The 121,153-nt window shown below is 42.6% G+C and overlaps 4 protein-coding genes across 5 annotated transcripts; 3 read left to right on the forward strand and 1 right to left on the reverse strand.

The window, feature by feature from the left end:
* The first annotated feature begins 1,030 nt into the window (after nt 1-1,030).
* On the forward strand, nt 1,031-41,017 carry SGPP2 (sphingosine-1-phosphate phosphatase 2). Of its 2 annotated transcripts, XM_072143141.1 has the most exons (5): nt 1,032-1,428; nt 24,526-24,684; nt 29,978-30,157; nt 34,387-34,476; nt 40,011-41,017. In XM_072143141.1, exons 1-5 carry the CDS (start codon nt 1,189-1,191, stop codon nt 40,551-40,553), a joined length of 1,212 nt encoding a protein of 403 aa, XP_071999242.1. In that variant the 5' UTR covers nt 1,032-1,188; the 3' UTR covers nt 40,554-41,017. The 2 variants fall into 2 exon arrangements, with proteins under 2 accessions (XP_071999243.1, XP_071999242.1); XM_072143142.1 differs by lacking the exon at nt 24,526-24,684 and having other exon boundaries at nt 1,031-1,428.
* Nucleotides 41,018-41,980: 963 nt separating this feature from the next.
* Nucleotides 41,981-72,852, reverse strand: FARSB (phenylalanyl-tRNA synthetase subunit beta). Its single transcript, XM_072143140.1, has 17 exons — nt 72,719-72,852; nt 72,251-72,306; nt 70,927-71,081; nt 70,543-70,615; nt 67,245-67,360; nt 66,948-67,098; nt 66,412-66,520; nt 66,250-66,320; nt 66,100-66,161; nt 64,855-64,906; nt 63,760-63,821; nt 61,533-61,740; nt 60,188-60,268; nt 60,002-60,094; nt 56,966-57,083; nt 51,078-51,230; nt 41,981-42,644 (listed from the first exon to the last, which is right to left on the reverse strand). The coding sequence occupies exons 1-17, from the start codon at nt 72,774-72,776 to the stop codon at nt 42,493-42,495; spliced, it is 1,770 nt and encodes a 589-aa protein (XP_071999241.1). The 5' UTR covers nt 72,777-72,852; the 3' UTR covers nt 41,981-42,492.
* Nucleotides 72,853-81,741: 8,889 nt separating this feature from the next.
* On the forward strand, nt 81,742-94,526 carry MOGAT1 (monoacylglycerol O-acyltransferase 1). Its single transcript, XM_072143143.1, has 6 exons — nt 81,742-81,855; nt 85,846-86,024; nt 86,110-86,314; nt 87,988-88,162; nt 92,199-92,398; nt 92,661-94,526. The coding sequence occupies exons 1-6, from the start codon at nt 81,762-81,764 to the stop codon at nt 92,813-92,815; spliced, it is 1,008 nt and encodes a 335-aa protein (XP_071999244.1). The 5' UTR covers nt 81,742-81,761; the 3' UTR covers nt 92,816-94,526.
* Nucleotides 94,527-96,085: 1,559 nt separating this feature from the next.
* LOC140122374 (diacylglycerol O-acyltransferase 2-like) lies at nt 96,086-115,400 on the forward strand. The gene is made up of 9 exons (XM_072143144.1): nt 96,086-96,255; nt 97,568-97,672; nt 99,543-99,633; nt 102,951-103,058; nt 103,552-103,622; nt 104,039-104,243; nt 110,038-110,212; nt 112,250-112,452; nt 114,663-115,400. Exons 2-9 carry the CDS (start codon nt 97,616-97,618, stop codon nt 114,815-114,817), a joined length of 1,065 nt encoding a protein of 354 aa, XP_071999245.1. The 5' UTR covers nt 96,086-96,255; nt 97,568-97,615; the 3' UTR covers nt 114,818-115,400.
* The last annotated feature ends 5,753 nt before the right edge of the window (nt 115,401-121,153 follow it).

Consider the following 121,153-nt stretch of genomic DNA (forward strand, 5'->3'; position numbering starts at 1 on the left):
AGTTTTGACTTTCCTTTTTTCAATGTGGTATAGACATAGGAAAATATAATCCCTCAAAAGAATGCCAAAAAAATCAGAGAATAAAAAAGGAATCAAAAAAAAGTTTTAAAATTTTACATTTATGGCATGATACGGAACAAACATAACTGCCACAGTAATACTGTGCGAAGGAAGCCCAAGCATACGACACCGCTGTCCACTCTGGACTAAAGTTCTGCAGTATTTTACTGTAGAAACATTTAAAACATCCTGGCCAAATACTAGAGAACCTTTCTGCAGCATCACTGTACATAACTCCTCCCTGTGGTGCTGATATAGCTGCTAAATTTTCGACAGGGTTTAACGAAATGATCCAAAAATATTACAGTGTATTTCACAAGATTTGTGAACGCGCCTGAACGCAAAATAGACACGGAGTAGGAAAAACACACGGTGTGCATGACTTCATTAATTACTATGAGGGCGTATGTTAAACATCAAAAAAACTTTGGCATAAGTCTTTAAAAAAATGTTGTGTGCAGCTCAGGTGTATAGAGATGCATTTTAAAAAATGCATACGTTTTTTAACGTCCCAAAAACTGCTTTAAAACCCCACGTGTGCCGCCAGCCTTATAGTAGTGACCTCACAGCCTTCCCTAGGTAGCAGTTTTACCTGTATACAGGGAATGCTGTATAACTAGGAAAAAACTGCCTTGTGAAGTCTAACAACCTCTGTATGAGGTATAATACTTGGGAAACTCCAGTACCAAAGCTTTGTGATGTGATTGTATGTATTGCCCCAAAAATGAAATGCAGTCAAAGTTTTAGAAGTCTACGATTATCTGTGAGCTGAAACTTAGATATTGCAACCCTCGGGGTTTGGACATGAGTGAGACGTGCCATTGATATCTACCCTGGTGTTACAGCAGAACTGGTTGGACTTGTCATTACAAGAAGCATACACAGGACACTTGTTACCTTACCGACTTACGTATGGCGTGTTTTGTGCTGCCTGATAGTATTTGGCAGTGAATGTGTTACTGCTGCAGATTAAACTGCAAAGTGAGTAAGGTGTGTGCCGGCACTAGGACCGCCTTGTACACCTGTTTCCCACGGTGTGTTCTCTTTGCTGTATCTATGCTGATCAAAGGGCAGGGAAAGGTCTGCATCTATTCTGTTTCTCCTTATCCAGTGTCACTTACATAGACCATGGCCCTGCCGCTGCTGCTGGAAACCCTGCAGGACCCTCAGCTGGTGGCCCAATTCCAAAGGTTATGTGGTTTGACCCTAAAGCCAAAGGGTGAGGTTAATGGAGTAGCTTTAGGGTATAGCTCCACACAGACCCTCCAGGGGGGCAGAGAGAAGACTGCAGGGGTCAAGGGTGTTCCCCAAGAAAATGGCCATAAGCCCTACATCAATGGGACATATACAAATGGAACCCATAGACAGGTAAGAAAATAATCATTGTTTTTATGAATGTCAAGTAAATGAAGTAAACGCCTCTGGGCGACATTCTGCTTAATATTTAATACGCGTTTTCTTCCGGTACACATTGTGTCAGGTTACACTGATGTTATCCACCAATGTCAGCCATCCGGGCCCTTGTTTTATATTGACACATTTTGCTACTTTGTAGCAGATCTGTGCACCCTCGTGCGATGGGTGTGGTATGGCGACCAGTCTTCTGTATCCTAACGCTACTTGTAGAGAGGTGTGTTTTATTATGAAGTGATCCTCTTTACTAAGCTGTCATCTGTATTATATGACTGTACAATACACTGCTCCGGCATTCTACTGCCTGTAAATGTCACGTCAGTAAGTAAGAGCAGAGGTCACCAAAATGTTTGAAACGGGTTCCTACACCTTAATTTTATTGGCCATAGTAGGAATACAACATCTTGTATAGGTGCTTTAACATGGTGGTCTGTTTCATTATTATAAAAACAAAATATGCCTAAAACTACAATGGATTCTAATAGAGGAAAGAGAGAACACAACAAGTGCAAGTGTTCTAATGGCTTGTGACATCATCTGTCGTCACATGTGATGTCATACTGCTTCATATACTGTACACACTTCATTCACTTCACTTGACTTACTTTTGGATATAAGATGTTATGATATTTCGTTGTGATTATGTAGTTAACCACAACTGTGTTTTGGAGCTTGTTCTTGTCATTGGCCCCACCACAAGGAAGTCCGTTGCTTGTCTCCTATCATTGACCTGGTACATTACTATAAAGTTGTTCTTACCAAGAGGCAGCCTTGTGGATATCATTGTGTTTCTATTTTTTAGTTGTGACCCTGCAAAAATAAAAATGGATGGGTGTTTTTTTATTTTAATGGACAGTACATGGACACATTAAATGCCATTTTATCAGATCCATTCACAATCATTAAAGATTATAGCAGGGCCCTTTTGGTCAGTTTTTTACAGACAAATTATAGGTTAAAGCGAATAAGTAAAGACCATAAATGAACTGTTATACTAATCATATTTTCATAAATTGTATAGCGATCAGGCCATGGTCACACGGGTCAGAATTGGAACAAAGACCATCCAAAACACCTGGGGGTGCATTCATCAAATTTTTAAAATGTTTTTTTTTTAGAATATTGTTGCCTTTTCACAAAGTTTGTTATGTTTTTTTTCAGTGAAGCGTCTGATTTGTCAGAATATGGACGTCAGCAAAAGTCGCTAATTTTTGTGCAATCGTGGTAAAAAGTAACAATTTTTTGCGCAAATAAACTGCAGACCAGAGGAGGTGTAGGCAAGGGGTTGCTTAAATATTTTAGACTTTTGTGCGCATTTGCAGATAAGTCTCAAAAACAAAATGACTCACCCGCCTCATATATCAACCACTAGGATATATCAGGCAAGCCCAAAACCCTACAGAAAATCCCAAAAACTAGACACCTGTTTCCAGACTTAAGATAAATGGTTTCTGAAATGGCTAAAAGACACCGCTGTGGTTGGGTCATCAAACACAGATTTGTTGCTGGTTGGATATTTCTGGACCCCAGTGCAGTATACTGGACTCCTTGCATCATAGAGAAATATGACATTAAAGGAAACCTACCACTTGTAGTGGCAGGTTTCTGATGGAAATACCGGGCACCAGCTCAGGCTGAGCTGGTGCCGGAGCTTATTTTCGTTAGTGTTTTAAACCGCGGTATCGCGGTTTAAAACACTTTTTAAACTTTATAGCCGGCGCAGGCAGGTACGCGCTCGGCGCTTACCATGCGCGCGGCTCTCATTCACTTCCTATGTAGCCGCGCGCACGGTAAGCGCTGAGAGCGTACCTGCCTGCGCTGGCTATAAAGTTTAAAAAGTGTTTTAAACCGCGATACCGCGGTTTAAAACACTAACGAAAATAAGCTCCGGCACCAGCTCGCCCTGAGCTGGTGCCCGGTATTTCCATCAGAAACCTGCCACTACAAGTGGTAGGTTTCCTTTAAGGAGTCCCTGCCTCCCCACCATAATCATTACCGTTCACCGCTGCTTATCTGTAGAGAAGACTGGACTCCCTGCATCACACATGTCACTATGATGCACAGAGTCCCGTCCTATGTCTGTGTTCAGTCCATGAAATCCGGGGTTTGGGAGTCGTGGACAGATCATGGTCGTCTGAATGAGCCCTTAACCTTTGCTTTGCAAGTACAGGAAATGCTAAACATATTGTAGATTCTAAGTCTGCAGTGAAATCCATTTTCCATGGTGTTTATTTTCTTTACAGCATGTAGATGGTATTTTTATAATATTTTTTTATCACTGTGGGTTATGAATTCCACTACAGCTGACTTTTGCAGTAAGCCCATCCCGTGGGCCTCTCTTAGTCGGCAGTATTGTGGTCCAGTATTATCAGTATATATATCAGTATTTGTAAGACAAAACCAGGAGTGGAACGTAAATACAGAACTGCACCTTTTTCCATGATTTTTTTCTCTGTTGGGTTCCTCCCCTGATAATAGCTTACAAATACTGAAGAAAAATGTTTCCACAGTATTTTCCCAGGTTTACCACACTGTCTCAAGGTTTACTAGTTTAAAGGGAACCTACCACCACAAATCTACCTATAAAGGTAGATCGGGTGGTAGGTGGATCAATGGGACGTGAGGATAGCCCTCACATCCTCACACTTTTTTGTTAACTTTTATTAAACTTGTATGCAAATTTACTTATGCGGCTACTGGGGCGTGGACATGCGTTTCTCTGGAAACGCATATGCGATCGCCCCAAACTCCGCCCCCTGTGCGCTAGCGTTGCGTTATGAACGCGGCGCTAGCGGAACGTGTGAACGCGCCCTGAGGGGTATAGAATCCATTAACACCTATGGCCCCTCATTTGCATACAGTCCTTCATCCTGGTGAAAGATGTCCTTTAAATATTTGAGACTTGTGTTTTACCATGAAGGAAAGTTAGGCCCTTACTTACTGATCAATGCTGAGATCCCTGCATATTGCGAAAACGAGGGCTCCCTCGTCGCTCCTCAGGGCGCATTACAACAGCTGATGAGAGGTAATTTGCCTAATTACATTGCCGTTTACATTTGTTAACGCAATGTTAATGCATGTGTTAACAAAAGTCATGTGTTAACATTGCCTTTACGATGCATTTTGTAAACGGAAATGTTAACAGGAATGGAATTAGGCAAATTACCTCTTCTCAGCTGTTGTAATGCGTTTCAAACGCAATGAAAATGCAGGCCAAAACGCAACGTGTGAACGCGCCCTTGGACTAATGGCCGCGCATGACCATTCTGCTCCATTAATCTCTATGGAGCTGATAGAATTGCTGAGTGCGATCTCCGTCAGCTCCATAAAGATTAATGGAGCAGAATGGTCATGAGCGACACGGGTTCCCCATCGGGGACCATTGGGCACACACTGAGGGTCAGATGCAGTTTTCGATGTCCAAACCAGGAATGGAGTGTAAAAAATAGGAGGAGTAGCACCACTCAGTGGTATGTGCTCACCCATCATGATCCACACCTGCTTTTGGCTTTGAAAACGGCATCTTAAAAACTGAACGTGTGAACGCACCCAAAGAGATGTGTGCAGGCCCCACCCAGGCAGCAGATTTACATATGTTATATTGATCTACTGATATTACTAAGAAGGCTTAGATATTGCACGCATGGGTGTGTAGCCATCATAACAAGTAGTAGCATGAAACCATCTTACACATGCACTTAGAATTATACACTAGACTACTACACCTATTTTACATTGGTGCTTCCAAAATCCTGTGCTGGGAAACCCATTAGGGTTTTGTGCACCGTAGAACGACCCATATATTAATGCCAGTGGCAGGACTGCCAAAACATTATCACTGGGTGGTCACTTTACCTTGATAACCAACCTGACAATATTGGGGGGAAGGGGGGGGGATGTTATAAAATGCTCTGTTCAACATGTTAAAGGACATCTACCACAAGGATGAAGGACTGTAAACCAAGCACACTGACATACTGGTGTGTGCCCTCTCTTTCAGGATCTGCTCTTCTTTAGGTTTTAAGTAAAAAAAAAAAATGCTTTAAAAATGATGCAAATGACCCAGAGGGGCTCCAGGCTCCATTAACACCTATTAACACATAAGACATAATTTTTAGTCTTTTGTTGTAAAACCAGGGCATTATATGCTAAAAGAAGATCAAAACCTGCCAGAGGGGGCACACACTAGTATGTCAGTGTGCTTGGTTTACAAACCTTCATCCTGGTGGTAGGTGTCCTTTAAGGGTGCGGTCACACATCGCGTTTAACGAATGCGTTTAAAAACACATTGCAACAGCTGAATTAAACAGCTGTTAACACTTGCATTTACAAAATGCAAGTGTTAACACAGTGTTAACACATGTGCTAACATCGCATTAAAACACGTGTTTGTTACCGCAAGTGTTAACATTTGCATTTTGTAAATGCCAGTGTTAACAGCTGTTTAATTAGCCAAATCTCTCTTCAGCTGCGTTTTAAATGCACGCGTCAAACGTGACGCGTGACCGCATCCTCAGTGATTTTTAGTCACTTTTATGCATTACAGGGTAATAAAGCTGTAGATTAGCATGAAGTGATTGAAGAGTTGTAACACCGTGTGGCAAAAACACAACTTTTTATGACTTTCAGCATGTGATACTGTGATAAACACTGGCGCATTTAACCCCTTAAGGACGCGGGTTTTTTTCTTTTTTTGCTAATTTCTTGCTTTCCACCTTCAAAAATCCCTAACTTTTTCATTTTTTCGTGTACAGACCTGTGTGAGGGCTTATTTTTTTGTAACAAATTCTACTTTTCCGAGATGTTATTTATTATTTATTTATTATTCCATGCCATATATACTGGGCAGCAAAAAAAAAGTGGAAAAATTGAAAAAAAATGCATGTGCGTAATGTTCTTGTGGGCACAGTTTTTACAACTTTCACTCTGCGCTCCAAATAACTGCTCTACTTTATTCTTTAGTTCGGTGCGATCGCAGTGATACCAAATTTATACAGGTTTTATTGCGTTTTCATACATTTTAAAAAATTAATCGAATGTGTACAAAAATTTTTTTTTAAATTTGCCATCTTCTGACGCTAATAACTTTTTCATACTTTGGCGCACGGAGCTGTGTCAGGTGTCATTTTTTTGCGAAATGAGCCGACGTTTTCATTGCTACCATTTTGAGGACTGTGCGACATTTGGATCACTTTTTATTACAACTTTTTACATGACATAAAAAATGTAAAAGTCGTGTTTTGGACATTTTGGCACCATTTCCCGTCTCGGAGGTCACCACCGCCAATAACTGTTTTTTATATTTTGATAGATCGAGCATTTTGGGACGTGGCGTTACCTAATGTGTTTGTGATTTTGTGTTTATTATGTTTTATATCAGTTCTAGGGAAAGTAGGGTGATTAGAATTTTTTAATATTTTATAAATTTTTTACATTTTTTAAACTTTTTTCTTTTTTTTTCACTATTTCTTAGACCCTCTAGGGCAGTGGTGGCGGACCTATGGCACAGGTGCCAGAGGTGGCACACAGAGCCCTCTCTATGGGCACCCGCCATCACCCCAGCACATATTTTGCCAGACAGGACTCAAGGCCTCTTGCCGTCCCAGGCAGCCCAGGACCCTAGAAGGAAGCTACAATGATAATCCAAAATTCTTCTCCTTCTTTCTACTGTATTGGTGTCCTCAGGTGCCTATACAATTTAAACCTGTGACACAGCAGGGAGAAATAAGTTACTGCTTAAATTGTCCCATTGGCACTTTGCGAAAAATATGTGGGTTTTGGTTGTAGTTTGGGCACTCGGTGTCTATAAGGTTTGCCATCACTGCTCTAGGGTACATTAACCGTAGATGGTCCGATCGTTGCTACCATATACTGCAATATAACTGTATTGCAGTATATGGTGTTTTTGCATATGATTCATTACAATGAGCCACTGGCTCATTGTAACGAATCTGCAGAAACCATTCAGCCTCGGGTTTGACGAAGACCCGAGGCTGTCATGGCAACCGATTGGAAGATTGGAAGAAACATTGGAAGAAACATTGCGGCGTTATGTTTTAAGTGCCGCCCGAGACTTTGCTGGTGGCAGAGAAAAGGTTGACCCCCGCGATCGGTGCAAGCACCGACCGTGGGTGATAGCGATGGGTCTTTGCTGCAATATGCACCAAAGCCCATCTTTTTATGAAGACGGCTCAGCTCTTCATACACCCTTCATAGCTCTGTGCCTTGCTGTGCCTTATGTGAAAATTTTATGAAGTGTCCGCTCCACAATATGGCTCCTTTTCCGACACTCAAGTTTTTTTTTTTGCGCAATTTTTGTTGCACAGAGGGGCTAAAAGCTGGTCTACCAAGTTCTACTTCACCTTCAAGAATCAGAGACAGTTCTGAACCTTTTCGGTTGTGCGCCGATTTATTAACCCCTTGCGCTACAAGCTAACATCCTGGTATAAATTATTGTATGATTTTTGCGGCAAAAACACAGACCCTGCGCCACAATTGATGAATGCCCCCCCCCCTTTTCTATTTCAGGGCCTTGCATTGTTAGTGGCTCATCATTTTTTTTGTACATAATGCTACACTAATAAAGTTGCATCGTAATGTTGTTGCTCCTGATTTGTTTAGGTGAGATTGTTGTCGATGTGATGGATGATTTTGAGGATACCTCAGTATAGAGGAAATTCTAATGACCTTATACAGAGGTTTTTGCATGTTGTTGCCATGGTGCAATATGTTTTTGCTATGCACTTTAGTGAGGGGTCTCCTCTGTGTCTGCCACTTTCTAACCTTGCCAGAGGACAGCTTAAAGCTCCACGTGAAATTGTCTCCAATCACATAAATGAGGACAGTGTTTGAAGAGTGACCCTGCACAATATCCTTTTCACAATGAGCTCAACAAGAATGTCACACCCCATTGCTTGGTAATGGGCATAGAAGAGAGACTAAATGATTGCCACACTCCCCTTGAAGTACTGGAAGCCTCGTCATGATCGGATCACATGATCGTCTTCCTGTCTTTGTCTCGGTCACTTCTCCCAATGTTTAGTGTGAATGCCATTTGGGTGTTTCATCTTCCTGGCTGTTTCCTGGCTGACATTTAGAGCGTAAACCGTACAGTTACAGGTTATTGATGGGATGTGGTAGATAAACGTGCACTATCTGTTCTGGGAATTGGGAATACATAATTATCAGGGATTACAGATTTATCCCATCTCTCCCTTGAGCATACTGCATCCAGTTCTCCTCCTGGGTGGTATTGGAATTCCAGATACAAATGCAGTGTAGTATAATGTATTGTAGTGTGGTGTAATGTTATGTGGTGTAATGTTATGTGGTGTAGTGTGGTATAGTATAATGTAGTGTGGTGTAATGTTATGTGGTGTAGTGTGGTATAGTATAATGTAGTGTGGTGTAATGTTATGTGGTGTAGTGTGGTATAGTATAATGTAGTGTGGTGTAATGTATTGTAGAGTGATGTAATGTTATGTGGTGTAGTGCGGTATGGTGTAGTGCGGTATGGTGTAGTGCGGTATGGTGTAATGTAATGTAGAGTGGTGTAATGTTATGTGGTGTAGTGCTGTATGGTGTAGTGTAGTGTGGTGTACAGAGCGTCTTCCTGCTCTTGTGGAATGTGGTTGAAAACCAACCTTTCTGGTCCGGCAACACACATACACTTCCTTCTCATGTAATTTGTACAGTCTGAAAATAAATCTTTCACACAATCATTATATTCATGTACTCTCTGGAAAGTGATTTACAGTTCACTGCAGCGTTCTGCATTCTTCTGTGACAAGTTGGTCGATCTTAAAAGGATTGTCCAGAATTTGCAGAACAAGTTAGACTTCAATGTTCATATGATGAGTGCACTGCCATGCTTTGGATAGTGGCTGCTCTTGGAATGACAGCTCTGTAACCCAGTATGTCATAAATTAACCTCTGGGACCCGCACCTATAACGGGAATGGGGATCTGTTACCTTCCTTCCCATGGGTGGGCTGAATGAAGAGTTTGCCTCCAATGTGTGGCCACTCTCTATTCATCTATATTGGAGTGCTGAGTCTGTATGCCTGAGTATTTTAGGCACGAATATGGCTGTGCATGCTGTGCTGTGGAATGATGGTCAATCTAATCCGTTCCTTAGATAGGTGCAGGTTTGCTGCAGTGGAATCTTCTGCAGCCAACCCACAGTGATTTACTTTAACAGCATACTGGACAGGAATCCTAAAAAAATACTATACTTATTTGAAAAGTCCAAGGGTGAGATCTGCATCTATAGATCATTTATGGCCTATCCTGTGGGATTAATTCCCCATTAATATTTTATTTGCTTTTAGCTGTCAAACTTGCTTCTCTTCACGTTGGATATGTTTACACAAATCCATGCAGATTTGTTTCTGCATTTTATGTGATTGTTGTATAACCCTGTGTATAGATCAATCTGATTTTCTCAGAAAACAAAGGTGCGCCTTATAGTCCAGAGCGCCTTGTATATGAACCTAGACGTTTTAGCAGGCATTTATTGATGGTGCTCCTTATAATCCAGTGTGCCTTATAGTCTGAAAAATACAGTAAGTTTATTTTATTAAAAGGACAAGATCGCACCTTTCTTTATTAGTTTGATGTTTTCTATATGTTGATCTATACTTCAAATAACGAGGAAGACAATGGCTGCATGTTACTTGTTCCTAACCAGTGAGAACAATGGAAACAAGAATCTAAGCACAATTGTTCTTGCTCATCTTCTGAAGGTTATCTAACCTGGAGAAGACTTTATTCCAATGTCAAAACATATTGTGGGACGTTTAGCAATTTTGACGCAGGGTCTGTGTTTTCGTTGCACAAATCGCGCCATAATTTTCACTGGGATGTTATATTGTAGTGCAAGGGGTTAATGACTTGTAGACCTTTTCAAACCTGTTCCAACTGTCGCCACATTCAAGATGGTGAAAGAGAACTCCCTAACCTTCTTTTTGCAGCTATAAGTGGGCGCCAAAAAATGTGTTGGGAAACTGGAAGGGCAGGAAATGTGTTGAATTATCAAGCAGCACCCAAAAAAGGAAAATTTGTGAGTGTTGGAAAACCAACGATATTGAGGCACCAACACTTTATAAATAAGGCGCAGCAAGGGAAAAAAATAGATTTCTGTCGGAAAGTCAATAATGAATGCCCCCCATTGGGGTACATGTATCTTTGAAGGAAATCTACTAAGTAGTAAATCTACGGAGTATTGTACACTAAGCATACTTACACACTTGTGTGCGTGCCCCCTGAAACCAGATCCGTTCTTCTTTTATCCTCTCGTTTTGGTTAAATTAATCTTTTAAAGCTATGCAAATGAGCCTAATAAGCTGCTGTCTACATCACAGAAGCCCCACTGGCTTTGTCATCTGCTAAATAGGGAGGCAGTAATGCTGAACAGTGGCGCGCAGAATTAGCAGACGACAAAACCAGAAGGGGCTTCTGTGGCGTAGACAGGAGCCCCTGAGACTCATTTGCATAATTTTAAAAATATTTCTCCAAAATGAGGTCATTAGAAGATAAAGGAAAATGGATCCTGTTTCAGGGGTACACACCAGCGTATAAGTGTGCCTGGTGTACAACACTGCATCCATGTGGTAGATATCTTCATGGTCTGACTTTGTGCTCCTTGCTTTTTAATATATCTGAGTTAGGGTCTTTTGTGAATTTTCAAACCTTTTGAACAAAAGTTGCAAGAATTATCCAAAAGTGCAAATCGCTCTAAGCTATTTTATACAGCTGGTAAGAGCATATATCGGTATATTTTCACAAGGGCCCCTGCCCCGGATCTTTTCTGCCCCTAGCAAAGCCCTTAGTACACTCCATTATATCATGTATTGTTCTGCACAGAATGTCCACTGGCCGCCTTTCCATTGGGCTTGAATTTTATAGAGATGATATTGCCAATGCTTTTAGAACTGGACATTAAAAATAGAGCGTAATGATTATGTTAGAGCTGCAGTCCTGTCTTGATGATGATGGATGTTGCGCACATACATGATTTTCTAGTGGTCTAATGGAGTGTGGAACTTTTCTTGTCCTCCGCACCTACCGGGTCTATATTTGGGCATGACTATCCATGTAATCAAAATGCACTACAAAAAATTAGACCAGGATTATTGAACTTCTAGTGTTACTGCACTTAAAGGCAACCTGCTTTTACAAAACTAGTATGTACTACAAGATCATTTTGCTTGAGGGCCCCTATATACAGTCCAGCAAAAGGCAATGCAAACTAGATGTATTTGGGGATAGAGGAAGAGTAAGTCAATTGGTTGTAAAAAGTACAAAAATGTCATCTAGTTGAGTTTGATCACACTGCAATACCCATACGCAGGTCACCAGAACCTATTACAATAGGGTCCACTGTACATCTCTAATATACATGGGTGAATTGGCGACAAGGTCCTTGTTGTAGGGAGGGAGCAGTTCATATGACTGTCAGTGAGCTAATCCTCTGTCTGAAGATAATACATCTCTGTGCTGCTGTATGCTACATTCATTATGTACCATTAAATCACATCTGTCATCCTAAGTATAAGATAACCGTGCAATTATGAGGCTGACTTCAGCATGTTCTTCTACTAGTCCACTCCCTTCTGATAACTGCATCTTCTTCAATTAACTCATTCTATGCTGCTTACGCCTGTGGATGGTGAAAAGAAACATAAAAAGTGTGTCTTTAACTTTGAAAGGGTTGTCAAAGATTTTTTTTTTCTAGATACAGCGCCACCATGATCTGTGGCTTATGTCGGGTACTGCAGCTAAACTTTACTGATGCATTAGCACAGAAACCTGACGGTCATATTAATGGTATAAAGTCATTGGGGGGGGGGGGGTAAGTCATCATCAGACCGGCTCCTTGGGACAGTTCTATGTCTGTTTTTGGAGCTCTGCTGTCCATGAGATTCAATAAAGTAGCTTTGGCCATTTAATAAATGTTATGTTCATTTGCTCTAATTGCTGTGTATGCTTTTTTGAAAAAAAAAAAAAATCCACCAAAATTCCCAGCACATACACCAGCAGTGGACTGGAGTAACTGAGACTTGAAGTCAGCAATCTTGCGTTGCACTAGCAGTAGTTCTATGTTTTCGCCAGATTAATGAAGAGATGGAAATAGCCCTGTGAGACTTATTAGCAGCGAAAAGTCCCAAAAAAACTCAATGCAACTTTTTTGAGACAAAAAAGCCCAGGAAAACCAATGGTAAACAACCCCCTATGTCTATCTTTGGAGCTCTGCTGCTGTCAGGTTCACTGAAGTGGCTTTGATCCTTGATAAATCTGCTGACAGTGTCTTATGATTTGGGATTTGTTTGTGACGGTCACATAACAAGTTGAGTAAAAAGTCACAGAATAAAGACCAGGGTGGGGATTGGTGTCAATTTGTGCCAAAAGTCGCAAATCATGAATTCAGTCCTATTGTGCAGACTAGTCTATGCAAATAATGAATTTGGTGCAAGCAGGGTCCATGTCAAAGTGACTTTGCACTGTCCTATGTTTATTTGGTACAATGATAAGTTACAAAACAGCATTTGCACCAGAACTGTGCCAAAACAATGTCAAACATTGCCAGACCAAAAAACATTGAAACATGAAACAGCGCCCACGTTATTCCTATAGTACTTACTTATAGTAAAAATAGACCATGATCCCAGTGTGTTGAAATATATCTAAACATCCTTATTATATCCAAAAAATAAATCATACCAAAGGCATATAAAAATTCCATATCCATTGTGTAAACATAGGGCATAGTATGTCTTGTGTTACAAATATTTGCACTACATGTAATAATGGGGCAAATTTACTTACCTGGGCCTGTCGAGATCCCCGATTCGGACGGTCCAGCGAAGATGAAGTCTGGCGCGATTCACGTAGCTCGTGTACCCGAGTTCCTGCATCCGTCGCTTCCCCGGCAAGGTCCGCCAGAGTTCACCTTCTTCTTTCTGGTGCTTGTAAGTGTGTGTCTTGCGCCACAATTCAAAATGTTAAATCCCACATGTAGTCCGAATCCGTCGGGTTCTCTGACGGTCCGCCCCCTGATGCGGCAAAATGCGATCGCGTGCACCAAAATCCCATTAAATGCGGTGCAAGACGGAAATCGCCGGGGACCCTTAGTAAATGAGCCCCAATATCTTCTAGATTCAATTTAGGAGACCAAGTTCTGGCCCTTGGGTAATCTCACAATACTGGATAAGGCTGCAGTGTGAGTCCAATGGTCTTGCAGGAGAGGAACTGATTTGGGGTCTATCTAGCTTCATTACATGAAGCAAAGTAACTGGGGCTCATTTACTAAAAGTCGCGCTGCTCACTTTTGTCGGACCGTGCACGTTCTTCATGGCTTCACGTTCTCTTGACTTGCAGAGGTATTTAAGAAGTATCTGTGCTGCTATTGTGTCGCACGCAACCATTTTGTGGCTCAGCTGCGCTGGTTTCCGTGAGACACAAATTCGGGGTCGTGCCATCAGTTGAACTGATTCGGACTGAGCGCGGGATTTCAAATTGTGTCGCAGACCCTATGTTAAAGATGCACCCCAAAAAAGATGGTGAACTCTGTCAGACCTGAGCGGGGAAGTGACACATTCCTGATTTCTGGCGCACAAGCTTAGTGAATCGCCACACGCAGCATTATACACGGACAATGCACTTTCAGTGAACTCTAGCGGAATTGTAAAGTTACAGTGGAGCACATTTAATTACTCCTTATGGTCAGATCTCAAGTTTGTCAATAGTCCGTAAAACTTCTATACAACTGTATGGCAAGTTTTATGGTGTCACAATGTTTTCTGTATATGTTATTAAAATCGCTGATGGAGGAATCTGGGAGAGTTGGGTAACAACATTTCGGTCACTGCACAAGTGACTTAAGGACAGGAGTGATAGGAGGCAGCTGGAGTTCTCTCTTCACATGCAAAGTTTACTGAGAAGCAATCGGGTGTCAATGGATCATGAGACAAGCCATGACATAGAAGAAGAAATACAAGTTCCTATCTTTCACTCTATGCCAACTAACACAATAGGATGATCTTTGATAATCCATGTTGATTAAATCAAGTCACAATGTGCCCGCCTGCTGTCGTTAGCTATATCACTATTCTTTTATGTTTTATGAGATTTTGCCCCGCCTTCTATTTCAACAGGTTAGAATCTACTTGTATGTGTCTCACTGATAACTATATAATAACATAATAATAATACATCCTTATTAGAGATGAGCGAGCACTAAAATGCTCGAGTGCTCGTTATTCGAGACAAACTTTTGCACATGCTCGTGTGCTCGTTTCGAATAACGAGCCCCATTAAAGTCAATGGGAGACTCGAGCATTTTTCAATGTGTCATTTTATTGAGAAATAATGTCTTCTGATAAGTAAGCAGATGTATGGAAACATCTGCAATGTGTTCTTCACTGAATCTTCACATATTGTTCTTCACATACTATTGTGAAGAACACCGTTCTGCACTCGTGTCTTCTGATAAGTTAGCAGATGTATGGAAACATCTGCAATGTGTTCTTCACTGAAGAACACATTGCAGATGTTTCTGTACATCTGCTTACTTACCAGAAGACAATTTGCATTGACTCGAGCAGTTCTCGAGTGGGCGAAATACTCGTCCGAGCAACGAGCCGTTTCAAGTACGCTAATACTCGAACGAGCATCAAGCTCGGACGTGTATGCTCGCTCATCTCTAATCCTTATTTCTATAGCACCATCATATTGTGCAGCGCTTTACAGATCATGGGGTGCATATACAAACAAAATAGGACATTACAAAGCAAATACATGGTCAGATGAAATTTTAGGAGTGAGGAGGCCCTGCAAACAAGAGCTTACAATCTATGAATTAAAATAAAAGATAAAATAAAAGGAGCAAGAAATACTAGAATACAAAATAAAATTGCAGTACAAATATGCAAATAAAGTTCAGAATTCACAATGAGACTACATATTCCAAGTACTTATTGACTGCGTTACCAAATGCAGCCCCCTAGGGGCATAAATGGTGACTTGTATGTACAAATATTTATAATAGATCCTATTAATTAATTTTACAGAATAATGTTTATGAGGTTGGTAACTGGCTTTGTAAAGTGTTTGTTTTTTATGCTCCATGACCTGATTGCCTGTGTAGCTGTTTTCTTTTTTTGGGCCTAGTGTTAAATGTCATTAGTTTTGCTCTGACAATGAGTTGCTTCATGCGGGCGGCGGTGGTATGGCACTGGCACCAGTCATGCTCACATAAAGATGTCCCCCACCCTTTCCACATAGATCCTTGTTATCGTTAATGTCTTAAACTGATCCCAAGACTTCCTGCCTATTTGTTCAGCAATTCAGATGAAGTCTAGGAAGGGAAGGATTCAATGTAGCAGCGGCTGACACTGTGCTTCCTGGGTTAATATGGACTGTTGTAAAGCATTAAGGATGCCTATTAAATCTGCAGCATCACATGTCAGTAGGCACTGAGATAGGCTGCCGTCAGCAAGGACAATGCTAGAGATTCATGCTGATCCAGATCACTTGTGACCTTTTTATTTGCCATAATTTATTCTTTACATGAAATTCCTTAATATTTCATTATGTATATATGCAGTGGCGTAATTTGATGTTGATGGGCCCCAGTGCAAAGTTTGTGCCAGGGCCCTGACTATAATGTATGGGTTATAGTACTAATCTTCTTGTATGGGAAAGTGAGACCTTATGGGCCCCCAAAGCCTCTTGGGCCTGGTTGCGACCGCATCCTCTGCACCCCCTCAAGTAACGCCCCTGTCTATATGTTGAACAGTTATGTAGCCATTGGCTCGTAAAGAGCCCCTATACTCGTTAAGATCTTGTTATCTTGGTTTCATGTTCTCCATCACTATATTTACTTGGTTTGTGTATTTATTGTCCACTATCTAATGGCATGTTGGCATTGTCTACTACTATGACATTATGCTACGTTACAGTCTACAGATTGCTGGAAAACAAAAATCTTTAAAAAAATACAGTTATATAAAAAAAAAAATATCATAGGATATTTTAGGAAATTATCACTGCTGCCAGTTTACCTGCATCCAAGATTTGGCAATTTAGTTTCAGTATACAGGCGGTCCCCTACTTAAGGACACCCGACTTACAGACGACTCATAGTTACAGACGGACCCCTCTGCCCACTGTGACCTCTGGTGAAGGTCTCTGGATGCTTTAATATAATCCCAGACTGCAATGATCAGCTGTAAGGTGTCTGTAATGAAGCTTTATTGATAATCCTTGGTCCCATTACAGCAAAACATTTTGAAACTCCAATTGTCACTGGGACAAAAGAAAAAAATTTGTCTAGAACTTCAATGATAAAATATACAGTTTCGACTTACATACAAATTCAACTTAAGAACAAACCTCCGGACCCTATCTTGTACGTAACCCAGGGACTGCCTGTAATGGATAATGTATAAACAAATCTCATTCGCACTCTACATACATGATCTAAAATATCTGCAGGGCATAGGACATTTAAATCTACAATCTAACTCGCCCCCACTCTTATGGACACCAAAATAGGTTTATTCCATGGACTGTCAATTAAATCAATGGATCACACACACTTCTATTGGCTCATGGCCATGATTGTGCATGAGCCGACTGTCCGAGCCGCAATAATCGGAGCTCAGCGTAAGTGGACCTCACGCCAGTGACCGCTACGTAAGCATCATTACTTTCTAGAAACTCGCACAGTGTGTGCAGGAAGCCCAAATGTCAAAAATTAAATCCAGGATACGCTTCACTAACATTATGATATGTAGGTGTCTATGTGCTTAAAAAGGCTGGACTTTGAAGTATCTCACCCTCTTGAGATAATGCCATTCCTTCCTATGGCAGTTGAATACAGCTTATATGTAAGATTAACATTGGTCAGAACCCACTGATTTTCGTGGTATCCCTCGCTTGAACATCAATAGGTGATTGGTGGGATTGAAACACTTGTCATATTCAATGTTCAGTTGTTTCATTCTAAGGAAAGAGCCTGAAGCAGGTGTCTCCATCCAAATTGTAGCTGCCCTCTCTTCAAAGGGAATATGCCCCTAATAATTTACATACCCAAACTAACTACTATATTATGTAGGGCTATGCCCACACATGTCATCCAGCCAATCCATCTGTTCCTTCCCTGCCAAGACTTCACTGCAGATGTGGCTGAAGTGCTTTAGCAGAGCACCTCAGGGCTCTAACTCCAAATCATGCTGGACCCAGTAGTAACATTGCTAAAGGTGGAGGAAGAGAGAAGGGTCTGGGCACTGGAAGGGGGAATTGTGATTGATGTGGAGCTGGAGCTCTGAGGTGCTGTGCTAACTCCTCCCCCCAAAGCACTTCAGCCTAATTTGCATATTTCTATTGTCAAGTTTTGGTGTGGAAAAAGCAACTGGAAAATAAAAACACATGTATAGGTGATGTGTGTGCATAGCCCTATGCAACACCCTCGCCGATGCAATGGCGAGGTAGTGCTTGCGAATACGTCCCACCTGTAGGTAACATCACCTTACACTACATGGTCCTTATAGGATCAAGGGGAAATTGCAGTGGTTAATCCTGCCTGGCAAGGCAGAGGTTAAGTATTTTGTATAATGCAAGATGCTATTGACCAATGTCTGTGTTACATCCTGTCACTGTGCACTGAGAGGTAATTGGAGGAGCACCCACCACCTGACCAAAGGGAGGTAATAAAACCCCCTAGCCTGGAATGTTCTAGAGGAGAAGAGGAGACTCTCCCCAGAGGAGAAAGAGAGAAACCTCTCTCAGGAGAGAGACCGGTCCTAGTCAGGCCCTCTGGGTCTGCAGGACACAAGCAGAGAGTAGTTAGCTGAGCAGCAGCTCAGAGTCTCTAGCATACCAGACCAGTGCAGGAAGAGCCTAGCCCCTGCCTGAAGTGGAAGATAAGACTAGAGGTAGTGTAGTGAGGAAAAGGGGTATCATTCCTACCTTCAAGGGTGATACCTGAAGAGATCCAGGACCGAGCTGAAGCATCCTCTAAGGACACAGCTGCCTCCCAGCCTGCTCTATACATCCAGGCTGGTGAACTACATCCTGTGGCTCCCTCCAAATACCTCTCCAGTACTCCACCATCTTGTTAAAGGCACGTTGCTGATGTTCCTGCGGTTCCAATAAAGAACTGTAAGTTGTTTTCTTCAACTTCTGCCTCCGTCTGGTCCCTGCTACTACCCCTGCCTTCATCACCGGCACCCTGTCCATCACCCAGAGACTCACACTCGGGACATTAAGGGGTTGCCCCAGGGAGATCCGCTATAGCAGCCGCTCCCTCATCATTTCTTGCCAACACCACCCTGCTGGAGACCTGCCAGGCTGTAGGACAGCCCTCCGGTTCCCCCCGTACCAAGCACCGTGACCATAGCGTGCTTAGGCCGCAACCGCCAGCCACTCCGGTACAGCGGGCCCCGGCTGTCTCCAGGCCTCACCTCAAGGGCTAGGCCCCGGTGGGGGATGTTGCAAGTGGCGTCACGAACAGGATATAGACTTCTGTGCCTTATTACGGCATTAAAGACTTTCCTTTATTAAAAGACTGTGCTGCCTAACCCTGCTGCCATCCGGGTTTAGGCCTAAGGACTTGTACGTTTCTGGAATTAACTGTGTTATACTGCTGCCACGTGCGGTCGAGCACCGCTCCCGCACTCCAGAGGTTAATCCTGGCAAGAACTGTACCAGCTCTGCTACATCCGGCGCTGCCGCGCCTGAAGATTTTTACCTCAGAAACTGTGGCGCAGCAAATAATTCCAGCCCGCCAAAACCTTCACTGGCGGGAAACCCAGATGACGCATCAAGCTCCACCCACGCGAAGCGCGCGAACCCCGCCTCCTGTGGCACAGGAAAAATTAGAGCCCGCCACAGCTCTTGGCGGGAAGGACTCGGACTCCTCCCACTGGCTCGAGGCGGACTTCCTGCCCTGCCTCAGAGAAGCGGCAGAACTAGAGTGGACTTTGAGCAGCGAGGACAACGCCATGTGGGGTCCTCCGCCTTTCCCTCCTGTGGAGCGTCCAGAGTTTTATGAGGTCTTAGAGACTATGGTGGTGGTCTCTGCGCAGCCTGTCCGAAGACCCTCCGCTGGACATCGGCTGCACCGAGGATTGACTCGGGCCTTCGTCACCAGGACATGCTACCAAACGGTGACGCAGTATCAAATTCCACCCGGGCGGTTCCTCGTCCCTATCCCGGCTACCATCCCGGTACCGCGGGTCCACGTGGAGGCGCCACGTGGGGAGGCCCCGACTCCTGCGGAGCCAACGCCTGGGCCTAGTGTTGCCGTTCCACCTGCTCCGAGGCCTACTACTCCTGTTGCGCGGCCTGCTAGCCCCGCTGTAGTGGTTCCTGATCCTCCGGTGGTTCCTGCTCCTGTTCCGGCACCTACCTGTCGTCCGAGGAGATCCGAACCCGAACCGGAGCCACGAGCCCCAGCACCGAAACCTCCGCAGCCTCAAGGCCGAGGTGAGGCCACCCGCCGGCGACTCCGAGACGCTGTCTCGGAACAGCGACGCCGAGAGAAGGAGGCCCAGCGGTATATGGCCGGCAGATCCACAGCGGGAGCTTGGGTCGAGAAGAACCGCACCACCGGCATGGTCCGGTTCTTCGACAAGCGGAAGGGCTATGGCTTCGCTACCCAGGACTACACCGGACGGGAAGTATTTATACCCCGCCGGTCCGTCAAGAGGCCTGATCTGCCGGAGAGCCAGCACAACCTCAAGCCAGGCGAGTGCATCGAGTTCTCCCTGCAGGAAGGACCTCGAGGACCCTGGGCGGCTGGAGTGATCCGGATCCCCGACTCCGATGAGGACCGCTACTACCCGCACGATGACTGGTATGAGGACGACGAGTGGCCGGAATCCCCGAACACCTCTTCCTCCTCGGCTGCAAGTCCCCGGGCGGTGACCCACGTGAATGCCCCATCCACAGTAATTGTGAGTACGGGTCCCATTGCCATCCATGGGCCGGGCATGATACAGGGCGCCACCCCTACCGGTTCCCCTGCCGGGAGTATTGCCAGGTCCCGCGGCTCTTCTGTGGGAGAAGACATCCCGGCTAGTGAACCTTGTCCGGAGGTTCCATCTAGGCCCGCATCTCCCCTTGCCGGTTACCAATGGGGTGATGACCCGGCCCCGGAAGAACCGGAGCTGGAAGGAGCCGCGGCGCGGCCGCTGGACTCTGTTTATTTCTTCTTGGACCCCTCCGTGGTCCCTGGCTCAGTTGAGCCCCCGGTTGGAACAGCCGACACCCCGGGCGACAGCGCTCCTCCCCCTGAAGGTCCGGAGGATGTTGCTGCACCTGCAGTACCCACTGCTGCCACCGGGTGTCCCCAGCCGGTACCTACTCCCGCTGAGGATGCACAGGATTCCCTGCAGGAGCTGGATCCTGTCTTTGCCGAACCCAGCGATACTGACTAATCCCTGAAGGGCTGTAGCCCTCTCCAGGTACTTTGTCCATTGTAAACATATTGTGTATTTATCTCCATTTTCCCCAAAGAGCCAGAGACTTTCCTGAGACTCTTACCCTTATTTATCTCAGTCAAGAGATTATGTGCTATGATAGCACCCTTCCTCTGCCACAGCAGAGATGTCATCAAAGGACTCTGTCCCTCTCCAAATAGAGGCGACCCTTTGCTTCTTCATTGCACTTTTCCCCCACATCAAGGGCTGTACCCAGAAGATGGACTTTGTCATTAGAGACCTTCTGAGAGACTTTTGCCAGATACTACAAGGGAAAAGTGGCCATTTATTATTATATTGCACTTAATGCCTTCCTTTTAGGTATGGACGTTATGCATGCACTTTTATGCCTTTCCTTTTTAGGTAAAGAGACATTTGCTACCGTGCTACTCTGAGTAGCCTATCTATCTGTAACGTTATGTTATAAGATGTGTACCCATTGGGCTGCTAAGCCAATGTGAGTTTACAAAAATGTTTGCACACTGTCATATCTGCCAGTAGTCTGCATTAACCCTTTCATAGGCTTTTCAGGTTGTAGTGTGGCTGTGTCGGACCGTCTTTTATGTAAAACACTGACCGCTACCTGATCCCTCAAACTGAGGTTTGCACATGGGGGTAGTCCGTAAACTGCGGGTCCTAAGGGGACCGGGGGTGTTACAGAGTTAGCACCTGGATGCCACCCATACATGGGTAAGGATACCAGTCAGGAGGTACTTGTGTCGCATATGCTCATGCAATGCAGATAGACACCATATAATTGCCGCCAGGGAAGAAGCGTTGATCAAACAAATATACAGGCCTTGGTGCAAGGAGTGGATTACAGGACATGACACCACACCTTTCCTACTGTACAGTTCGGTTTAATGGCGTCAGCGACCAACTGTCATACAGCTACATTTTTGTCTTAGTCCGACACCAACCCAGGTGCCTGTCTCCAGGACCATGGGCGGTTTGTCCCTACACCTCACATAGCCTGCACTTCCTAGAAGTGCCCTTAGCCCCCTCTGTGCCCCAAAACATCTGTAGTCGAGCCGAGGGCGGCTCTTTCAATTGCCCCCGGGGTATGCAACACCCTCGCCGATGCAATGGCGAGGTAGTGCTTGCGAATACGTCCCACCTATAGGTAACATCACCTTACACTACATGGTCCTTATAGGATCAAGGGGAAATTGCAGTGGTTAATCCTGCCTGGCAAGGCAGAGGTTAAGTATTTTGTATAATGCAAGATGCTATTGACCAATGTCTGTGTTACATCCTGTCACTGTGCACTGAGAGGTAATTGGAGGAGCACCCACCACCTGACCAAAGGGAGGTAATAAAACCCCCTAGCCTGGAATGTTCTAGAGGAGAAGAGGAGACTCTCCCCAGAGGAGAAAGAGAGAAACCTCTCTCAGGAGAGAGACCGGTCCTAGTCAGGCCCTCTGGGTCTGCAGGACACAAGCAGAGAGTAGTTAGCTGAGCAGCAGCTCAGAGTCTCTAGCATACCAGACCAGTGCAGGAAGAGCCTAGCCCCTGCCTGAAGTGGAAGATAAGACTAGAGGTAGTGTAGTGAGGAAAAGGGGTATCATTCCTACCTTCAAGGGTGATACCTGAAGAGATCCAGGACCGAGCTGAAGCATCCTCTAAGGACACAGCTGCCTCCCAGCCTGCTCTATACATCCAGGCTGGTGAACTACATCCTGTGGCTCCCTCCAAATACCTCTCCAGTACTCCACCATCTTGTTAAAGGCACGTTGCTGATGTTCCTGCGGTTCCAATAAAGAACTGTAAGTTGTTTTCTTCAACTTCTGCCTCCGTCTGGTCCCTGCTACTACCCCTGCCTCCATCACCGGCACCCTGTCCATCACCCAGAGACTCACACTCGGGACATTAAGGGGTTGCCCCAGGGAGATCCGCTATAGCAGCCGCTCCCTCATCATTTCTTGCCAACACCACCCTGCTGGAGACCTGCCAGGCTGTAGGACAGCCCTCCGGTTCCCCCCGTACCAAGCACCGTGACCATAGCGTGCTTAGGCCGCAACCGCCAGCCACTCCGGTACAGCGGGCCCCGGCTGTCTCCAGGCCTCACCTCAAGGGCTAGGCCCCGGTGGGGGATGTTGCACCTACATAACCAAGCAGTTAGTACAGGTAGATAAATTGTGATGACGGATTCCCTTAAAAAGGCAGGAGAGCGGCACCTGCTGTGACCTGTACAGACACTATGTACTTTACAGATGGAGCCGCTTCCATTGGCTTCTTCTATAGCCTGAAACTGCTGTCACACACCCATGATGCTTATTAATGCCAATGCCATGGATAGAAAGTTACTAGATTTTGTTTGGAAACCCCCTTTGAAGCTTCTTATTGCTATAACAAATTTTGGCAATGTTGGCAGTTCCTGGAACTATCTGGTCATGTTCTTTCTCTTCTCCCTGTGCACTCATTATCTGCTTCAGGCTTGTGGTTTATAAGATGTTATATTGATGGAACAAACAGAAGAGTTTTTGATGCAGTTTTTGAGCCAAAGCCAGAAATAAGCAGTTCACATCTCATAAAATAGAAAAGATAATAAAAAATAAAAAGTTTGTAAGCACAAAGCTCAGTGGCTATTATCTAAAATGCCACGTAGAAAAGTTAGGCCCTATCAGTGGGGGGTCTCAATGCTGAGACCCCCACAGATCACGAAAACAAGGGGTCCCACATTCCTCCATCAGACCCCTCGTTGCTCTGTCAGACTAATGAAGCAGACGGACGCACATGACCGTTCTGATCCAATAATCTCTATGGAGCTGATGGAAATTGCAGAGCGCTGCACTCACGATCTCCGTCAGCTCCATAGAGATTAATGGAGCAGGACGGTCTTGTGCGGCCGTCTGCTTCATTAGTCTGACGGAGCGACGAGGGTCGGATGCACCCCTCGTTTTTGGAATCTGTGGGGGTCTCAGCACTGAGAACCAATGATCAGCAAGTTGGGCCCTATCCCCGGGTAGGGCCTAACTTTTCTTCGTGGGAAAACCACTTTAAAGAAGCTACCAAAATCTTTTTTTAAAGCATACAGCACAGACAGTCCCCGGGTTACATACATAATAGATTATTTTAGTGTTTGTTCTTAAGTTGAATTTGTCTGTAAGTCAGAACTGTATATTTTATAATTGTAGCTCCAGACAATTGTTTTTTTGTCTCAATGATAATTGGACTTTCAAAATTTTTTGCTGTAATGGAACAAGGATTATCAATTAAACTTCATTACAGACACCTTACAGCTGATCATTGCAGTCTGGGACTATAGCAACATCCAGGGAGCATCACCAGAGGTCACAGTGTGCAGAGGGGTCCATCTTTTAACTAGGGGTCGTTTGTAAGTCAGGTTTCCTTAAGTAGGGGACCGCCTGTATATATATTCAAACTTTTTGTTATCTTAGCTAAAATATCCCAAAAATGGACTTTTATAGAAGTGACGCACAACTCAACTCGTACACCTTTTTTTTTTTTTTTCAAATTTTGACCCGCCAAGATCACTGCCAAGAATCCACCGTTCACCTGAGCTTATAATTTATACCTAAAATTGTCCCCTTTTGTCCTTGTTGCAGGGCTCGGTGAGGAAGTATGTGGTCCACAACTATGCGCTCTATTACCTCTTCAGATTTGCTGCTGCACTGGGCCAAGAAGTATTTTACATCACGTTCCTTCCTTTTACATTATGGAATATAGATTCTTTTATTGCAAGACGACTGATCATTGTCTGGTGTGTAAGTATCATTACTTTCTAGAAGCACATTCCCAAAGTTATTCATTGTAATGATGTATAAAACACCTCAGGGAAACCTCCACATATTGAAGTGATTTGATCCATGCCCGGCTTCTCATGGGAGTTGTGGGTTTATCCCTCATTTCCCGCTGTGCCTATGGGATTTCTCTTATTCCTAATACTTGTGGTTTTGATACCCTCATATTACGCTGCTTATTGTTTTTTGGATTATAGAAGATATGCAGTACATGAGATATCCCCAGACGTTGGCACATCACATTCCTGAGATTTAATATATACTTTCTGATTTTGGTTTGTGCGGTTTCTAGAAAGAACATGAAAATTATCAGTCTGTCAAACCTTAAAGGGGTCCTGATTTTTTTAACTTAGAGAATTTTTTTTTTTTTCATTTATTTACCTGTATATGTTGTAACAATATATTTAGTCTCTGAAGTGTGTCAGCACCTTTATTAATGAAGTTCATGCACTGTCTGTCTGTCTAGCAGCGTCTCTGTGCAGTACAGTAATGCATGCACCATTCTGCTCTGTACCTGTGTCAGGATGAGCTGTTCCTCTGGACACCAGATGAGGGCAGCTCCTTGTGATATTTCTGGCACATTGTGTATTGTACAGATCCTGAAGAAGCTCCAGTAACATATAACGATGTGATTCACAGCATCCAGCAGCTATTTCTTACTTTTTTATGTATTGGTTAAATTCATGATAATTATCTATATCTTAAGATGGATTGGAGGTTATTAGTCTTTAGTCTGTTCCTGCTCTCCCTCCTGAAAGCGGCGACAAGCTGCTGTGGCTGTTCAGGTGTTTCCTTACATGGACAGTGACATTACTGGGGACCTTCCTCCTGCTGAGCGACATATATGCTCAGCAGAGGCCAGAGGAGGGATGCAATACTTGGCATCCATTCCCCATTACCTCCAATGGCCTCCAATGAGCATATATGTTACTTGCTTCACTTTCCACACTGTTTTACACAGAATACGATGTATACTGGTCAGAAGGAGGCCAGTATATGTCTATGTATACACTCAGCGCATACGTCCGGAGCTCTCCTGATTTGTATGCTGAAAGTATCTAAAAAACAAGATTTGAGTGTAGCTTTGTAATACATCTGAATCGGGGGAGTAACTACAGGGGTAGCAGCTGCTATGGGTCCCGCAGTGTCAAGGGGCCCCATGTTCTGACCTGACACTAAAGAACAGAGGATGTGCACCAATATATACATGTTATGCTGCACATTGTACAGCATAATATGCATATAACACAAATGTGATGTATACATTCTGTATATGTATGTATGTGTATCTGTAATGTGTATATACTGTATGTGTATACGCTATTGTATGCATCTGTAAAAATGTGTGTGTGTAAGAGTTAAGAATGGTATGTTTATGGTATGTGTGTATATATGAGTGTAATACGTATATTTTAAAGTAGGAGAAAGGCCCCGCATTCAGAAATCTGCTATGGGGCCTTCTCCTAGTTACGCCCTTAGGCTACATGCACACTGCCGTTGCCGGATGCACCGTAGCACGGCGGGCACATGGCAGCGCACGGGGAGAGGAGGAGGAGGTGAGCGCAGCTCACTCCCGCCCCTCTCCATAGGAACATATGGGGCACTGCGCCGTAACACGGGAAAAGATAGGACATGTCCTATCTTTTCCCGGGCTACGGAGCAATTACAGTGCCGCACGTGTGCCCTGAGCCCATAGAAGTGCATGGGGGACGTATATCGGCCATACACCCCTACAGATCACGAGAACAGGGGTCTGTTGGACCCCTCCTTGCTCAGCAGCGCATGTCCATACTGCTCCATTCATCTCTATGGAGCTGAGGGAGATTGCCGAGTGAGCCCCCTGTTCTCGTGATGTGTGGGAGTCTCATCACCGAGACCCCCAACAATCAGCAGGTTAGGTCCTTTAAAGGGGTTGTCCAGAGGTTTAAAAAACATGGCTGCTTTCTCTCCTTACCAAAGATAGTCTGTGGTATTGCAAATAAGATCCATCCATGAGCTGCCATACCAGCACAAAACTTGGTCAGGCGTGGAGCAATTTGTGAAAGAAAGCAGCCACATTTTTCATCCTCCAGTCAACTCCTTTAAGGTGTTCACCTTTACCATGTGAGGCAATGTCATGATGAAGCCCATGATGCCCAGGATTTTGTGATATTATAGAGCTCCTCAGCATCACCTAAAACTGAAGTAGTCTAGAAAAATATCTGCCCTATAAACCTTGTGGAATGTCCAGACTTTTCTTATGACTATCTATATTAAAACAAAGTATATTAAAAGCAAAGAATTTGCAGAATTCTAAGAAATCCCGTGAATAATGATCATCCCAGTAATGATGTGGATCCATCCCTCTTGTAATGCTCATCATGTTCTTGTCCGAATATAACAATGGGCCCGGCAGGACGTCCTCTACCTACGCCATTACTACGCACATGCATAGTGATCTGGTTGTCTGGTTTCCAGTCTATGTCTGATCTTCCTCACTTCCGATTGCTTCTCTTTCTCCAGCCAGACTTATTTTTAGCGCCTTCGTCAGACCAGAGTCTTCTCCGGTTTTGTTGCCATAGAAACAACTGTTAGAGGTACCGGAGTCACAGCCAAAGGCATCTTCCTATGTTTTCTATGCAGGGAATACGCTCCGCTCCCAATGATTGCCAATTTCCTCAGCAAAGGGTAAAGATGCAGAATGAATCCAGCAATGAGCTAATATTCATCTGGCAGGAAACTATCTTCCCTGCATGAGGAAATGTATAGATGGAGATTGATTTAGGATTAGGGTTAGTGATCAGCAGCCAACAGCAAAATTATATTTCCTAATAAATAGGTTTACATGAACACATTTACATCCCTGAGATATTCTAAGATATATACATCTACAACCCTCTCTCCTTATTACATAAATATCTCACCACAGTGTCTAACCAGGGGTGGATTTCGCATATCTGGGCCCCAAAGTAAAGTTTTGTCTGGGAGATATCCAATAATACACAGATTCACTCACTGCTCCACCATTGCCTTAAACTGTAATGGAATCTAGTAGACACGATTATCGGGGGGAATTTATACCTGCTTCTATACCAGATTTTTGCGCCACCTCTGCGACTCGTAGGAGGACGGGGGTGGCACCGGGGGTAGTGCCAGCATATGATAAATTCCCCCCCCCCCATAGTCTGTAAGAGAACCTGTCAATTTGGGACACTAAACAAACTACATGTTTTTATGGCCCTGTGGTCTAGTGCCCTAAATTACCCAGTTACATGTTTCTTTAGATATCTAGAACAAAAGAAAATTGAAATTGGACCCCTAATAGATCCGTAATACAGCCAGACCCCCCTCATAGAGAGTAAATACAGAGCACCACACTGCCTGTCAATTACAGCGGTGTATTTTTTAAGTAATATGGTCTTGCTAGTGATTGGTAAGTTAGTACTACTGGCAATCTGCCACCTGAGGCAGGATTTTCATCCCGTCTCATGGCTTCCTTTAAGCACACTTAGGTTTTAGCACAACCAAATGGGAATAATGGGCTGCATTTCCCCACAAAGTAATAACTATGAGTAGCATTGTGGGTCTGCCCTGTGTAATATAACTTTAATTAACATCTTATCAATTATTATCAAACTCTTGCATCCTTAATCTCTCCATTGGTTCTAGCACAGTTGGGATTTTATTTCCAGCTCTCACCATTTCAGAGCATTCATTGCTGTTAGTTTTATCACTACTATCAGGTGCTGACGGATACAAAATGCACACCTAACACTAGGTAGTAGTGGCAACTAATACTCTGCTTATTCTGGAGCAGTCAGGTCTATAGCGTGCGTGTGTCTATTTGTATCTATCTCCATTATATACTATTCTGATAGATGCTGCTCTAAGCTTTCTGTATGGATTGACTTACCTGACCTTGTTCTTACCCGGGTAACCCTATATACATAAGTAAGACTTGCTTGGAAATAAAGTATTACTTGGCTACGATAACGTACACCCTACATCTGTGGATTTTCACGCCAGTTATAATAAATTTGATGCAATCTGCTGCACCATCTGCTGTTATCTTAAAGCTTCTGTCTGTTTAATGAATGTCCCTGTTAAACCTGTAAGCACCTCTTATATATGAGATGTGAGGCTTGGCCACACACAAGGAAAAACTGCCTAGTCATATTGGTTATTTAGCATCATACTGTGTAACCTTCAGAACATAATTGAAAATAATTATCCTGTGCAAGTCGATGAAAAGTATTGACTGCAACTGGAAAGGCCATAGAAGAATGAACAAGCATTTTCCGAATGCACCCTCCGCTGTCGCTCAACATCCAGCCACATGATCAAAGAATCAATGAATTCTACTTAAACACGTGGCCACATTTACAAATCTGTACACAACAACATTTTCACAAAAAATTGCCTTGTAACACATTTATCAAGTCCAAAGCTGCATCAATTTTGGTGTGTTTTTTTCCGGTGGAAACGAAGCCAACAAATTGTGCATAGAATTTAGACTGAAAGTCACAGAATATGATGGTGCTACATAACTAAAGATAATTATTATTATAAAAGTCTAAAATTTAGCTTTTAGTCACTTTCAGTAAATCTGCTCCATTGTTTGCAGAATATATATTTGTGCTGGCACACAATAGGTCTTAAAGGGGTTGTCCAGTCATTACAAGTTATCCCCTATCCACAGTATAAGTGAACAGGGAAGAAGTTCCGTTGTAACCTGATTGATCAGAGCCGCAGATCGCACATGGTGCATGCTGCTCTATAGCACTGGCGATCTCCATCAGTTTCATAGGCAGTGAATGGAGCTTAAGCGCACATGTTCGATCTGCCGCTCCATTCTCGTGGGAGTGAACAGGGGTACAACAGACCCCCATTCTTTTGATCTGCACCCCTGTGACTATGTATATGGGCTAACTTGAAGTGACCTTTACAATCCCTTATGCATTTAGGCCTATAATAGTGGAATTATCTACAGAAGGTGCATATCTGGCATAACAAGCATTGCCCTAGGTCACAGACCACAGTCCAACCACAGACCACAGAGAAGTGAAACGAGGGGGTAGGTGAAACGAGAGGGTGAGAGGGAAACTTTTTTGATAAATGTTTGAGCAATGTGACACATACAGAAGTACCATTGTAGGAACGCTAATGGAATTCCTATACTAGATGATTTTGTCTAAACCCATTGGTTGGCAGCAGATTTTATAACGTCTTATATAACTTTGAGAAAGTAGACTGAGCTCATGTGAATTTTCTCTTTCAGATTGTCATGTACATAGGTCAAGCTTCTAAAGATCTCCTAAAGTGGCCTCGTCCTTCCTCTCCTCCAGTAGTAAAGCTTGAAACTAGAGTAGAAGCTGAATATGGCATGCCGTCAACTCATGCCATCGCTGCCACTGCAATCTCTTTCACTTTCTTGATGGCTGCCGTGGATCGATACCAGGTTGGAGATGGTTTCACAATTTGAATATGGATGGATTGATTTTCTACATTGAAACAACTGAAAAATATTATCTGGTGGATAAACCTTTTAAAAAAAAGTATCTTTGTAAAAACATATTGAGAAATATTAGAGAACTGCTGGGACTGTTGTAGGAGTGATCTAGGGGGACTTCCAAGCATCTCTCATATCCCCATAGTGTTTGAATTGACCAAATACACAACTGTCTAAATTTGGAAATGTGCTTCTCTTTTTAGACTTTGTATTTGGATGACTAGATATCACTTACAAATGACATCAGTGGGGAGATCTCTATGGAGAAACCTACTAATCCTAGGGAAGGGGAGGTGCAGATCATGTAGCTGTTTATGTATCTTCTTTTTATTTAAATGTGGGTCACCCCTGATGAAAATAACTGGGCACCCAAAGTCCAAGTGTCTGAACTCCCTCAATTCCGTTCGAATTCCATAATTATAGATGGAAAGACCTTGTCCCATGTTTTTTTTAAAGCCCCTGCACCAGTTTTCTGTCTGACATGGCACATTCTTTTCAGCGCAAACTACTTGCACATGTATTTATAAAGTGTCATAAAGTGTCAGGGGCCATTGTTATAGCTTTTTTGGTGCCAATATGTATGTCCAGAAGTATTATGTAGCCAATATAAAACAAGTACTTGTATAGCAGAAAAAAACAAGTATATATCCAAAAAAAGAAGATCTGGTGTTAAGAACGGGCTGAACTCATATGCCCATAAAAAAACAATCGCCTTTATTCAGCGTGCATTAAAAAACACACCAAGTTGTTTGTGACTTCACAAAATGTGCCATGATAAGCTACAATTTGTAACAGCCCCCCCCCCCCCCCCCACACACACACACCCGGGATGTAGGTACCAGATAGCCGGTGAATATAAAGTGATAAAAGCAATAACAGACGACTACAATATCAACATAAACATCATGCACCACTTGCAAATAGTAATGAAATAATGTGCTATAATAAACAATAATCAACATCAGTTATAACTTGTTTGGTTCATCTCAGTTTTTTTTTTCCTTCATTTTATATAACGATATAGTTATTATATTATTTAGAGAACAGAATGTATAATATAAATGTAAGTACGAGGAGCTATTGATTTGCTGCTGGCTGTGGCCTTCAACGTACCTGAGAGACATTGACTCAGCAGGCATATTTTTAAAAATTTATGTCCAATTTATGGGAGAAAGAAACCAGTTATTCGAAGGTCAAATGTGCTCTGCCAGAAAACTGGGCAAACAATAACCCAAGTCATAGTAACTATGAAGATAAAATCAGAATAGACCTTACATAGAGAAAGAACTTTGTAATGATTACAGGTTTTTCCCTGTAATACAGAATTGGGTAATAAAGCCATGTACTAGTGATTATATATATGTTATGCCACAAATCTACACTGGGTCAGAGCTAGAGCAGTATTGACTGATGTGAGCACCTCTCCAAAAATTTGGTGCATCTTAGTTCAGGGCTATTCACATTATGGGTGCTTACAGGGAGGCATTATAAATGAAGTGTACATCTGGACTAAATCCCTTCTTAGGACTCACTAAAGGATTCAAACCCTGAAATGACCTAGAATACCAACAACTGGCTTCCTTTGTGAAGGCTCTAGTGGCAAAAAAATTGGCTATTCCATTACGGAGCTTGAGGACCTATTTAGACAAACATCCCCCACCAGCACACAGCCTCTCCGTACTGTATGGCAACCTGTTAGAGGACTCATCCCCAGGTAGACCAGGGTTTGTAGAAGCATGGGAGTCTGAACTGTCAACTGACATGACTGATGATGAATGGGAGAAGTCTTTTCTTTTCTTCCACAAAATGCCCCTGCCCTGCAGCACCCAAGAGAAGAATTACAAATTGGTGTCCTGATGGTACAGGTGTCCCCTCATTCTCAATAGGATATACACTTGCTGGAGGTGAGGTTCAGAGGTGGGTTCTATAGTCCACATTTGCTGGAGTTGTTCTGTGCTCCAAATATTCTGGACCATTGTTTTCGACACCTACATGATGGTCACTTGTAAGTCTGTCCAGGCCTCCACCCAATTGATGTTACTCTGTTTTGCTTGGCACCAACTTCTCGGTCAAGAAAAATCTGCTACGCCATTTCCTGGTGGCTGCACGAACTGTTATACCGAGACATTGGAAGAGCCAAGAAGGCGACCACCTACTATCATTATATGTTTGGGGTCTGGTTCCTGCCCAGGGTAGAGACCCTTAAATCCCGTCAACATACTCAAGATTGCAGCTTTGCATTAAAAATCATAAAAAAACACCCTTCAACCCAGCTTAGGGCAAAATTACCCACCACAATTACAGAAATTTAAAGGACACCTGTCATCAGGTCTCTGTCACTATTTCTGTCACCACTAGCTGCTGGAGCAGCTCACAAGGATCCATCACAGCCTTTATCTAGTTATTTCATACATTAATCATTGTAAAATCATCTTTTCTTTATCATGTAAATGAGGCTGGTCACATGGTCAGAGGCAGTGATGTCACCCCTGTTACCCCTCCCCTCACCTCCCCCTGCTCATGTCTGTGTGTAATGTATAGTAAAGCATTGCAGGTGGCTTTGCTTTATCTGCTGACATACTGTCCCTCCTAATACACATGTGAGAGAGACAGACATCAGCTACACAAGTACCCGACATGTTCTGCTATAACATGGCTGCATCCTGGAGCTGTTGTATCTCTCCTATACACACACACAGCCTGCAGGGGGCGTGGCCGCCAGCACCAGGAAGCACATGGAGCAGCCATTACACCATTATACCTCACATCATCATTATACAGGCTGTCAGTCATGTGTATAGAAGTATCTCATACACACAGAGGCTGCAGGGGGCGCCAGCACCAGGAAGCACATGGAGGAGACATTACACCATTATACCTCACATTATTATACAGGCGGTCAGTCATGTGTATAGGAGTATCTCATACACACAGGCTACAGGGGGCGCCAGCACCAGGAAGCACATGGAGGAGCCATTACACCATTATACCTCACACCATTATACAGGCTGTCAGTCATGTGTATAGGAGTATCTCATACACACAGCCTGCAGGGGGTGCCAGCACCAGGAAGCACATGGAGGAGCCAATACACCATTATATCTCACACCATTATACAGGCTGTCAGTCATGTGTATAGGAGTATCTCATACACACAGCCTGCAGGGGGTGCCAGCACCAGGAAGCACATGGAGGAGCCAATACACCATTATATCTCACACCATTATACAGGCTGTCAGTCATGTGTATAGGAGTATCTCATACACACATCGGCTGCAGGGGGCGCCAGCACCAGGAAGCACATGGAGGAGCCAATACACCATTATATCTCACATCATTATACAGGCTGTCAGTCATGTGTATAGGAGTATCTCATACACACAGCCTGCAGGGGGTGCCAGCACCAGGAAGCACATGGAGGAGCCAATACACCATTATATCTCACACCATTATACAGGCTGTCAGTCATGTGTATAGGAGTATCTCATACACACAGCCTGCAGGGGGTGCCAGCACCAGGAAGCACATGGAGGAGCCATTACACCATTATACCTCATATGAGTGGCTGTGCCTCCCACTCATGAATAAGCTGGACAGCTTGAATATGCTAATGACTCATTGGACATCTCAAAGGTCATTTGCATACAGCTTTAGGACCTCATTGCTTAGGTTTACAGGCATGTAGCGGGACAATGAAGGGATAGAGGCAATGCTTTCTAATGGCAGTTTATGAAAATATATTTAGTTTAGGGCAGTGATGGCGAACCTTTTAGAGACCGAGTGCCCAAACTACAACCAAGACCCACTTATTTATCGCAAAGTGCCCGCACAGAAATGTAATTTGTGATTTATACTCCCTTCTCTGTCACAGCTTTCATTGATACCAGCCCCTGAGGACACCAATAAAGCAGAAAATAAAAGAAATTTGGATGATCAAGATCTGTACACAACTTCCCACTCCTCCAGTAATCCCAGGTAGCACAGTTACCTTAAAATAGCTCTGTGCACAGCAAGTCCTGGGCTGTCTGGGAAGATACTTGGAGTCATCTCTGGTGATGACCTGGGTGCCCACAGAAAGGGCTCTGAGTGCCACCTCTGGCACCAGTGCCATAGGTTAGCCACCACTGGTTTAGGGGATTAATTTTAATAACCTGTCTTTTTTTTTTTTTTTCCTGCAGTTCCCATTTGTGCTAGGATTTGTGGCAGCACTTTTCCTCTCTACCCTAGTGTCCCTAAGTCGTCTGTATACAGGAATGCACACCGTGCTGGTGAGTATGTAGCTGTATAATAACAATTCTACATTTAGGTATTCATGGACGCCATCATTACATACATGTGGCTGATGTGGTGCATGTGCAAGAATACACTTTTAATTATCCCTGGCAGGCTCAAGATTTATCTGGTCCCGTCACAGTCAAAGGATTTAGTAGACATTTATTCCTCAGGACAGGCCATCAATATCTGACCATTGCGAGGCGGACACTTGGCCCCTACACCTACATCATTGAACATGGATCTGGTATTTCTGGTTCCTGGAAAATTCTCATTACAATGACTGATTGTTTTAGCTGACCCACGATTGACTATCATTGCACTCACTAAATCTCCCAAAACTCAAAATAATAACAAAAAATGCCCTGCCCAGTCTTATTGACCAGGTCTGGAATGGTTTTATCGGTAAAATTAATTTACGACTCTATAAAAATGAACAGAATTGTGAACAATAGAGACAACCTTTATCAAAGCAGGAAGTAAGAAGCTTTAAGAGGCTCATTCACATTTAATAGCTTGTGAATAATTTCTTTGGGTTTATTGGAGCAGAATGGTTACCGCAAAGGCCTATAGATTACGCTGTGAAAGCACAGTGAATATAGACTTAGGATGATTCTATATTCGGTCCCCCTTTTAGGATTTGGATTGTAGTACTAACAATTTCCACCACTCTTTAGGGTATAGACCAATTGGTAAAAATAGAAGATTTAACATTTGTTTGACAACATAACGCCTGGTTTCCCCGCATCATCAGTGAAAAAAAAAAAACTGTGGGTCAGCAAAAAAAAAATTGATGACAGGTCAAACTTCCACTGCCTTCTGTGATCTGCATCTGTGAAAAAATAGGACAAGTTGCAAGATATATATATATATATACATATATTTTTTTTTACACATAACAGATTAGTGAAAAACACCTATTGAAAAGAATGGCTCAATAAGGCATCTGTGAAAATCGTGGAACCAAGGATGTGACAACACCAGGACCCTAACTGTCATGACATCTCATCAGTACAGTACAGGGAACTAGGTTGGTTAGATAAGAGGATATAGACATGGGTCAGGAAGGAAATTACACTTCTTATGTAGCTTGCTTTATTTGCATATTCTTTACCCGTTCTTTTATCGGTTGAACATATATGATCTTTAACCCCTTAACGCTCTGCGCCGTAGCTCTACGGTGCAGAGGTGCAGGGAGTGTGTGAAGAGGGCCCTCTGAGTCCTCTTCATACAATGCTGGGGGTTGTTGTATATTGCAGCAAACCCCCACCGCTAATAACTGCGGTCGGTGCTTGCATTAACCCTTCCAATGCCGCCAACAAAGTCGTTGTCGGCATTTAAAAGACGGCTGCGCGTGGGCGCCGCCATCTTTCTTCCGATCGTCGGTCCTCCGAACGTCATTGGGGGGCGGTTGCCATGACAGCCTCGGGTCTTCGTCGGGCCTGAGGCTGAATGGCTTCTGCAGATTCGTTACAATGAGCCAGTCGTTACAATTGCAGTATATGGTAGGAACGATCTGACCATCTACGGTTAAATTGTGGGGGGAAAAAAAGTAAAAAAAATTAATAAAATATTAAAAATTCAAATCACCCCCTTTTCCTAGAACTGATATAAAACATAATAAACAGTAAAAATTACAAACACATTATTTATCGCCGCGTCCCAAAATGCCCGATCTATCAAAATATAAAAATGGTTACGGCTGCCGGTGACCTCCGAGACGAGAAATGGCGCCCAAATGTCCAAAATGCGACTTTTACATCTTTTTATATCACATAAAAAATGGAATAAAAAGTGATCAAAATGTCGCTAAGTCCTCAAAACGGTAGCAATGAAAACGCAAAAAATGACACCTCACACAGCTCTGTGCACCAAAGTATCAAAAAGTTATTAGCTTCAGAATATGGAAAAAATAGTTTTTTCTTTTTTGTACACATTCGTTAAATTTTTGAAAATGTATTAAAACACAATAAAACCTATATAAACTTGGTATCACCGCGATCGCACCGAACCAAAGAATAAAGTAGAGGTGTTATTTGGAGCGCAGAGTGAAAGTCGTAAAATCTGAGCCCACAAGAACGTGACGCACATGCGGGTTTTTTTTTCAATTTTTCCACATTTTGGAATTTTTTTCCCGATTCCCAATACACGGCATGTTAAAATAAATAACATTACGGGAAAGTAAAATTTGTTACGCACAAATTAAGCCCTCACACAGGTCTGTACGCGGAAAAATGAAAAAGTTACGGATTTTTGAAGGTGGAGAGCGAGAAATGAGCGAAAAAACCTTAAGGGGTTAATACATGAAATCTCCACAAGGTCTCTTAAGTTGTTCATAAACATGTAAAATAGCTATAGCAGACAGTCCCGGACTCACCCAATGATAACTAATTAGATGCCAAGTTTCCAACATGCACCCCCGGCTTCCCAAATTTACATCAAACACTTAACATTTATTAAAATTCTTAAGGATTTTTAATACTCAGTGTTAACTCCTTCATTTCACCATGTGTTACACAAAAAATATAAACAATATTTTGCATCCAACATGTCCAACGCAGTAAACTGTAACTAAATGTTATATTGGTCCCTATGTTACCCCCCCCCCTCCCCCCCCCCAAAAAAATTGAATGTATCAAGAGATTGTATACACCGTGTGGCCAGCTGCACACAAAGTCAGATTCCACTGACTGAACACAGTGCAGTGGATGGGAGTCCTTGCATCATAGAGAAATATGAAACGGATTCCCATACCGTGCACTGTGCTCGATCTGTGGAATCTGACTGGTACATGGTCTAGTTTCTATAGACCAAGTTTGTGTTCACCTGACATAAACTAATCAACAAACCAAACAAAATATACAGTCCGCCCTCAAACTATGCAAGTACAAATTTTCCACTGAAATGGATGATAATGGGGACGATAGTAAGTGTCAATTTTTAGAGAGATATAGTGAGACAGAAATAGTTAATATATAGATATAGAAATAGAAGAAGAGATGGATAGATTATAGAAAAATGTGCGGTATAGAGAGAAAGATAGGTAGGCAAATAACAATGAGAGATCGTGAACAAAACTGAAGCATAATGATAACAATGGATGACATAAAAATTTACACTGATTTCAATAAGATTTAATACAGATCCGTTCTATTTCAGTTTTTTACTTTTCTAGGCAGTTACTAGAAAAGTAAATCATAACCGAAGTGTGAACTGAGCCTAAAAAGTGTAATTTTTTTTATGCTTATCGGATTGTGGAAGTCAAGGATCTGGCCGCGTGCACCGCTGAATGGATTTTCTGCAGGAGGCCAATACGGGTGATTGGGTGAGCGAACAGGACTCCTTTTTTTTTTTTTTTTTTTTTTTTAATTTAAAAACTGTAATTAACTGTAAGAAAAAAACGGATTCTTCAAAAAAACTGATACTAACTGAAAGACAAGTGTCCGTTTTTATAGCCAAGAAACATTAGGGTATCAGTTAAATTAACTGTCATCAGTTAGGCTCAGTTCACACCACGGTTGTGATTTCCGTCTAGAAAAGTGAAAAACTGAAATGGAACGGATCAGTTTTAAATTACATTGAAATCAATGTAAATGTTTGTCATCTGTTGTCACCAGTTGTACAGTGATCCGTTTTGGATCATTTTTTTTTTTCACGGAACAAAAGGCGGAACTTGCAGTACTTTTTTTTTCATTTAAAAAAAAAAAAAAGATCCAAAACTGATGGTGCCAAACTGACCACAACGGATGACATTAAGTTATTTTTACATTGAAGTCAATGAGACAGTGTCAGTTTTTTACATTGTTAGATGAAGACAATAGACAATTTTTTTTTTTTTAAACAGAAATGAAGAACGGATATGCCGACGTTAGTGTGAACTCCTGCAAAAATCAAATCACTCAATTATAAAAAAAACAATATATTCCTCCCCATCTACAAAAACTTAAGACATTATATATTTATATATGGCAGTGGATTTTTTTTTTTAACAAATACTTTATTAAAGTTTTAATAAACATTTTTAGATTAGCGACAGCAACATAGTAAATGGGGATTTTATTTTTATATTAAAATCTAATGCTTGATTCTTTGAACATGATTCCCATTCACACCCTGATGGTAAGGCTAAATGGGATTGACCTATCGGGCCCCAGTCATCTTTGTTGAGATGTGTGACGACTATCTGTCTATGTTGTTGACCCTCTTGCTTCTCTTCTGAATGCTGGTCGGACAATTTGCTAAGTTAAAGAACAATCATCTTCCATATCTCAATACTTCTTTAGTGTGCCTTGTCCATTGCCATTCAAAGCCTTTGGCAAGAGGAGCACATAATGAGTGTACCATGGATATTTCAATGGAAATGATTACTCTTAGAGGAACAATGGCATTCATTGGTCCCATCACAGCAGGAGTGCAGGGTAATATAGTAAAATCCAGTGATTTGCTGCCTTTTCCAGCAGGGAACGGATTAAACTTCAGAGACTCATCCATTACCATAGTTCGTGTGGCTACCAGGCAATTGGAAATTGTCAATAAGTCTTGAAAGCCCTTCTGCAAGGAGTCATATAAAGGATTTTTAAGGGGGAATCATGTGAAGGTCTCGTGAGATTGTTTCCATGAAATCCAGGCTTTGAAATTCAGATGGGAATGCTTTCTAGAATTACAGTATTGTTATAATGTCAGCTACTAGACTGCATGTCAAAGGACAAGCCCGATGAGAGCTGAGAGAAGGTTCACAGACAAATCATGTCACTGGATCTAGATGTTTTATCATTCCTACACATTCACTGCAGCATTTAACCCTCCATCCAACTTAATACAATCAATTTCTAACTAATAAATTCAATATGGATCAGGAAATAAAAGTACCGTATACATACCGTATATAAATTTGTAAAAATTATTCTAGCTTTATAACTTAAAAATAAAATGTCCGCCAGTAACCCTTTCTCTTTTTGGAATAAAGGTTGTCATCTACATTTCCAGACTCCTTCCTAAAGTGATACAGAGGTGGTTGTCCACAAATTAGACCCCTTTTATTTTTTGGTGATGGTCCAGTCAACTGTTAAAGCCTAGCAAAGAACAGATGGCTACGGGCTCCATGTCTATGTGCTATGACTATGACTTGGCCTCCATTTAGAAGGCACCTTCTTCTGGCTCTGAGGACTGTGTTTTTCAGGTCTTCAGCAGATGATCGAGTAGGGGGCCAAGCGTCAGTCCCTCAACGTTCAGGTATTGATGGACTATCCTGAGGAATAACGTTCAACTAAACCCTTTGACTAAGATGACGGGACCAAAAAACTACATTGTTCCATTCCAAAGTTCCCCCAATGTATTGCCAAAGCCATCAATAAAGTTACAAAAAGTCCACATACAATCTACTAAATCCACACAATCTCCACACAATATACTAAAGTAAAGCCCATATTGATACAAAACCAGTTCTTGACAATACAGCTGTACAATACATTTTATAAATGAACCTTTACATGACGTGTATAAGTCTTATGTTTCTCCTTTTTGTTCACAGGATGTTATATGTGGAGCTTTGATTGCCCTGTTATTTATAGCCGTGACCTTTCCAGTATGGGATGTAATGGATCAACTCATTTTGACCAACCCAATCTGTCCAGTCTTTGCCGTTGTGGCTGGTTTTCTTCTGAGTTACAACTACCCAAAGTTGGACCACTACAGTACAACGCGGGCAGACACCACGGTTATACTGGGTGTTGGAGCAGGGACCTGCGTCGGTGTTTGGATCATCAATCTGATAGGACTGACTTATGTGCCTCTTGGGGTTTTTCCACTCGGGATCCCTTTGCTAACCTATCCCATGCTGCTGAGGCAACTCCTGAGGTTTGTTCTTGGTGTTACACTCTTGGTAATAACACGTTTTATTGCGAAGACCTTGTCTCTCAAAGCTTTGGGTTCATGGTATAAAGTCTCAACACAAGACGTACTGGTTAGACAGAAGCTGGAGATTGAGGTGCCCTATAAATTTGTGACTTATACATCAATTGGTGTGGTGGCCACATCAATCGTTCCTTGGATTTATTACCTAGTGAACTTGTAAGTGTCATTGGAAGAACAGATGTAAGACATCAACATGTCAAAGAAAAGTCAATCCCAAATCCCAAGTGTCCAGTCCTATAACTTAACAGTAATACAAAAGTCTGTGGACCTCAGATTTCTAGGTATCGGCTTTGATGAGATGACGTCATGGACAATTCCATCGGTTATCCTCTTCTAGAACTTGACTCGTGAATGTGGTGTTTGCACGTAGTGTTCGTTTACAGTATTTCTACTGCACTGATTTTGTAGGACTCGTCTGAGGCCGTATCACTTACAGATGTAATGTAACAAGCGGCTTATGAAGCAGAAGTATATTGTCATGGCCTCAGGTCTTATATGAATGTACCCAGCGGTGTATGAACCTAAAGCTTGATGCTGATGTAAGAGTGGCTGTATACATGATCCAGATGGTGAGTTGTATGGCCACACAATTACTACTCTAATAAAAGCATTACTAGATTTGTACTTGAGTGCTCTAAGGGTCTTCTATGCCCAGCTGCAGAATATCTACATTTTCCCAGTATAGTTAAGGTTTTAAAGTCCTTTTTACCGCCAACTGCGCATGGCGATGACACACCAGCCACAGATAACGGACCATGGGTCAAGTCTATTATGGGTCAATATTGCACACATTAAACAGTGAATAGGAGTGTGGGGGAGACAAGAGCCCTGTGCTTTGCATTTTCTAACATTTGCATACCATTGATAAGAGTGACAAGACTCCTATTCAACAAGTGGTCGTAGGACACTCCGCGACTACTTCTCTATCCTCTTGACAGGGGATGATTTGCAAACTTGGTACAGCCACTTTAGGATTTATTTGCATCTGTCTCCCTGGTAGTTTGCCAATCTTCTCCAGATTCTATCATGGAAGAGAATGGAAATGACATAAACTGAAGCCTACCATTTACCATCAGTCCATGTAGTCTTGCATACATGGAGGGGTCCACGGAGGGACATGGAGGACTCTTGAATATGCAAGCCTATTGGTGTGGATGGTAAATGGAGGGGGTATTTTATTTCCAGTGTTCTCTTCCATATCAAAAGTGCAGGACTGAGCTTTACTCTGCCCTTGATGTCCTTGCACAGACTCCCACAAAGAGGATCTGGCCTCATGTTAGATTGGACGTAATCTTCACCAGGTCGGACCCCAGTTCAAGTCTGTGGATCTCTGGTGGTAATTTCTGCAGAGCCCTTATATGCCCAAAGTGGCATGCAGTCAGAAAAACAGGAGAACTGGTGGGGATGGGGAGATTTATATGCCTTCTCTACCAGAAAACTGGCCATAATGAATCTCCTCCAGTGTGACCAGCACTTCTTTCTTCATAATCCCTGCTGAATTCAGTCATGCTAGCAAGACAGACGGATGCTCATTTAGGTTTCAGATTACACAGATGCTCTATGCAGAGAGAAGTGAATCACAGCAGATAGGAAGTATGCATTTTAATATGTATTGTTTAGAGAACTCCATAACAGTCTTGGTAGCGTAAGCAGATATTGCCTAGGTCAACGACTACTCCATGTAGACATGAAAACGCCCCTTTGACTGCAGCACAATGTAACAGATCGTAAAGCGCCTTATGTCATTTACAGGAATAAATACAAAATCCTAGCCCAGGATGGCTCAGCCTGCATTAAAAATTAACATCCTTAAACTTGCAAAACTTGCCAAAAGTTGCATGTAGGAAACTATATTACTTCCACTGGTAATTTACTCTTTACCAAAATAAGGATCTGCTATTATTTGTTTTTTAATCATACCATACAACCAATACAGATGTGGCAAATGTGTAATATACTATGTCAACTAAATGTTTGCTACATCTGTATATGATATCATTAGGCAAGTACACCCCATATGTATAAGTTGATAATTTTCAAAGTATTATTTTGTATATGCCTTTCTCTTCTTAAAAGTAAATGTTACTGCCGGTTCTAGTTCACAAAAATGGTTCAATGTTTATTTCCAGGGCTGAGCATGGCAGGGTCAGATCAAACTTTGTGATGACGTCCGGGTGAAGGACGCCCAGTTTTCCTATAGTTTTGCCATCCGTTAGTATTTCTGCACAGCGACCAGGGAAAAAAGCTGGATCTGTAAGAAAAAAAAAAACTATCAATGTCTTAATAATTCAGATGGATAGGACATCACTAACCTATGGCTACAGTATAATATGTGTTATACCATGGAATTGAAGGACAATCCTACGTGTAGTGGACTTTACAGTGTCTGTTTGCCTTCCCCCAGACATCAGTGAGCTCCACAGGCCTGGTAGGTAATTGGTTAGCGTCTCATGGTAATAAAACATCCCAGTATGAAGCCGGGTATGTGCCGTACTGCTACAAGAATCACACATCAGGACTATAGTAGAAATAATCGGAGTTAAAAAGAAAGGACGTGGTGCTACGCAGCCTGACACCAGGCAGGAGCTGGCCCTATGAACGCTTCTTTTTGGTGGACATTTACTTGGGAAAGAAGTGTGAAATTGGTGCATCTAACACACAGCCAGCAATAGCTGTGAAATGGGCTTAGGATCCACCCGCAATAAAAGGTTTAGGATAATACCAATTCAGCCCGTGGCTCCCCTGGCTTTGTGAAGCTACACTGATAATTAAGGCATTGTTCTAATTACCCGAGGACAAGGGAGAAGACAAAAGAAGTGACGTCATCTGCACTGTGTACCATATATAACAGTGTGACGTACACTGCCCAATAATTACACAACCCAATACATAACTCAATACTTACCCCTCAAGAATTCATATTCGGATTTACACGGCTCTGTACATGATGCTAAGTCACAATAGGGGAGATTTATCATAGGAGGACAAATGGTGCGCAACAACGGATCTATTAGAAGGCTCTGGGTGCCCAATAAATCCGGTTGTTGCACCCGACTCCACCTGGTGAAGAATTGTGCTATATGCTGCGCCAATTCCTGCCCCCCACAAGCCCACTACGCAGTAGGGATACCTGCCCTTCACCTCTATGAGGGGGAAAATAGGAACAGTTCCAAGCCCCAGATACTTTGCCTCTTTCAAAGCTTGTACACCAGAAAACTGGTGCAGGGAAGCAGGGGAACCCCTTACCCCTGATGTATAGGAATGAAAGAATTAGTATATTTTATTAGGTGGAGTACTGCCAATAAAAATTACTCAAAGGGCACATGCACACAACAGTAAAAATTGCCTTGTATTGTTCCATTGTTTAGTATTGCATTTTATGCATCCTTGTACCATCTGTTAAAGGAATCCCAACATGAGGAATCAGAAGTAGATCTGAAGGTAGATTCCTCCTGCTTCCTCTGCCATAATCCTGGAGCCTAATTCGTTACAAACTTTATTTTAGCAATATGTAAATAAAGTGCAGAAACTACTGGGTGTGTACTAGCCTGGCCCGGCACTGGCAGCTAAGGCTTCTCCACGCCCTAGTCGCCTCTTTATTTTAGCAATATGTAAATTAACAAGTTAGGTTAGGTTCCAGAATTATTTAATTCCAGATTAGGCAGGAGGAATCTACTTTTGATGGTAGATTTTTCATAGTATATATCCTTTAATGGATTTCTTTCAATACCCGCTATCTTATCGGACCACGCGACTGATCTGCTAAGTGGTAGAGCAGGTCCTAGTCGAAACCATTTTTCATGGGCCAGTGTATGATGGACCCTCCTGCTTTGGCCTTTTAATGTATCCAGCACTGGCATAGTTTTGAGCAAAAATCATGTGAATGTGTAAAGTGAAAGTTCGCATAGTCTATGAAGTGTGCAGGCGGGCATGGGATAGGAATACCCCATGCTGGCCCAAGTTTGCCAGGCGTTGCAATTATTTCTGAGCTTCTATGCCAGTTTTGTGGCATAGAAGCCCTGGTAAATATCCACCATAGACTACAGAATTGGAGGATCCATGAAGATCTGATGTAAACACCAATGCAAAGTGGCTGTGAAAAATGTAAAAAAATTACTGGCTCGTTCATTTACAGGTCACGTAAGTTGTCGTGTGGCCCTTTCAGGATAGATGCATCAAATCCACAACTCATTCACTTCTACTGTTTTGCACAGTAGATTTTCTGCATGGAAATCCACTAGTAATTGGGACTATGAAGTTGTGTGATCCAACCATGTGTCCGCCTGGCCCACTATTATAAAATAAGGCTACATGTTATTGTAAAGTATGGCATTTCACATGTCCTGTACAACGGTCTGTTTGCGGCTGTATTCTGCTGACAAGTCTAAGACAAGTAGGTTCCTTCAGGGTATAGAAACTCCTATAATAGTTAAAAAAACTATACTTTAAGGACAAGTTTTCAATAGATAAAAATGAAAAGATTAGAAACAGGTAGTCGGAGCTTCCCTGACGTCAGGTATAATTAGATCCCCCTATAGGAGGGGACGTGACAGCTGTGTCTGCTCTCCGCACAAGCCCTGTATGAACAGATGTGTCACGACGGCTGAACTTCACAACAAGGGGATAGACACTCATCTCCCTAAAGCCATATATGTCACCTTATTTTCCAAAGTCCACTGGGCTGTAAGTAATGGGATAATTACAGCTTCTCCAGCCAGTCCTATGACAGGGCCACTTTAACCCATGAGTGGCAGGTGCCTGAACACAGCCGAGACTCCACCACCACTGCCCCAGGCATAACAAGAGTTAAGAGCTGGAGGGGACCAAATGTCATTTGTATCGACTAATCTTTATCACATTTTATGGACAATTAAATATCAAAGGGATGGATCTTCTTATCCGCTGAAATCGGGCATTTTAGTTGCTTTCTTGTGTGAGCTTCAGAATGAAAACTGGGAATAAGGAAAGTTGAAGGTAATATTATAGGCTTAGACATACCTGTGCAGTCCTATAATTTGATAGGATGTGCGGAAGTCAGGGCTTACAGGCAGCAATTGAGAAGCCGCTTTAAAAGGCAAAAAATCTAAGAAACACTTAACATGTGCTTTCATCTACAGCTGAGCTCCAGTGGTTACATTTCATGTCTGATCTGCAGATACGGTCTGACCCCGCCATTACTGTACACAATCTACGGGTCCGGCCTTATTCAGGTGATTAAAGGGTTTGTCGGAGGTTTCAAAAACATGGCTGCCTTCTTCCAAAAACAGCTCCTCTCCTGACCAAAGGTAGAATGAGGTATTGCAACTAAGCTCCATTCATTTCTGTACAGCCGAGCGGCAATACCGGAACAAACCATGGACAGACAAACACGCAAGAGAATGGGGGACATTTACTTAAAGTGTCGGTGTCTGCATTGGCTTTGTTACGACCTGCTCTCGGAAAGAAGATACACATTTAATATTGTGTAGCTGTGCAGAGACATTTCTGGCGCCGAGACCATTTTCTGTCCCTGGGACCAAAATCTGTCCCGAGCACCAGAAATGTGTCCAACAGTCCCTGCTAGACCAGTTTTCTTTTGGTCTACTTTCCGCCAGTTTACAGCGCCCAAAAAGGTCTGTGACACATATTAATTCTGTCTGAGTTTCCACTGCGCCAAAGCCACGCCCCTTTTCGGAGAAGAGTCGGAGCAGACGGAAAAAGTCATTTTTTCTGGCGCCGCCAGATAATAAATAGGTAGAAGAGCAGAACATGTGGTGAGAGCGCCACAAAACTGGCGGAAACGCCATAGTAAATGTCCCCCAATGTCTCTGAGGTTAAGATCAGCGACTCTGTCTCACTTCCTGATCAGGGGGAGACTGAATGCCAAGACATCCAGAATCCTAAGATTATCTGCACACGTGGCGGTGACCAAACAAACTAAAGCCGGTTGTCATTGAGCGAGTTTGAAAAACGGAAAAACTTTCTCAGCGCGCATACAGGATTTCCCAGAGCAAATCTGCAATCATTGGACTGGAGACAGTGTGTCCGATTACTTCAGTGATTAGAGGTTCAGTCCACAAATTCCATAAGTGCATGGAGCAAACTCACTTGTGGGAACCGGCCTTAGGGTGCGGTCACATGGTGCGTTTTTAAAGCATTGAAGACGCATGCGTTTGGTTGTTTTAAATCCATTTTTTCCTTCATTTCTGAAGTGTCAGCAGCTGTGGAAATGTTAACCTAGCTGCCTACACTTCCAGAAATGAAGAAAAACTGATTTAAACATGAAAAAAAGCAAAGTAAGGAATAACTGTGGAATCAGATAACTATCTAAAATGTAAGAGACCTTCTGATTTTGCTGAAGCTAAAGGTCTGATCTTCATATTCTAGGAAAGACAAGTCACCACTGCTGGGCAGTTTCTTATTCCATTTTTCCCACTTACAACACATGCATGCTCGGCTTTTCTAGGCATACACATGTATTTGTAGAGTACCTAGCACCTGCAAACTGGTGCGGTCTCATCTAAAGTCATGGCCAAAAGTTTTGAGAATTATACAAATGTTAATTTTTACAAAGTCTACTGCATCAGGTTTTATAATGGCAATTTGCATATACTCCAGAATGTTATAAAGAGTGATCAGCTTAACAGCAATTATTTGCAAAGTCAATATTTGCCTAGAAAATGAACTTTTTCCCCCAAAACACATTTCAACTGATTGCTCCAGTAACACAGGTGTGGGTGTTGATGAAGACAGGGCTGGAGATCAATCTGTCATTAAGTAAGATTAAGTAAGAATCACACCACTGGACACTTTAAAATAAGGCTGGTGCTTGGCAACATTGTTTCTCTTCTGTTAACCATGGTTATCTCTAAAGAAACATGTGCAGTCATCATTGCACAAAAGTGGCCTAACAGGGAAGAGTATCGCAGCTAGTAAGATTGCACCTCAGTCAATTATCTATTGCATCATCAAGGAATTCAAGGAGAGAGGTTCCATTGTTGCCAAAAAGGCTCCAGAGCACCTAAGAAGGACCAGCAAGCGCCAGGACCATCCCTTAAAAGTGTTTCAGCTTGGGGATGGGGCTACCAGCAGTGCAGAGCTTGCTCAGGAATGGCAGCAGGCAGGTGTGAGTGCATCTGCATGCACTGTGAGACTGCGGAGACTATTGGAGCAAGGCCTGGTGTCAAGGAGGGCAGCAAAGAAGCCACTTCTCTCCAGAAAAAACATCAGGGACAGACTGATATTCTGCAAAAGGTACAGGGAGTGGACTGCTGGGTCCATTGCCTGGAAACTCCCCAGATCTTAATCCCATTGAGAACTTGTGGTCAATCATCAAGAGACAGGTGGACAAACAAAAACCAACAAATTGTGAAAAAATGCAAGCATTGATTGTGCAAGAATGGACGGCTATCAGTCAGGATTTGGTCCAGAAGGTGAGTGAGAGCTGCCAGGGAGAATTGCAGAGGTCCTGAAGAAGGAGGGTCAACACTGCAAATACTAACTTGCTGCAGTAACTCATTCTAACTGTCAGTAAAATCTTTTGTTACTCATAATATGATTGCACTTGTATTTCTGTATGTGATAAAACATCTGACAAACCAGAGAGCAACAGATCATGTGAAAATATAATATTTGTGTCATTCTCAAAACTTTTGGCCATGACTGTACACATAATCTTGCAGGTAAAACCAAAAGAAAATCTGTGGCGATTCTATATGGAAGGTCTCATTCATATAATATTTGTTTCTTGGCAGTTAGTTTTCCAGAACATTGTGTAAGCCTTACTAAGCCCAAGATGCTTACAATGGAGTCATTATTGCATGCCCTATTCATTGTCTGTGTACCGTTTTTATACGTGCATCCACAAACTTATTGCAAAGGATGAATAAATGACCCCAGCCATGAGCCGACATACAACTATAGAATCTCATACGTCAAGCGTGCGGAGGCTAAAACGGAGGTAACAATGCTGACTCATCAAATTTGTAAAAAAAAAAAAAAAACTCCCCACAGACTATAATAGGGCTAAATAGTGTCACAGGCAAGGGGGGCTGATAGCCGGGGGGGGTAATCCACAGCAGGAGGGAGGGCAGGGAATAAGAGAATAACAAGATTGGTATTAATGTAATATGCAATGCAGATCAAAGGCCTGGAGGCTACAAGAGACCCCACAGGGAGCGAGTAATAATTACCCATGAAACTGTACCTACTGTATTATCAGAGGCTGGCTCTCCCGCTGTGCCTCCATAGCCGCCTGCCTTAAATCTCATTTACTTGTCTATGCGGAATTTCACAAGCTTCTTTTAATTATTATTTAACGTGGCGTCCGCATTTCATGGCTGCTTGAATACCCAGGGACACACAGGTCCCTTCCAGCGGCCACCAGCGATTACAGGTGCAGCAGGTGTAATTGTGCGTCTAACACTGTGACACGCACCAGGAGGGTGCCACCCACCCACAGAGGGAAGAGCAGGTGCACCCTCACTACACCTGCCCATGGAGAATCTTTTTACATGCTGGGCAACCATACAATGCTTTACCCCTCCAGGCCTGTCCTCGATAGACGTAAAAGGGACATTAAATTACTATACGGTATCTCACATGGAGTCCACCTCTCTAATTTTGGAAAATATTTTCTCTCTTAATGAGACAGCACTGAGGACATGACACTATTGTAGTCAATGTACATCTTGTATAACAGTGTGACACAGTCATTAACGTCTAAACCACTGGCTACAAATGGGAGAACAACCCAAAGTGAAAATAGCTAAATGTGCCCTAGTATCAATATTTTGTGTGGCCACCATTATTTTACAGCACTTAATCAGGCCAGTGGTCATCTTGGAGGTGTTTGGGGTCCTTAACATGTTGGAATACTGACCTGCCGCCAAGTTTACGCAGAGAGGGGTTTTACGCTCTGCTTCAGTAAGTCCAGTACATTCACGGATCCTTAAATAAACTGCAGCCCCCCACAGACCTCCCGGTCACAAATGCATTTTCAGTGAAACCCATACGACCGGTATCCAGCATCCAGCGTCTTACATTGTTTGAAATGCATGTACACTATTGCTGCAGATTCTGGTCTAGTCTGGTCTGGAAAAATAGTGGGGATGATACAAGATCTCAATGTACTTACCTATGACTCCCTGCTACTAGGAAGCAGCACAGGACTCAATCATTCAGTGCCCTGTCCCCCAAAAGGTTTTCCTATGAAACTGATAAACCCCTTTAAGGCCAGAGACCCACAGGCCAGAAACATCAAAATATTTTCCAATGATTCCCCATAAACATATTTCATTAGCTAGAAATGAAGGTGTATCAGATGTCCCTATAGCTTTCTATACAATACATACAAAGTGCATGAAAGATTATATTATATACAGGCGGTCCCCTATTCAAGAATACTCGACTTACATACGACCCCTGGACCTCTGGATATTGGTAATTTCCTGTACTTTAGTCCTAGGCTACAATGATCAGCTATAACAGTTATCACAGGTGTCTGTAATGAATCTTTATTGTTAATCCTGGTTCTTATGACAACCCAACATTTTTAAAATCCAATTGTCACAGAGACCAAAAAAGTTCTGGCTGGGATTACAATAATAAAATATACAGTTCCGACTTACATATAAACTCAACTTAAGGACAAACCTACAGACCCTATCTTGTATGTAACCCGGGGACTGCCTGTATAGGAGACAATTCCTAGAGACCATATCCCCACTATTAGTGGCTAATACATGTCTAACTTTCCAATTACTGCTCACAACTCCACCGTGATAATTTCCAGAGATCCCAGCCCATAGAGGTTATGAGGTTATGACCTGGGTTAGGTGTAGGCTACTTAAATATGTCAAAGGAACAGAAGGTGCGTGAAAAATTGCCTATTATACATATGCTCAAAAAAAGGAGAGACAACTGTGTACATATGGAGGGATAGAGTCATCAATTTTATCCTCGTGTCTTAAGATAATGTAAAATTTGGGAGAATTCCAGTACACAGGGTTTATGGGCACCATTGAGTTTAATTTCCAGTTTGCTTTATAAAGGGAGGGGGATTTTCTATTATAGACATTTACTCCTGGAACATATTCTGGACTCGGACATCAAACCCTACACTATACCCTGAAGATCTCCAGATCGCTGAGCTTATTAATCTTCTCCAGTTCCCCAATATATTGCCAATTGATGAAGGCAGTGTTTATACCCCCCATACGTGGAGCAGACATTGGGGCACTCCTTGCCGTGGTGGGTCTTGGTACTGTACATTGTGACAAATGCTACAGATGTGCAAAGATGGAAAATATAAAATTCTTTTTTCCTGTATTATGAAAATGTATTTTGACATTTTTAAGAAACTTTGCTATGTTTGACTTCTAGCTCTCATGTAACCTAGACCACAGAAAAAAATAGTAAAAAGTCTCCCAACTCTTATAAAAACATATCAGGCTGCGCTTACAGGTGGCGGTTTAAATACATTTGAAACGCAATTAAAGGAATGCACCCCCGATCACACATTGAGTTGACATGGAGTTTCCTAAAATGGTTAATAAACATGCAGGAGACGCAATGTTCAGTCAATGTGTGATCGGAGGTGGGGCCATTCAATTGCGTTTCCGAACGCAATCGAAATGCCTTGTATGAAGGCGGGCTCAGATGGTTTTTTCATCCAGAAGTCTTTGCCGCGTAATCCACCTCTTACCTTCTGCAGCTTTGATCCGGTATCCTTTCTCTGTGCCAGCGCTGACTGCCAGGAGCTGCATGACGCGGTCCAGCAGACCATGGATGACCTCGAACCCTGGATTCTTGTTATAATACACGGCACAAAGGTGACGGTAATTCCTCGTGCCAACATCTTAAAGGCCAAGAAAAAAGGAAACAATTACTGGTTATATCCAATACTATGCCTTGAATATACATTGTTGTAAACTATATGTTCAGTGTGACAGGATATTTGCCCACAAGCTGCAATTTATTTCTAGGAAAGTCAACAAGATCTACTGAATTAGAGCTGATACGGGTCTTCCTCTTACGAGCTGTAATTGTATTTTTCAGTGGATGACATTAGAAAGCAGAGCGGGCTTCAACTACAGAACAAAGCTTTAGCCATCACCCTGTGTGATACCCATACACATAACATGAAGCATGGGAGATGCCATATACATAATACATCATAATCTGCTTAATTTTAGGGGGTTTAACCACAAGCACCCCACTGTTAATAAGAATGGGGTTCCCTTGCGATGTCAAAATGGATTCCCTTGTCAACATCAAAACATATACATTGTTACCCCTTTTATTTTCTATGGGGCTCAGCCAACCTATGGACTCCGCTATTTTTAAGTACTCAAAAATTGGATGCAGCTCGAGACATACTCAGTACATAATTTGCATTGAGGAACACTTAAAAATCTGGGCCAACCCCTTTAAGAATAAGCATCTTTAAGAGTCAGCATCTTGTTAAATTATAAGATGGAGTCTGGAGAAACAGAGGACAAACATCTAATTATGCTGTTCACACCCAGATATATTTTGTGAGGGAAACATTTTTAACAATATCCCTCTGATCTAATGGTATTAGTATGGCTGGCATTGGTGGGACCTCACTGTAGTAGCATCGCTTCTGGATTAATATGGATCCAGCTGAAAAATGGAGGCGAGCATGACAAGTAGCAATCACCAAGATTAAGAGCGAGAGCTGAAAATAACAGGAGAATGGCGTAAACGGTAGACATACATGATAAGGGAAATCCCAAATCAGCTGCAGACCCGCTCTTTGTAGAAGTAAGAGGAGAAATTGGGAACAGACGTAGGAGAGTCAGACTCCAGCTGTACATTGTAAAGCTTCAAACGCTTGGTATCTGCGGCGCACACTCCATGTCCGGAGGATGGAGGCCCAAACCATTTTATCTGTTCTTATAACAACCCCTGCAGTGAGCAGCCATTACACAAACACCACATCTATACATGACAGGGGGCTCCACGGGCAAATATTAAGAGCGGACATGACACGTCGATCATTGTGCAGTCATATCTGAACAGAACCGAGTCAACATGTCTGCAAATGAAAGAATAATATCAGAGTGCGGTGTGGACCTACAGGGGGTTATCAGGGCAGGACACACTAGTTGTTATGGACACACTAAATGTTTTAGTATCATACCCTTAGCAACCAAACCAAAGTCTCCTGGGCAGGGCATATGGATGAATAGTACCAGAACTTTACTAAAAAATATTGTTATATGGATTGTAAACCTTGACATGACTCCTAGGAGTGTTCTAAGGTGAACTTTTCAAGAGGAAATAATCACCAACGTCTCTGTAGGACAGTGACAAGATCACAATGATGTTATTGTATCTTCTAGGGCAGTGATGGCGAACCTGTGGCACGGGTGCCAGAGGTGGCACTCCGAGCCCTTTCTGTGGGCACTCAGGCCATCAGCCCAGGACAGAGTTCACCAAACAGGACCAAATCCATTAAATTTTCCCACAGTATCAGGCAACTTATAAGCACTATTTTACAGCGACACTTCATTGACTGTTTGGAACTGCTTGAAAAGTGAGAAGGTGTTGACAGAACTGCATTATCTTTGGATGTTCTCCTGCTGGACCCACCATTCTTCCTGTACCGAGAGACCGGGAGGGAAGCTACAATGATAGTCTGAATTTGCCCTCCTTCTTTCAACTGTATTGGTGGCCTCAGGGGAGCCAATACAATTAAAGAAGTGGAAGAACAGGTAGCAATAAGTTACTGCTTAAAATGACATGTTGGCACTTCACGGTAAATAAGTGGATTTTGGTTGTAGTTTGGGCACTCGGTCTCTAAAAGATTCGCCATCACTGTTCTAGGGGATTATACAGAAAAAACATCTATGAACGCTATATTCAAAATGACCTAAGGAGTCCTGCGACAGAGAAGGGTCTCTCTGGTTTAATGTGCCTTAGGACCTGTACATCATCATAAGAAATTTTCAGTATCTACTTCAGTCTTCCCATGATGTACCTAGACTGGCTATATGATCGGTTTAGAATCACTGGAGGGAATTCATTAAGTCTGGCGTTTCGAATGTGAGCCTGGAAACCCCGCCCACAACCCTTCCCCCCGCTGGCGTTCCAGCGCCCATATCCACTAAGAGGCTCTGGCCCAATTCTGAAGCAACAGAGTTTTCTGCTACAGTTTGACAGTTTTCCCTACGGCGTTTTGAACCCGTTTTGGGGCCGTTTTCATGCGTTTTCATGCCCCTCCCTAACCTTTGTACCGACACGACCATAGCGGCAAGGCCAGAAAACCGGCAAGGAGGGAGGAAATTCATGCGCTTTCTCAGACAGAAAACGGACATCAAAGGCATAATGTATCTCCTCCACCGTGTATTATTGTAGGTATATAACAACATGGCCCTAGTTATGGAGAATTGGAATAGCTGGATGTATTAGGGAGAGGGCTGAGGAGTTCTTTTACCCGTCCCCCCACAATGGTTTTCTGCTTAATGTTAATAACTTTGCAAGTGACTAAGAGCCAAGTCCGATAAATATCTGGAAGTCTTACTCTATGAGAAACTGAATTGGGGGAAGTTGTCTTTGGTCAGGGATGGGCAGAGAGGATCAACCTTCAGGCTTGTTCCCAAATACTAGGCTCCCATGCTACTCTTATGATGTGTCCCGTTCTTTGAACATTATAAGTTGCAGCAGATGTCGGCCAATCATTGCTACAAGTTCTAGATTGTGACTGGTGCAGACCGGGAGGGAGAGTATTCCTCCATCAAATGCAGATAGGGTCCTGTTCACACCTGTGTTCGGACCACCTATGATCGTCCATCACTAAAACAATGAGGGAAATCTACAGAATGCTTTATAAAAGTTCACTAATTTCAATAAACCTTTAGTGACTTCCTTCAGTGTCTTTCTGCACCACTTCCATTGGGCTTCTGTTATTTTAGGAGGGAAAAAAATCTCCATTCAGATAAGAGAATTGGTGCAAAAGTCCACTGAAATCTATGGACATTTTTACAGATCTTCCATTATTATTGTTTTAGTGAGGGAAAGTTTTGTGTGCAGGTGTGAACTGGGACATAGGTGTGTGGAGGTGAAAAATTGGAAACATTGATGTCTATGCTTTAAATGTGTTTTCAATATCAGATGAGACATTGGTTGATTTTAGCTTTTATTCAATGTCAGAAACAAAGATAAAAAAATCTGGAGATACAGCACCATTCTTCTCTAGTGGTGGCGCCAGGTAACTGCAGCTCAGCTGCTGCTCAAGTGAATGGGAACTGAGTTACACTAATGCAGCTCCTCACATCATTGTCAGCAATATGTCTCCTGTACCCCCCCATGGACTCATTGCCCCAATCTGTAAATACAACTTGAACACCTACCTCTTCAGAAAGATACACTACTGGAGATTGCAGCACTTTTTTTAAGTATTATATAAAATGGTACAAAAATATAAAAAATTATAAACAAAAAATCTAATCCCAAACTCTGACTCCAGACAGATGAACATTTATAGTGTGTACAACATGTATACCCGGAGCTCAACTCCTTTTATTCTCCTGCCCCCTGCTGGTACACAATAGAAGGGTCAGATCTGGATACAGCGCACCACCGAATATGTAGAAAGGAAAAAAATATAATATAAAAAAATTACATAAAAACTGTAAAAGAAGCTTTACTATGAAATAATATACTAAACTGGGTAATAAAATACTAACAGGAACTAATAGATAGAACACCGTTATATGTGAAATGTGTTGGGGAGTGCTGCCATCTATCAACCAGCAGAGGTATTGCAATTTATATACCCTTGTTAAAAAAAATGTAGATGTAAAAAAGGAAAAAAGCTGAAAAATCTTTTTCGCACCCGGGCCCAAGAGGTTTAGGGGGCCCTTATGGTGTCGCTTTCCCATATGAGAAGACTAGTACTATAAACCATAGATTACAGTCGGGGGCCTGGCACAGACTTAGAGCACTGGGACCCATCAGCTTCTAGTTACGCCAATGTTAAGTACGCTCCAGCAAACCGTTGTGTGGGGAATCCTAGAGCTTAATGGAATGTACTGCCGACAGTATGTGTTGTATGACTTATTTTTCACATATTTTTGACCAGTTCATTTATTTGTTCTAAAATGACAGAACTATGCCCTACTAATGATGGTTATGATCCCCACATCAACCTACAGTTAATAGGCGCCTCCTTTAACCCTTTCCCTGCCAGGCGTGGAAATTGTCGTGTTATTGGCCAAAGCTATTTTTACAATTTTGACATGTACAAATAAAAACCAAAATAACATTATAAAGAATTATACTAAACCCCAGAAAATTATATAGTTTACCCCATTTTTATAAAAAAAAAATTGCATTAAGCAGTTTATAGACAGAGTGCAATTTTGATTCAAAGTCTAACATTTAATAAAAAATTATGCATAAAAATGTACTGATTGCAAAAATGTTTCCCTCGAACAGAAATGATTTGCTTTGCACCTTCTAAATGTAATAGATAAACATCTATAGAATTTTTAGATCACTCATAATCATATGTTCACATGAATATAAAGATGAACTAAAATCTGCTTTTTAAGACCGTCACAGCCTGCAAAATAGTGAGGCACACCCAAAACTATGTTTTTTGAAAGCAGACAACCTGGTGATTGCATTGATTAACTGTTGACAGCTTGTACCACCATCATGTAACTTTGTGATAAACACAAATTAAAAAAACTGATTTTTATATAAAACTTACATCAAAGCTAAGGTTTTACGCACAAAAAAGGATGTAAAAATAATAAGGCAAAGCAAGCAGATTTATATACGGTACATATATTACAATAAACAACATCAACAATAATTTAAACTACCATATTAGGCACGTTTACAAAGCCACATTAGGCCAAAGTTTAACCTCCTACTCCATTGCATAAAAAAAGGTTACTCAATATATGACCCATGCAATCTCTGATTGTTCTGGGTAGGGGAGGATTAATAACATGAATTTTTCCGTTTTCTACATTTAGCGAAAGATAAAGTCAATATTCACTTTACCTGTGAGTAGTGAGAAGCTCCTCTGTGCACCCTCCTCAATTTTGCATGCTGGCTGGAGGGAGGACACACAGCTCAGAGGGCTATAACTTTAGATCCCTGGCACCTAGAATCTTAGGTGCCAGGGAACTGGAGATATTTACCTTTTAATAGTCAGGAGTGATCTATAAAAATCACACCTGAAATTGTTACTTTAAACATGATTAAACATGTTACACAATCATATTATACTATTCTCCTTTGGCATGTCAATTATAGATAGAACCAGCCTGCTGAACAGATCGCAACAAAAATGTATTCTGTTGGCCAAAAACGTGCAAGCAAAATCATGCAAAAATGTAGATCCCATCTGTAAGCTTTTCAATGCGGCCTACACAGTCAGGATGGAAGGGAGATATTAACTTGCAGACAACTGTTCTCATTCCATTACTTTCTCACAACATGTACAGAAATCTATAAGGAACCACAGACAATTCCTGACAAGGGATAAGATTTACTCACCTTAATGTAGATGTCACTTATTCTACATACTGTGTAAACATGTAGTATATTTACCTGTACAGTTGTCCTTTGTCACCACATCAGATATTTCAAACAGTTTTAAAGGAAGAGGCATTTTGCGATTGGCTGCAATTGTTTTCAGCAATCCGGGCAGTAACATTGTGCGGGCCACCTACATAGAGAAGACCAAAAAGGTGTCACCAAGTATAATCTCCTTGCAAAGCTGAATATTCAAAGGGATATGTTCTAGGTATGAAAAGAGTTAATCATTAGCCTTCTTATCTGTCTGAAGAGGACCTCAGAAGGCTTTCAGTTACAATGCTCACTTGTTATCAGTATAAAAGACACCTGTCCACAACCTCAAACACTCCACTATGGCGAAGACCTGCACCAGGATGGGAAGACTGACTCTGCAAAACACAGCAGCTTGGTGTGAACAAATCAACTGTGGTCAACTAATCAATAATCAACTAATCAATAATTAGAAAATGGAAGACATATAAGACCACTGATAATCTCTCTCAAGCAGGGGCTCCACGCAACATCACACCCCGTGGGGTCAAAATGATCACAAGAACAGTGAGCAAAAATCCCCAAACCACAGGGAGGGATCTAGTGAATGACCTGCAGAAAGCAGGAACTAGCATAACAAAGGCTTATTCCAGTAATACACTACACCACCAGGGACTCACATCCTGCAGTGCCAGACATGTCCACCTGCTTGAGCCAGTACATATCTGGGCCCATCTGAAGTTTCCTAGAGAGCATTTGGATGTTCCAGAAGAGTATTGGGAAAATGTCATTTGATCAGATGAAACCAAAGTAGAACTGTTTGGTAAAAACACAACTCATCGTGTTTGGAGGAGAGCGAATGCTGAGTTGCATCCAAAGAACAACAGAGGGGCTGTTTCTCTGCAAAGGGACCAGGACTAATCCATGTACATGAAAGAATAAATTTCGCCATGTATTGTGAGATTTTGAGTGCAAACCTCCTTCCATCAGCGAGGACATTGAAGATGAAACATGGCTGGGTCTTTCTGCAGGACAATGATCCCAAGCACACAGAAAGGGTAATGAAGGAGCAGCTTCATAATAAGCATTTCAAGGTCCTGGAGTGGCCTAGTTAGTCCCCAGATCCCAACCCTATAGATATCCCTTGGAGGGAGTTGAAAGTCTCTGTTGCCCCAAAACATCACTGCTCTATAGAAGATCACAAGCAGAAGACCTATAGAAAACGTTTGACCTCCGGCATTGCCAACAAAGCATAAATAACAAAGTATTGAGATTACGGTAACTTTTGTTATTGACCAAATACTTATTTTCCACCATAATTTACAAATAAATTACAGGCGTCTAATCTTTTTAAGTGGGAGAACGTGCACAATTGGTGGCCGACTATATACTTTTTTCCCCACTACAGGCAGTCCCCTACTTAAGAACACTCGACTTACATACGACCCATAGTTACAGACGGACATCTAGATATTGGTAATTTATTGTACTTTAGTCCTAGGCTACAACAAACAGCTGTAACAGTTATCACAGGTGTATGTAATGAAGCTTTATTGTTAATATTGATTCTTATGACAACCCAACATTTTAAAACCCAATTTTCACAGAGACCAAAAAAGTTCTGGCTGGGGATACAATGATAATATATACAGTTCCGACTTACATACAAACTCAACTTAAGAACAAACCTACAGATCCTATCTTGTATGTAACCCGGGGACTGCCTGTATACTATAGCAGATCAGAGATCTGTCTTTAGTCTGGTGTGTGGCATCTGTATAGCAGCATGTGGATCAATCCTTCATATTATGAGTTTATTTCATACTATTTTTTTAAATGAAACTCAGCACTGGATAATAAATACTTGGTAGAAAGTTAAAAGGGCCCAGAGAAAAGCAGGGGCAGGAACTCCAACAACACCAATGATCAAGTCCTAAAATTCAGTGAAAGAAATTATATGTAACTTTAGCTTTTCCTACTTGAGTTCCAGCCCTCTGATCAGAGACAGACTCTGGTTTCTAAAGCCATCACAAGAAATGTAATATCTAATTCCATTGTATAACCCAAGTGACTTTATTCAATTTATGTCCATAAAAGTCTTATACAGGGGCTCCACCTGAAGCCCTCCAGAAGCTGGGGTAATTTAATTCATGTATATCCCAAAGTTTCTTTATTGCATTCTCCTCTAGACCAGAAGGTGTAAGCTACAAAGCAAATAGTGGCTGGGTGTGAATGAAGGAAGCGGATAAGATCTTAATCTTGGTCATTCATTTACTTTACCTACAGCAAACAGTAGGGATCAGTGCACTTAAACAACCTGTGTAATGTTCTTGTAATTGAATGTCTGGTCCTTAAATTTTTTGCCAATTTTTTAGCCGCTACCACAATTCCCGGGCAGCAGTCACAGTGACCTTACGTTTGCTGGCAATGACAATATGGGCAAGCAGTAAGCCATGATCTCCATACACTATGCTGACATCTAGAGTAAGACTAGGGGAAGCATAGCTTTGCTGTTCAAAATCATGGAATATACTCCCACAGGATTTACAGATGGGAAAAAGTGCGATGCGGAACACAACAACGTGATCCCAGTCTACCACAATAAAGACTTTAAAGGAGTTGTCACAACAATTTACTCCTATCCACAGGATAGAGGATAACTTGCTGATTGTGTTGAGGGGAAGGTCCACTTCTGCGATACCCTATGGGTCACAAGGACAGGAATCCATTGTACACACCCAAATGAATTCTCACACGCACTTGCCGCTCTGTTCATCTCTACAGCACTGATGGAGATAACCAAGCATTGTACTCAGCTATTTTGGTTAGTATCACTTAATAAAGTAGTGGACGCATGAGTGACCATCTGCTCAGTTCATTTGGAAGTACAACAGCCCATTGTTGTGATCAGAGGGGGTCCCAGTGCTGAGTCCCCACCCCGATATGCAATAACTTGATGTTACCGGAATACCCCTTTACGTTGGATATTGGATCTCCGTAATAGTCACCCTGCAAGAAAGACGAGCACCAAAATCATTCCTCATATATAAAGAGCTGAAATTCCCCTATATAACTGACCTGAAACTCAGCAGTCTTGGGGTTGGCAATGTGTGCAGCATTAGTGGCGGAGACAGGAATACCCAATTTATCTGCGATATCATCAACTGAACACTGTGGAAATAAGACATCAGGAAATATGCTATAGAAATACACAGACAATATGGCAGATAGAGTAATGAGGCAGACACTACGGCAATCACTTACCAGGGCGAATGTCAGAGCTTCAGTGAAGCCGGCAGCTGCCAAATCCTGACGCAGCAGTTCTGTCAGCTTATTCAGAGAAAACTAGAGATAAAAGAAAAATGATGCTCAGAGTCTGCTATGTGTGAATACAGGAAGATACCACAGATACAATATCAATGTTTTTCTTATTTATTACATTAATTCTGGGCGTAACTACAAAGGTAGCAGCCATAGTAGTCACTACAGGGTCCGTAGTGTCAGGGGGCCCAGTCACCCAACCTGCAACAGTAAAGAACGGAGGATACGCACCATTGTATACAAACACAATGTGCAACATAATATAAGTGTATATAACAGTGAACATCTTTCATAGCACACACCTGAGGAGGCAGCTCAGATAACAAATGTCTGGGGAGGGGACAGCAAAACTAGGAATCTCTCATCCTTTCATACTTCCTGCCATCTACTTTCTCATGTGGTCAGCAGGTTTTGGGTCCTGGGATAAGAAGACTGTCCCACAGTGAGTATATACACTTGTGTATGAGTGTATTAATGTATGGATGTGTAGTTTGTATATATGTATTGTGTGTATGCTGTAAATGCAGTGTACATGGTGTATAGTATGTATATATAGTATATGCATTCATGGTGTGTTATATATACCGTATGTCCGTGTTTATATACTGTATGCCTGTATAAAGTAATATATAATGTATATACTTTGTGTGTGTTTATGCTGTATGAGTATATGGTGTGCTGGCGTACATATGGTGTACTGTATGTGTAATAATATGATGTATCTATACACTATGTGTATGAATTTGATGTACTGTATGTATGTATAAAGGAGTGTATAATGTGTGTGAGTGTAGAACTGTATGTATGTATATATAATTATATAAATGTGTGTGATTATATTTTTTTATATGAGTGTACAAGTAAGTATATTTTTTAAGGGGACAGGGCCCCTCTCAGAAGTCTGCTATGGGGTCCATCCTCTCCTAGTTATGCCCCTGAATACATTATCACACCGAGCCACCAGCAACAACTCGCAGGAAGAACAGCAGCTTAAAAGGGCTGGCCTCTCACAGAATAAAATTGGGTATATACAATTTTATGTCATGTCCAGTTATGACTCACAGATGAAAGATGGGGCAACCACTGCCAACACCCTTTTATAATCTGTAACAAGTCCTACTCTGGTGAACTCAATGGGACAACTCTCCAACACTGGTTCCGGTATTCACTTATATGTTACAGTAGAATAGCCCTTCCTTTCTTCCAACCTATGGTTACCAGAGTAGTAACTATGCTAGACCTGAGGAACTCCACACCCATAAAACATTGGATCATCTGGTCCCCTCACCTGGTTAGCAATGGTGTAGGTTTTAGGGATGGTCATTTGGATGTTATTGTAACCAAAGGCGACAGCTGCGTCCTCCACAATGTCGCATGCATGGATAATGTCTGCTCTTGTAGGGGGGATCTCAATCTCCAGCTGCTTTCCATCTTCCATCACATGAGATTTCAGACACATCCGTGTGAGGAGTTTAGCCAACTTGTCTGGTGTCTCCCTGGAGGGATAGAAAGTTGTAGATTTCATCCATCTATATATATGCAGATTGTACAAGGAGAGAGCGTCTCTATAATACAGTACATTCTTATAATGCAACATTGTAGTAATGGACCATTAATGCTTAAAGGGGTTGACCAGTAACAACAAGTTAGCCCCTATCCCCTACCCGGTATAGAGCAGGTGATGTCAGGGACCAGGTGGAACTGTTAGCGGAACATGGGAGTAAAACAATTTTACGACACAGTTTTTCAGTGATGTAGCCGGAGCGCCCCAGACTGATTATCATAAGATTTATATCTCTCTATTGCCGAAATTGCAGCGTATAAAGTTATAATAAAAGAAGTAGTGAGAAGAATAGTTCCTCAGGAGCTGGTTAGTAGGACACGTCTACTCTGATTGTAGATGTCCTTTAAGTCTTGTCCTACAAGGCTACGTGTCAATATTCAGCATTAAAGGGATGTGCAAGGGAATGTAACATATTCTAATTGGTGACACTGTCCAGTAGATCTAGGAAATGATAAGAGGAAGCGCGTGCTGACTCTATAGACATCAGTCTGGAGGAAATCTGATTTCCACTTATATTGCACCATCGCATTGACCGATGCCCTGCTTGAGACATAAATTACACAATCGTTATGTGTGGCAATGGCAGCGCCCTTTACACACGCTAAGGGGATGCTGAATTTGAGAGAAGTTTGATAAAGAAGAAAACATTTTAGGGAAATCCATCCCTCGTAGGTCAAGACTCGAATAGGATCAAGCTACAAGGGGGTCTTAGACTAGGTTATACATGTTCGTCTGTAGTCGGTCAAGATCACTTCAGACAAAAAGCTGATCCCATGTGCTTGACTCTACACCAGTGGCACATGTGTAACCCCAGGTTTGTGATCCACAGTGGAACGAGATGCCTGTTGAACTTGAACTGCAAGGGAGTCACATGAATCCAGCACATGAGATTTTTTCAACTTTCGTCATGTCAGGATCACCATCTGCTATTACAATCATAATATCCAGTGAGTAAAAATGTAGTGACTATGTATATACAGAACCAACATCAAAGGTAAATGAACACAAGGACTGGTTGTGTGTCTAACAATTATACCCAAGAAAGGTTTATACACTGTTTTTCTCCATTAAAGCCAATAGGTATATGTAGCATGTTGGCTCCAAATTCTCAAGATCAGGAATCAATGGTTTATCAACAGGTAACGCCAAAAATGTCTGGAAGGTTGGGGATTCACCTTAAATGATTATAGATTAAGAAGGACTGCAAATCCATCGTTAATTGAACTTCATTACATTCAATAGTGAAGTCTCAGGACTGTGAAGTGCCAATTCTGCTTCAAATCACCCACCTTATGTTCATGAACAACCTAAAACATAATCCACAGCACACTCCTAAATGACATCCCCTCTTATGCGCCCCACTTGATTCCTAATGCCACTAGTCAAAAGTAGCGGCATCAGCCAGAATAAAAAAAAAATTCAGAATTTCATATTTCGTTGCCATGCAACATTAACATAATGATTCTAGTTACTGAGACTCTCTCAAGTGCGAGGGTAAGTATTGGTCACCAATAGAATAACCTGGAAAATTCCTTAAAGACTGTGTCCCAAGTTTCAGTTTTTAAGTTATCCACAGGATAGGGAATGAACAAGGTGATCAGTAAGGATATGACTGCTGGGACCCCCACTGAAAATGAGAACAGACCCCCACTAATTCAGGAACGAGGGTTCTAACTAATGGATGGACAGTGAATGTGAGTGTCGGAGTCAGCCAAGCTCTGCAACATCCCACACACCCACGGATTTGAATGTAGAGGCAAGACACATCCTCTGCTTGCTGCTCTACCCATTAATGAGGGACCCAGCAGTCAGACCCACATTGATCACCTTGGATCTTCTATCCTGTGGAGAGGATAACTTTTGATAACTTTGGACAAATCTATTTGGACAAACAAGGCTCAAATCCTTTAATACGAGTAAGAAATCTGTTAAATATTTTCATATTTCTTACCTGATTCCAATCTTGCGATTTATATTCTCTGCAACAAGAGTCTCTTTCCTGTATGCCAGCTCCTGTATCCCAAACACTCACACATTAGTATTAAAAAGATGTTGCTGCTTTTTAGTTAAATTTAGGAAAGCAATGCTTAGTTTGCTACCTTGTAAGGCAGCCTGGTACCATTTGTGACTTTCCTTAAAGGGCGTCTACCACCAGGATGAAGGATTGTAATCCAAGCACACTGACATACTGGTGTGTTCCCCCGTGGTAGGATCTGCTCTTCTTTAAGATTTCTATGCCTTTTTTTTTTTTTTAAAGGCTTAATAATTATGCAAATAAGCCTCTATCAGGCTCTATTAACACTTATGGAGAATGGAGCCCCTCAGGCTCATTTGCATTTTTTTTTTAGTTTTTTTTTGGTTAAAACCAGGGTATAAGAAGCGAAAAGAAGAGCAGATCCTGCCAGAGGAGGCACACTCTAGTATGTCTAGGTGCTTGGTTTACACTCCTTGATCCTGGTGGTATATGTCCTTTAAAGAAGAGCTGCTTACTACAGTTCCTCCTAGTGCCGATTTTCAGGGTGCCAGGTCCTCTTTAAACAAAAGTTACTTCCACAATTGGCTGATAACTCAAGCAACACTGCAGAAAACTCAAAGGGAGACTGACTGTCTTAGGCTTAAAAAAGGGTCACAAAAGTATACATGTGCCAAAAATAGCCAAATAAAGAAAAACAACAAAAATTAGTGCACCAATGTGTTCTAATATCTCAGCAGTTTGAAAATTTGACCCAGAATATTGAGGAAAATTTGACAAGAGCTTAAAGGGGTTGTCCGACAGCATAAAAGAAAAAATCTATTGGTGGTCGGTTAAAAAAAAACAAACAAAAAACATTTACTTACCTCCCGGCGTCCCGCGCTGCCATCACTGCCGCGCTGTGTTCAGCTTCCGGCTGGAAACTGAACACAGCACGGCTTCCTGGCTGTTTGTTTGCATGGGGGGCGGGGCGGAGAGATGGCAGTGCGGCCACCAATAGGTCTTCTAATGCTGTCAGACAACCCCTTTAATTTCCTAAAATAGACCTTTACAAATATAAAGATAGTTTCTTACCGGGTAGAAATAAGTTTTTCCGTCTGGATAAATAACCTCTGCTGCCTCCACTCTGATAAAAATATAAAACTACATTAGGGCTAAAATACAGGACAATTTTATGTTTAGTTTGCTGGTATAGTTTACATCACTTGGGCTTTCACTGAACTTTAGCATAGTCTGTCTTATAACAAGACAGCGACCGCCAAAAGAATAGAAATTCAATAGTCCACCTCTAGAAACTGTTGGGAATCATTGCCTTCTATAATTATTAAAAGGAATCTGTCAGCAGTGGTGACCATGCAAAGATATACTCAATGTTAGGAAGAAGACTGGGAGAGGGCTGTATCGCTACTACCAGCAGGACTGTGAATTTGCATTCATATCTTCATAGATTGTAGTTGAACTTGGAGCACTGGTGTGTGAAATCTGTAAACTGTATAGAGAGCAACAAAGGTCCTGTCCCCGCTCAAAATCCGATAAATATAAAAAATCTTCTTTATTCAAATATGGATAGATAGAGAGAGATATATATATATATATATATATACATACACACACACACACACACACACACACACACACAGCATATTTGAATGAAGAAGGTTTTTTTTATATTGTGCTAGTGGTTTTTATTTCCTCAAATGTGGATTGCTGTATAATGTGTATATATAAACAATATAAACATTGTACAGCAAACCACATTGGAGGAAATAACCACTAGCACGAGGCACGGCCTACGTGTCTCGGTTCATAAGTCTTATTCACGGCTAAACTTGCAATGTTAAGCACCTTATAATCCATCACTTCCAAAAAGTCACATGACACGTCGGGCAAATAGCGGCCTGAATGCATTATGTGTCTTTTCACTGTACTGCTGCAAAACCTGTCCTCCCTGAGTTCATGTTGCATTGAGATATGCCAACTTCACTGTACCTTGACCATACAGGATAGTATTCAATGGGGCTGTGAGCGAGTCACAATTCATGGAGCTGTGACACACCACAAAATTAGGTTGTGTGCATGAAGAGATCTCACACACCAGGTCTGATGCACTGTAGACATATTCCCTTTACTACAGTTTTCTTATATTCACAGGACTCCATGAATGTTGTTATAGATGCAGGTCCCACAGCCCCACTGAGAACAGGGGTTATGAACCCTTATTCTACAGCGGTAAATTGAGAGGTTGATGCGCCACATGCGACGAAAGGATGGTCTGTGCCATAAGTACATAAACCCCTGAATGTATTGTGTCCTACTCACGTAAATGGCTCACTGCAGTATTCACTGAACATGGCGACCATAATGTCCAGGACTATTTTAGCCTGCAGGAAAATAAGGAAACACAGTAAAACCAACAAAAAAAACTAAGCAATAAATTACAAGGACAATGAGATATATTATCACATTTACCTTTGTAAGGTCTGTGGCCGTGCATTCAATAAATACGTTGCGGGTATTCAAATTGATTTTTGTGTGATCCCCTAAAATCAACATACAAAAATGAAAGTAGAAGGTGAGTGAAACCCCTTTAGGCTCAGAGAAGCGAATACTTCTGAAAAAAACATACATTACCATTAATGATGGGAGGCATAGAGAGCAGCACCCCATTGCTGTCATAGATCACAGGATAGACTGGTTTGTCTTCAATTATGTGCAAGAAATGTTTCAGATGGCTGTCGGTCTGAGAAAAAAGAAATGTTATTACAGGGGGATCCGACCACTGGGACCCTCATTGATCACAAGATATCAATCTGATAAATTTGGAAGTTGCAGAGGTGGTGCCACTACATACATCTCTATAGGACTGCTGGAGACAGTCAGGTATTGCCCTTTCCTAGCCCTACAGGATTAAAGGAATAGGATAGCCTCACCAGTCAAAGCAAATTCATTGACTAATGCATGGTGCAGGGCTTTAGTGAATCAGCTGTGTCTGGAGTGTTCCTTTAAATGGCTCAGGATTGCATCTGTATAGCTATTGCTTTGTACAGAGAACGGTAAACTTACTGCCATTAATCCAACTTTACATGGTCAGTAAACCACTATCTCTGTTTTTAGACAAATTTTCTTGAACACTGAATTATACTATGTTTAATAAAAAAGTCACTCACCCTGTAGAGCTCCATCAGCTCCGGTGCAGTGTACTCTTTGCTTTGGTTCAGTGGCTTGAATCTGATGCTGGATGGAGGTTTTGCTGTGAAAATAAATGGTCCTGTGATGGTGTCTAGATCATGGGTTCCAATAGCAACCAGCGTTCTTCGCCTAGGAGATTAAGGGATTTATAATAACACAAGACTGTAAAGATGCCCCCCAATATAATGCCAGTAGCAGATCATCCAAGGTTATAATATTCAGCAACTTAACCAGAGTCAATGAGAAACCAGAAACATATGTGCCATAAGTTATACCTGCATATGTTCTGGTGAAGCTTTTCTTGCAGATCAATGAAATTTTCATATCGCTCCTGGGTGAAGGTTATGTTCCGGAGTACTGCAGCCACTGCAAAGGGACGCACTGCAGCTGTCTAGCACACAGAATAACAAATGCATTAGTCATATGTGCAATATGACATGTAGAGCATAGTGGAAAGTATTACTGTATATACTCAAATATAAAACCCCTTATTTTACCACCAAAAACTGAGAAAACCTATTGACTCATGTATAAGCCGAAGGTGGGAAATGCATTGTTCACAGCCCCCCCCCTCAGTATATAACCTGCCAGCCCACGTAGTATAAATAGCCTGTCAGCTCGTATAAGCCTGCCAGCCCCCCAGTATATATAGCCTGCCAGCCCCCCAGTATATATAGCCTGCCAGCCCCCCAGTATATATAGCCTGCCAGCCCCCCCCAGTATATATAGCCTGCTAGCCCCCCCCCCAGTATATATAGCCTGCCAGCCCCCCCAGTATATATAGCCTGCAAGCCCCCCCCCAGTATATACAACCTTCCAGCCCCCCCCCAGTATATACAACCTGCCAGCCCCCCCCAGTATATACAACCTGCCAGCCCCCCCAGTATATACAACCTGCCAGCCCCCCCCCCAGTATATACAACCTGCCAGCCCCCCCCCCCCCAGGAAATACAACCGGCCAGCCCCCCCCCCCCCCCCAGTATATACAACTTGCCAGCCCCCCCCCCCCCAGTATATACAACCTGCCAGCCCCCCCCCCAGTATATACAACCTGCCAGCCCACGTAGTATAAATAGCCTGTCAGCTCGTATAAGCCTGCCAGCCCCCCAGTATATATAGCCTGCCAGCCCCCCAGTATATATAGCCTGCCAGCCCCCCCCAGTATATATAGCCTGCCAGCCCCCCCCCAGTATATATAGCCTGCTAGCCCCCCCCCCAGTATATATAGCCTGCCAGCCCCCCCAGTATATATAGCCTGCAAGCCCCCCCCCAGTATATACAACCTTCCAGCCCCCCCCCAGTATATACAACCTGCCAGCCCCCCCCAGTATATACAACCTGCCAGCCCCCCCCAGTATATACAACCTGCCAGCCCCCCCCCAGTATATACAACCTGCCAGCCCCCCCCCAGTATATACAACCTGCCAGCCCCCCCCCCCCCAGGAAATACAACCGGCCAGCCCCCCCCCCCAGTATATACAACTTGCCAGCCCCCCCCCCCCAGTATATACAACCTGCCAGCCCCCCCCCCAGTATATACAACCTGCCAGCCCACGTAGTATAAATAGCCTGTCAGCTCGTATAAGCCTGCCAGCCCCCCAGTATATATAGCCTGCCAGCCCCCCAGTATATATAGCCTGCCAGCCCCCCCCAGTATATATAGCCTGCCAGCCCCCCCCAGTATATATAGCCTGCTAGCCCCCCCCCAGTATATATAGCCTGCTAGCCCCCCCCAGTATATATAGCCTGCCAGCCCCCCCAGTATATATAGCCTGCCAGCCCCCCCAGGAAATACAACCTGCCAGCCCCCCCAGGAAATACAACCTGCCAGCCCCCCCAGGAAATACAACCTGCCAGCCCCCCCAGGAAATACAACCGGCCAGCCCCCCCCCCAGGAAATACAACCTGCCAGCCCCCCCCCCAGGAAATACAACCTGCCAGCCCCCCCCCAGTAAATAGCCTGCCAGCCCCCTGTAGTATATAGCCTGCCAGCCCCCCCCCAGTATATAGCCTGCCAGCCCCCCCAGTATATAGCCTGCCAGCCCCCCCAGTATATAGCCTGCCAGCCCCCCCAGTATATAGCCTGCCAGCCCCCCTTAGTATATATAACCTGCCAGCCCCCCCCAGTATATATAACCTGCCAGCCCCCCCCAGTATATACAACCTGCCAGCCCCCCCAGTATATATAACCTGCCAGCCCCCCCAGTAAATATAACCTGCCAGCCCCCTGTAGTATATAGCCTGCCAGCCCCCTGTAGTATATAGCCTGCCAGCCCCCTGTAGTATATAGCCTGCCAGCCCCCCTGTAGTATACAACCTGCCAGCCCCCCTGTAGTATACAGCCTGCCAGCCCCCCTGTAGTATACAGCCTGCCAGCCCCCTGTAGTAAATAGCCTGCCAGCCCCCTGTAGTAAATAGCCTGCCAGCCCCCTGTAGTAAATAGCCTGCCAGCCCCCTGTAGTATATAGCCTGCCAGCCCCCTGTAGTATATAGCCTGCCAGCCCCCCCAGTATATATAACCTGCCAGCCCCCCCCAGTATATATAACCTGCCAGCCCCCCCCCAGTATATATAACCTGCCACCCCCCCCCAGTATATACAACCTGCCACCCCCCCCCAGTATATACAACCTGCCAGCCGCCCCCCCCCAGTAAATACAACCTTCCAGCCCCCCCAGTATATACAACCTGCCAGCCCCCCCCAGTATATACAACCTGCCAGCCCCCCCCAGTATATATAACCTGCCAGCCCCCCCCCCAATATATATAACCTGCCAGACCCCCCAGTATATACAACCTGCCAGACCCCCCAGTATATACAACCTGCCAGACCCCCCCCCCAGTATATATAACCTGCCAGACCCCCCAGTATATACAACCTGCCAGCCCCCCCAGTATATATAACCTGCCTGCCAGCCCCATATAGTATATAGCCTGCCAGCCCCATATAGTATATAGCCTGCCAGCCCCATATAGTATATAGCCTGCCAGCCCCATATAGTATATAGCCTGCCAGCCCCATATAGTATATAGCCTGCCAGCCCCATATAGTATATAGCCTGCCAGCCCCATATAGTATATTGCCTGCCAGCCCCCTGTAGTATATAGCCTGCCAACCTGACCCCTCCATTAGTAAAAAAAAAAAAAGAACACTGTACTCACATTTCCGACGCCCTCCGTAGATCCTCTTGTTGCTACGAATTCTCTTTGGGTCCTTCGCTCTTCTTTGGCTCCTTTTCAGGTCGTTCGGGTCTTCACTCGGCCGGCACACACAATGACGTCAGCCGCTTGCCAACATCATTTTTTGTGAGCCATCGGCATCGTGAGGGTACCTGAAGAGGAGCGGAAGGACCCGAAGAGGCACCAGAGCATTGGAAGCAAGAAGAGGACCTATGAGTGGCGTCGGAAAGGTGAGTACAGTGGATATAGTTAAGTAATGCATTTCAGTATACACATCAGTCCAATAAGCTTAACATGTGTAATTTTGATTTGTACAAAGCATGGCTATAAAAATGTATATTGTTCATTTCCCCAACTGTACAAAAGTTATGAAGCAAACGAATAAAAAGTCTCACCTCTTCTGTGATGAAGAGTCTTTGTAGTTGACTGTCGGCAGGTGTAATCCGCTTATACCTGGGGGCATCTATCCTGTAATTGTATAAAAAAATATATCAGTAAATATACATGGATTAAAAACTGATGATCCCTTAATAAAGGGATAAATATCTCATTGCTCGGGCTCTCATTAATCCTGATGACAGGGCTCCAGTGCCGGCATTGTTACCTGACTGCACAGCTGAAGAGATTTTGAGTTTGTACAGAGAAGTGGGAAATATTTGCGCAGCAGCGCCATTCCTACTGGCTGATAAAACTTTCCACTAACTTGGATCTGGATCTGCGAGTCTAACCCCCCCCTTCCAGCTAAAATGGTTCAATACAGATGGCCATTGATACAACACCTTTCTTTAAATACTTGCAGTCCCCGAACCAGTCCCTCCAGGCACAGAAGATCATAGCGGTTGGCAGGAACATCAATCTTAAAGAGTATGACGTCTGAAGCTACATCTACTTTTGCGTCGCCTTTTTCTTTGCTGAGGATTTCTCTCTCTGAGGTCTGGAATGGAAAGGAAAGGAATAACTACTATTACAATAGATCATAGAAATGCTCCAATAAATTTCCTATGGAGTCAAACCAATGTCTAGAGTCCTGTGTAGCATGAAGTTACATTACCAAGGTAGAATTCCTTTCAAGCCACCACAGCAAGTTTTTGGTGGTCTGACTTCCTGTACTGACTCACTGTTCCTTATAAGGCATAGCGCCATACGAGGAGTAGTGGCTGTGCAGAGATATTGCAACTTAGTCCTATTTACATGAATAGGACCAAGCTGCTGACAGTCCATGTGATGAAAGAAGGGGGGGGGGCCTGAACTCAGACATCATCATATATTGAGAATTTATTTTAAGGTTGGGTCATAACTATTAAAGCCACTTTTAAACAAATGCTCTGATCAGTTCTGTACCACAAAGCTTCAGCCCATTCTCAACATTTTTTGGTGGTGGGAACAATGTACAGTACTTTTTAACCTGATCTGACTCATAAGCTTTGTAAGCAACTTCTGTGCTGACATACGGGCACGGAAACTGGTGCAAAGAAACTTGCAATGAACTGTTGGGGAAACTACAAGGTGGCCTCACAGCTACTTTTCTATATGATGGCGTTAATATTCTGGTCTCTTAAATTTGTATTTCCAGATCCTCTTATTTTGCGTGACCCATCTATACCAAACCTTTGGGGTATATATGACTTGTTTTTACTATATAATTGGGGGAGATTTATCAGAAGTGTCTGAGAGCAGAACTGTTCTAGTTGCCCAAAGCAACCAATCAGAGATCATTTCATAAACAGCTGTGGGGAAATGAATGCTGAGCTCTAATTGGTTTCCATGGGCAATTAGAACAGTGCTGCTGTCAGACACTTCTGATTAATCTTCCCCTTAGTATTGATATCTTGTAGTCTTGTGTTTTTTCCTACATGGCTACAATTGTACTTTGAAATGTTTCCAAATGTTATTATAAAAATGTAAATGTAAAATACCTATAAATATTTAAAAATATATTGATACAGAAAAGTGGAGTAATTGTCCATGGCAACCAGGTACATTCCATCTCTTACTATTCAGGGGCCCCAACTCCTTCACTTTTCCTTAGAAGTTGTTTTACCCATCTTTTACTTTTATTACAATTTCTGCCTTTTGGAGGATATTATTATTATAATTACTTACGATTTCATCCAACTCCAATCCAAACTCAAAGCAAAGTTCATCAAACTCTTCATCAGCTGGAAACATAAAAAATAGATAATGTTATAGACCCATGTACCCATACATTAGGTAGTAGAGGAGAGAAGTCATAGTTTGCTTAGGATGAGTCAAGTTTAGAAGCTGCAGGAGTTTGTCAGTTTAGACCCCTATATCTCTGGCTCTGTAGCACCAAGAAACAGGTTTCTGGTGTCATATTAAAGCTAAGAATCTCATCTTTCAGATTACATCAGGCTTATGGTTCTGTGAGCTACAGCTAAATATTAGATTCACCCAATGAACAGGTGATTGGTTTAGATTCACTTGAGACTAATGTGCCCTGGTGTGTGACTCGTCATTTCATCTCCTGTAGGATATATATATGAGGAATCCCACCCCTGTCCCTATAGTAATCATCTGTATATGTGTGTGTAGTATACAGGCAGCACATACTGTATGTCCGGCCGAGGGCCTGGTACAGCAGATCTCTCTTCACACTGACAGTCGGCATGGTTCAGCTGCAGCACCGGCACAGGGAAGGAAGGCAGAACCCGGAGAGGAAACTTTTCCTCATACAGGTCTGACCATGGCGCCTGAAGAAATATAAATGCGATTACTGACTTCCATTGACCCGTTTAAGCATTTGTGTACAATTTATGATGTATATTATCCTATAACTGTACTTTATGAAATACATATTTTTATCATATGTCGTTTTAATCTGGAATATAACAGCAGGCATAACAGTGGGCACCCATGCACGCTTTACTCTGTATTGCATCACTTTCACGTCTCTAAAGTCCAGCCCTCTGCTTCATCCAATCAGACTGGAACACTCGCCCATCCACCAATCAATGTACAGCGTCATCTGGAGGCTTGGAACGCAAAACGGGGCCCTGATCTGTGCCAGGACCATTCTGTAGTGATAATGTGCAGCTATATACAGTAGCGGCCGTGGAGGGCTGGGAAGTATATGCAGCGGGTGTAGTGTAGCTCTCAGCGCAGTGCACATGGTCCTATACACGTGTCATCTCTAGGTTACATGTTATTGGTATAGGGTGTATATATTGGTGACTATTTAAAGGGATATTCCTTGGTGGGGTCTGCCACCTCTAATAAACAATATGATCACATATTCAGTATCACCTTTTTTGAGGGTAAAACAAATGTCTTCTGGATTTCATTACAAGAAACTCCACAGAATAGCCTAGTATGACCTCTGGAATTACAATAACTGCCACATAATAATAAATCTCTATTGTATAGCACCATCATATGCTGTGGCGCTTTACAGATAATGGGAGACAAACAAAATAAGACATTACAGTAGCAAAAACATGGCAAGATGAAAAATAGGACTCATGGTTTTGCTCGCAACCTGTCACATTCCCGAACTGCATTTAACTTATTGTAACTTTGTCAAGCAAGATCTGTATGTATTTTGTAATTATGAGGGATAGAGATTGGTAGATGAGGCCTGCCACACAGTAGTAGATTATAATATTCTCAGTTTGGGCAGTAGCCCAGGGCCCCAACCATCAGCCATGAAATCCCCATACATCTGTTCCTGCTTTCAATACACATAAAGGTCCTGATACTGCAGATTAAAAGCAGACAGAAGGGACACATCCGCCATTCTCCAAGAAGCTGATTCTAGTATGATATTTAGGAAGTGAATGCCGGTTTTGTAGGGGGTTTAATATTCAAAGCCGGGACAATGGCTGTCTTAATCTGCCCCTGATACCACAAAAACCTGAGAGGCATACATTACATTCAAGTATATGTTTTCATTTATATCTTTCACCAAATGTTAACCCCGACAGTGATGGCACACGCTTTGAACGCGTTTTTGGACCGTTTTGAAGCAGTCCATCAAAAAGCAAATGCATTTTTGACAGGTATGAGAAATTATCTTAAGGGCGCGGTCCCACGTTGCGTTTGCAAACGCAGACCAAACCGCGCCCACCGGGCGGTCCGCGGTCCAATCGCATCGGCGTTTCTCTATGTTGCTATTGAAAACGCCGATGCGATTGGACCGCGGACCGCCCGGTGGGCGCGGTTTGGTCTGCGTCTGCGTTTGCAAACGCAACGTGGGACCGCGCCCTAACTCAAACTGGTCAAATGTTTGAGTTATGCGTTTTTGACAGACTGCTTCAAAACGGGCCAAAAATTTGTTCAAAACGCTACGTGTGCCATTACCCTTAGGTGGTTTTTCATTAAAGTAAAGAAAAAACCCCTTTAGTTTGGGAAAACACACTACAGAATCACTGTGGATAGCTACAACTCTATCATGGGTGCTAAACTGATGAAGTTTACACAAGTCCCTTCCACATTCTGCAAACAAACAGCAGCATAAAATGATTTCCACTGTGGGTTTAGAATTCAGTATCAGGACAATTAGTGATCAGGGTAGAGGTCGTAATCGCTCTGTAGTGAATGACCTCAGCCTTAAAGGGGTTCTCTGGAGGTGGAAAAACATGGCTGCAGTCTTCCAAAAACAGCGCCTCACCTGACCATGGGTAGTGTGTGGTATTGCAACTAAGCTCCATTCATTTCTATACAGCTGAGCTGCAGTACTGGCAGTAACCATGGTCGGGTGTGGTGCTGTTTTTGGAAGACTGCAGCCATGTTTTTCCACCTCCTGAGAACCCCTTTAAGCATGATGAGTATCTGAACCTGCAGAAGGGAGTGTAATAGATTTTTGCAGCCACATAGGACATGTCCTATCTTTCCCCGTATTACGGGGCCGTGCGACATGTATGTCAATGGAGAGGGGCGGGGGTGAGCAGTGCTCACTCCCTCCTCCTCTCTTGTGTGTGGGCACACGTTTGTGTGAATGTAGCCTCAGACAGTAACAACATCAAAAATAAATAACATAATGTGAAATTGTTAAAAAAAAATACACTATAAACATTTACAATACATAACAAAAGACCTTGGGAACTTGAGTGCTGCAGAAAATCTTTTGTAACCTTGGCCAGATCTGTGCCTTGCCACAGTTCTGTCTCTGAGCTCCTCAAGCTGTTCTTTAGACCTCATGATTCTCATGTGCTCTAACATAAGATTATGGAGATTGCCGACCGTGGGGCTCTCTGAAAATAATATTTGCTTAATTATTTCCTTTAGTATCTCTACCACAGACTCGCCAAATTGGATTTCTGCTAAATGCATGAATTCTTTCATCAATAATTTGAACAATTAAAACAGCTGAAGATGCATCCTCTATGTGCTGTTGAGAAAAGAATGGCTGAGGGCGCTGTCCCACGTTGCGTTTGCAGACGCAGACCAAACCACGCCCACTGGGGCGGTCCGCTGTCCGATCGCAACGGCGATTTCCATAGAAACATAGAGAAACGCCGATGCGATTGGACCGCGGACCGCCCCGGTGGGCGCGGTTTGGTCTGCGTCTGCGTTTGCAAACGCAACGTGTGACAGCGCCCTTAAAGAAAAGATAGCTTAGTGAGTAACTAAACCTGGCATTTTTATTACAGTAATGAATAAATCAGGTTATAATATTAAACTTTTTAATATAGGGTACTTCATTAAGTAAAGCAGCTTTTCCGTACCTTTTTTGTCTCATTCTCACGGAGTGAGTAGTGTATATGAATATCTAGTGAGGTTTGTTTACTTAAAAAAAAAAACAAAAAAAAACGATTTACTCTTTTCCTTGATGATCTCTGATCTCTGGTTTATATAGCTTGTGTAAGGAAAAGTTATACAATATTTGAATATCATTTCTTTATCATTTCCTCACATGTTTCTACATCTCTGCTTGCTGTCCTGCGGTTATGGTTACTATGGATACTATGGTTACTACCACTGGACAGAATTCTGTCCATGGTCATGTGATGGACACACAGGTGCATGAGCCCTTATCACACAGCTCTGATTACTCTCTGTGCTTGTGCGCCTGCATGTACATCACATGGCCATGGACAGATTTCTATCCAGTAGAGGTGAACACAGAAGCTTTCTATAACAGGAAAGCAAACTGAGATTTAGAAAAGCGGGAGGAAATGATAACAAAATTATATTAGAAATTTGTATAACTTTTCCTTACACAAACAATATCAATTATTTTTTCAAAGTAGACAACCCCTTTAACCGGTTCGCGACCGCCCGCCGTGTATTCACGGCGGCGGTCGCGTTCCGATGCATGGAGAGGGCTCGCGGGTCGAGCCCTCTCCATAGCCGGTAAGTCTCTGCTGCATATTGCAGCAAAGGCTTACCGGTAACACCCGCGATCGGTGCCGGCACCGATCGCGGGTGTTTTCTTGCAGAACGCCGCCGGCAAAGCTGCCGGCGGCTTCAAACAGATGGCGGCGCATGGGCGCCGCCATCTTTCCGAGGATCGCCGCTCCCCGTGACGTCATCGGGGAGCGGCGATCCGTTGCCATGGTAGCTTCGGGTCTCACGAAGACCCGAAGCTACTTCGGGTTAACCCATTCATTACAATGTGCTATCAGCACATTGTAATGTATGAGGAGTAAAATCCCCATATACTGCCATACTGTAGTATGGCAGTATATGGTAGGATCGATCAGACAACCTAGGGTTAAAGTACCCTAGGGAGTCTTAAAAATAGTAAAAATAAAAATAAAAAAAAAGTTTAAAAAAAAAATTATAATAAAAAAACCTAAAAATTCAAATCACCCCCCTTTCCCTAGAACTGATATAAATATAAATAAACAGTAAAAATCATAAACACATTAGGTATCGCCGCGTCCGAAAATGCCCGATCTATCAAAATATAGTAACGGTTTTTCACTGCGTTTAACCCCGTAACGGAAAATCGCGTCCAAAGTCAAAACTGGCACTTTTTTGCCATTTAAAAAAAAATTTAAAATTCTATAAAAAGTGATCAAAAGGTCGTACAGTCCTAAAAATAATATCATTGAAAACATCATCAAAAGTCGCAAAAGATGACACCACCCTCAACTCCATACGCCAAAGTATGAAAAAGTTATAAGCACAAGAAGGTGGCAAAATAAAAAAAAAATTTTTGTTCATGAGGTTTTAATTTTTGTAAATGTATGAAAACATTATAAAACCTATACAAATTTGGTATCCCTGTAATCGTACTGACCCAAAGAATAAATTAGATGCGTCATTTGTGGCGTGAAGTGAAAGCCGTAATATCCAAGCCCACAAGAATACGACACAAATGTGTTTTTTCACCATTTTCACTGCATTTGGAATTTTTTTCCCGCTTCCCAGTACATGGCATGGAATATTTAATACCATCACTATGAAGTGCAATTTGTTACGCAAAAAACGAGCCGTCACATAGCTTTTTACGTGTAAAAATAAAAAAGTTATAGATTTTTGAAGGTGGGGAGTGAAAAATGGAAATGAAAAAACGGGAAAGGGCTCGGTCCTTAACCGGTTAAAGGGCTTCTCAGGAGGTGGAAAAACAAGGCTGCAGTCTTCCAAAAACAGCACCACACCTGACCAAGGTTACTGCCAGTACTGCAGCTCAGCTGTATAGAAATGAATGGAGCTTAGTTGCAATACCACACACTACCCATGGTCAGGTGTGGTGCTGTTTTTGGAAGACTGCAGCCATGTTTTTCCTCCTGAGAACCCCTTTAAGATTTCTGATATTAGACTATACAGGGAATGTCTATAAAGAGTTAAGACACTTTCTCTGGTTCCTTTATCTCTCAGCTGTCAGTGGATAAAGGACAGAAAGATGATTTATACAAACTGCTTAACTAGGGAAGAAAGTCAGGGGAAAAAAGAAATACACAAGGAACAGATCTGTTTAATAAAGTACAGTAGATACTGGAGTATAAGCTGAGTTTTTCAGCACAAAAAATGTGCTAAAAAACTCGCTCAAACACTTACTCAAAGATCCAATCACTGTAATTGTGGTAATCTTCTAATATTTGTTATACAATGCCTTATTCCTTCTAAAATCACCTTTTAAAATTATGTTAATTAGTCAGAATGGCTCCTTGGGGTGTTACCAGAGCCACTCTGGCTCTGTCTTTCCACTCCCCCTGCACCCTCAGCACTTCCCACACCCTCTGTCTGATGTAATATCACTTCAGCCGAGGGGGTAAGTGCTCCTTGCACAGTGTAACAGTCTGTGATGCTGCAGCATGGAGAAGCAGTGGTAAGACCCCGATAGTCCCTCTGACTTATTAGCATAACTTTAAAAGTTGATTTTAGAAGGAAAGAGGCCATGGGTGAAAATATAAGAGCCAGCAGCTCTGTGTACATCCCCACTTCCTCAGCCTGTTACCTGTTGTTGTGTTGGAAGTCTGCTACATAAAGAGATTGTGAGTTATATCTTCATCAATCCTGTCACTATGTGTGACCCCTGGCTGCTGCTACCATCACGGGCCTCCCCTTCACCATCTGCCTGGGAATCCCTTCACTACATGTACACCTGGAGTGCCCCAAGGGGAAACTTCATTACATTGTAATGAACTTTGTACTTCCCCTGTTCTTGGATCCCCTTGATGGCCCTGCCCGGCGTGGAAGAGGCCTGTTCACCTGGACCAAGCCTCCCGTGGCCCGACACTGGCGCCAGGCCACGCTACAAGCCAGCCATTCATATAACAGGGAAAACCAACTGACCCCACACCAAAGGACAGGCCCCTGTGGGAGGATGTTGCTGTTGTAGGTTCAGTCCAGAAAATCTCACATAAAACAAAACACGCACAATGGCAGTGGAGCTCACGCTACATAAATTCCTGTTGCTATTGTTCAGCATTACAGCCACACAGATTGTGACACCACAAGATGAAGAAGAAACCACAATTACCTCAGTATGTTGTGTAACAGGATTTACTGTATACAGCTCAGAATTTCATAGGCAAAAACCTATATATTCATCCCTAGAATATACCATAGATGTGTGATAGGTGCAGGACCCACCACTGGATCCCTAATTTATAACCTTATTTTTCTTGGTCACCCTGTATCCAGGCTAGAGGGGACTCAACAAGCCACTAACGTAGAACTGCACTGTGTACCCCAAAACACGTATACATTTCTTGATAATATTGTTATCACTTTTCACATTTAATGCAGCTGAAGAAAGATTTGCCTAATTAAATTGATGTTAACATTTGCATTTACAGAACACAGTAGTCAATTGTAACTGATGTTATACAATACAAGACACCGGGTGCTGGTTACCGATCACATGCGTTTCCATCGAAACCCATATGCAGGGCACGGCCCTGCGAGCTTTGATTCTTTCTAAATGAAGTCAAGGCAGTACGTGTAACGGAATCAAAACGCCCTGTTACAAAACAATCAAAACGTCAATGTGTGAGAACGCTCTTCGGGCGCCTGAGGGCGCTTTCACACGATGCATTGCGTCACGTTTTTTGATGCGTTTTTGGCGCATTCCAAAGGCTTCAGCCTTGATCCCTGCTGAGGTTACATTGCGTTTTATCAAATCCAGTGGAAACGCAATGTAACCTCAGCATGTGATCAAGGCTAAAGCCTTTGGAATGCGTCAAAAACGCATAAAAAAATACGACGCAACGCATCATGTGAACGCGTCCTGAATGTAGGAACACAGCCTGACAGCATAGATGGTGCAATACCGTGAGCTGGCTCGCATGTGGTGCGGGAGGGGTTAAGATATGCATCAGCTGGGTGTCAGACTCCCAGCACCTCCCCTGGTGTCTAATGTCAGCTCCACATAACAAGCCTCACTAGTGCTGGGGAAAGTATATCCCACCCATGCAAGGAAGTGCTGCACATTGTGCAAGTCCCTAATACAGAGGGGGCACCGCCACCGGGAGGTAAGTGACCGCCATGTGCTGCAGTGATCCCCCAGCCCTCCAGTCACTGTTTGAAGTATCTGTCTGCATTTATCATGTATCTGTGTGTTGCTGTAGTGTACGGACTTCAGAAAACTTTAGGGCCACCAGTTGCACTGAGCTCCATCCATCTAGAGCTTATGGGTTGTATTTATTGTACTCATGTGCAGCGATTCCTTTTTTCCATCTAGACGTTATAATTAGAGATGCACATAACTTTTTTTTTTTTTCCCATGAATTCTTCACGCTGCAAAATCTGTAACATGACGGATCTGTTCTGCCGTCCTTACATGTGACTTGTGTTCTCTTTACATACAAGTGTGCTCGTCTATTTTATACCTACTCTGTCTAAGGGTTAAGAAACAATTAGAAATGAAGTAACTTAGAAGGTTGGATGTCCCTGGTATAACTTGTAGTGTTTGCCTTTTATAGGGGTTGTCCAGTCACAACAATCTATCCCCAATCCACTGGATAACGGATAACTACTGTTTTGAGACCCCCACCCCACACTAATCACAACAACAGGGTCCACTGTATCTCCAAATCCTCAGAGCGGCTGATCGCACATCTGCCATGCTGCTGTTGTATTCATCTCTATGGAACTAACGTAGTGCCAAGTCCATGTACTTCTGTACGCATGTCTGCCTTGTCGCACCATTCATTTGTGGTATAACAGACCCTTGTTGATCCATGGGGGGGCCCTCCACTAGTCCTAAGGATAAATAAGTTGTTGTGAACCACATCAAATGATACTGTACAGGGATTTATGTCTGTACCACTGGTGGTGAAGGGCAATGAAGAGGTTAATGTCCGCTTGTCTGGTGCTCTATGGCAATAAAAGTTCTAGTGTTCGCATCCTTGGAAGATCAGGCTAGTAAAGGGGCTATGGTTGGTTATTATACCTGGTGGTCTAAGAATGTTAAAGGACACCTACCACCAGGATGAAGGATTGTAAACCAAGCACACTGACATACTGGCGTGTGCTCCCTCTGGCAGGATCCTCTCTTCTTGTAGCTTCTTAGGACCTTGTTTACAAGAAATAAAGGTTTTGAAAAATATATAAAGGAGCTCCAGGATCCATTGTCCATCATTTAGATAATTTTTAAAACCTTTATATCGTAAAAACCAGGGCATAAGAAGCTAAAAGAAGAGCATATCCTGCCAGAGGCGGCACACGCCAGTATGTCCGTGTGCTTGGTTTACAATCCTTCATCCTGGTGGTAAGATGTCCTTTAATGGAAATATTTAAGTACCTGTGGTAGAATAACCATTAGGGGAAAACTGTGTTCACATCATGTTCATGTTCCGGTGATTTACCAGGATATTGATGACCTAACTTTTTAGTATAAATCATCATAATAAGATCTGTGAGGGTCTGATAACTGGCACTAACATCACTCGGCTAATATTAGCAGCAACGGTTTGGTAAAAACACAATGGAGAAGATTTACTGAGCAAAATTAGCATTTTTGGATGCTTCTTTGACAAAGGGTGTAGTCTTGAAGGATTGTAAACCAAGCACACTGACATACTGGGGTGTGCCCCCTCTGGCAGGATCCGCTCTGGGCATAGCCTAATTTGTGACACCATTTTCATATTTTCTGTCCTATATCAAATTACTAATGTGGGTGTAATGCTATACTGGATATGAGACACTAGAGTTGAACTATACCCCTCTATGTGTATTGCAGATAAACCTTAGACCATTCAGGATGAAAGTGGAGTTTGCGCCTCTGAACATCCCATTGATCAGGCGGATTCAGACACTAGCTGTGGTACAGTGGGTTTTCTCCTTTTTACTGCTGGGTAAGAAATATCTACAGCGAAGTATTGCAATAATTGCTGCAAAAGGCTTCATGTGTCCGCTACCAATCTATGACATCCCTCAAGGCCGAATCCGCAAGAGAAAAGTTTATTTGTTTCATTAAACTCTGCTTGTGTCCGATAAATTCACCAGCACGAGAGCTGAGCAGAGGAACTGAACAGACTTGATGAGTTCAGTTTAGTTGCTCAGTGTTTGGGCCGGTCCGTCATGAGGACACATGTAGCGAGTATTACAAAATGCACCGACTCATGTGAAACCAGTCTAAAAAGTCTGAGGGGCATTCTAATGACCCATGTGGCCACTTTTCGCTTGGGGTATCATTTTCATCTGTGTAGACTTTGATATTGTTACGACACAGAAAGCTTTAAAGGACCTTTAGCATTGGATAACCTGATGGTAGATGCTGACTACTCACCTCCCTGTCCCCATCTGCTGTTATATTTTTAGTGTGATGTCACCTGCTCTCCTTCAGCAATTCTTGTGCTTTTCAGGCAGCGCGAGAATTGTAGAAAGGGTATGCACGAGAATTGTCGGTGAGCCGCTGCCATCACTGGGCCTCTGAACACTCTTAACAGAAGAGCCAAGAAGTGGTCTCCGGCTCATTTGCTTATTTTGAAAGCCTTTTTTAATACTAAATGTGGCCATTCTAAAACGTACTAAAAAAAAAAAAATTACAGCAGATGGGGAGGAGGCATGGAGGTGAGTAGTAATCATCTACCATCAGGTAATCTGATGGTAGATGTCCTTTAGAGAAAATCAACCATCAAAATCCAGCATGATAAACCAGGGACACTTACTCATAAATCCAGGCACTGTGACTGAGGAAATCTCTTTGTTATCCATGGCCTCCCTCCTTCTAATATCAACTTTTAAAATGATGCTAATTCTAGTTACCAGCGCCCCTCATTGTTACAGATTCACAGGCTGTTACAATGAGTAGGACATGTGTCACCCAACCCCCTGCTCTCTCCCTCTGCTTGTGTGATCTAGCAGCTGCAGGAAGTACCTGCTCTGCTCACTGTAACGGCCTGTGAAGCTACAGCACTGATTGGCTCTGGAAACACTCATCAAAGCCATTTGGGCTCATGAGAATAAATTTAAAAGTTGATTTTAGTACGAAGGAGGCCATGAATCACAAATATAAAAAGATTACCACAGTCACAGTGCCCCAGGTTTATCATGATGGATTTCGATGGTAGAATTTCTTTAATTTCTGGCTTAACTTTGCTTCCAAAGTTTTTATTTGTGTTTTACAATAATAAACAAACGTGTAACAACAATAATAATAAAAGACCAAAACATAATTCACTTTATTCATGGAATTATTCACTACACATTAAAATTACATTTCTAAAATCTTTGCTCAACCACAGGAGTCTTGATTGGAGGTCTTGGCAACTCTTACTACCATATTCTGGCAATTGTGGAAACTGATTTGTCTTTACGTTTGGCCAAATAAAAAAGAACTAGCTTAGGATATTACAATATTAAGTATTGCATGTCCTTCTAACCTAAATGTCAGCCTCCATGCTTCCTTGAAACAAAGTATGCAATGTCCTCTGGCAATTGCTCTTAGCACAAGACAAGGTCACTCTCCTGACTCACCTTTATCCCACATTCAAAGCTACTGTCACTTAAGTTATAATTATAGGTCACAAGTTGTCCTGTGTCTTTTTGGAATCAAACTATATCCATTTGCCATTTATTCAATTCAGGGTCGGCTCCAGGTTTCAGTAGGCCGCTGGGTGACAGAGCCTCAGTGGGCCCCTTTGTAGTGAACCCACATGGCAGCATTAAAAATTCAGAAACTAAAACAGTCTCCTGTTTCCTAAAATATTTCCTATTTTATCATACCAGACAGCCCTCATGGTTATTGTATATACAGCCCCCTTAACTCCCCATTAGTTACAGCCAATTTCATCCCAATGGATTCCCTAAAACTATTCTAATGGATACTTTAAAGGGGTATTCTCGCCTGGGCATTAACATTCAGTTTCACTAATCTTCCATTTATAAACATTTCTTCAATTGTATGTTATTAAAAAAAATGTTCCTGTGTGAAGATAATTTCTCATAAATGTAGTCATTCTGTCCCTTAGAAACAAGATGGCTTCCTCGGATACGACCACGTCACACTCTGGCAGCGGTGGCCAGACTTGCGCTATAGAGTCCTGCCTGACCACCTGGATTGAGCAATCATTGCCACAGGACGGCTGTGGGACATGTAGTAACTCCCGGACATTTCATATACAAAAACCTTTTGTTTCTTTGTGCAATCCCTCCAGCAGACGTGGCCGTATCCGAGGAAGCCATCTTGTTTCTAAGGGACAAAATGACTACATTTATGAGAAATTATCTTCACACAGGTACATTTTTTTTAATAACATCTAATTGAAGAAATGTTTATATATGGCAGATTTATCAAACTGAATGTGAATGCCCAGACGAGAATACCCCTTTAAGGAACCGGAAGAGCTTTTTCAAGCCTTGAAATAATAGAAGTTCGTGGTAATTGACAATTCCACGCCAAGCAGGGCCTGGCGCAGGTTATGGTGCAATTCCACGCCAAGCAGGGCCTGGCGCAGGTAATAGTGCAATTAATGTATCATGCGCTAGCGCGTTATAAATATCTGCAAGTTTATCAGTCTTTCCTTAATAATTTTCTTTTCTTCTGGCATTGCCGAAGAAATAACAATTTTGCAAATCTAAAATTGTTAAATAACAATTTTGCAAATCTTCGCTAATAGTAAATTTTCTATCTCCCAAAAGTGCTTCATTTATGTCATTACTTTCATGACTCCTCTACAATATATTATATGTTGCTTATGTTTAAGAGTGAGCGAAAGTTGGGGAACAAACTCCTGAGAGAATAGCAGATACACCATATAGAAGGTAAAACGGGCACACACACACACTATATACACACAATGATCCAAAATGTAATTCACATTGTAAAACCATAAGATATTGTAGGTTAGATAGAAAAATGATATTAAGATTCAGAAACAACAGAACACCTAGGAGGATCTATTTATATCTTTAGCTGCAGAAGCTTTGAATGTGGAATAAAGGTGAGGGTGCAGAGTGACCTTGTGTTGTTACAGGACAGGCTTTAAGATTGGTGAGCAGTGAATATACTTTTGTGTTTCAAAAAGCAGAGATCAGTTCACAACTTAGTAGTTTCATCAGTTATCTGCATCAGTTATTGAGAGACAAATGCAGATGTGTAGACTTCACAAACATAAAGTATAATGATTTCTACTACTGCTTTTGTCTCACAATAACGCACAAAACTAATGAAATAACTGATATGTGTACTGTGCATAATAAATGCTAAACTGTAGATGGTCTTTGTAACCAATGGTTTGTTGTGTGGGAAAATGCTAGAAATATAGCAGAGACAACAAGTGGTTAATAGCCAAGTTATTAATAACTTATTACTCTGGAGTCCTGTTAGTTTGTCAGCCGGAGAAATATGTAGTTTGATGGATTTTTAGTGCTGCGCAAAATTTTCTGCATCCGGGATTTTATGAGTTTTAAGAATCCCGAGAAACCACTGATGTCTCTGTTTATATGACATGCTCAAAGAAGAGGTGTAGAAGGGTTAATGCTTCTGATTGAAATCACTTTTGCACACAGGATAAATACTCAACACAACCAACGAAACAAATCTATAACATTTTTACCTTTCTTTTCAGGAAAAAAAAATCAGGTCATATCAACCACATTTTTAGCTTGCATTGGAGGTTCTAGTAAATGAATATTATGTCTGCCACCACTAGGGGGAGCTGGCTGCACAATAGTAGAGAATAAATGAAAACTAGTTTGTTTGCAGGATCGAATTTTATAGTTGGTAAAATCTATTTTTACATTTGGATCCATTAGGGCAAATACTTGTGTTTGTAGGGTGTACATGGCTTATGAAGCTTTGTGATGTCCTGATCTACATATTCTATCTATACTTTTTGTAGCACAATGTTGTGTCGGACTGTTCCTCTTGTTGGTTCTTGGAAGATTTTGGCTCATAGTGGCTCTCTATGTTCTCTGGTTGTACCTCGACTGGGAGACCCCACAAACTGGAGGACGCAGGTGTCAGTGGGTACGAAGCTGGACAGTCTGGAGGTACTTCAAGGATTATTTTCCAATAAAGGTAATTCTGCTCTTCATTTCAAACCATTTCTGTCAGGAAGCAATACTGCTGGTCATAATAGTCTACCTCGTAATATGACTTCCAGATTATCAAGACGGCTGACTTGGATCCCCAGCATAACTACATCCTGGGCTTCCATCCTCATGGTGTCCTCGTTGCTGGGGCCTTTGGAAACTTTTGCACCAACTACACAGAGTTTAAGGATCTTTTTCCCGGATTGACCCCTTACCTGCACATACTCCCCTTCTGGTTCCGGTGCCCCTTCTTCCGGGAGTATATTATGTGCGTTGGTGAGTTTTAAACTTTTGTTCTTCACTGATGTAGAGTTCTTGAAGATGATAATTAGGTGTCTCAAAGAAAGAAAAAAAAATGGCAATCTTTCCATTATAATTATGTACTGGAATTCAGTTCTCTGAGTTTTGTCTTTCTGAAGAGCCAATGATAATTTGTACACAGTAGCCACAAGTTTATCTAAGGTGGGAAAACTGCAGGGGATGGGAGGGTGCAGTAGCTTGAACCAATGATGAGAGAGGGAGTCTGACTCGGACTACCCCAGACTCCCAGGAGGCATTACAGATAAACTATAGTCATGGAGGAAAATAAATAGGAGACAGGTACTTATTTACATACACTTTATTAAGATCATATTCAGTATCATATTCATAGGTAGTTTGGATGGTAGCCCGGGCCCAAGCCTTCTAGGGGGCTCATGGCCACCCAATCCATCCATCATGTTTTATATTGAGAAGAGCCGTCACCTAGGAAACCCTCATAGATCTCTACCTGCTCTCAAAGCACATGTACATAAGAGCCATTTTAGGACATTTAAAGGTCCTCCAAGGATCCTGAAAGACAGTTTCCTCAAGAAGCTTGATTCTAGTACCATGTGTCTTAAGTGATTCCAGACTTGTAGGGGCTATAATATTTATACAGCCCAGCGCCTATGGCAGTCTTAATCCCCCCTGATTATATTCAACTTAAACTTAAAAAAGGGGCTATTTTTATCCATTTACATATAGCACCATACATTTCTTAGAAGGGTAACCGGATCTAAACCTGCCATCCACTAAATTTGTGACAATATCTGGTAGTAAAGGGGAGACATACATCTCTTAATTTAGTGTAAAGAATATGTGGGTAATGACATCAGCCAGGGGTGGATTAAGACTGCCATGGGTCCTGGGCTGTATGAATATACTGTAGCCCCTACAAATCTGATATTCTCTTCCTACATTTGGAACCAGAATCCAAATTCTTGGGGAATAGAGGATGTTCCCTTCTGTCTGCATTCAATCTGTGGTTTCAGAACCTACAAAGGCCCCGAAATGACACTTGTGTACATGTGTATTGAGAGCGGGATCAGATCTATAAGGATTTCATGGGTGAAAGCCCTTAGTGGTGTAAAACCTCCTATATTATAAAACCCTGCTGACATTAGCACATGTTCCTGTTTTGTGGCATTTATTATCACTATGGATTTGTGATACTGGGCATGCGTTTACATGGGATCAGTCTTGTTGTTTCAGTTTTTATCCAGTTAATTCTTTCTGTGGCACTTGCCCTGTTTTTATGACACATAAGGTGGCACGATAGGCTTTACACTTCGCTTTGGGAAAAATGATTAATCTATGTTTGCATAGTGGAGGCAGCATTGCATGTGGATAAGGTTAGTAACACGTAATCTTTATTGGCCTGTGAACCACAGACTGTGCACTGGCCGGGACTCGGAGCATTATAGCGGTACCGCTCTAATGTACAGTACTCATGATTATAGTTCTGGGGTTGGTGATCTGAGGGGAGGAAGGGACCTGCTGCATCATATATCACTATGATATTCAGAGTCCGCTCTTGTCACAGTGTTTGATTTGTGATACCCAGCCAGCATGGAGTATGTAATTCACAGATCGGTCATTGTCACATGTTTTGTAATGTTGTACAATCAGGGCTGTCATTCTGCTTACAGGTCTGGTGTCTGCATCCAAGAAAAGTGTGACCCATGTACTAAGCAGAGAGGGGGGAGGAAATGCTGCCATCATAGTAATTGGAGGCGCAGAAGAGTCATTGGATGCACACCCCGGAAATCTGACCCTGCATATCCTAAAGAGGAAAGGATTTATCAAGGTGGCATTGAAAAGAGGGTATGTTATACCTTCAGTAATCAGTGGTGCATTACTAACAGGGTTGTTCTGTTTCAGCAAAAAAATATAATTTGTATAATGAATAATCAATTCCTCACTGTTCTATAGATATCTACTTAATGTCATTATATTGGACACTTCATTAATTACTTTCAATGGATAAAGAGCTGTCCATGGTCCTGTGATGTCACACAGGTCCACAGCTCGTTATATCCCTGGTCATGTGATATCACACAGCTCTTATTACTCTGTGATATAACGAGCTGTGCACCTGTGTGACATCACATGACCAGGGACAGATCTTTATCCACTGAAAGTAAACGATGAAACGTCCTATATAATGACAGCAAGCAGAGATCTAGGTTTATCATAAGTCTCTTAGAGCAGATCTATTCTAGTTGCCCATGGCAAGCAATCAGAGCAAAGCTTTCATTTTCCCACAGCTGTTTATAAAATTAAATCTAAGCTCTGATTGGTTTCCATGGGTGGATGGTAGTGCAACATCCCCCACCGGTTGCGGCTTAGGTACGCTAGTGTCACGTTGGACCGGTATCATATATGGCAGTGATGGCGAACCTTTTAGAGACCGAGTGCCCAAGCTGCAACCAAAATCCACTTTTTTACCGTGAAGTGCGAACATGGCATTTTAAGCAGTAATTTATTGCTACCTGTTCTTTCACATTTTTCAATCGTATCAGCCCCTGAGGCCACCAATACAGTTGATAGAAGAAGGGCAAATTCAGACTCTCATTGTAGCTTCTCTCCAGAGTCTCTCTGTAGAGGAAGAATGGTTTTGTCCAGCAGGAGGACCTCAAAAAGATACTGCAGCCCTGTCCACACCTTCTTACTTTTCCCGCAGTTCCAAACAGCCAATAAAGTGTCGCTTTAGTGAGCAGCATCTCTTTAGTTGCCTGGGACTGCAGGAAGATTTGGTGGATTTGTTCCTGGTGAACTCTGTCCTGTGGGTGCCCACAGAAATGGCTCTGAGTGCCACCTCTGGCACCCGTGGTATGGGGACCAAGGGTTGTCCTATGGTGGTGTATGCAAGAAATTATGGAGGGAGAGGCTGATGCACTGGTTTCTCCCTGGGGCAACCCCTCAATGTCTGTGATATATGTCCCTGGGTAATGGATGGGGAGCCCGTGATGGTGGTACAGTCGAATCTAGGGCTCAGACAGAGGCAACGTTGTGCAAAACAACTTGCGGTTCATTATTGGATCAACTGCAGGCAACGAGGCAAACGATCTTGGAACAGATTCCGGATTACTGGAGATTCCGGGTTACTGGAGTGGTCATGGAGAGTGTCCACAGGAATGGTTCACCAGCCTGGTAGTAGATGCAGGCTGGGATGGAGCTGTGTCCAGGTGTGGATGCTGCAGCTCTTGTGCTGGGTTTAGCTGAGTGTCGGTGCTGATGGTGTATAGACACTATCCCTCTCTTCACTCTGAGACTGGATGTGCTCTCAGTTAAGAGCTTGTGCTCTAAGTTCCTTCTGGAACTGACTGACCTAAGAGACCTAGCCCCTCCCTGTTGAAGGTTTTTTTTTTAACCTGGTCAGGTGATGACTTGCCCTACAATCACACATTGTACATTGTGGAATACAATTGGATGATAACTGCCACCCTCTTAATCATTGCCTGTACAAGCAGGATCTACAGCTGCTAAGTACCTAACAGCCCAGTGCTAGAACCTTCTAGAGCAGTGATGGCGTACCTTTTAGAGGCCGAGTGCCCAAAATGCAACCCAAACCCTTCTGACTTGAAGTGAAGTGCCAACACAAAAATGTAACTAGAATAACAAGGTTTTAATTGAGAAAACGAGCCATAGAGAGACCCCCCCCCATATACGTAATATAGTATAAAATGCATACAGAATGCCGCCATGTAGTATAAAATGCATACAGAATGCCGCCAAGTAGTATAAAATGCATACAGAATGCCGCCAAGTAGTATAAAATGCATACAGCTTATCGCCATGTAGTATAAAATGCATACAGAATGCCGCCAAGTAGTATAAAATGCATACAGCTTATCGCCATGTAGTATAAAATACATACAGAATATATATATATGTATATATGTATACACATATAAACACCCACATATGCACATTACATATGCACATTACATACATATACAAATTACATACACATACACATTACATACATATACACATTACATATACACATTACATATACACATTACATACATATACATATACACATTCATATACACATCACATACATATACACATTACATACATATACACAGATAAACTTACTTTATTTTCTTTTATTCAGGAAGGTTCTCCAGGAATGCATGCAGGTTACGCTGTATGCATTCTCCACTCCCACCTGGAGCGGAGGAGAGGGGGGCCACGGAGCGGAGGAGAGGGGGGCCACGGAGCGGAGGAGAGGGGGGCCACGGAGCGGAGGAGAGGGGGGCCACGGAGCGGAGGAGAGGGGGGCCACGGAGCGGAGGAGAGGGGGGCCACGGAGCGGAGGAGAGGGGGGCCACGGAGCGGAGGAGAGGGGGGCCACGGAGCGGAGGAGAGGGGGGCCACGGAGCGGAGGAGAGGGGGGCCACGGAGCGGAGGAGAGGGGGGCCACGGAGCGGTAGAGAGGGGGGCTATGGACAGAGGGAGCAAAGCAGTGTGGAGCGGACCGGGACAGAGTAGAGCGGACAGGGAGGGAGCAGAGCGGAGCGGCCCGGGATAATTAATGCGCATGCACGGTTTCTATGGGAGCGACTGAAACTTTCAGCGCTTCCCAAGTTACCGCGCATGCGCAAAAACTCTGCGGTTCTGTCTATGGAGCGGCGCGTAGTTCCGCCGCTCGCATAGACCAAATTTTTGCGGGCAGAGGCTTACTGGCGACGGTACGCGTGCCAACAGAAACAGCTTTGCGTGCCGTCTGTGGCACGCGTGCCATAGGTTCGCCATCGCTGTTCTAGAGGGTTCATGACTCCCTCAGATAGCTCCTAACAAGGAGAGGCCACTGTTTGTAACTGTCCCTTGCCTATTGCATTGGCATGGGTGTTGCAGTAGATTACACGTGGCCATGTACCGCTTTCATGACCAAGAGTCAATGGTGCCTGAATGTCCAGGTCGTTCAGTTCTGTTCTGCTCTAATATTTGGAACAGCTTTATATATAATAACAATTTATACTTTTTGTTGTTTTTTTTGGTGATGTGTGAGACTTTAAGGATAGTTTTATTAATGACCTGTTTCTCTTTATAAAATTGGCAGACAAGTAACAAAAGATGTGAAAAACATTTTTTTCCCATATATTTTGCTATTAAAAGTGAATAAATATTTAACAAAATATGTTTAAAAATATGTACGACATCAATCTGCCATCCTTTCCCACGTCCAACTAAGGATGGAGATGGTGCATTTGCTTCTGCAAAATCTCAGTTCTGTCTCCCTGCTGCTACTTCCCCATTCTGCTTTCAACTGACTGAAGGAGGGGTCCACTTCAAATGGTGGGATCTTCTGTACAATGGCACCAAGATCCCTTTTCTTGGGTTATATTAAAGAGGAGACTCTGCATGTCACAAGACCAGAGATTTTTACTGCAACTTTAACAGTGGGTGTCTCCTGTTTTGTGGCACCTAGAAACATAAAGGGGAGATGCTTCTGTTATGATGTCGATCATGGTATGTGCAGTTACAACACTAGTCATGAAAGGATTAAAGTGATTTCCAGGCACCAAAATATGCAAAACTGCTGGTACTCTTATTTTAAATTTTTTTTTTTTGTACCCTTCCTCTAAATCCCAGTTCCCTCTTTACTACTGTAAAATGACCACCAGTTTTAATAATGAGGGACTGTTTCTGTAATCATGTTGTACATACACCAGTATCGGTTTATTTCTCGCCTCCACAGTCTATGCAGAGTGGGAACATATAAGAAGTTATTGTAGTCATTCTTTGAGATATTCTCCAACATAATCTCTATTAAAAAATAATATACATAAGATGTAATAACTAGTTGTCCTCCATGTACATGAGATAACCTGTCTGCTTTCCTTTCCAGTGCTCATTTAGTACCAGTGTTCTCCTTTGGAGAGAATGAACTCTTCTTCCAGGTTCCTAATCCAAAAGGTTCCCTGCTGCGTAGCATCCAAGAGAGGCTGCAGAAAGTGATGGGCTTTGCTCTACCCCTCTTCCATGCACGTGGTATCTTCCAGTATAGCTTTGGACTATTGCCTTTCAGAAAGCCCATTCACACAGTGGGTAGGTGTTCCAAAAAGTTGTGTAATAAGAAAAAAAAAAAAGATTAATTTCATAAACCTGATATATACTGAGATAATTTGTTCAATCACTTGATACTATTGAAAAGATCTACTGAATATATACATATTATAATATAATTCCCAGTGGTAAAGCCTGTCTAACCCCGCAGTCATACCTGATATAGGTAGAATGCCCCTTCAACATTAATATTTCACAATTGATTTCTATTTGTGTTAATATAAATTTTCTGTGCCTTGAACAGTGGGGAAACCCATCCCAGTGGTGCAGACATCCAATCCTACACAGGAAGAAATTGAAGAGTTACATCAAAAGTACCTAAAGGCTCTTCAGGAACTTTTTGAGGACAACAAGGAAAAGTATGGCATCCCAGAGCATAAAAGTCTCATCTTCATATGACCCCCATAGAGACGGCTTTACTGGTGGGGCGGTAACCACTAGCCTATAGGATCATATATACAGATCAGCAGGACTGTAATCCTCCGGTGCTCAACCACCTCAGCACTGCTACATCTCCTTTATTGAAGTGCACTCCATTGTGTATGAAGATCTATAACCTGAACTCTTTTCCAGGTTCCTGACCCAAAAGGGTCTGTGCTCAAAGAACTGGAACCTGATAATGCTATAGATGAGCCTCAAGGTACAATATTTTACCAGTAGATTTGCCAATTATTTTGCCTGCGATTTCCTTCATTCTGGAAAAATGTATAACATGATGTACTGGAGTAATGACAAATATCTGTAGAGATAAGGAAATCCTAGAGAACACTCCGTAGCACTGGTTGGTACAATAAAGTTTGTAAAACATGGGTAATATACATACTGTATATACACAGATCTATGCAAATCCAAGGTTGCATTTTCGCTGACACATCCTGTACTTCACATTTCACATCTCAGATTTGCACTTGTAGACACTGCAGTTTTCTCAATCCACTTGTATTGGATGTTAAAGGGCTACTTTATGTATATTGGATTGAGCAGTAAAGTCTACCATGAGGAGGAAGAACTGTATGCAAATGAGCCGGAGGGGCTCCGGACTCCATTAACACCTTTGGAGCCTGGAGCCCGTCAGGCTTTCATCCTGGTGGTAGATGCCCTTTATGCCTATGTTAATGTGGCAATTTTTAATTTCCTCCTTTCATCACCTAAACCAACTTATATGCACTTCACTTATTCTGGCACAGTGGCATCTTTTCTCTAGCCCCCACCATACCTGAGCAATTGCTGTTCCTTTTGACTCCAAATATAAAAATTAGGCCATGTACTGTCAGATGGGCGGAGTCAGAATGTCTGCCTCAGCCAGTGACCGCCCATGTGGATTTGTTTCATAGGAAGTTGCTAAAAAAAAAAAGTTAAAGTTTCAACATATTTCTGTTTAGTGTGATCTCTGTAGAATCCACTAGGAGGCACAATTCACAAAAGTTACAATGTCACGTCACTTGGGTTTTGGACACTTGGTATAAAGTTATATAGATGGTTAATGCTGTATGAGCACTTGTGTCCTCTGTAATGATAAAGGAATGCTTTTTTTGGAAAATGCTTGAAATCCCTATGGAGAATATCACTCGCCACATGCTGATCTGTAATTGGACACCTCCGGTACCTACTCTATAAGATCCGAATGATGTGATCCTACTGGCTACAATGTGACCTTTTACTGTATTTGTACAAATTTATTCTATTTTTGTATTTAGGAGTAAGAGTTCTGGCAGATATTGTGACATTATCCTTCTATTGTGTATAGTAAGTTCTATTGTTATAGCATTATTATATAATAAATGCCTTTTTGAAAGACCTGGGATTCTCATTTGATGCCTTTCTCTAAAGTAATGTTAGTATCCTGGATATACAGATATGTGGACGTCTTGCGTAGGAAACTTTGTGGGTTCCCTAAATCTGCAGTTTATAATAGTGGATGGACCTGCAAGGTCTTCAGTTACAAATTAGGAGTCTCAACATTTTGATGTAAAACTGTAAAGTATTTGCTTTATTTGACGTGGTAAGAAATCTGCCGGTATAAGGCGGTCGGTAACTATTAAGTGTTCACAAGAGAGACCACTATGAGTGCCAGCACTTGGTACATTTTCATAATAAATTCTCGAGGCTCGTCTTGTCTAATTGTATTTTATATCAATGTTCTAACAAAGTTCAGGATGACCTGGATGTGCTGCACCCTGCAATTAGACTGTTCTAGATAGCTGCACCAGGCAATCTGTTTATAGGACAACAATGTAACATGGTGGTAATGCTCGTTGAAGCTGCTCCTTGTTATTTTATACAGTATATGACATAATGGGACATTTTATCGGTACCATGTGCAGGGCTGGATTATAGGGGGGGGCGCCAGCACTTTTCTCTTAAAGGGGCCCCCACCAACCTTAATCCGGCCCTGACCATGTGCATTTAAAGGGATTATACCTATTCTGCAAGTTATCTCCTAACCAGGATAGGGTACAACAAGCTGATCAGTGAGGTCTGACTGCTTCGACTGCCACTGATCACTTGGACATGAACCCCCCCCCCCCCACACACACACACACAATCCTGAGAATGGGGTACCTTAGTTTGACCTGGCGGTATAATTTAGAGTACACTAATTTTTAAAAAATATCTTTATTATATCTTTAGATATACTCTCCACACATTTATATAAAGATATATGTCAGTATATTTCTTGGCGTATAGCTGTCATGAAAGAATGAGCAGTGGAAAAGTGATGCTGTGGTGGATCCTGCCCTGGATATGCATATCTGCATAATAATAATAATTCTTTATTTATATAGCACACATATTACGCAGCGCTACACAAAGCTTGCCAGATCGGTCCCTGACCCATGGGGCTCACAATCTAATCAACTTTCCAGTATGTTTTGGAGTGTGGGAGAAAAACGGAAACCCACGCAAACACGTAGAGAACATACAAACTCTTTGCAGATGTTGACCTGGGTGGGATTTGAACCCAGGACTCCAGCGCTGCATACAGCAGCCACCTTCACACTCCTCCATGCCCACTCAGCGTGGAGGTGGCATAAAGGGGAGAATAATCACATTACCTGCCAGTATATGCGACTGCAATATGCAACGGAATTCCAGCACAAATATCTGTGCACAATACACTACGTTATCATCAAAGTGCAAATACATGCATAAAATATGATCAAAACTGAGCATCACGCACCCCCCGCTGTAACACAGGCTTTATCTGTGTAATCCCCAGGGGATGACATTATACTGTTCTGTTTACATTGTTTTCATAGATTTTTGTATGAAACAATATATTGTGTTTCCATGAGAATGAAGCTGCAGCGAGCAAGACTCTGCGTCAGTTCTACCATAAACGTTCTTTTTTTTTAAATTATTATTTAGTACTCCGTTGGTTAAAAGGCTAAAGACAACTGATGCCAACAAGTATTTTTGTTTGCAAAAATATGCGACAAAAACCTGCACAACATATATGGGGAATTCACAACCGGTATCATTTACACAACATTCATCCCTGCCTTCAGTGGATGTAAAGAATAGACATCCAGCATTTGATTTCCTACTGGCTGAGAAACGGTTAAATCTTTTTCCTGATGCAACGGCATCGGATGAATTTCAGGCGTAGAGAAAAAAAAATTCCTTAGTCCAATCAGAAAGCGCAGAGAACAGCAAATCAGGATCCTTCTTGCATCCTGCATGTGTGAGAGGGTGTGTGGGTACCAGACAGCTCCATCTGCCTGAGATCCTGAGCCCAGGGCCATGGGGGAGATTCAGTCTGGGCACAGCTATGGATGACCCCTGCCAATGACACCCTCAGAGGACCACAGTCCAGAGTCTCCCCTATTGGGGGGAAGGTAGGTCCAGTATGGGTTATAGAGGGGGAGGACCAGCTGATCCCAGCACTGTGGCCTGTGAAGAAGTGTATCACAGAGCAGAGCTTCACGATCTCACAGCCATCCTGCTCTACAGAGTATATTGAGCTTAGAGATACATCATCATCATTATTATTATTATTATTATTATTATTATTATTATCATTATTACATGGGTTTTTTTTTGCATTGAATTACATTGTTCATGTGAATGATATCATAAATGCATTATAAGGAATGGAATAGATATAATATACAACTCATGCATTGTCCAAAACTAACACCAAGATGCAACAATACATAGGACAGCTTAGAGTGTTACAGCACAGATGAAGCATCGCTAGGTAATATTTGGTTAAAAAACATTGACACCTATTAAAATGAAATATTATTATGATATGTCTAATTTGAAGCTGTTGGACCTTATTGAAAAATCTGTACCAGGCCCCTGACTACAATGTATTATTTATAGTACTGGATCTCATAAGGAGAGGAAACAATTTAAAGGGGTTGTCCACTTGTAGCACATTCAAGCAAATTATTTATATTGTTTGTGTGATGAAAAGTTATACAAGACACCTGTGTGATATCATATGACTGGGGATTGGTGTTTTATCTATAGGAAGTAAACAGTGTATCTTCCTGTTGCATGACAGCAAGCAGAGATCTATAAAACTAAGAATTGATACAGAAAGTATATTGGGAAATTATATGACTTTTCATTACACAAACCATATCAATTATTTGCTGGAATGTGCTTAAAGTGAACAATTCCTTTAAGGTCCCTAGACCCAGGTGTGAATACACCTTCTGCACCCCCTCAAAATACATATTGGATTGGGGTACAAGTATGACATTAGTGTATTACTGATTTTATAGTAGTTTTATTGTAATTTATAAAAGATTTTTTTTTATTGAAGTATTTCAAGCAAAGGATTTTCCATAAAAGAAATAAAACACAAAACAGGAATTCCGTCCACTGCCCTATACACTCTGGAAAATAGAAATGATTCAATAATACATATTATAGAAATGTCACCTGGCAGGGGGCACACCAGACATCTCTACTGGCAGATTACCTCTATTACGATCAAAAGGATTGGGCATGTTGAAATCCAACAGCCTGATCCTTCTATCCCCTTATACTTATTGTTGGGTATAAATAACGACACTCTTATCACAATCAATAATTGCCAGTCCCACCAAAATAGGCACCAAATATTCGTCAAACTCCACTTTACCTGTGATTCATTGCCCACACAGAGTAATGTTGTTTGCCTTCTTTCTGCAACAGGTGTAGGATGTACTGACTTCTTCTATTCTGAAATTTGTGGATCTTTCCATGTGCAAATGTGTGACCAGAACCACAGCTGCCCATCAGATGGATTCCCACCAGGTGGTAAGAGCAAATCTCACATATAGTTTTAACCATGTCATGGATGGATTCCAACAGGTATCGAGAGACACTTGTAGGGCTCTTACACACATCGCAGAGGCAAAAGGGTAACATGAAGCTTCTGGGCCCCAATCTAAATTTGTACCAGGCACTTTCACTAAAATGCATTGTTTATGGCACTGTTATCTTCATATGGGTAGGAGACACCTTATGGGCCTGGTTGTGACTGCAACCTCCTAGAGCAGTGTCAGACTGGCCCACCAGAGTACCAGAGGATCCTCTGGTGGGCCCTGGCTCAACCCAATACTCAACCCAATCCAGCAGAAAACACCACCATTTGAAGGCTGCTAGAGTATATTTCCTGGGGGATAATGAAGTGTGGGCCCCCAGATATATTTCCTCTGGTGGGCCTAAGGAAACCCAGTCCGACACTGTTCTAGAGTAACAGAGGTCATCACCCTTAGAATATTGTGCAGGGGAATATGGTAAAGTATAGAACTCCCATACAGATTTTTTACCTAACAAGACCAAAAGCAGACCCTGCCTTAAAAAAATGATGAAATATTCAAAAAAATATACATTTAAAGTGTAACTTCAGGCTCATAATGATGTTTAGAAAATGGTTAAATCTCACTTCCTATTAAAAACAGACTTAAAGGAAACCTACCATTGCTCGCACGATAAAATCATGCAAGCAGACCACCCGGTAGGCTATTTAATACTGATTCCAGCACATACTTTAGTTAGGCACGGCGATCGTTAGTTTAGTTAAAAAAACCGTTTTACTTACATATGTAAATAGCCCTCCGGTGCTACCTATACGTCATCTTCGGAAGGGAGATGCCTTCCGATCTTTAATTATTCCCGCCTCCTTCGTTGCACTCGTCCTCCTTCAGGTGCCGAGAGCCGTGACGTCACCAAGCTCTCGGCACCTATCGCCAGCCGGCTGTGTGAGAGTTAGTATCTGCGCATGCGCGATAGGTGCCGAGAGCTTGGTGACGTCACGGCTCTCGGCACCTGAAGGAGGACGAGTGCAACGAAGGAGGCAGGAATAATTAAAGATCTTTTTTTACCCAAAGTTTTAACATTTTTTCTGTTCTGAAGCTACTTTTCAGACATCTTCCTCCGTAGCAGAGATGGGACAGAGTCTAACTTCTTGCTGACTTTGACCTAAAATTCCATAATGCAGTGCGTTCTCTTATAAAGGAAGGTGTAGGAGAATATCCCATGAGATTTCAACAAGTAAATCAACTTAGCTACATATAATTTGTATGTAATTACTACCCTTGCAACATTAATCACATGGAGGAGCATGGAATAAGTAGTAGAAATCAGCAGTGAAATAGTAATATTAAGTGTATTTTCTGTGCTGTGTGACAATAAGTTATAACAGCTTCCCTGCTGTGATGTCCAGGAAGTGAAGAAATTATGATAATTTTTTTGGTGCAGAGAAAGTTTTGAAGGATTGCAGAATGGGATGGATGGACATACAGGGAAAATGTGAGTCATTCTGCTATCCCTATACTTTGAAGGACACTTCTGTATCCACAGAGTTGTACGGATCCAACTACACAGCATCACATAGTTTCCCCATCTCTCCAGAGTGAGCAGGGAGCAGTAGCCTCTCTCCTCCAGCAGTTAGATTCTGTATTTTGTGTAAACACCCTATGTTTTTCCAGTTGGATTGTACTAATTATAACTGTTTCCTCTTCTTGGATTGCAATATTGATGTCCAGAAAGCACAAGGAACGATTATTCTGACACTCTCCTACCCTGGTCAATAGCACCGATATGACCAAAACACTAAAATATTGTAATCCAGATATTAAGATGAAAAATATTGGCTCAAATGGCTATCGTTTGGTTCCTGCAGAGAGAAGAGAGGCAGAAATACAACTGTACATACCGTGAACTACTGCAGACTCTTAGTGTACTGCAATGGATATTGACATTTTTGCTACTAGGTAAGTATATTCATCATTTTTTACATACCGTATTTTTTTTTACCTGTGGGTTTATCTGTTGCTTACTTTTATAGGGGGTCTCTTACCTACAAATGCACAATTAAAGGTCCATTGAACTATTATCTGGTTAACCCTTTCACGACCCGTGACGTAATAGCTTGTCACGCGTCGGCCGCGGGTGCATGGAGAGTGCTCACGGGCTGAGCCCTCTCCATATCCTGCAAGTCTTTGTTGCACATCGCCCGCGATTGGTGCTGGCACCGCGATTGGTGCTAACACCCGCGATTGGTGCTAACACCCGCGATTGGTGCTAGCACCGAGCACGGGTGTTAAACCGCACATCGCCGCCAGTAAAGCTTTAAAAAGATGGCGCATGGGTGCCGCCATCTTGTTGGAGATCGTCTCTCCCTGTGACGTCAACAGCGAGTGGCAATCAGTTGCCATGACAGCCTTGGTTCTTCCGAAGACCCGAGGCCGTCTCGTTTTAACCCTTTCATTACAATGTGCTATCAGCACATTGTAATGGATGAGGAGGAAAATCCCCATATACTGCCATACTGTAGTATGGCAGTATATGGTAGGATCCATCGGACAACCTAGGGTTAAAGTACCCTAGGGAGTCTAAAAAATATTAAAAGTAAAAATCAAAAAAAGTTAAAAAAAAAAAAAAAAGTATAGTAAAAAAACCTAAAAATTCGAATCACCCCCTTTTTCCTAGAACTGATATAAATAAAGAGTAAAAATCACAAACACATTAGGTATCGCCGCATCCGAAAATGCCCGTTCTATCAAAATATAATAACCGTTTTTCATTGCATTTAACCCCGTAACGGAAAAAAGTGCCCAAAGTTGAAAATGGCACTTAAAGTGATGAAAAAGGTCGCACAGTCCTAAAAATGGTGACACTGAAAACTTCATCAAAAGTCACAAAAAAAGATACCACCCACAGCTCCTTACAGCAAAGTATGAAAAAGTTATGGGTGCCAGAATATGGCAAAATTTAAAAAAAAATTCTACACAAGTTTTTCATTTTTGTAAATGTATGAAAACATTATAGAACCTATACAAATTTGGTATCCCCGTGATCGCAGCGACCCAAAGAACAAAGTAGACATGTCATTTGTGGCGCACAGTGAAAGACGTAAAATCCAAGCCCACAAGAAAACGCTGCAAATGCATTTTTTCACCAATTTCACAGCATTTTGAAATTTTTTTCTCGCTTCCCAGTACATGGCATGGAATAATAAATACCATCACTATGAAGTGCAATTTGTTACGCAGAAAACAAGCCATCACAGAGCTCTTTACGTGTAAAAAAAAAAAGTTATAGATTTTTGATTGTGGGAAGTGAAAAATAAAAATGAAAAAACAAAAATAGGCAAAGTCTTTAAAAGGTTAATAGAGCTTAGACATGTGTTTTGTTGTCTCAGCTGATATTGGGCCACATTTATTAAGGCCCCTTCCACACTAGCGTTGCATTTCACGTCAGGGTGCAATGCGTGAAAAACTGATGTTTTTGGCTGCGTTTTGTTCCATTTTTCCTTTTGCGTTTTTTTGCGTTTTCGGTGCGTTTTTTGCGCACGTTTTTTAAGTCAATGGGACTTTTTCAAAGGGACCATGGTTCGGGAATAAAATGTTTTATCTAATTGAAAAAGAATGTCTTCTGATAAGTTAGCAGATGTATGCAAACATCTACAATCTATTCTTCACTGTTCCGCGCGCGTATATTACCTCCCGACAAGTAAGCAGATGTGCCGAACATCTGTAATCTATTCTTCACTGTGTTCTTTACTGTGTTTTTCACTTAAATGATCCTGTGTTCACTGTGTTCACTGTTTTTATTCTATTCTTCACTGTTCTTCACTGTGTTTTTTTTAATTAAATGCTCGATCTCGAGCAGGGGAATTATTCATGTCACCTAGCAACCCATCCATTTAAAACGCATTGCACTCGCATTGCACTTGCAATGCTTGCGAGTGCAATGCATTTTTGATGCGTCTCCATAGACTTGAATGGGGCGGGAAAAACGCGCGTGAAACGCAAAAGTAGAGCATGCTGCGATTTTGACGCGCGTCAAAGCAAACGCAAGCAAGCCCGTGAAAAACGACGCAAATGAGGAAAGACCCATTGGAAACAATGGGACAGAGTGCAATGCCAGTTCTGCGCGTCAAAAGCACACGCAGAACTCGCGCGTGAAAAACGCCAGTGTGGAAGGGGCCTATGAAGAGTGAAAACTGCACTAAATGCAGTTTACCTGTGTATAGTGCAGAGGGCGCCAGATTCAGGATTTCTGGCGCCCATTCTTCATGAATCTGGCGCCCCCTGATCCGCCCCAACAGGGTGCATTACTTTTTTGGCACACCTTTAACATAGGGTGTACAACACATTTCTGTTGGACTCTGCATGTTAAATCTGGTGCACGGTCCCCCTGCAGTGCAGAAATTTGTGTCCTGTAAAGCATAGTACAGCCGCGACACAAAGGTGCCACGCCCCCGATTTGTGTCACATGAAAGCTGTCACTGTTGCGCCACAATCCGCTTGTGTGCGACAAAAACCCCTGTGCGATTCAGGGCAAATCAGAAATATTTGGGAAACCCGACACAAATGCGGGCACATTAGTAAATGTGCCCCAATGTTTCTAAATGAATCAACTACTCAAAATATTCATCACCAATATTTCATTATGGAACCTGCCCCACCACGAGAACAGGGGTTTACAGCACCCACCCCAATCTTATTCACACCAAATAAGAGAACATTGATTTGAGTGAAAGTAGTGCATGTGCCCTTTCACTCCATGTCTGTGGGATTGACCGTTAAAGTTGAGTACAGACTCTATAAATAGGTGACAAATCTCTACTACTGTGTGAATGGTAACATTAATGGAATTTTTACAAATAAGTGCTTTTTCTGAGGCAAATTTATCATTATGCATGATCTTATTCCAGTCTTTTAGAGTGTCGTAAGATTGTCCTTTGCATATATTATTTAGAAGGTGAGTTGTTAATGTCTGCAGTGGATGTGAAACAATTTAGTTACTTAGTCGCACAAAAGTTGCCAATTTTGGCTAAATATGTTCTTGTACTGAAGAACCTGAGTGGAGTTGCACAGAAATTTGCTACTTTTTGAAACGTCACAATTTGTAAATTTCCGGAGACATATGAAAAATCTGGAGTAAGTTTTCTGAAGCGAAAAGTGGGGCAAGTTGGAATTTTGAAGAAAGAAACTATGTAACTACACTGATATATCCCCCTGTATAAATTGTACTTTTTTTACAAGACTTACAATGTGTAACTTGTATTATACTGTATTTTCAGGTCCAGTTTGTGCTCTGCTGATCAGCTGGGTTGTATACAGCCAACTATGGCCTGTGTTTGCCATTTACATCATTTGGATGATCTCTGATAGGAAAACTCCAGAGAGAGGTAAGTAGTAAAATGTATAATATGGGCCCATATATGCAGTAATATAACTGGGGCAGGCTATTTACGACATAGTCTCACTTCTATTACAATTTATCTTATAAAATGTGTGGTTACCTTGTCCCTCTTTTTCATGGAGCATAGATAGGGATGTATGCCGAATCCAGGCTATATCCAATGATATTTATTGATGTTTCTGGTTAGATTGGAGGAAGACCTTTTCATTGAGCAAGTGGTATTGGATTTTTTCCCTTTAGTGGGCTGATGCTTTTGTATTTTGAGGATCCATTTTATTTTGTGTTAATGGTGGCTCGTGGTAGGTTTGGTCATTGGTTGAAGCAGAGACCACAGTAGTAGATGAGTCCTACCTTTCTTATCAATGCCTATATACTCCTCTGTATATCCTTTAATAATATTGGAAAACCCTTTAAAGATAAGTGTTAATGTTGTCTATTAATATAATGTGAATCGAATCTTATAATTATTAATTGTATAGGTGGAAGGAGATCAGTTTGGATGAGTAAATGGACCATGTGGAAACATTTTAGAGACTATTTTCCAATAAAGGTGAGTAGGAAAACGAGAGGTAACCCTAACCCAAATGGAAAAACATGAAGGAAACAGGAAATTCTCTTGAGGGGGTCAATGTAGGTTCTGTAGATGCACACACTTTTATTATTGCTATTAGCTGCCCTTTGCTATTGCAGTGCACTCCAAGAAGCCCATACCACAAGAAAATAGTAATTAAAATGCAATAAATGGATTTCACATATACCAGTTAGTCTTGTGTTCCTCTCAAAGGAGTCTACAAATTTCCTAAATGGGTCCAAAGAGATGCTTAATAATGCTAACAATACATTTTCCACCCTCAGATCCATTACAAAGAGGCAATACTATATGGAAGCTTTGTGTAGTTGATTTACACCATCTCTAAAACAGAATGCTAATAAACATTAACTCTCTTCCTCTGTTCTCACTTTCAGCTCCATAAAACTGCAGATCTGGACCCCACACACAACTACATCTTTGCCTACCACCCTCACGGCATCATGAGCATCGGAGCGTTCGGTAATTTTGGCACAGACAGCACCGGATTTACCCAAATTTTTCCCAACTTGAAGCCACACCTGACCACGTTGGCAGGAAATTTTAAGGTGCCTTTATACCGAGATTACCTACTGGCTGCAGGTAAATGTATCACTACAAAGGGGAATTGTGCGAGTACTCAAAGGCCTAACTTCACCCAAAAGTCAGAGCTAACAATACACAATTCTAGCATATGTCATACATAAACTATACCCAAAATGGGGAGGTGAGCACACATCAGTGGCGTAACTAGAAGCTGATGGGCCCCAGTGCAAAGTCTGTGCCAGGCCCCCGACTACAATGTATGGTTTATAGTAATAGTCTTCTCATATGGGAAAGTGACACCATAAGGGCCCCCTAAACCTCGGCACCCGCTCAAGACATTTCTTGCGCAGCTTCACTTATATCAAGCCGGCTTTTCAAGGAAAGGCTTGGCGTGTTAGCGCAAGACTTAGACACTGCTGGGTGACGTCACCGGCAGTCTGAAGGATACCAGGGCGGGACCTGGCACGATATGGGCGTGAATAAATTATGAGCCCATGGTGCCAGAAGGTGCTCAGGTGACACAAGCTAATATAACTTTGTCTACAATAAGGACATTCCGGGCAGTAACAAAAAGTGTTATAGAAAATGGCAGACACATGAGTTATAGGTGAGTTATAATGTATATAGTTCTCATATGGGAAAGTAACACCATAAGGGTCCCCCTAAACCTCCGCACCCACTCAAGTTACGCCACCGATCAGCATACTTAAGATGAAAGGAGTATTCAGGGTTATAGCAAGTGACCACTGATCCTTCGAATAGATTATCAGTATTAGATTGGTGGGGCGTCTGAAGTGGTGACTTTGCTTTGCTGAGGGACATATCAACTATATAATACTGGAAACCTCAATTTATCACATGACCTGTTTAAAGGAAATCGAACACTGGTTTATAGATGTATTCACCCTTAATGCTGCTAGGCAGCTCCTAGCAGAGTGAATAGAGCTATATGTTTATTAGGAGCTGAGCTCCTCGTCATGGTGGAGGCTGCATTGATAGTTGACTTTGTGGAAATTTCTCCCATCTCCCTCCTGCATCTCTGGAGCTCAGCCACAGTAATCTTGGGGGTACTTCTTTACCTCTCTCACCAAGGCTCTTTTTCCACGATTGCTAATTTTGGCTGGACTACCAGGTCGAGGTTGAAGACGAGTTGTGGTTGTCCTAAACTTCTTCCATTTAAAGATTATAGTGGCTACTGTGCTCTTAGGAACCTTAAGTGCTGCAGATATTCTTTAGTAACCATGGCCAAATCTGTGCTTTCCCACAATTCTGTCTGAGCTCCTTGGGCAGTTCCTTAGACCTTCATGTGCTCTGACATGTACCGTGAACTGTGAGGTGTTACGTATACAAATGTGTGCCTACCTACTCAAGTCCAAACAATTTAAATAAACACAGCTAAATTTTAATGAAGGAGTAGAACCATCTCAAGGAGGATCAGACGGAAATGAATAGCATGTGAGTTAAATAAGAGTGTCATAGCAAATGGATACTGAATACTTATGACCACGTGATATTTCAGTTTTTCTTGTTTGATAAAGTAGCAAAAACATCTACATTTCAGTCTTTTTTCTGTAAGGATGGGGAGCATTGTACATAAATGAGCAAGAAAATAACTTTTTTGGCTGCAATGAAACAAATGAGTGAACAATCTAAAGGGGTCTGTATACTTTACTGTATAGCTGTATTCACCCAGATGGGAGCTACCCAGCAGTATTAAAGGGCACGTGTTATAATTCACGTGTCTGCCATTTTCCTAGGTTTCTAAACACTTTTTATTACTGTCTAGAATGTCCTTAACAGAGAAATATAAAGTTATATATATAGTTATATTAATGAGCCAGGTGTGCATCACCTGTGTGCGTTTTGGCTCTGTGGGCTCATAATTTATTCACACCCATATTGTGCAGGGTCCCACCCCGGCATCCGTCAGACTGCCAGTGATGCCACCCCGCAGTCTGTAAATCTCTCGTGCACATGCTGAGACTATCCTTGCGCAGTCACTCTTATATCAAGTGGGCTTTTCAAGGAAAGTCTCGGCGCGTTAGCACGAGACTTAGACACTGCCGGATGACGTCACTGGCAGTCAGAAGGGGGACCCTGCGCAATATGGACATGAATAAATTATGAGCCCACGGTGCCAGAAGGCGCTCAGCTGACGCAAGCTAATATAAATTTATATTTCTACAATAAGGACATTCCGGGCAGTAACAAAAAGTGTTATAGAAAATGGCAGACACATGAGTTATAGGCGTCGACCATCACTATATCTGATGGTAGATGTCCTTTAAGGGAGAATACAGCTATAAATCTGTGGTAGATTTTCTTTAAGTTGATGGGTCTAAGTGGCAGTACCAAGTTCAGCCACTATACAATAGAGCAGTGATTTTCAACCATTTTTGAGCCGCGGCACACTTTTTATACTTAGAAAATCCTGGGGCACACCACCAACCAAAATAGCACAAAATGACACTAAAACATATTCCTATTATACATGTAGTTAATAATATAGATTCTAAATTTATTTTCCTCACTCAATGTGAAACCTGGGCCTGTTTCGATAAACACAAAAGGGATATCCTGGCAGGAATGGTGGAAAGACACACACGAAGCTCTTCCTCAACAGTTCTCAGTTTCTCCCTGTTTTTAGTATATGGTGCTGATTATTATGTGGCTCATATACTGCAAAATAAAGGGGTACAATGAAAAGTACTATGGCCATGAGGCCAGAGTACAAGTGCCAGCTCATATACTCAGCATATGAGCTGGTACTTGTAGTACTCCAGCCTCATGACTATAGTATTTCTCATTTTACATTTCTCATTGTTATATGCAGTATACTGCTGGAGTACTAAAAGTACCAGCTCATATGCTGAGTATTCTGCCAACAGTTCATATACTCAGGCAAAAGCTCATATAGTCAGCATTATTGGTGGGCAAACGCGAGAGTCTCTTCGCTCTCAGGATGATGCGCCACCTGAGTGAAGTTGGCCCCCCCACCTTGTTCAAATCAAACAAAATTGGTGTCAAACGTTTTTGCTACGTTTGTGCTGGTTTGTGCAGCAAAAGTTTTCATTTGTGCCGCTATCGTTTTTAAGATTTTAATGAAAGTTTCCAGAGGTCATCAGAGGTCAACCAGCCCCCCCCCCACATTGCCCAAACAAAGCTGGTACCAATCAATTCTGCTACGTTTGTGCTGCTCAAATTTTTGTTTGTGCTGTTTTTGTTTTGAATATGTGAACAAAAAATGAATGGTCAAAAGTTCAAGCAGCCCCCCCACATTAACCGAATCGAACAAAAAATTTTCGTTTGTGCCGCTATAATTTTTAATATATTCATACTTTTTTCCAGAGGTCATCAGAGTTCATTTCTTCCAAAGTACAATGTGTTTGCTAACTCCCCCTGGTGATCAAACCAGGGAAGTGTCACTAGGTTTGTTTTTTATCAGTTCATCCTAAACACCTTTAACCTATGTAAACACCTGAACATACCTTAAAAATGATAGCGGCACAAATGAAAATTTTTGCTGCACAAACATAGCACTAACGTTTGACACCAGTTTTGTTTGATTCGGTTAATGTGGGGGGGGGCTAGTTGAACTTTTGACCTTTAATTTTTTGTTCATTTATTCAAAACAAAAGCAGCACAAACAAAAAATTGAGCAGCACAAACGTAGCAGAATTGTTCGGCACCAGTTTGGTTTGGGCAATGTGGGGGGGCTGGTTAACCTCTGATGACCTCTGGAAACTTTCATGAATATCTTAAAAACGATAGCGGCACAAACGAACATTTCTGCTGCACAAACCAGCACAAACGTAGCACAAATGTTTGACACCAATTTTGTTTGATTTAGACAAGGTGGGGGGGCAACTTCACTCAGGTTGATGCGCCGGCCTCGGTGATGTCATTTTGTCGCGCGAGGTTCAAAGCTTGCGCATGTGTTATTGTACAAGTCTCCTACATTGTAAGAAGCCGTGACTGCGCATCACTGTGCATTGCCGGGAAACAAAACACAGGGGGCACCATAGTTTGGTGAACTTTCCCCGCGGCACACCCGATCATATGCCACGGCACACTGGTTGAAAATCACTGCAATAGAGGACAATGGGGGTCATTTACTAAGGGCCCGAATCGCGGTTTTTCGTTGGGTTGCCGAAAATTACCGATTTGCGCCGAATTGCCCCGGGTTTTTTGCGCACGCAATCGGATTGTGGGGCATCGCCGTACACGCGGCGGAAATCGGGGTCGTGGCCATCGGAAAACCTGACGGATTCGGAAAAACCGCCATATTTTTTTTTTAAAATGTGTTTCTCGACACGCACTTACCTGCACCCACAGCTTGGAGAACTTCAGTGAACTCCAACGGACTTCAGTGCTGCAGCGACACCTGGTGGACATCGGGCGCACTACCTTAGTGAATTGCCGAAGACCCGAATCAGCGTCGGAGAACCCGCCGCTGCATCACGAATGCAGTAAATGTGCCCCATTGTACATGATAGGAAGAGAAAGTAGCACTCGTCTGATTGTTGTGTAAAGGAGGAGAAAATATTCAGGGTTTTATTATTAAAATGTTTTTAATGAAACAAAACTAATTATTCTTTGTCAAAGATGATTTCTTTTGTTAAAAATTAGCTTGAATTACAGGATAGATTGTAAGCGCCACATTTATTTGTATTAGTCCGCTGCTTCACCAGTGCTATTGCCCCCATGGTCTCTTCCAGCCTTTGTGTATAGCAGTGCTGACACGTCATAGCTCATGACTGCAGCTGGCACCACACACTGGCCTCAGCAGTCATCTGATTTACGTGCTGAGATCACCCCTGAGGCCAGTGGATGCATCACCTCGGTAACTAGCATGTAAACAAGGATTAGAGAAGGAAAGCTGCAGCGTTGTTCCTGGAACAGTGTGGGATTTACCATACAAGAAATGTTTTGTTTTTTTGTAGTTTTTTTTTTAATTTTATATAACTACATATTCTGCTGACAGTTCTTTTCTTCTGTTTTCAATTTTTGGAATTCCACAAAAATAGTTGTGGTTATGTTAGGTTCACATCTGTGCTTGTTATTTCTATAATGGAGCAGAATGACAAACATAACATAAAATATGGATTTGTTTATAATGGTTTGTTGGGTTTCTGTTTGGTCGTTTGTCATTTTGTTTGGGACCTGTGACAGAGGGAGGTACAGACTCAGTCTATGCTTGTGTTCACATCTGTGTTCTAGGCTTGGGCAGGAGTCCCTGTTGTTGATTCCATTGAAAAAATGAAAAAGGAAATGGACCTCATTGGGGCAGATTTACTTACCCGGTCCTGTCGCGATCCCGCGGTGCGTTGTCCGACGAGGATTCGGGTCTGCCGCGATTCACTAAGGTCGTGCGCCAGAGTTCCTGCATCCGTCGCTTCTGGGCCGATGTCCGCCGGAGTTCACCTGCTTCTTCCCGGTGCTTGTAAGTTGCGACACATTTCTAAATCTTAAATCCCGCGCGTTGTCCGAATCCGTCGGGTTGTCAGATGGCCTGGCCCCCAGATTTCATGGCGCGTTCAAGCCTGCGCTGATGCTCCAAAATTCGATCGAGTGCGCCAAAATCCCGGGGCAATTCAGCGCAAAATGGAATTTGTTGGGAAACCATGACGAAAATGCCCTCTGCGGACCCTTAGTAAATGAGCCCCATCGTGTTCAAGGGGTCTTCAACACACAATAGATGTGGCTGTTCTATACTTGTAGTTGTAGTTCTCTAATGCATTACAATACAATGTACATGGCAGATGTTATGTCATGGGCATGTGGGCAGAAGGTAAGTTGCCATAAACAATTATTGTGTCTCAGATTTTTTTGTTGTTGATTTTGGTGACAGGAATGTGCTCAGTGGCCCACTCCTCCATCGATTACCTATTATCCAGCCAACGTCCTGGTAATGCAGTAGTTATTGTCATAGGAGGAGCGGCAGAGGCATTAAACTGCTCCAGGAACAAACATATACTGACCTTGAAAAGACGAAAGGGGTTTATCAAGAAGGCCCTCACTCATGGGTGAGTAACCAATGCCAACTACTAATCATATGTGCAAACTTATACCAGAGCTACATGAGTTATGGACATTGCGCAGAATGAAATCTCTGTCCTCGAAAAAAGGCAAATTAAGTGTGAACACAAGCTGATCTATATCTGCTAAATCCACTCTTGTATGGTATTAAGATTAGAGCAGTGACCTTATGAGACTTTGATAGGAAAGCTGTACTGTGTCTTATTCCTAGAATAATGAGATTTCTGTTTAAAGTTTACCTAACCGCTCATCTGATTTTGCACGAATCAGTAGTCCCTTGTGTTAATATTAGGGACACAAACATTTTTTTTTTTTAAACATTAAAGGAAATCTGCCATAAAAATCATGCATGATAGACACTTACTTACTAGATCCAGGCAATGTGACTATGGTAATCTTCTTATCCATCGCCTCCTTCCTTCTAAAATTAAGCTAATGAGCCCATCTCTGCTGCAGATTCACAGGCTGTTACACTGTATAGCAGCACTTCCTTCCCCCAACTATGTACTGAAACTTCCTCTGCTGCAGTGAGATTACATCAGGTAGAGGGATGAGGAATGTGCTAAGAGAGCAGAGGGGGAGACACTGAAACAGCTTGTGTAGCTACAGCACAGAGGGGCTGTGGTAACACCCATCCAGAGCCATTGAGGCTCATTAGCATAATTTTAAAGGTTGATTTTAAAAGGACGGAGGCCATGGATAACAAATATAAGAAGATTTCCACAGTCTCAGTGTCTGGATCTATGGGGATCTATCCTCCTCTGCAGTCTGTATCCATAATGTCCAGGTTTTCCGAGCTACTGGGTAGAGACCTAGCTGTTGTAACCTACTCCTCCCCCGCCATCTTCATAGAGCTCCTATATTATCTCTTTTGTAGGCTTCTGTCTGTCTTGCTAATGAGATAGAATTGAGGAGAAAGTTCAGAGAGAAACTTGTTTTATATGAAAAAACTGAAGAAACATTCACTATATTGTTACAACGTGTAGCAATGAAAAAGCATTGACATGTGAAATCATATAAGTTAACTCGTTTCAGCAGGTTTTGGTATCTCACTGTAAATATCTGGAATATGTAATTAGGAAATGCAATTCAAGTTGTAGCAATTAATCAGTTGAAAACATAAACCAGGTAATAAAGTTATACAGGCAGTCCCCGGGTTACATACAAGATGGGGTCCAGAGGTTTGTTCTTCAGTTGAATTTGTATGTAAGTCGAAATTGTATATTTTATAATTGTAGATCCAGACAAAAAAAAAATTTCTCCCAGTGACAACTGGAGTTTAAACATTTTTTTGCTGTAATGGGACCAAAGATTATCAATAAAGCTTCATTACAGACACCTTACAGCTGATCATTGCTGCCTGGGACTATAGTAAAGCATCCAGAAAGCTCCACCAGAGGTCTGAGGGGTCTGTCTGTAACTATGGGTTGTCTGTAAGTTGGGTGTCCTTAAGTAGGGGACCGCCTGTATATACTATGCTATAGGTTACATAAGTGTGAGGCTGTAGTCTAGAACTGACCGTTCACACTTCATTCTGCATACAGAACCACCCCAGGGTCCCAGTTGCAGTGTTGGCCTTGCTAATCAGAGTATCAGGGGATCTAGGGCCTCCATCTCCGGATTGATACTACAAGCAGTAAAGCATTTATGTACATTTAAAGCCGTTGTCTGGGAAAAAAATATATAAAAAGTACAAAGCAGACTGTATAAAAACAAAACCTACTATTACCGATCCTGCGTTTCTTTACTTCCTGTTGTCTCTCAACACTCACAGGAAATGCATAGAGACGACCGCTCAGCCAGTTACATTTCACCCAGCTTTATTGTCATTCATTTTTGTCCTCTAGAATTTCTAACATGAACAGTAGACCAAGAAATAAAACACTTTGCAAGAATGGACTTATTTCTATATATCTTTGGAGGGGACAGGATTAAGTTGAATTGTAGATCTCGTCCTTTGTCTTGATTGATCGTGTAAATGAAATGCAGTCTGTGAGCACTGTGAAACAATGTACCTCTTGTAGGGCATCCTTGGTTCCTGTGTACTCCTTTGGGGAGAATGAAGTACTTGAGCAATATCATTTTGAACCAGGAAGTTGGAAAAGGACCTTACAAAAAACATTCCAGCAATGGATCGGCTTTGCGCCTTGTATCTTCTTTGGACAAGGGATCCTCTCTAGTTCTTCCAAAGGAATAATGCCGCTTCGTAAAGCCATCAACACCGTGGGTAAGCACCGTCTTAATACCTACAGTTTATAGTTCTTATAAAATACCATATTTTTCTGCCTATAAGATGCATCTTAGTATAAGATTCAGATTAAGTCATCCAAAAAAAGGAAAAATATAGTTGACACCAATTTAAAATTCCCTGTTGGTCACACCCAAGCATTGTACACACAGCACTGCTACAGCCATTCTCTTACACACAGCTGTGCCACATCCGTTCACTCACACACAGCTGTGCCACATCCGTTCACTCACACACAGCTGTGCCACATCCGTTCACTCACACACAGCTGTGCCACATCCGTTCACTCACACACAGCTGTGCCACATCCGTTCACTCACACACAGCTGTGCCACATCCGTTCACTCACACACAGCTCTGCCACATCCGTTCACTCACACACAGCTCTGCCACATCCGTTCACTCACACACAGCTCTGCCACATCCGTTCACTCACACACAGCTCTGCCACATCCGTTCACTCACACACAGCTCTGCCACATCCGTTCACTCACACACAGCTCTGCCACATCCGTTCACTCACACACAGCTCTGCCACATCCGTTCACTCACACACAGCTCTGCCACATCCGTTCACTCACACACAGCTCTGCCACATCCGTTCACTCACACACAGCTCTGCCACATCCGTTCACTCACACACAGCTCTGCCACATCCGTTCACTCACACACAGCTCTGCCACATCCGTTCACTCACACACAGCTCTGCCACATCCGTTCACTCACACACAGCTCTGCCACATCCGTTCACTCACACACAGCTCTGCCACATCCGTTCACTCACACACAGCTCTGCCACATCCGTTCACTCACACACAGCTCTGCCACATCCGTTCACTCACACACAGCTCTGCCACATCCGTTCACTCACACACAGCTCTGCCACATCCGTTCACTCACACACAGCTCTGCCACATCCGTTCACTCACACACAGCTCTGCCACATCCGTTCACTCACACACAGCTCTGCCACATCTGTTCACTCACACACAGCTCTGCCACATCTATTCACTCACACACAGCTCTGCCACATCTATTCACTCACACACAGCTCTGCCACATCTATTCACTCACACAAACATACAGCTTTGCTACAGGATTCAATCACACACAGCTCTGCCACATCTATTCACTCACACAAACACACAGCTTTGCTACAGGATTCAATCACACACCTCTTGCTACATTCACTCACTCTGGTCGGCTAAAAACAATCATACACATGAACACACTCAACACTACTACATCCATATACATATAGCTTGTCTCCATACACAGTCCCAGTAGCAACTTTTTTATGGCCCCATTAGTGAGCCGGCTCATTTGTGTGAACAACCTCAGCCGTCTAACCTCAGTGAGCCAATAGCTCACCGAACCTAGCCCCTAAAAGGCTCACCACACCCCATTTAACCGGCTAAAATCGGTTTAAAAGAGGTGTGGTGTGACTGACTGGCCTGTGGCTCCTTATTATATATTTAATAGGGAGCCGTTCAGGAGCCAGAAGAGCCGGCTCTTCTTAGTGAGCAGAGGCTAATGAGCCAGATCACTAAGAAGAGCTGGAATTCTCATCACTTGGCCCCATCTCCTGGCAGCATGAAAGGGTTTAAGGACCTTACAGTGATGCAGGCAGCATGTCATCAGTCACATGCTTCTCCATCACTCTAGATCCAGCATGAATACTCATATATATATATGCAATCCCTTATTTGTCTGGAATGGAAATGCAGCAGGTAGATCAGAATATGCACTAATAAACACAAAGTAATATAAAATACAGTTAAAAAAGTGAAGAATGGAGGTTTAACGTATCAGTTCAAAATCCCATTGACATCAACATAAATATTACATAAGGTTAGTTTTGTCATGGATCCATACTTTTTTTTTTTTTTTTTCCAAGTACTGCAGCCACCATAATTTTTTCTGTCCAAAAAACGCATAGATAACAGATCCCTGCCTAAATGGAACATTATAGATGCAATAAGATTGATGTCAATGGGATTTTTAAGTGATAAGTGTTAAACCTCAATTCTTAATTTTTTTAACGGATTTAAGGAATGGAGGGAAGGAACAGTAGTATGAAGGGAGCATTAGGTGTGTTTTCTTTTAAAGGTATAAAACCTTGGCACCAGGTGACACCTCTGACTGTTGTGGAGATATCTCCTAAACTGAACCTCTGTTTTGCTTTTCAGTGGGTAAACCTATCCCTGTGCCTAAAATTGAAAATCCTTCAGAGCAACAGGTGGACACGTATCACGCTCTCTACGTAAAAAGTCTACAAGAACTTTTTAATGATCACAAAGAACAATTCGGTCTTCAGCAAAGTGACTCTTTAGTACTGATATGAGAACGGAGTTTATAAACTAACTGGACCAAAATCCCACATAGCACTGATGATGGACATGACTGCCTATAGCATCAGGATATGTCAGAGTGTCCACTGCATAGCACCTGGTAACTGAGACAATCTGAGGAACTGTATAGTCCACGCCTTAAAGGGAACTTGTAAGGGGAAATTGGGACACTAAACCACCAGCAGGTTCTTATGGCTATACCCACAGTCACTAAACATATTCTACTAATGCTAAGTATTAGGGTGTTTTATGAAACATCCCCCGCAGCTGACAGCTATACTGTAGACCTTTTTGAAACACTAACTTACCAGTTTATAGAGACATGCTGGAGGTTTGGTGGATTTAGTCAAGTTCCCTTTAAGAAATAAAGGTGGAATATTAAGAAACATCTTTAACGAAAATCTGATCTGTTCATGCGACCCATGACAAGTCTTCCAGGAACAGGTGACATTATAGCAGTGTTTTTTGACCATGGACTGTTACTTAGGTCAGGAAGACATATGGGATGAATGTAAATTGTGTTATAACACACTCTGTATAATCAACTTTGGAATAAAGAATGAATGTACCATGTTATCAGAATGCATTCTCTGTCATTTTTTTGTCCAGTTTTTCTCCCAAATTTTCATGATTTTACAGCAAACCAGTTACCTCGAAAATGCAGGCAGCATGTTATAGAGGGGGATGAACTAAACATATTGGATAGGTTACCAAATGTGATAAGCATAAAAACTGCTGGCAAGACACAACTGGTATGAACACACCCATAGTAACACATAGAAGTGACTATTCTTAGGATTTAATGCTTGGCTTGCGCCATTCTTCACTAATTTAAGAATACATTGTTGTCTAATAAGCACTAACACCTGTCACTAGGAATGTAATTTCTAGCTGGTGACAGGTCCCAATAGCCTATGCTATGCTGATCATAAAAATGCCTTTTTCGGCATACTGAATACTGGCACTACTTCATAAAACTTTATTTCTCGTTACTTTGCTCCTTGCCAGCAGCTTGTGGTGAGTCCTGGGGGAGGGGCAGCTGCAGCCTGCGTGTCTCTGTGTCTCCTTGATGCATTCTTCCTCTCTTCCAAACCATCCCCCTATCTCCCCTGCCTGCTCAATGAGACTGACACAGACAAACATTGGCTGCAGCTGCTCCCACTACCTGGGACTCAACACATGCTGCTGGTAGGGAGCCAGGTAATGTGAAATTACACTCCTGATGACAGGTTCCCTTTAATACACAGGCAGAGGTGAGGTGTTAAGGAGCCAATCAGACACAAAGCCTCCTTTACAACAGTAAACTTCTACTGTCAAAGTCAATAGTGACAAGTCATAACAATAACATATCAGACATTAGCAGCTTGTTGACAGTTTCCAAGTAGCAACTGGATGCGAGGTGAAAATTGACCGCATAAAATAACATAAAATGGTCGTAATGAGGATTTCTTCTCAAAGAATATGACTGGTGTAAATGGAACTGGTAAACTGTCATATGTAATCTCATCTGGATAAGGAGTCGCCTTCTCAAAGAGGTGGAAAAGTCTCAAAATTAATCAGTGAAAGTCTTTTAATGGCATATAGATAAATAATATACAGTGGACCCTTGGATTCCGAGCATAATTCATTCCAGGAACATGCTTGTAATCCAAATCGCTCATATATCAAAGCAAGTTTTCCCATAGGAAAAAAATGAATCGTGGGCAATTCATTCCAGACCACAAAAATATTTAGTCATGTGTAGTATAACATCTAGCCCCTTTATTCCTTCTACTTCTTCAATATTGTGTTATACAATTTTGTGAGAGACAGAAGTACAGTACAGTAGAGGGTGCGGAGGGCCCAAATAAGGCTTGTGTTCTAAAATTTTGTTCTACAAATTTTGTAAAACGCAAGCTTGTCTTGTCTTGTTGCAGACCAAGCAAAACTTGTAATCCAACGCTCTACCATATTTAGGCTCCATTCAGACGAACATGTGCCCGCTGTACCATATAGTACTGTAGCACGGCGCTGCTCATCTCCCCCCCCCCCCCAATGGAGATGCATGGCGCACGGCGCCGTAATGCGGAAAAAGATAGGACGTGTCCTATATTTTCCATGGGTGCGTATCGGTACAGTCCCCCAATGGGACAAATATATGACCCCCAACGACCGTGTGAATGTAACCTAAGGTTTACTTTAAAAATACCATCACCATTTACAAGTATTTATTATAAAATATGAATATTGTAGGTTCTTTTACTGACTTAGGCTACATTTACACGGCCGTTGGGGGACGTAAATACACAGCTCCATAATATTAAATACGTATCTCTGTATTTACGGTGACCAACCCAGGGCAGATACTGACACTTTATGTAAATGTCCCCCATTGAGCACATAATGATAATGTATAGCTAATGTAGGCAAAAGAAAGATAATGAAGTAAAAACAGCTCAACTTGAGTGGACCCGACCAGGCCACTGAAACGCCTATACAGACCAGGCATAGACAAACGGGGGCAAGAGGACAAAGTTAGGTTTCCCAGAAGGGTTGGGATGAGATGAAGGGGGGTGTTTGGATGCAACAATTTAAGCAGTTGTTGCGATTGGGATTGGTGCCGCCAGCGGTCAACCAAGTGCTCTTGGCAGGCCAGGTCAACATCTGCAGAGAATTTGTATGTTCTCTCTGTGTTTCCATGGGTTTCCTCCGGTTCCCCCCCCCACTCCCAACACTGCTAAACATACTGGTGGGTTGATTAGATTGTGAGCCCCATTGGGGACAGGGACTGATCTGGCAAGTTCTGTATAGCGCTGCATAATCTGTGTGCGCTATATAAATAAAGAATTATTATTAGTATTGTCACGAGTGCTCCTGCGACCCTCCTCTCGGGTCACAGGCCCATCCGTGTGACTCCCTGTGCCCCCTCAGCTGTGCGGCAGGCTCACTCACCTGTCCGCAATCCAGCGCTGTCTCCCGCAATCCAACACGCGTCCCCGCCTCCTAGGTCGACATCTTGAGATTTAAAGGGCCAGTGCGCCGCTAACTGGCAATGTCCACCTGGCTATCTAAGAAATAGGGAGCCTCATCCATCTAGCCAGCCGGATCTTTGTGCTTCCATGCCATTGAGAAAGCTGTGTTCCTTGCCCTGTGCGTTTAGACTGATTTCCCGTTGTGACCCCGGTTCTGTTCCTCACCTTGCTTCTCTGCTGCCTGCAATGACCTTCTGCTTTGCCTCTAATGTTGAACCTGCGCTGCCTGTCTCGACCTCACTGCCTATCCCCGACCACGATTCTGCCTCACGACTCTGTACCTCGCCTTGGCCGCCACCGCAGACAAAGTCACACCTATGGAGCGACCTGGTGATACCACGCCACAACATGTCCAACTCGCTTTGCGGCAGGCTCTGATGAAAACCGGGTACCACTTAGACTCCGCTCTCAGTTGTCAGCTTACTTTATTGCCCACGGTGGTACAATGGGTCCACTACCCCTGAATCCTGACAATTATTATAAGGTGAGCCAAATATTATGGAACATCTCATATTTGCCTAGATCGCTAGCTCTCAGCTCCTACATATGCAGTATTTGGTTATGGGCTTCCACCCAGTGTGTCTTAGATGGGGGATCTGGGGATCTCCATAACTGGGGGATAATCTGCCTCATGGCCATGAGAAGGTGGCGTAGCAAACATTTTTGGGATTTGGAGATGGGACCTGGGTATAGTGTCAACAAAGCCAACTATGGGAAGGGCTTTATCCCTAGGGCATAAATTGGAGTAGAGTTTGAACAGCTCCTTCCAGAGGACTTGTACAGTCCATTTTCACAATTTAAACATGGGTAATTTTTGTTTCTTTGTCATAATTCCAAGTTATCTACTAGAGGGTTTAAAATCTACTTGTATCAGTTATATTTTGTAATGTCCTATAGAAGAGAGTAGTACACTGAATATCATAAAACATTATTAAATATGAATAACCGTACGTACATAGACTAGCACCACAAATGGGTTGGGCAATATAGGGTTATACAAAAACTATTTATTAAAAAATATGACACCTATATTTTCTGTCAGTGATACCCTGACATTAGTCTAGAGCACACATAGTAGATATATTGTTGGGTTGGTGCATCCTTACACTACTTTATACATTATTAATGTGAAGCGGTCTGTTGTCACAAAGGGAATATGATCACTCTGCCCTAACGTGAACTCATCAATTACTCTCTTAAAATCTGACTACAACAGTAGGAAGTCAATCAAGTGTATTTTTAAACTAATTCATTAAAAAAATTCTTGTTATGGTATTCTAGTCCCTGTCTAATTTAAATATATGGGGGCACATTTACTTACCCGGCCATGTGGAGTTCACGAAAGTTCATTGTCCACTAATAATTGACTGTGCCCCGATTCACTAAGATCATGCGCCCGATATCCTGCATGTGTCGCTTCCCCGCTCAGGTCCGCCGGAGTTCACCTTCTTCCTGGTGCATGTAAGTGCAATGTCTTGCGACACAATTTGAATCTTAAATCCCGCGCTCAGTCCGAATCAGTCAGATCTTCTGACAGCATGACATCCCCCCCTCCCCCCTGATTTCTGTTGTATGAAAGCCAGCACAACTGCGCCACAATCCGATCTCGTGCGACACAATCCCAGTGCAAACCCCTGTTAAATACCTGTCAAAGCTGCACAAATCCCGAATCTTTTGAAGAGCATGACGAAAGTGCGATCCGCGACCCTTAGTAAATAAGCCCCATGATTTACCACCACTTGACACCTGGGAGAAGTCATAGGATACAAAAATGAAGGACTCCTAGAGGTCCAACATGCATATGTTGGCAGAAGTTGGGGCAATATTTGACCCCATGGCGGTACCCCACACTACATCATTTTATTTTCTTTCACAACTATTTTATTCAACTATCAATTTTCATGTTGGTAAGCAGGGCCGGATTAAAGGAGGGGCTCCTGGGGCTCTAGCCCCGGGGCCCCCACCACTTTCACTTTTTAAGGGGCCCCCACCAGTTTCCGACAGTCAGCAACTCAGCTCAGCTGAGTCGTTGATTGTCTCCGTGTACAATGTTCTGCAGCCGCCCGCAATGCACATGGGGGTCTAGGATGCTAGCTGTGTCAGTGAGACACAGCTACCATCGCTGGGGGAGTTCGCCGATGCACTGTTTTGGCGGCAGCAGGTTGTGATGGGACTGTCGGCGTCCGATCACTACATGCTGCCGCCAAAACAGTGCATCGGCAATCTCCCCCAGCGATGGCAGCTGTGTTTTCAGTGGCCGGCAGCTGCCTGAAGAGCAAGGAAGAGCCTGCAGCGTTGTGGGATCACTGGAAGGGAAGGTGACGTAAGTATGAAGTTTATTATTTTGTGGCCATTTTCTACAGGGGACTGGCGGCTAAATTCTACAGGGGGCTGGTGGCTGTATACTCCAGGGGGCTGGCAGGCTGTATACTCCAGGGGGCTGGCAGGCTGTATACTCCAGGGGGCTGGCAGGCTATATACTCCAGGGGGCTGGCAGGCTATATACTCCAGGGGGCTGGCAGGCTATATACTCCAGGGGGCTGGCAGGCTATATACTCCAGGGGGCTGGCAGGCTATATACTCCAGGGGGCTGGCAGGCTATATACTCCAGGGGGCAGGCAGGCTATATACTCCAGGGGGCAGGCAGGCTATATACTCCAGGGGGCAGGCAGGCTATATACTCCAGGGGGCAGGCAGGCTATATACTCCAGGGGGCAGGCAGGCTATATACTCCAGGGGGCAGGCAGGCTATATACTCCAGGGGGCTGGCAGGCTATATACTCCAGGGGGCTGGCAGGCTATATACTCCAGGGGGCTGGCAGGCTATATACTCCAGGGGGCTGGCAGGCTATATACTCCAGGGGGCTGGCAGGCTATATACTCCAGGGGGCTGGCAGGCTATATACTCCAGGGGGCTGGCAGGCTATATACTCCAGGGGGCTGGCAGGCTATATACTTCCAAAGACATTGTTGGAAGGGCCCCCACCAGTTTGTGCCCAGGGGCCCCCACCATCCTTAATCCGGCCCTGTTGGTAAGTAATGTAATTTAAAAGGTTTGTGTATTTTAATATGTCAAAATAGTTCCTCCAGGATACTGATGTCACATAATATATAGCAATAATAAGAGATTTCACAACTATAAGATCTAATTTCTTTACAGTAATTTGTCAAGAAAATAACTGCTGGACTAGATATGGAATTCCTCCTGCATATTGCTGGATGCTGTTTGTTGAATGTTTGCCATATCTGTTTGAAACAATGTGTAAATGACAAATGATTATTCATCCAGGCTGTAATAATCCTTCACAGTCTTCTGGG

This window comes from Engystomops pustulosus, chromosome 3, assembly GCF_040894005.1.
Source record: "Engystomops pustulosus chromosome 3, aEngPut4.maternal, whole genome shotgun sequence".
Classification (NCBI taxonomy): Eukaryota; Metazoa; Chordata; class Amphibia; order Anura; family Leptodactylidae; genus Engystomops; species Engystomops pustulosus.

Bases quoted from the DNA above. Each gene is read 5' to 3' on its own strand.
- SGPP2 (XM_072143141.1), top strand. From the start codon at position 1,189: ATGGCCCTGCCGCTGCTGCTGGAAACCCTGCAGGACCCTCAGCTGGTG. The intron at 24,685-29,977 runs GTAAGTATCATT...TTTCTCTTTCAG, and splicing joins GACTGATCATTGTCTGGTGT to ATTGTCATGTACATAGGTCA. The intron at 30,158-34,386 runs GTTGGAGATGGT...TTTTTCCTGCAG, and splicing joins CTGCCGTGGATCGATACCAG to TTCCCATTTGTGCTAGGATT.
- FARSB (XM_072143140.1), bottom strand. From the start codon at position 72,776: ATGCCGACTGTCAGTGTGAAGAGAGATCTGCTGTACCAGGCCCTCGGC. The intron at 66,521-66,947 runs GTGAGTGACTTT...CTTTTTTCTCAG, and splicing joins AGCTGATGGAGCTCTACAGG to ACCGACAGCCATCTGAAACA. The intron at 60,269-61,532 runs GTGAGGGGACCA...TTTTATCTCTAG, and splicing joins CCTACACCATTGCTAACCAG to TTTTCTCTGAATAAGCTGAC.
- MOGAT1 (XM_072143143.1), top strand. From the start codon at position 81,762: ATGAAAGTGGAGTTTGCGCCTCTGAACATCCCATTGATCAGGCGGATT. The intron at 81,856-85,845 runs GTAAGAAATATC...TACTTTTTGTAG, and splicing joins TTTCTCCTTTTTACTGCTGG to CACAATGTTGTGTCGGACTG. The intron at 92,399-92,660 runs GTAGGTGTTCCA...TGCCTTGAACAG, and splicing joins AAAGCCCATTCACACAGTGG to TGGGGAAACCCATCCCAGTG.
- LOC140122374 (XM_072143144.1), top strand. From the start codon at position 97,616: ATGTGCAAATGTGTGACCAGAACCACAGCTGCCCATCAGATGGATTCC. The intron at 103,623-104,038 runs GTGAGTAGGAAA...TCTCACTTTCAG, and splicing joins GAGACTATTTTCCAATAAAG to CTCCATAAAACTGCAGATCT. The intron at 112,453-114,662 runs GTAAGCACCGTC...TTTGCTTTTCAG, and splicing joins TAAAGCCATCAACACCGTGG to TGGGTAAACCTATCCCTGTG.